Here is a 144,179-nt window from a genome sequence, read left to right as displayed (position 1 = left end):
AAAAATGTTCTAAATCACTATTGACCAAAGAAATGCAAATTAAGACAACTCTGAGGTGCCACTACATACCTCTCAAGTTGGCTAAGATGACAGGAAAATATAATGATCATTGTTGGAGGGGATGTGGGAAAACTGGGACACTAATACATTGTTGGTTCAGTGGTGAATTGATTCAACCATTTTGAAGAGCAATTTGGCACTATGCCTAAAGGGCTATCAAATTGTACGTATCCTTTGCTGCATTTGTATCCTAAAGAGATCATAAAGGAGGGAAAGAGACCCACATATGCAAAAATGTTTGTGGCTCTTTTTGTAGTGGCAAGAAACTGAGAGCTGAGTGGATGCTCATCAGTTGGAGAATGGCTGAATAAGTTATAGTATATGAATGTTATGGAATATTATTGTTCTATAAAAAATGATCAGAGGTCTAGAGAGACTTACATGAACTGATGCTAAGTGAAATGAGCAGAACCAGGAGATCTCTCATTGTACATGGCAACAGGATTATCTGATGATAGGTATGATGGACATGGCTCTCTTCACCAGTGAGTTGATTCAAGCCAGTTCCAAGCCAGTTCCAATGGTCTTGTGATGAAGAGAGCCATCTGAAGCCAGAAAAAGGACTGTGGCAACCAAGTGTGGATCACAATATTTTCACTCTTTTTGTTGTTGTTTGCCTGCATTTTATTTTATTTTTTTATTTTTCCCTTTTATTTCTGATTTTCTTTGTGCAGCATGATATTTGTGGAAAGAATTGCACGTGTTTAATATATTTTGAATTACTTGCTATGTATGGGAATGGGTGGGAGAAAGGAAGGGAAAAATTTGGAACACAAGGTTTTGCAAGGATGAATGTTGAAAATTATCCATGCATATGTTTTGAAAATAAAAAGATTTAATTAGTATCCAATATGTGCAATATACAAAAAGTATATTATTAAAGAGTTCCCAAAAAACCCCTTTCAGTTCCAGATTTTCTGCTCTCTCCTCTTCCCCTCCACCCATTGAGAATGCAAGTAACTTGATATAGGTATTCATGTGCAGTTATACAAAATATTTCCATAATAGTCATGCTATGAAAGAAAAGATGAATAAAGAAAATTTCATGAAAAATAAAGTTTAAAAAAGATACTTAAAAAAGAAAAAGAGAGGCAGAGAGAGACAGGGAGAGAAATATACATGGAGATAGGGAGAGAGACAAAGAAAGACAGAGATATACAGAGAGAGAAACAGATACACAGAAAGAGAGACAGAAACAGAGATAGAGACAGACAGTCAGAGACAGAGAGAGAGAGAGAGAGAAAGAGAGAGAGGGAGGGAGAGATAGAAACAGAGACAGAGGACAGCGAAAAACGGAAAGAGACAGAAACAGAGAGAGACAGAAATAGAGACAGAGAAAGCACTTACAAGATTTGCAAAGTTCTTTATACATGTTGTCTCATTTGAGCTTTACAACAACTTTGGAAGATACAAGCCTTATTATTACCATTTCAAAGCTGGGGAAATTTAAGATTAAGGAAGTAATGTGACCACCCTAACGTCATTTATTAAACACCTACACTGTATCAGGCACTGTGCTAGGTGCTTTACAAATATTAACTCATTTAATTCTCCTAACAAGTCTATGAGATAGGTGGTATTGTGATCCCCATTTTATAGTTGAGGAAGTTAGGGCAGACAGAGATTAATTATTTGCCGGGATTATACAATTAGTTTGAGCCCATTTTCCTGGGATTGGTAGTCCCAGTACTCTACCTGCCATGTTACCTAATTGCAGAATCCCATGAAGGCCCAACTGTGCACATATTAAGAGCTTGATAAATGTTTGTTGGTTGAATGATATCTGCTATCTCTTAGATATGTTGTTGTGTCCAAACATTATTGTTCCATTAGGATAAAATACTTCCTTGTTATCATCAATTGTGTGTTTCTTGGAAACTCCTTCCATGGAAAGGAATCATTCTAGATACTCTTTGACTTGTCTCAATAAGCCTCTTTCCATTTGACCAATAATAATATTCTCCACTCATTTCTCCATTCACTTAAGAATGAGTTTAACACTCTGGAAAAATAACTTGCAACTCATTTTTTCAAGATCTTAAAGGAGATATGAAATATATCTTCTAGGATTTAAGAGGCTATTATGTGGGAGAAGAATAATTAGTTTATTCAGCTTGGCTCTAGAGAGCAGAACTAGAAATAGCATATATATGTTCCACAGTGGCAGATTTGGGTTTGATATCCCACCATGTACAGTGCCTCAACATGGATTAGACATGACCTTGACTCACTTACTTGAAAGTTGTATCTAGCAGAAGTAAAGCTCCAGAGCTGTGTAACATTGAACTCTTTGGATGTAGCAATCTATAACACTAAAAGTATATAAAACAGCCTACTGAGTCTGATCCTCCCCCACTCTGCAATACAGGCAGGTGGAGAAAGAATAGGGCAGAAGGTGCCAAGAATCTCAGCTTTTACATTATTTTTACAAGCATATATTTGACTCTAAATGTGAAAATATTGTCTAATAGCCAATGAAGATCATACTCCTACTTCTTTAAAAAAATAGTTATTGATATATTCTATTTTTACAATGATGAAATTTCCTTTTGTAGTTTTGCCTATATAATCTTCCTAGAAAGTCAATCCATATAACATAATTTTTTTGCATGAATGGATAGCATTTTATTTTATAACATACAATAACATATTTATAACATGTTATAAATATGTGACATATTTATAACATGACATAGTTTAAATAAAATAAACAATATTAGAAAAACCACAAAATATTTAAAATCTGAAAGTATATGTAATAATTCATAGGTATGGAATTTTTTCTCCTGCAGAGGAGTGGAGGAGGACTGTATCTTTTCATGTCTCTTCATTAGGGTCATGTTTATTCTTTGATATTTCACAACATTAACTATCATTGGTGTCATGGTACTTGTTCTTTCCATTTCCATCATTGTAGTCATTGTACTTTTTGCATTTGTGGCTCTGTCACCAATATTTTTATATCGGTTCATATAAATTTTCATTTACTTGCATGTCTTTATTATATGTATTGAGTCTTTAACATATTTATTGTTTATCAAAACAAAATATCTAATTACATTTATATACCATTATTTGTTTATTCATTCTCTAATTAATGGGGCTCTACTTTATCTACATTTATTTGTGCCTGAAAGGAAAGATATAGAGCAAGACTTCATAGGGGGAAGCTGTTGGTGCAGTGGATGGAGTGGTAAGCCATGAGTCAGGAAGATCTAAATTTAAATTTAGCCTTAGACATTTACTGATTGTGTAACCCTGGGCAAGTCACTTAACCCAGTATGCCTCAGTGCACTTATCTGTATAATGAATTAAAGAAGGAAATGAAAAGCTACTCCAGTATCCTTCCAAGAAAACCTCAGATGGGGTCATGAAGAGTCAGTCACAACTTTAAATAACTAAAGACACACAAAATTTCTTAACCAAATTGTGCCATGGACTTCTTTAGCCTATGATAAAGCTTATGATCCTCTTTTCAGGATCATATTTTAAAAGCTAATAAACTAAAATACCCAAAAGGAACCAATTATATCAAACTACAATTTTAATACATTTAAAAACAAGTTATTTGACCCTAGATTAAGAAGTCCTATCTTAGAAGAACAGAATTTTATTAGTTATAATATTCTTTTTTCAACAGAAACCAGAAGATGGAAAGGAGTTATTATTGCTAAATGGAATTTGGTTCACTGGTTCTTTTTGGAGGGTAAAGAGAGGAATTGTTGGAGTGTGTTTTATTATGCATCCAAAGGCAACAAGAAGCATCATTTCATGGGACATTTAGTCATCTTATATTTGAGTGTTCAGGATAAGCATTTATAAAAAGATCACGATAGCAATAATTGCAGTTTAAACACTAATATGTGTTAGAGACAAAGAAGAGGTTGAAAATTCTATGAAGAACTTAAGAGGTTCTAAATGAAGAAACTCAATACTATTTTTATGTATTTAATAAAATAATAAACTTGAATAGGAGTAGTGAAAAATATATTGGGTATGGATAATATGTTTTGCAGGAATTTGCATGTATTATTGACATCATATGGCTGAAAATGAGTAGGAGAGATGGGATAGAATTTGGACTTTAAAAAAAAAAAAACAAGGTTAAAATAGATTGTTTACTGTTTATTTGTCTCAGGTGTGCCCATCTCTTTCTTGCCCCTCATTTTTGGGAGGGGTTTCTTGGCAAAGATACTAGAATAGCTTGCCATTTCCTTTTCTAGATCATTTTACAGATGAGGAAACTGAGACAAACAGCAGTAAATGACTTGCTCAGGGTCATACAGCTACTAAATGTTCCTGAGACCAAATTTGAACTCAGGTTTTCTTGACTCCAGGTCTGGCCTTTTATTTTGCCACCTCTTTGACCCTATATAAATAGATGAATATGTAGATAGACGAATAAATAAGAAGAAAAACTCATTGGAAATATAGGAGTAGGAATGAATTCAGCCAAAGATTTCTAGATGATAAGAAGCCTTGTACTTATATGCCATGGATACTTTGCTTAAGAAAAAAATGAAGGTTCTGGGAATGTCTAGCACCAAGTAAAATCACAAAAATGAAAGTTTATATACATTAATAGACTGGACATGATTCAATACTAGTGTGGTCATTTCTGCATCACTTGTCTGTGTGTAATCACGCCTCTAACTTGTTAAAACAGATATACGGCAATTAAAAGATAGGAAAAAAGAAAAAAATGAGAGGAAAGTCATGGTGTGGGACTGAAACAATTACATCCTGTTTTTTTTAAAAACATATTATTGATAGTGAAAAAAATGGTAAATGGATGTAGAAAAGACCATTGACAAGGATTTCCAGCAGAATAACCAATCTTAATCTCTTATCCCAGGAATGGTAAAGGAATTTAAGAGGTCATTTAAATTCTTGGTTAACTTGCGCTAAAGAAATATGGCGGCCAACTTTCTTTAATATTCTGATAAAATATTCTCTTTTGTAACAGACTGATCCTGTTTCAGCTTTTGCTATATTTGTCACCTTTAAGGTTCCTTCCATCTACTCTGTATGTATCTCTTATATACCTAATTATTACATCTGGTCTTTTCCTAACTAAATAATCTGCCAGAGAGCTTTGATTGTTATTGCTTATCTTTGTATTCTCATTGCTTAGCACAGGGCATGAAACAGTGTTAACTGAGTGAACAAATAAAGTATAGAAAGTGGAAATCAGTGCTGGAGATGATTTAGGGCATTGAGTAATCAATTGTCAATATAACATAAGAAGGGGAAGTCACCAAAGATGTGAGGAATATCTTTGATTTCCTTATTACTAACAAAGATGACTTAAAGAACATCAATAAATCTCTGTAAATAAGTTTCTTTCCAATCTATGTACATTTTAAAATTTAATAATGTACATATTCATAAAGGGTATCTTTGATGAGGGTATTTTTTTTTTGAAAACTATTAGGTCTGGGTTTTACAAATGGTATTTCAGTATGGATCACATACTCACCACCATATAATTGATTGACAAATGCAGAAAATAAAAGAATCCATTTTGCTCACAGATTATTGACTATTAAAAAAAGATATAACAGGGAGAACCATGATAGATGACCCACTGTTATTAATCAGCAGCAAAGTGTAAATAGGTTGTATTATGCTTATTAATGATATTTGAGATTCATGGACGAAGTCCAGCTCAGTGCCCAAGGTGAATGAGGAAGGGCAGTGAATTCTTCTAGTGGCTTTTATTTGGAAGTGATATTGTGTTGATCTCATATTCTCTGGAGAATGATATTTCCTAATTGAGATCCAGCTACTTTAGAGAATTTAGCCTTGATATCTACTCAGAGAAAAGTCAAATGAATAATCAATGGCTATTGTTTATATGTAGTAGGATGGCCAACCCACAGAGCTAGTTAATATCTCTATTACTGCAAATGGCTAATGATTTGGACCCAGAATTGACCAGGAGGAGGAGAGAGTAAGCTAGATTGCATTCAAGAAATTGTAATTTTCTTCAATTATCCACATTTTCCATTTTATTAGTAAAGAAAACTTCCTAATAATCAAAGTTGTCTCAAATTGGAATGGGATACTGTAGGCCACTTCCTTTAGTCTGAATATCTAAGTAAACTCACCTTTTCATTTTTTACCAATCACAGTCTCCACTGTCTTTCCACTAACTAAGGGTCTTTCAGCAAAAGAAAATCTCTATGTTTATTAGCTGTAATCATCACTACCAACATATCATCATGTCCTTTTTGAATACTGGAATGGTGTAATTTTTATATTTATATCTGCTGTACCAAAGAGATTATTTGGCACAGGGTAGGCACCCAATCATTATATATGAATTGAATTGAAATCCTTTCTGACTCTGAATCTATAGGACTGGCACTGAAGCAAGAAATAAACCTTTCAGAAATGATGATATTCTGTCCCCCCAATCTGTTATCCACCCCATGAATAAATAGCACTCTATTAAGCTAAGAGGATTAGTTTAAATGAATCAGAGAATCTGATTCTCAATTTTAGATTTGGAAGTGACATCTGAAATCATTTTGTCTAAATGCTAACTGAACACAAATCCTTTAAAAAAATTTATCTGTCTATTAATTTAATATAGTAGCAAAGGCTAAGAATGTATGTCTTCATTTATTTAATTATTTATTTTTAGTTTTTTTTTCCCCCACAATATATGCATTAATAGTTCTCAACACTCACCCTTGCAAAACCTTCTGCATTTTTCTTCCCTTCTTTCCCCCACCCCTTCCCTTAGACAGCAAATAATCCAATATATGTTAAACATGTTCAGTTCTTCTATACATATTTCCACAATTATCTTGTTGCAAAAGAAAAATCAGATCAAAAAGGAAAAAAAAAAGAGAAAGAAAACAAAATGCAAGCAAACAACAACAAAAGAGTGAAAATACTTTTTTTGTGATCCACATTCAGTCCCCACAGTCCTCCTTCTGGATGCAGATGGCTCTCTCCATCACAAGTCTATTGGAGTTGTCCTGAATCACCTCACTATTGAAAAAAGCCAAGTCTATCACAATTGATCATCTCATAATCTTGTTGCTATGTGTCATGTTCTCTTGGTTGTACTCACTTCACTTAGCATCATTTCATAGAAGCCCAAGTCTTTCTGAAATCATCCTGCTGATTGTTTCTTATAGAAAAATTATATCCCATAACATTCATATACCAAAACTTATTCAGCCATTCTCCAGCTGATGGAAATCCACTCAGTTTCCAGTTGTTGGCTACTACATAAAGGGCTATTATAAGCCTTTTTGCACATGTGAGTCCTTTTTCCCTTTTTTATGATCTCTTTGCAATACTGGCCCAGTAGAGTCACTGCTGAATCAAAGAGTTTGGCAGCCCTTTGACATGTTCTATATTGCTGTCCAGAATGTTTGCTCAGTTCAAAATTCCACCCAGTTTTCTCACATCCCCTCCAACAATCATTATTATCTTTTTCTATTATCTTAGCTAATCTGAAAGGTGTGTATTGGTACATCAGAGTTGTCTTATTTGGATTTCTCTGGTCAATGGTGATTAAGAAAATTTTTTTCATGAGTAGAAAGTTTTAATTTCTTCATCTGAAAATTTTCTGTTCCTATCCTTTGATAATTTATCAATTGGAAAATGACTTGAATTTTTATAAACTTGAGTCAATTCTTTATATATTTTAGAAATGAGACTTTTATCATCCTCTAGTTTTCTGATTCCATACTCATCTTGTCTGCATTGGTTTTGTTTGTATAAAAACTTTTTAATATAATATAATCAAAATAACCTATTTTATAATGTATTCAAGTTCTTCTTTGGCCACAATTCCTTCCTTCTCTACAGATCTAAGGGGTAAAATATCCTTTGTTCTTCTAATTTGCTTATAATACCACTTCTTATGTCTAAACCATGAACTCATTTTGACCATATCTATGGGACCATATCTTACAAATTCTTTTGATAGCTCAGAAACAGGAATAGCTGAATTCATATCCAATCTTAGTGATTTACTAGCTATATGACCATAGGAAAGTCACTACATCTTTGCTCCTTCAGTTTCCTCAACTGTATTATTTTTCAGTTGTTTCAATTATATCTTACTCTCTGTGACCCCATTTGGGATTTTCTTGGCAAAGATACTGAAGTGGTTTGCTATTTCCTTCTCCAATCTTTACAAATGGGAAAACTGAGGTAAACAGATCCCACGGTCAGATTGCTAGTAAATGTTTGAGGATGGATTTGAACTCATGAAAATGAATCTTCCTAATTCCAAGCCCAGTTCTCTATCCACTGTGTTACTTATCTTCCTTTCTCAACTTAAAATAGAGATAATTATAGCACCTACCTTGCAGGGTTCTTGTAAGGATGAAACATGAGAATGATTGCAAAGCAGTCAGAATGCCTGGATGTTATATAGTTTTTAATCTCTAGGAGACCCTAGAAACCATTGAACTAATCCTTCCTCATTAGACAGATGAAGGAACTGAATCTTCAAGACATTTAAACTACTTAGCAAGATTCACACAGCTGTTGAGTGTCGAGGGCGGGGTTTGAACTTGGGTCTTTCTAAAGCCAAGTGATACCACTAGGTTGTATAGTGGATAGAATGTTTTTGTAGTCAAGAAAACCTGGGTTCAAATTATGTTGCATACACTTACTAGCTGTGTGATCCTGGAAGAATCATTTAACCTGTCTTAGTTTCCTCATTTGTAAAATGGGGATTAATAATAACAATAATAATTATTATTATTTATATAGTATTTTAATGTTGATAAAGTGCTTTACACATAATTATTTCATTTGAGCCTCACAAGCTTGAGTCATAGGTGCTATTATTATTATTTACTTTGCAATTATTTTCGTGTTACAAGAACTCTGCGAGATATGTGATTTTATTTTAGAGCTAAGGATGGTAGCGAGATTGCATGGTGGATAGAGTAGATAGGTGATTAAAATCAGGAAATAATAATTATTATTCACATTTTACATGTGGGACAACTAAACCAGAATCAGTGAGTTGCTCAAGATTATACAACTAACTGTCTCCAGTTGAAGTCAGATCTTTTGGGTTCAAGTCCAGGGATTTAGTTACTGTGCCACCTAACTGACTATAATCATACCCCATTTTTTTCCTGAGGCAATTGGGGTTAAGTGACTTGCCCAAGGTCACACAACTAGAATGTATTAAGAATCTGAAGCCAGATATGAACACAGGTCCTCCTGACTTCAGGGTTGGTACTCTATCCACTGTGCCACCTAGCTGCCCCCAATCATGCCATTTGTGTGGATCAACTGAAATGTCATATGCAAAGTACTCTGCAAACTTGAAAATGATATGTACAGGTTAACTACATAAGGAGTTAATTACAAAACTAGGTTAAAGAGAGAAGTCATCCTAGATAACCAACAAGTTCAATTGTGTGTACTCTGTCATGCTGTTTCTTAAAGCATATTTAGGTTTGTGGAGATCATCCCTCCCAACAACTCTAGGAGATCTTCCGTACATTATTATTATCCCAATTTTAAAGGAAAAGAAGCTGAGGGTCAGGAGAGAAAGTTTGCCTTGGATCACACTGCTTTGGACATTTTTGTCCAAAATGGGATTTGATCTCAGTTCTTCTAATCCCAACTCTGGTGCCCTTTCCACAAGACCCCTCTACCTTTCTGATTCCAAGGTTCCTGTAGGAGTTTTTAATGAAGAATTATCATGGGAAAAGCTTTGAATGATGATGCTGATGCTGATAATTCAGTCAGTTAATGAATGTGAATATTTTCCTACCACATGTCAGTATCTAATTGCATCTAGTCTCTGACATGTGATTGGGATTTATCAGAGAAGAAACATTTCACATTAAACTCTTGGATTTGGGAGCTATTTTCCACCCTCACCTTCCAAACCCTTCCCTCTGTGCTCAAAAATTCAACTTTGCCATGATAAAAATATACTTTTCATTATTTAATTTTCATTCTCCCAGCCCTGTTTTTAGCTTGCAAGATGGAATGCTGTGTGCATTGTCATTCCTGCTGCTGAGTGTACATTTCTGGAACATTTTGCTGTAATGAGACGTTTACTGATAGGCATGAAAAAAAAATTCCAGCATTTTTCCCCTGCGAGGTTGGTGGTTTCCAGTGAACAACCGGACAAATAATAGTCACCAATTTACTTCAGCAAGCCTTAGGTTCCACAGTGACAGGAAGAATTCTTTTCTATTCACTGGTGAATTCTTTTCAAATGGACCCTTCTCTTCCTTTTCCCATTGCTTCAGTGGTGACTAGAATGCTTCTAATCACAAAAAGATTGGATTTTATTTATTTTACTTAATGCAGATTAGATGGAGTCATAACTGGAAATTTCTGCATCTGAGAAAAGTGAAGTGGACTGAAGAGGTGGCAAGATGGAGATAGATTCCCCTGAGGTATGACTGCTGGAGTAGAACAAGGAAATGTACCTTAAAAAGCCATGAGGTTTCCAAGTCCTCACTCTGGGACACATCTCTAATTGCCCTGCCTAGTTATGGCTTCGAGATTAGACCATATTTAATAGATGCCTGTAGCACACTAGGGGCTACGAAGAATAGAAGTCTACATTTTTGCCTTGTAGAGATACAATCTCAGTCAATTGTCCTAGTTCTGAGTTTCTGGTGCTCATGCTAGGTCCTTGTATTGTTACCATGGAAACCACAGTTGAACCACCTTCTGTTCCTTGTCCATCACTCATGCTATAGTATGATGATAGAAAGTGGATTCAATATTAGACACAGGAAGTGCAGCTCATTGTTTTGTATTTTGAAAGTTCTTGGGAAATATACTCTGATTTTGCTTCCATTGGGATGCTTTATTATCCCAGGAGTTTCTTAAAAAGTAGAATAGATGAACAAGAGTGCTTGGATCATCCTGTCTTCTAGAGTCCTTTAGAATTAGGAATTGATGGAGGAAGTTTAAGGCAGCATGAGTCTAAAGACTAAAAGACACAGGAAGTCAGCTTTTAAGTCTCTCTTTCAAACAGGAGCTTTCTATGCAATTTGCATTTGTCCAGAATAAAAGGCTAATTTCTAAGTAATCACATTTTCCAGATTTTCTTTTCGCTTTTCTAGGACACAATAGGAATTTCAGGATCAGGTATATTTAAAAGTGGAAGGAACTTTAATGATTATTTAGTTGAATGAACCAACTCATTTTGTAGATGAAGAAACTAGTTCAAAAAGGGAAAAATATTTGTCCATGACTACCAAATGATAGTAAAGTATCAAAATTAGGATGTCAAACCAAGTCCCTTGACTTCTGTTATACCACTACTTCCATAGTCTGATGGTGATGATAGATTATTTAGAACCTTAAAGGTCAAAGGCTAATAGAAGATGTTTGCTGAAAGGGAGTTGAAAGTAAATAAAAGATTAGAATTGTGAGGGATCTTAGATGTTATGTACAAGCCCCTAATTTGACAGATGAGATAACTGAGAGTTCAAGAATGGAAGTCATTTGCCCAAGGTCATAAGGCTAGGATTTGAACTTGGGTTCTCTGCTTTCAAAACCAGGCTTCTCTACATTATACCATGTACAGGATAGTGGGAACATAAGCTGTCCTTTCTCATTACAGATAAAGCTTTAGGTGATAGAACCATTGGTGGATGGCAAAAGCTATCAAGCATGTAAGAAGAGGAAATATATCTATTGGAATCTCCTCACTTCCTTGCTCTCATCCCTGGAGCTTTAATGACAAGAGAGCACAATGGAAGGGGGAAAACATGGAGCCCCTACCTGGAGCTTGAATACCTAGGACAAATTTCTCATTTATGAAATTCCCTTTGAGTCGTGATGACAATAATGATGCTAATAATGAAATACTAAAGCAATCAAAACTATCAAGCTCCATGAAACAGATTATAGGCCTATAGATTTAGAGTTATAAGGGATCCCAGAGGACATATAAACATGCCATAGGAAGATCAATTGAAGGATTTGGGGATATTTATCCTGAAGAAGATAAGGCTTAAGAGAGACATCTGAGAGAAGTGATTATTTCTCTCTCATGTTAATAATCAATTATTGAATTAGGACCAGGATTTTTTTCAGAAGCCTATAGGCTATTCAGTCTCTGAAGGACATTGCTGATGGTTATTGTCCTTCATTCTCAAAGAGGACCAAAATGACATCACTATGTTAAAAGCTGAGTTACAGTATGTCCAATTATTTTTGATCAGACCAATAGAAGCTCAGAATGCTCTACTATAGATCAGGCATAAATAGTCCATATGAACATTTGGGGTGAATCTCTATCTTTTGCCATCTTACATTTCTTTTGAGCTAATTCAATTCTGCTTTGCTCAGAGCACAGCACTTTCTCTGATGAGGGCACACCATGCTGGGTGGTCCTGTGCCAATGTCTCTCATATCATGCAGTCAATTCTAAAATTCTTGAGAGATCTTGAGAGTGTCCTTGTGTTATTTTTTCTAACTACCAAGTGAGCGTTTGTCCTTTGTGAATTCTTCATAAAATAGTCTTTTTGGCAAGTGTACATTTGACATTGTGGTCAGTCCAATGGAGTTGTGATCTCTGCCATATTTTGAATGTATAGCAGTTTAGTTGGGAAAAGACTTCAGTATCTGGTATATGAAATTGGAATAACTTCCTTAACAATCTTGTTCAGATCACAGACAGGTGGAGAAGCCCATTATGTTCTGCTCAACTTAGGGTGGAGATACATTCTTTGATTAAATTACCTAAGACTGGGGATGTTTTGAAAGTAAATTATAACATCAAAGCTATGTCACTTAGTTCCTCATTAAAAAAAGGCCCACTGTCATTGTAATATTTATTCTTTCTCATTACTTGTTTACCAACCAGAGTTGATTACCACCTTTGGAAATGCTCACCCCTCCAAGGGCATTTAAGCATTGAATGATTCCATGAGGGATCTTTGGCATTCAAGATTGTCACTGACCCATTTATTAATACTATACTAGCATTATTAATAAAAGTTACTTATTATTCAGAAACTATGTCTATTGAACTTTTTAAACATTACACATAATATCTGTTTTCAAATTTTGGAAGGCTGTTACCTGGGTGGGGAGAAACTAGATTTTTTTTTCATTTGTGGCTAGAGAACAGAAGCAGGAACAAAATATGGGATTAGCAAAGTGGAAAATTTATACTTCCTATGGGAAAAGGAAATCCTAACCATTGGAGCCATTCCTAAGTTTAATGGTCTGCTCTAGGATATTGTCGTCTTTCCCTTTGTTGTACTGCTTGAGACAAATTCGGGTATGGTGTCCAGTGGCTTCTTTTTGAAGTTTGAGCCAGGTGTCTATTGAGGTCACTTTGAATGCTATAATTTAGTAATTTAGTCTTGGATTGTTAATGGGTTACTATCATTTCAGGGCAGCTGGGTGATACAGCAGATAAGCTTCTGCACCTGGAGTCTTGAAGACTTCATTTCAAATTTGTCCTCAAACTTTTACTAATTGTGTGACCCTGAGCAAGTCACACAATTCGTTTGCTTCGGTTTCTTCATTTATAAAATGAACCAGAGAAAGAAAGGGCAAACACTCCAGTGTCTTTGCCAAAAAAAAGAACAAAAAAAAAACAAAAACCCCAAATGGCTACACAAAGAGTTGCACATTCCTGAAACAATTGAACAGCAGCAGCAACAACATTATTCTCATTTTGTAACAAGGAAAACCAAGACTGAGAGATTTTAAATGACTTGCTTAAGCCAACTTTTCAAGTTCGTGATTTGTGGCCCAGGATTCCTAAATTTTTAGACTGGTTATCTTCTTGCACAGCGTATTAATAATGGAGCTATTATGCCCATGGGAATGAGAAAAATTGTTATACTGATTATTCCAGGACTACAGGCCACCCTCTGTGCCACTACCTACATATGAACCATGTCTGCTGCAAAAAGGATCAGGCCTGGTTTTATATTTACAAATTGTAGAAAATCCTATAGCAAGATTCTTGGCAGAGTGGAAAGATATGTATGTACATTCAGAAGACTTGGGGTCAAGTATATGCAAATGCAAATGCATATGCATATGCAAATGCAAATCCTTGAATAAGTGATCCTAGAAAAGATAAAAATCTATAAAGGATAAAATACTTAAAATGAAAATTTTCCAGTCAATCAACAACATCTTATTAAGAGACTGAGATGTCACAGGCATTGTGGATGTAAAAAAAAAAAAAAAAAAAAAAAAAAAAACAAACAAACAAAAAGGAAATTATTGGGGGATTTTACATTCCATTGAATAGGAAAGGTGAATGTATTTAAAATAACTAAAGTGAACATAGAGGGGACTCATCATATAACTTAGATCCTTTGACATTTGAAATTCTTCATAACCTGGGACCCTTCTGCTTTTCCAATCTTGCCATATTTTCCTTTTCTCTATATACTTACACATCATTGCATATATGATAAATGCAAGATAGATGCCTGTTAACTTTTGAGGGAATAGTAATAGGAGAGGGAATCAAGAAAGGCCTCCTAGAGGACAAGATATTTAGGCTTAAATTTTGGGAAGCATGATTTTCCATGCATGGGAAACAACCATATCAAAGAATGGAAATGAGATGGAATAATGTGTGTAATGGATAAAATTAGCAAGTATTGATCATAAAGCATAGAGATAGTATATAGTCCTTGAATTGTTATTGTTTTTACCTTTTCTTTGCATCTTTAGCACTTAACATAGTACTTAAACTATAGTTAAATGCTTAATAAATGCTAATTTTCTAATACAGCCATGTATAAAAAATAAAATGGAAGATAGGAACAAGAGGATGCAGAAAAATCACATGGTAGTTTTTAAATCATTTTGAGTTCAGAAGCATTTAAAAGAAACCAAAAATGGAGGAAGGGAAAGAGTAAGGATGATGGAGAAAGAAGTTTGTAGAGTTGGGATTTGATCTAAAGCCTGGAGAGAGTTGGAAGGGTGAATATGTCTGGCAGTTTTAAATGAAATTTCTGGGAAGATTTGAGGAAAGAATTAAAGGGATACAAACATCTGCCAGAGGGAAAGGCTAGCTGTGGGGGTTAAAATTGTTCAAACTAGCTGTGGGGATTAAAATTGTTCAACCTACAAGAAAAGAAACTGAGACAGAGCTCAGAACCAATGATACTTTATTAAAGGGTTCATGATCCTCTCTGATGAAGTGGACATCATATCTTCCTTATGATCTGAGATGTTCCCTTCTTCTAAGACTTTATTTTTATGGGGTTTGATACCCAAATATTCAAAAGAAGCTTGGTAAAATATAGATTCTCCTTGATTGATGGACCTTGATCCTGAGGGCCCCAAATCACTTATCAGCAGATGGTTGGGGAGAGGGATCATAGGTTGGGTGAAGCATGTTACATCTGCATGAATAGTCATAAGATGATCACCTGCTGGTGGTGGATAAGAAAGAATTATCCAGCAATACTAAAATAAATTGAAAGACTTCCATATAATTGAGTCATTTGTGCCATACTGGACTATATCATCATGACAAGGAAAAACAAAGGATCTCTATTTAGCTATGATTAAGCAGGTAAATTTGCAATCTACAACTTACAGTTCTGGGCCCTAATATACAGAACTTATAGTCCCTACACCTATAGAATCATATCAAATTAATTGATTCTGACTGGAATAGAAAAAGGATCCAAATGAATTATTTATTAATATGACTAAATTAAGAATGTTAGGAACTTTATGTCAAAGAAGAACTAGAGAACATTATGAGAGGCAAAGTGAACAGCTTTGATTACATTAAATTAAAAAAGGTTTTAAATAAATAAAAGCAATAAAAACAATTAAAAGGGAAATACAAAACTGAGAAAAAATTTTACAACCAATGTTTTGATAAAGGTCCTATTTATAATATATATATATATAAATTATATATATATAATATATTATTATAATATATTATTTATATATATATAATTAAAGCCATCTGTAGTTATATGAAAAATGCTTTAAATCATTATTGATCATGGAAATACAGATTAAAACCACCTCACATCTCTTAGATTGGCTAAGATGACAGGAAAAGATAAATGATAAATAAAAGATAAAAAAATAAAAAGATAAATGATAAAATGATTAATAAAAAAGAGGGGTGTGGGAAAACTGGGACACTAATGCACTGTTAGTGGCATCGTGAAGTGATCCAATCATTCTGGAGAGCAATTTGGAACTATGTTATAAAAGGCTATAAAACTGGGAAAACCTTTTGACCCAGCAGTGCCATTATCAGATCTGTATTCCAACGACATCACAAAGGAGGGAAAAGGATGCATGTGTGCAAAAATGTTTGTAGCAGCTTTTTTGTGTTAGCAAAGAATTGAAAAATGAGTAGATGCTCATTAATTGGGGAATGGCTGAACAAGTTGTGGAATAGGAAGAAAATGGAATATTATTATTCTTTAAAAATGATGAGCAAACTGATGTTAGAAAGATCTGGAAGATTTACATGTACTGATGCTGAGTGAAACAAGCAGAACCAGGAATACATTGTATGCAATAAGAGCAAGAATGTGTAATGATCAACGATGACTGACTTGGTTCTTCTCAGTGATCCAAAGCAATCCCAATAGACTTTGCATAGAAAATGCCATCTGCATCTAGAAAAAGGAGATTTAATGTAAATAAATACATGTTATGTTTACTTCTCTTTCTTTTATTGCCTTGATTTTTCCCTTTTGCTTTGATTTTTCTCTACCAGAATGATTCATAAAGCAATGTTTATTAAAAATGAAACAAAACAAAATAAAATGCCTCAAAAAAGAATGTTAGGAACAAAGACACACTTCCCAACCTAGAAAGGCTCATTGCTATTCTCAGAGATGTCTGTCTGATGTGTGTAGGGGTATCCATGACCTCTCCAGTGGGAGATGTGTGGGTTTATGTGAAATAATGGTTTAGACAGAAAGTGAATACCTCTTTCACTAATACAAATTAGACTTAATGTGTGTGCCTACAGACGTGTATATTTACAAATATATGATGCATATTTACATAGAATGATTTGAAATTGTCAAATTTAATGTCAAAATTAATGACAAAGGAATATTAACAATAAAGTTCCTTTCTCAGGACCTCAGTTTCCCCATCTGTAAAAGGGGGAGGTTGGACCTCTGATCTCTATTCTACCTCTTTCCATGACTTCTCAGTTAAGCTACTTTCCCCAGGAAATGAGAACTTTTTATGTATATCCACTTCAAGTCTTTGGGAACACAACCCTCTCTACCATCAAAAAGGAGGGGTGGGGAAAATGAGATGTTTCAGCATCTCTAGGAAAGTCACATTAGCAAATGAGCTTTGGCTCAAATAAATTTTCAGCCCAGGAACATTTTCTTGCTTCAGACCATTCAGCATGACATTGCAAGCTGTAGGAAAACAAGCTGGGGGAGTTCATTATCATGAGTCGGCTTGAAAATGTTTGGAACAAGTTCTGAAATAATTAAGATTGAATTTGAATAATGTGTGCACATTTATTTATTTTATTGCTGAACCTCTCCAAAATAACAAACAAGTCTCATCTTCTGGCAGAAAATGTCTTAGCACTATTGAATCTGTCAATCACCAGCCATAACTATGAAAAATTAAAAGCCTTGCTTTTCGTCACCTGTTATTAAAGGGAATGTATACATCTGCAATATGGAAAAGTCAACTTTATCTGCCTTGTCAGTGACATCATGTCTCCAATGTATCACAGAATCATAGACTTACTGAGTTGAGTAGGGGAGGCTCAGAGGTACTTTAGACTAGGCTATAACTAAATAAGAGGCAGCATGGTATGGGACAGAGTTTCTTAATCATTTTGCATCATGGACCCTTACAGAGGCCTGATGAAACTTACATACCTTTTCTTACAATCATATTTTCATATAAATTGTTTATTTTGAATATACTTACATACATGTGAATGAAATATACAAATACATAACATAAATGCACGTATATGAATATAAATTTCACATTCATTTATGTAAATATAGGAATTAAAATTTCCATAGGCCTTAAGTTAATAACCCTTTGCAATAATAGATGGAATATGGGACTTAGAGTCAGGAATACCTGGATTCATCTAGTGCTTCAGACACTTATGAGTCATTTGATTTTAGCAAAGTTATTTACTCTTTTGATCTCGGTTCCTCATACATAAAATAGGATTTTAGATTAGATGATCTCTCAGCCCTAAACTGATAATCTTATAATAAGAATACCCTTTCTGTTAGTTTCTTCAAGGGTAAGCTCCTTGGAGGCAGGGACTGTTTCATTTTGGTCTTTGTTTCTCTAGCAACCATAAATGTATGTTTAATTAAATTGCTGGTTATCTAGCCTCTGTTTGAAGATCTTCAGGGAAGTGAAACTCATTACCTACCAAGGTATCCCATGGTATTTTGGGGGTCTTTAAATGTTACTCCAACATCTTATCTAAATTTTTATCTTTGCAACTTTCACCCACTGATGCAAATTCTTTCCTATAAATTCCAAACAGAATTTATTTTGTATCCATGGGACTGCTCTTCAAATCTCATACACTTGAGAAAAGCTATACAATCTCCTCAATTTTGCTCTTTAGATTAAACCCTTCAGTGTTCCCTTATCTAATTCTTATGGCATGGACTTGAGACCTTTCACCATCCTAAACAGTTTCTCTCTGTTCACTGTTTCACTATTCTTCCCATTACAATGTAAACTCTTGAGTACAGGGATAGTAGCACATTTGTTGTATCCTCAACTTTTAGCAGGTATCTGACAGTTCTTAAGCATTTAATAAATGCTTGTTGATTGACTTATTTCTAATTATATTAAGTTGCCGTCTTTTTCACTGGTGTCTATTGATCAATCAGTCCCTCAATCAATCAACAAACATCTATCAAGTGATTACTATGGGCCAGGTACTGGACTAAGTCCTGAAGAGCCAAAAGAGAAAAAACAAAACTTGTTCCTATCCTCAAGGAGCTTACATTCTAAGGAGATAGCATTAAAGGTCCAAACCCAAGGTAATTCTTCCCTTAGAAATATGCTTATGAAATACTGAATGACTTGCAATTAGAGATGGAAAATTCTTTAACAATGGGCTGGTGAGGGGGTTGGGTGGGATCCCAACATCTAGATCCTTAACATCTAGTTCAATATTTACTTAGTAGTTGCTTAATAAATGCTTTCTGACCATTTATGTAGCTCCTACAGCCTTCTCATGCCTTTATGCCTTGAGCAAAGGAACAAATGGAATTGTAAAGGACATCATTAACTACAGATGGTTATGAGACATGATTTGATAGTCAGATTTGAAGTTAATAAAAATGTTTAAAAGTGCTTAGAAATGAATGTCACTCATTTAGTTGAAATAAAATTGGGAGAAGAAATAAGAACTATATTGTTTTCATTTTTTGGTCTTCAATTCTCCAGTCATTTGAAAGATAACCCTTGTCTTATTCTTTCCCACTAGTTTTCTAGTTATCTTACTTAGTGATCTCATCAGTTCCCATAGATTATATTATGATTTCTGTGGATATAATTTTTAGATTTTATATACAGTTCTAGTCTCTCTCTTGAGATATGTTCCTATACCGTAAACTACTCATTAGGCAATTTAATTTAGATATAATATAGGTATATCATGGACAGCTATATGGATAGAATGCTGATATGGAGTCAGGAAGTCTCATCTTTCTATGTTCAAATCAAACCTCAAATATTTACTGTGTGACCCTTGATAAGTCACAATTCCATTTGCCTCAGTTTTCTGTTCTTAAATTGAGCTGGAGAAGGAAATGGTAAACTACTCCAATATATTTGCCAAGAAAATCTCAAATGGGGTCATAAAGAGTTGAACACAATAGAAAATGTTTGAACAACAACAACAAAAGTTTTCAACTTTGAAACAAAAATTTCAAGCTCTCAGTTTCCCAGAGGCACAGGTTTGAGTAGGCATCTGTTTAGATATCTATTACTCATGGAGCAGCCATATTGTTGCTCCACATTTCCAAGGGAAACCTTTACAACTTCCTCCTCTCTCTGCTTTTTCCTGTTCTCTTTAGAATTACCTTTTAATAAATTCATTGTAGCCAAAGACTCCCTCCAGTTTTGATATTGCTACTTTTCTGAACAGAGAAGACATACAAATCTCAGAGTCTTTAATGAACATATTATAGCTTCTCAAGTTAGCAAAGTCAAGAAAATCTTTTACAGTAAGATGTGGGCCTGAGAATGGAACATAATACATTAGATATGACCTTACCAGGTCAACTCACCATCATTCATTTATTATAATGTTTGTCATTACTTTAAAAATCCAACCCATTGCTTCACTCTTGTGCAAAACTTATTTTTTTAATCTGGGCAACCACAATTTAATGACTGTGGTCCTTTTCACAGAACTTATAACCCAAGTCAGATGGCTTACAATTGGTTCTCTCAAGACTTCTAAGGAAGGAGTAGAACAGAATTCTAAGGCTGGCACTAGCATCATTTGAGTAAATACTGGAGGATCATCTTGTTTCCTGCTTCACCTCAAGTAAGGATTGAACTAGAAATTAATGATTCATATTTTGTATTGTTTCCTGGGGACTTGGGTTGTTTTGTTGTTGATTTTTTTTAAATGAGACCATATGATGCTGAGAGGAAAAAGTATTGCTTTCATAGGTTTTACATGAAATGAAGTAAGAGATTATTACTTCATGGTTCTATCTGTCTCAGGGAATGGAAGGAAATCAAAGCATGTCACTTAGTTCTATCACTCAACTCTACACATCAATGCTTTGGTTAGAAGGAGCAGGCTTTCTTCATTGTATCTGTCTGTCTTCCAATTCTATGACTGAGGTCTGATACCAGAACACTGGAGCTGAAGTTGACTTAATGGAAGGCTACTTTAGCAGTTTAATAGATTCTGGAATGAGTTATGTGCAGAAGAGTGAGTGGGATTTGCACTTAGAAAATGTAGGTAAAATACAAGTGAGGTGAAAGCTCAATATTTTAAGAGAAACAGTCTTAGAAAGTTTTAAGGACACACCACATGGAGGGTTGTGTGGAAGGAGCTAGAAACTAGACTGGAGGTGTAGGCTGATTGAATAGCGTTAATGGAAAAATATCAGAAGAAGGCCTGAAGAAGGATTCTGAGTCAGAGAAAAGGATAGATACTCATTCTCCCTAAAGTTCATTTTCCTTCCCCTCCCCATCTCTTTCATCTCTTTTCCCTCTCCTTTTCCTTCTTCTCTTCTCCTCTCTCCTGTCCCCTCCTGTTCTCTCCTTTAGTCTCCCCCTTTTCCCTTTTCCTCTTCTTTTCTTCCTTCTCCTCTCCTTTCCTCTCTTCTCTTTTCTCTTCTCCTTCTTTTCTTTTTCTTTGCTCTCTTCCCCTCTCCTTTGTGTCTTATTACCAATGTTCCATTCCTTTTAATAAATGACTGATAGATATGGCAATTTTTCCTTCAGTAGGGCTGCAGGGTATCGTGTGGTACAGTGAGATGTACTAGGTGTTAAGCTAGAACAGATATGGACTTAAATCCTGGCTGCAAAACTTGGTAGCTAGAAACTGGCGAGGAACCAATTGCTTAACCTTGCCGAGTCTTTGTTTCTTCATCTGTAAAGTGGGAATAATGCTATCTGTAATACTTTATAGGTTGTTGTGGTGATAAGCTGAGATAATGGAAGAAATACACTTTGCAAAACCTGACTGCACTCTTTATAGCTCAGTTCTTATGACATCTCCAGGTAGTAGAATTTTAGTGATAAAAGCTGTTGGCTCAGCAAGATGGCTGGCTTAATGCAGTCAGGTGCTTGAGTGCTGATGAGTACAAGAAAGTTTTTGTTCTGCCATGAAAAATAGAAAGAGCTACTTTGTTAAGATCTGATGTAAACCCCAATTAATAATTAGATTTTAGGTTCTTTATTTGAAAATACAAGGTAAAAAACTCAATCTGTGATTACTGATATGAAACAAATGGATGGAACATGGAAGTCTAGACACATCATTTATGTGAGAAAGCTCCAATGCACCACCAATGCAAACAGATATCTTCTCTCTACCTTATTTTAGAGAGTTGTCAGTGGCATCGAGAACTTAGATTAAGTCAAATCAATAGTATTTATTAGCACGAACTGTGTGATAGCCATTATGCTAAGTGCTATGGATATCCAATCCTCTTCTCAAGAGTCTTAGGTCTAATGAAACAGAAATGATTTGGGGTGAAGTGACTTGGTTATGACTATGTAGCCAGTTTGTGTGAAAGGCAAGAGTTAAACCCAGGTCTTTATGATTCCAAGCTGAGCTATGCTCCTTACTCATAATATCACAATTACCTTTAACTAATTTCCTGAAAGTTTTTGGGAGTTTTATAGAACCTTCTTAATTCATATTTGGTGATTTTAAGAGTCAATTTTTGGCAGAAATTGATAAAGAAAGGATTTGTTTAATCAAAGAGAAAAGTGCAAATTAATAGTCTAAACAAGATTGAAAGAAGAATTAAGAGTGCAAACATGTATTGACATTAAATATTTATATGCTAATTGCAAATACTTCTTATTCATAATAAACAAGTGGCCTGAGACCATCTGTGAGGCAACACTTTAATCTACTTTTGGGTTACTAGTTATGCTAAAAGATTGAAGTAGTACCTTAAAAAATATCTTTATTTTTAAAGCAATCATCTTCCTCTCCAAATATATTTTCCTTCATCCTCCAGTGAGCCATATTTTTTAATTAAGTAGAAAAATGCAAAATAATAAAACAAAAAATTCAGCAAAAGCAATCTGGTCTAAAGACATATACATTCTGTTTCACATCCATAGTTCCCCACCTTTACAAAGATATAAAAGAAGTATTTTTTAAAATTAACTTTAGCATTAAATTTGTTAACCAAATTACAGTGTTTAATTTTGTTATGCATTTTTTCTGTTCTTTCCATTTTTGTTGTCACAGTTGTGTTTATTGTGATCCTGGTTTTGCTGATTTCACTCTGTATGAATTCATGTAAGTTTTCATGAATTTCTCTGTGTTTATCATTGTAATAATTTCTTATAGCACAATTAGATTTTATTACATTGATATACTGCAATTTGTTCAGCTATTTACTAATTGATGGCCATCTGATGAATTTCCCATTTTTTACTATTACAAAATGTGTAGCTAATAATATATGGGAGCATGTGGGATCTTTTTCTTTTTGATTTCTTCAGACTTTATAAGATATATGCCTATTAATGAGAATTAACTTCTTCCATAATTTAGAATTTCCCTTAATTTCAAGTCCAAATGATGAAAATTGTCCCCAATTTCTTTTGTGAAACCTGAGTCAATAAGCCCACACTTGTCAAGTAAAATATTTTCCAGGAGAAAGAAAAGTCTGCTTATGTCAAAAACAGATCTGGTCAGGGAAGATGGTCAGTCACTGTCACAGACTGGCATTTCACTGCCCTTTGTCTAACCCAGGCACTTGTCTGGGTGAGAATGTCACTCATTTCTCTGGTTGTTCCACCTAACATCAGAGATGACAAAGATGAGGATGAGAAGTAGGAGAAGGGGACAGAATTGTGCATCCATGGAGAGCAACTCTGGGCCAGAACACCTGTGTTCATTCAAATTTGGATAATGACTGAGTAGGATCTGTTAGGCAATGTTAATTATGATAGTAGGCACAGTAGGTACTCTTCAGTAAGGTGGTAAGAATCAGGAGCTCTTAAGACCATTATAGTAACCCACACTGACATTTTGAAGAAGCACAGCAGGCAGGTTGCCACAGCAGTTATAGGTGCAAGAATTAGCCAGAAGAAATACCAGGAAAAAAAATCTGAGGAACAAGGTTCTACTTTCTCGCAAGTAGAATATTGTAGTGATATACTCAAAATGTTCTATTCAGTACAAAAGAGAGTTGCTCTTGGAGTCAGAAGACCTACAGAAAGAGAAGCAACATGAGTCACAAGAACTGGATTTGAATCCAGTCTGTTCTTTTTTTTTTTTTTAAGATTTTTATTTACAAAACATTTATATAGTTATCTTGCTGTCCAAGAAAAATTGGATCTAGGAAAAAAACCTGAGAAGGAAAACAAAATGGCAAGCAAACAACAACAGAAAGAATGAGAATGCTATATTGTGGTCCACACTCAGTTTCCACAGGCTTCTTTCTTCATCACTGAACAATTGGAACTGGTTTGAATCATCTCATTGTTGAAAAGAGCCAGGTCTACCAGAATTGATCATTGCATAGTCTTTTTGTTGCTGTGCATAATGATCTCTTGGTGCTGCTCATTGAATTTAGTATCAGTTCATGAAAGTCTCACCAGGCCTCTCTGAAATCATCCTATTGGTCATTTCTTACAAAACAATAATATTCCATAACTCTTGTATACCATAATTTATTCAGCCATTCTCCAATTGATGGGCATCCACTCAGTTTCCAGTTTCTTGCCACTACAAAAAGGGCTGTCACAAACACTTTTGCACATGTAGGTCCTTTTCCCTCCTTTAAGATCTCTTTGGGATATAAGCCCAGTAGAAACACTGCTGGATTAAAGGGTATGCACAATTTGATAACTTTTTGAGCATAGTCAAACTGCTCTCCAGAATGGTTGGATCCATTCACAGTTCTACCAACAATGTATCAGTGTCCCAGTTTTCTCACACCCACTCCAATATTCCTTATTTTCTTTTCCTGTCATTTTAGCCAATCTGACAGGTATGTAGTAGTATCTCAGAGTTGTCCTAATCTGCATTACTCTGATCAATAGTGATTTGGAACACCTTTTCATATGACTAGAAATAGTTTCAATTTCTTCATCTGAAAATTGTATGTTCATATTCTTTAACCATTTATCAATTGGATAATGGCGTGAATTCTTATAAATTTGAGTTAATTCTCTCTATATTTTAGAAATGAGGCTCTTATCAGAACTTTGAATGTAAAAATGTTTTCCCAGTTTACTGCTTCCCTTCTAATCTTGTCTGCATTATTTTGATTGTACAAAAACTTTTTAACTTAATATAAACAAGATTATTTATTTTGTGATCAATAATGATCTCTAATTCTTCTTTGTTCACACATTCTTTCCTCCTCCACAGATTTGAGAGGAAAATTATCCTATGTTCTTCTAATTTATTCATAATATCATTCTTTATGTCTAGATCATGAACCCATTTCACCCATATCTTGGTATATGGAGTTAGGTGTGGTTCAATGCCTAATTTCTTCCATGCTAGTTTCCAATTTTCCCAGCAGTTTTTGTCAAATAGCGAGATCCCAAAACCTGGGATCTTTGGGTTTGTCAAACACTAGATTGCTATAGTTATTGAGTACTTTGTCCTGTGAACCTAACCTATTCCACTGATCAACTAGTCTATTTCTTAGCCAATACCAAATGGTTTTGGTGAGTGCAGCTTTACAATATAATTTTAGATCTGATACAGCTAGGCTACCTTCATTTCCTTTTTTTTATTAATTCTCTTAAAATTCTTTACCTTTTGCTCTTCCAGATGAATTTTGTTATTATTTTTTCTAGGTCAGTAAAATAGTTTCTTCGGCGTTTGATTGCTATAGCACTAAATAAATTAGTTTAGGTAGAATTGTCATCTTTATTATATTCGCTTGACCTATCCAAGAGCACTTGATGTTTTTTCCAGTTGTTTAGATCTGACTTTATTTGTGTGGAAATTGTTTTGTAGTTTTGCTCATATAATTCCTGACTTTCCCTTGGTAGATAGATTCCCAAATATTTTATACGATGGACAGTTATTTTAAATGGAATTTCTCTTTGTATCTTTTGTTGGATTTTGTTAGAGATGTATAAAAATGCTGAGGATTTATGTAGATTTATTTTGTATCCTGCAACTTTGCTAAAGTTGTAGATTATTTGTAATACTTGATTCTCTGGGGTTCTCTAAGTCTACCATCATATCATCTGCAAAGAGTGATAATTTGATTTCCTCATTACCTACTCTAATTCCTTTAATCTCTTTTTCTTTTCTTACTGCCAAAGCTAGCATTTCTAACACAATATTGAATAGTAATAGTGATAGTGGTCAACGTTGTTTGACCCCTGGTCTTATTGGGAATAGTTCCAGTTTATCCCCATTACATATGATGCTTGCTGATGGTTTTAAATAGATGCTACTGACTATTTTAAGGAAAAGTCCATTTATTTCTGTACTTTCTCATGTTTTTAATAGAAATGGATGTTGGATTTTATTAAATGCTTTTTCTGCATCTATTGAGATAATCATTTTTTTTGCTAATTTGTTTGTTGATATAGTCAATTATGCTAATAGTTTTCCTATTATTGAACCAGCCCTGCATTCCTTGTATAAATCCTCCTTGGTCATAGTATATTATCCTAGGGATGATTTTCTATAATCTTTTGCTAATATTTTATTTAAGCTTTTTTTTAAAATCAATATTCATTAGGGAGGTTGGTCAATAATTTTCTTTCTCTGTTTTCATCCTACCTGGTTTAGGTATCAGTACCATGTCTGTGTCATAAAAGAAATTTGGTAGGACTCCTTCATTCCCTATTTTTCAAATAGTTTATATAGCATTAGAGTTAATTTAAAGTTCTTTAAATGTTTGGTAGAATTCACATGTAAATCCATCAGGTCCTGGGGATTTTTTCTTAGGGAGTTGATTAATAGCTTGTTCAATTTCTTTTACTAAAATGGGGCTATTTAAGTAAATTATTTTCTCTTCTGTTAATCTGGGCAGTCTATGTTGTCTATGGTACCCTTGAGTAAGATATAGTTTCCTTCCTCATCTCTTTTCATTAGATCTATCTTTGCTTTTACTTGATCTGAGATTAGGATTGCTACCCCACTTTTTTTTCTTCTTCACCTGAAGCATTCTGCTCCAGCCCTTTACATTTACTCTGTATGCATCACTATGTTTTAAATGTGTTTCTTGTAAATAACACATTGTAGAATTCTGTCTTTTAATGCAGTCTGCTATCTGCTTCTGTTTTATGGGAGAATTCATCCCGTTCACATCCACAGTTAGAATCACTAATTCTGTATTTCCTGCCATCTTATTTACTCTAGGTTATGCTTTTCTCTTTCCTATCCCTGTTTCCTTTTCCCCAGTATTTTGAATAACTTTTTATTGACAGAACCCATGCCAGGGTAATTTTTTACAACATTATCCCTTGCACTCACTTCTGTTCGGATTTTTCCCCTCCCTCCTTCTACTCCCTCCCTCAGATGGCAAGCAGTCCTTTACATGTTAAATAGGTTACAGTATATCCTAGATACAGGATGTATGCAGAACCAAACAGTTTTCTTGTTGCACAGGGAGAATTGGATTCAGAAGGTATAAATAACCCGGGAAGAAAAACAAAAATGCAAGCAGTTTATATTCATTTCCAGTGTTCTTTCTTTGGGGTAGCTGCTTCTGTCCATCCTTGATCAACTGAAACTGAATTAGATCTCTTTATCGAAGAGATCTACTTCCATCAGAATACATCCTCATACAGTATCATTGTTGAGGTATATAATGATCTCCTGATTCTGCTCATTTCACTTAGCATCAGTTCATGTAAGTCTCACCAGTCCTCTCTGTATTCATCCTGCTGGTCATTTCTTACAGAACAATAATATTCCATAACGTTCATATACCATAATTTACCCAACCATTCTCCAATTGATGGGCATCCATTCATTTTCCAGCTTCTAGCCACTACAAACAGGGCTGCCACAAACATTTTGGCACATACAGGTCCCTTTCCCTTCTTTAGTATCTCTTTGGGGTATAAGCCCAGTAGAAACACTGCTGGATCAAAGGGTATGCACAGTTTGATAACTTTTTGAGCATAGTTCCAAATTGTTCTCCAGAATGGCTGGATGTGTTCACAATTCCACCAACAATGTATCAGTGTCCCTGTTTTCCCACATCCCCTCCAACATTCTGCATTATCTTTCCCTGACATTCTAGCCAATCTGACAGGTGTGTAGTGGTATCTCAGAGTTGTATTAATTTGCATTTCTCTGATTAATAATGATTTGGAGCACATTTTCATATGTCTATAAATAGTTTTAATTTCTTCATCTGAGAATTCTGGTTAAGATGGCGGAGAGGAGGCTCACAGTTGCATAAGCTCCGCACTTTCTCTCACTATCCACTTCATTACAAGCCTCTGAATCAATGCTTGACTGAAAAAAACCCACATATAGTTACCAAGAGAAGCCATCCTTGAGATCCGCCAAGAAAGGTCTGTCTTTACTGGAGGGCTGGGGCGGTTTTAGATCGGGCGCAGGCTGAGGGCAGCGGCAGTGAGAGCACGGGAGCAGAGCTGAGAGGGGGTGGGGAGTGATCGTAGCCGTCTCTGCGGGGAGAGCTTCGCTACAGGTTTGGATACTTTACTCCAGCAGGAAGTCAGCAGCCCAGCAGAGAAGCTAAAAACACCGGGGCTGAAGAACACAACCCCAAACAGCTGGAGTCTCTCGGGACCTGGCCGCCCCCCCTTCCCCCCCCCCCCCCACAGTGACTCAGCACGCTCTGGGATCTCAGAGCGCAGGCGCAGCACAGTCCTGCTAGTGCCTCACTGCTGCCCCCTGCAGTCTGTAGAGGAAGCTCGATAACATACCCAACCCCTCCCCCAAAGAAAGACTCCAGTTTTTTCTGTTTTTCTTTGGTAGTTTGTCTCTGATTAATAGACAGAATGAGCAAGAAGCTGAAGAGGACTTTAACCCTTGACAGTTTCTATACAGATAGAGAGCAGACTCTAAATCCTGAGGAGACTAAAAACAGGCAGTCCCCAGGTGATTCCCCAAAGGAGGAGACCATCTGTTCCTCAGCACAGATGAACCTCATAGAAGTGATTAAAAAGGCTCTCACAAGGGAGCTAGAAGAAAAATGGGGAAAGCAGAGTGAGGCTTGGCAAAAGGAGAGAGAAGCTTGGGAAAAGGAGAGGGAGGCTTGGCAAAAGAGCCTGGAGAAAGTTAAAGAGAGAGTGGATAAAGAAGTAAAATCCTTGAAAAATAGGATCAGTGAACTGGAAACAGAAAACAGCTCTCTAAAAAACAAAATTGGCGAAATGGAAAAAAATTCCACAGAACAAAAGAACTCAATTGGACAATTAGAAAAAGATTTTTAAAAAGTGAGTGAAGAGAACACTTCACTGAAAATCAGACTTGAACAAGTGGAATTGAATGACTCGAGGAGACAAGAAGAATCAGTCAAGCAAATCCAAAAAAATCAAACAATGGAGAAAAATGTGAAATACCTTCTGGGGAAGACAACAGACCTGGAAAACAGATCCAGGAGAGACAATCTGAGAATCATTGGACTCCCAGAAAAACATGATGAAAAAAAGAGCCTGGACACTATTTTCCAGGAAATTATCAAAGAGAACTGCCCAGAAGTCATAGGAACAGAGGAAAAAATAAACATTGAAAGGATTCATCGATCACCCACTGAAAGGGATCCTAAAATCAAAACACCAAGGAATATAGTGGCCAAATGCCAGAACCCTCAGATGAAGGAAAAAATATTGCAAGCAGCTAGAAAAACCCAATTCAAGTATCAAGGAGCCACAATAAGGATCACCCAGGATCTGGCAGCATCCACATTAAAAGATCGAAGGGCCTGGAATATGATATTCCGAAAGGCTAAGGAACTTGGTATGCAACCAAAAATAACTTACCCAGCGAGAATGAGCATCTTTTTCCAGGGAAGAAGATGGACATTCAACGAAGTAAGCGAATTTCATCTATTTCTGATGAAAAAACCAGAACTTAACAAAAAGTTTGATCTACAAATATAGAACTCAAGAGAAATCTAAAAAGGTAAAGATTAATCTTGGGAACTATATTTTGACTATATAGATGTATAAAGAATACATGTATACCTTGTTCTAGAAATTGATGTGGAAAGGACATTGTACCAGAAAAAGGGTAAAGTGGGGGTAGTACATCTCATGAAGAGGCATAGGAAACCTATTATATCTGAGAGAAAGAATGGAGGGGGATGAATATAGTGGGTATCTTACTGCCTTCAGAATTGGCTTTAAGTGAAAAATCTTAAGACATATTCAATCTATGGTGAAACTTCTCCCATCTCATTGAAAAGTGAGAAGGGAAAAGTGGAAAGGGAAGGAATAAGCTAAGCGGAAGGGAATACGGGAACTGGGAGGGAAAGGGGTAAGATAGGGGGAGGAACTCTAAGGCAGGGGGAGGGATACTAAAAAGGGAGGGCTGTGAGAAGCAAGGGATGCTCACAAGCTTAATACTTGGAAGGGGGGGAAAGGGGAAAGAAGGGAGGAAAGCATAAACCGGGGTTAACAAGATGGCAAGTAATACAGAATTGGTCATTCTAACCATAAACGTGAACGGGGTAAACTCCCCCATAAAGAGGAAGCGGTTAGCAGAATGGATTAAAAGCCAGAATCCTACAATATGTTGTTTACAGGAAACACACCTGAAGCGGGGAGATACATGCAGGTTAAAGGTAAAAGGTTGGAGCAAAATCTACTATGCTTCAGGTGAAGTCAAAAAAGCAGGGGTAGCCATCCTGATCTCAGATCAAGCTAAAGCAAAAATTGACCTAATTAAAAGAGATAAGGAAGGACACTATATCTTGCTAAAGGGTAGCATGGATAATGAAGCACTATCTATATTAAACATATATGCACCAAGTGGGGTAGCATCTAAATTCTTAAAAGAGAAACTAAGAGAGCTGCAAGAAGAAATAGACAGTAAAACTATAATAGTGGGAGATCTCAACCTTGCACTCTCAGAATTAAATAAATCAAACCACAAAATAAATAAGAAAGAAGTCAAAGAGGTAAATAGAATACTAGAAAAGTTAGATATGATAGATCTCTGGAGAAAATGTAATGGAGACAGAAAGGAATACACTTTCTTTTCAGCAGTTCATGGAACCTATACAAAAATTGACCATATATTAGGACATAAAAACCTCAAACTCAAATGTAGTAAGGCAGAAATAGTAAATGCATCCTTTTCAGACCACGGTGCAATGAAGATTACATTCAACAAAAAAGCAGGGGGAAGTAGACCAAAAAATAATTGGAAACTAAATAATCTCATACTAAAGAATGATTGGGTGAAACAGCAAATCATAGACATAATTAATAACTTCACCCAAGAAAACGATAATAATGAGACATCATACCAAAATGTATGGGATGCAGCCAAAGCGGTAATAAGGGGAAATTTCATATCTCTAGAGGCCTATTTGTATAAAATAGAGAAAGAGAAGGTCAATGAATTGGGTTTGCAATTAAAAATGCTAGAAAAGGAACAAATTAAAAACCCCCAGTCAAACACTAAACTTGAAATTCTAAAAGTAAAAGGTGAGATCAATAAAATTGAAAGTAAAAAAACTATTGAATTGATTAATAAAACTAAGAGTTGGTTCTATGAAAAAACCAACAAAATAGACAAACCCTTAGTAAATCTGATTAAAAAAAGGAAAGAGGAAAATCAAATTGTTAGTCTTAAAAATGAAAAGGGAGAACTCACCACTAACGAAGAGGAAATTAGAGCAATAATTAGGAGTTACTTTGCCCAACTTTATGCCAATAAATTCGACAACTTAAATGAAATAGAAAAATACCTCCAAAAATACAGCTTGCCCAAACTAACAGAGGAAGAAGTAAATATCCTAAACAATCCCATCTCAGAAAAAGAAATAGAACAAACTATCAATCAACTCCCTAAGAAAAAATCCCCAGGACCAGATGGATTTACATGTGAATTCTACCAAACATTTAAAGAACAATTAACTCCAATGTTATATAAACTATTTGAAAAAATAGGGATTGAAGGAGTCCTACCAAACTCCTTTTATGACACAGATATGGTACTGATACCTAAACCAGGTAGGCTGAAAACAGAGAAAGAAAATTATAGACCAATCTCCCTAATGAATATTGATGCTAAAATCTTAAATAAAATATTAGCAAAAAGATTACAGAAAATTGTCACCAGGATAATACACTATGACCAAGTAGGATTTATACCAGGAATGCAGGGCTGGTTCAATATTAGGAAAACTATTAGCATAATTGACTATATCAATAACCAACCAAACAAAAACCACATGATCATCTCAATAGATGCAGAAAAAGCATTTGATAAAATCCAACATCCATTCCTAATAAAAACACTTGAGAGCATAGGAATAAATGGACTTTTCCTTAAAATAGTCAGGAGCATATATTTAAAACCATCAGTAAGCATCATATGCAATGGGGAAAAACTGGAACCTTTCCCAGTAAGATCTGGAGTGAAGCAAGGTTGCCCACTATCACCATTATTATTTAATATCATATTAGAAACACTAGCCTCGGCAATAAGAGTCGAGAAAGATATAAAAGGAATTAGAGTAGGCAATGAGGAAACCAAACTATCACTCTTTGCAGATGATATGATGGTATACCTGGAGAACCCCAGAGATTCTACCAAAAAGCTATTGGAAATAATTCATAATTTTAGCAAAGTAGCTGGCTACAAAATAAATCCCCATAAATCTTCAGCATTTTTATACATCACCAATAAAACCCAACAGCAAGAGATACAAAGAGAAATTCCATTCAGAATAACTGTTGATACCATAAAATATTTGGGAATCTATCTACCAAAGGAAAGTCAGGAATTATATGAGCAAAATTATAAAAAAGTCTCCACACAAATAAAGTCAGACTTAAATAATTGGAAAAATATTAAGTGCTCTTGGATCGGCCGAGCGAACATAATAAAGATGACAATACTCCCTAAACTAATCTATTTATTTAGTGCTATACCAATCAGAATTCCAAGAAAATATTTTATTGATCTAGAAAAAATAACAACAAAATTCATATGGAACAATAAAAAGTCGAGAATCTCAAGGGAATTAATGAAAAAAAAAATCAAATGAAGGTGGCCTAGCTGTACCTGATCTAAAATTATATTATAAAGCAGCAGTCACCAAAACCATTTGGTATTGGCTAAGAAATAGATTAGTGGATCAGTGGAAAAGGCTAGGCTCACAAGACAGAATAGTCAATTATAGCAATCTAGTGTTTGACAAACCCAAAGCCCCTAACTTCTGGGAAAAGAATTCATTATTTGATAAAAACTGCTGGGATAATTGGAAATTAGTATGGCAGAAATTAGGCATGGACCCACACTTAACACCATATACCAAGATAAGATCAAATTGGGTCTATGACCGAGGCATAAAGAACGAGACTATAAATAAATTAGAGGAACATAGAATAGTTTATCTCTCAGACTTGTGGAGGAGAAAGAAATTTTTGACCAAAGATGAACTAGAGACCATTACTGATCACAGAATAGAAAATTTCGATTACATCAAATTAAAAAGCCTTTGTACAAATAAAACTAATGCAAACAAGATTAGAAGGGAAGCAACAAACTGGGAAAACATTTTCACAGTTAAAGGTTCTGATAAAGGCCTCATTTCCAAAATATATAGAGAACTGACTCAAATTTATAAGAAATCAAGCCATTCTCCAATTGATAAATGGTCAAAGGATATGAACAGACAATTTTCAGAGGATGAGATTGAAACTATTACCACTCATATGAAAGAGTGTTCCAAATCATTATTGATCAGAGAAATGCAAATTAAGACAACTCTGAGATACCACTACACACCTGTCAGATTGGCTAAGATGACAGGAAAAAATAATGATGAATGTTGGAGGGGATGCGGGAAAACTGGGACACTAATGCATTGTTGGTGGAGTTGTGAACGAATCCAACCATTCTGGAGAGCAATCTGGAATTATGCCCAAAAAATTATCAAATTGTGCATACCCTTTGATCCAGCAGTGTTTCTATTGGGCTTATATCCCAAAGAAATACTAAAGAAGGGAAAGGGACCTGTATGTGCCAAAATGTTTGTAGCAGCCCTGTTTGTAGTGGCTAGAAACTGGAAAATGAATAGATGCCCATCAATTGGAGAATGGCTGGGTAAATTGTGGTATATGAATGTTATGGAATATTATTGTTCTGTATGAAATGACCAGCAGGATGACTACAGAGAAGACTGGCGAGACTTACATGAGCTGATGCTAAGTGAAATGAGCAGAACCAGGAGATCATTATACACTTCGACAACGATATTGTATGAGGACATATTTTGATGGAAGTGGATTTCTTTGACAAAGAGACCTGAGTTTCAATTGATAAATGACGGGCAAAAGCAGCTACACCCAAAGAAAGAACACTGGGAAACAACTGTAAACTATCTGCATTTTTGTTTTTCTTCCCAGATTATTTATACCTTCTGAATCCAATTCTCCCTACGCAACAAGAGAACTGTTCGGTTCTGCAAACATATATTGTATCTAGGATATACTGCAACATATCCAACATATAAAGGACTGCTTGCCATCTAGGGGAGGGGGTGGAGGGAGGGAGGGGAAAAAAAATCGGAACAGAAACGAGTGTCAATTTAATGTAATTATTAAATAAAAAATTTAAAAAAAAATTTCTTCATCTGAGAATTGTCTATTCATATCCTTTGACCATTTATCAATTGGAGAATGGCTTGATTTCTTATAAATTAGAGTCAATTCTCTATATATTTTGGAAATGAGGCCTTTATCAGAACCTTTGACTGTAAAAATAAAACATTTATTATTTCCCTTCTAATCTTGTCTGTATTAGTTTTGTTTGTACAAAAACTTTTCAATTTGATATAATCAAAATTTTCTATTTTGTGGTCAATAGTGATCTCTAGTTCTTCTTTGGTCATAAATTCCTTCCTCTTCCACAGGTCTGAGAGGTAAACTATCCTATGTTATTCCAATTTATTTACAATCTCATTTTTTATGCCTAGGTCATAAACCCATTTTGACCTTATCTTGGTGTATGGTGCTCCCCAGTATTTTGCTTTTGATGACCACTTTCCTCAAACAGTCCTCCCCTTTAGAGCTTTTCCTCCTTTTTTACACCTTTCCCTTAATTCTTCTGGTTTTCCTTCCATTAATTTTTCCCTTTCTTTTCCCCCTTCTCCTCCTACTTCTCTATAAGGTGAGGCAAGGTTTTTTATGATATCAACTATGTCTGATATTTTCTCTTACAGTCAAATCTGATGAGAGTAAGATTCATACAATGCTCACGTCCTCCCTTTTTTCTCTCAATTATAATAGGTTTTCTTTACCTTTTGTGTGAGATGTAATTTTTCTTATTTTACCTTCTTCTTCCAGTATGATCCCCTTTTCACCTCTAGTTTCTTTTTCATAGTATCATAATAAAATCAAATTCTATCTGCATACTCTAAATATACCCTTAACAGAAATATAGTTCTCAAGAATTCTTTCCTTTTTATCTTTTATGCTCTCGAGTTCTGTGTTTGGAGATCAAATTTTTTGTTCAGTTCTGGTCTTATCATTAGAAATAGGTGAAATTCACCTATATTATTGAATGTCTATCTTCTTCCCTAAAAAATAATGCTCATTTTAGTGGGATAGCTTATTTTTGGCTGTAATCTCAGTTCCTTTGCTTTTCAGAATATCAGATTCCAGGCCCTTCAATTCTTTAAGGTAGAAGCTGTTAGGTCCTGGGTAATTCTAATTGTGGCTCCTTGGTACTTAAATTGTTTCTTTCTTGCTGTTTACAATATCTTTTAGTTATGAAATTTAGCCATGATAGTCCTTGGGGATTTAATTTTGGGGTCTCTTTCAGGAGGTGATAGATAATGTCTAGGTTCTTTTTTTTCATCATGGCTTTCAGGGTGCCTAATAATCCTTAGATTGTCTCTTCTAGATCTGTTTTCCAGGTCATTTGTTTTTCCTCTGAGATATTTCATATTATCTTCTATTTTTTTCATTTTTTTGTTTTTATTTGACTAATTCTTGAAGGCTTATTGAGACATTCACTTCCTGTAATATTCTCTCTAAAATGTAATGTTTTCTTGTTGGGGTTTTCTTGGGGTCTCTGGAGGCAGCCTTTGTTTTAGTTCAGTAATTGCCACAAGTGCAGCCAGATATTAAGGTCCAAATCCTTTATTGTCTTTTTCCAAGTCTTATCTCCTTTCCTGGGGCCCAGTTAGCTTTCTTAGAGGCCTATCTCTCTCCTTGGTTCTGAAAGCTTAAGCTCCTGCCTCTAGTCCTTTGTCTTCTCTGCTTCTGCCAGCTTCTTGAGGTCCTCCTGAATGTGTCTTGGTTTCTGTGGGGGAGGCAGGAGGACTGCCACCAAGGTCTCTGTCTTCCCTAGTTCTCATTCTTGCTGAGTTTGTCTGAGCTTATATGGTCTCTTATCAAAGGTATGAATCTTGTAGAACTATAGTAAGTACTAAGTACATGTACTGAACTAGAGAACTGTTAAGCACCATGCTAAATAACCATTGTCTCTATCAATTCCACTGACTTAGCACCTTGTTTCAAGTTCTGGCCCATAACGACTTCCATTTGTTTAATTCTAATTTTTAGTGTATTATTTTCTTCAGTTATCTTTTTTTAGCTCCTTTTGCAATTGGCCAATTAATTTTTTTTATTCATTACATCATTTTTATTTTTTTCCATTCCTTCTTGCAATGATCTCCTTGCATTTTCCCATTTTTCTTCTAATTTTTCTTCTCTTTTTTAAGATCCTTTATGTAGTCTTCAAAGAAAGCCTTGTGAAATGGGGATCAGCTCATGTCTCTCTTTGGGGCTTCTTTTGGAGTTGTTTTACCTTTAGGAACCTCAGGAGTTGAAGTCTGTTCTCTCCATAAAAGCTGCCTATGGTGAGAGTTCTTTTTTGTTTTTTATTCATTTTTTTTTAAGGCTAGAGGTCTGTTCAATGCAAAAAAATGACAGCTGCTTTAATTTGCCCTGGGGCAGTTCTGCTGATTGATTTCAGGTGCTGGGTAATGGCAGCTAGGTCTGGCATTCTTCAGGGCCTCAGTGGTTTACAATTTGCCTGTAGTTGCAACTTTACCAAACCACCTGCTTGCAAACAGGGCAGAGTGGCTTAAGAGGCTCACAGAAGATTCCCAGGTACGTGGAACTGTAATGCTCTGGTTCCCAGCCCCAGCTCCTTGCCCCATCTCTCTGGTCTGCAGTATGGACTCTGCAGACTGTCCCCCTGCCTGATTGAAACAGACCTGTTCTGAAGTTCTTCTAAGGTATCTTCTTCTACAAATGTGTTGTACTCCAAATATTTGTTGATTCTTTAACTTCAAAACCAGTTTAGAGGCTTAATGTGCTGTTGGTTTGAGAGAAGGTTAGAGGAGGTTACAAAGAGTCCTGTCTGCTCTCCATCATCTTGACTCCCCCTTCTTCCCCCAGTCTGTTCTTTATGGCCCATGTGAGCTTGGACAAATAATTTCATATCTTGGAGCCTGTTTCTCATCCGTAAAGTGAGGAAACTGGTTACATAATCTCTTGAGATATTTTTCCACTCAAAATCTTCTGACCTACTTTGCCCTGGTTAAATCACACCTGAATATTGTGTTTAAATCTGTCAATCACATTTTAGGAAGGATATCACTGCGGTATATGTTCTCTTTCTTTCACATCCCTGGTCTATTCTGTATTTTCCAGCCTTAAAATCTTGAGGTGGTGGATCAGTTCAACTTTATGCTGTCTATTTCCCCTTTGATTTGGCAAACCACAATCCTGGATTCCCTTTACCATCATTCTTCTCTGCTCATGGTTGTATACCTACTTTCCTAGAGAAAACCACCATTCTGCCTGGATTCAGGACAAATTGATGTTATATATGTTATTATAAATATTTTCTCATTGTTGCATCATGATGCTTTGACACTTCCTGTTTTTTTGCTTTGCTATCATACTCTTTATAGTTTTTTTTTTTCCAAACCACCTTCTTTCTTCAAACTACCCTCCCTTCTAATGGAGGACTTCCTTTTGTACTTTAAGGTAAGTAGAGGCAATGTGTTCTAAGTTACTTTATTTTACCCTAATTCCATGTCTCAAATCCTCTTGTTGGTATGCTCCATTAAAAAAGTTTATTTCTTTGTTTGTTGGTTTATTTATTTATTTTGTTGAGGCAATATGGGGTAAGTGACTTGCCCAGGGTCACAAACTTAGCTAAGTGTCTGAGGCCAGATTTGAACTCAGGTTCTATTGACTTCAGGGCAGGGCGCCACCTAACTGCCCCATTCTTGCCTCATTTGATCTAGTTGCTAAAGAAGCATTGCTAGCTATTCTCCCTGCCAAGGTAAAATCCTCCACTATCCTATCCTGTCTCTTTCAGGAACTTGACCCTTTAATCATTCTCCATTTCTACTTGGGCTTCAGGCTCTCTTTATTGACCAGCTTTTTTCTATTTGCTTTCAAATATACCCGCATCTCTTTCATATATGAGAAAAACAAACAAACAAAATAAAACTTAAAACACTTGATTTTTGTTCTCTTCTCACAGCCAAACCCTTAGAAGTATTGATGTTCAATGCTTCCACTATGTCCCATTCACTTCTCAGTCCCTTGCAGTCTGACTTCCAAAGTGAAATGAAACTGTTCTCTGAAAGTTTGCAATTTGTTAACTGCTAAACCCAAATCTCTGAATTCTTCTTGACCTTTCTTCAGCATTGAATATGACTGATCATTATATTTTCCCGCATACTCTTTATCCCACGGGTTTTGTTCATACAATTCTCTCATGATTCTACTACTGTCTGATCATTGCTCAGCTTCCTTTGCTGGACCACTATCCCTGTTATAATCTTTTATGCATAAATATACCCCAGAGATCTTTGCTGAGACCTTTTTACTCTATATTCTTTCTCTCTTGGTAATTTCACAGGTCTCTTGAATTCAATTATCGTATCTATACTAGACTCCTTGCACATTTCTATATCCAGACCCAGTCACTCTCCTGAAGAAGTTCTGTGTTTCTCTATCTCCAGGTTTTTGCTTCTAGTTTTTCTTCACCTTTAATGTCCTCTCCCATCTTTGTTTATTACAATCTTACTTTTTCTTTATGGCAATGCTCAAATATCACCTTCTCTACAAAGTTTGTTCAGATGCTCTTAATGAGAAAGGGCATCTTCTTTTAAACCTTCATCTATCTCCATATCCTACCCCTTAACTATGGATATTTTCCACAGCTGCATCTTGGATGCTCTTCCCTTCATCTCCCCTTAGTGATTTTATCAGCTCCTTTGGATTCAAATACCATTCCTATGCAGATGGTATCAATCTATCTATCCATCTATTTAGATACACACATTTATATACACAAAATGTGTGTATATAAATAGGTAAATAGATATCTTTCCAGTCCAAGCCTATTGCTGAGCTTTATACTTTCATCACCAACTGCCTATTGAATAATTTCAATCTGTCTTAGAGGTAACTCAAAGTCAAAATGTCCCTAAACAATACTCACCTTTCTCTCTAAACTTGTGCCTTTCCCATACTTCCCTCTTTTTGTCAGATGCCATTTTCCTAAGTTTTCAAGTTTGCAACCTTGAGTCATTTTCCCACTTTTTTCTCTCTCTCTCCATTCCCATTTCCCATCAATTAACAAGTCTTATTGATTTAAGACCTCTGGTATCTATTTCTATTAACTTTAGCTGAGGCCCTCATCATTTCTTGATTTAATTATTATAGCAGCCTCTTTATTGAATTTTTCTTTTTCTTTCTTTGTTTCTTTTTTTCCCCTGAGGCAATTGGGGTTAAGTGACTTGCCCAGGGTCACACAGCTAAGAAGTGTTAAGTGTCTGAGACAGATTTGAACTCTGGTCCTCCTGACTTCAAGATTGGTGCTCTACCCACTGCACCACTTAGCTGTCCCAAATTTTTCTTTCCTCTATTCTATTTCCTGTTGCTGCCAAGTAGAGAGCCTAAAAATATGAGTATGACTAAGATAATCAGTTCAAGAATCTTCAGTGAATTCCTATTATTTCTAAGATAAAATGCAACCTTTTTGATTTGACATTTAATGTCCTTCACAATCTAATTCTAACCATTTTTCCAGATTAATTGCCTAATATGATCCATTAATGCACTCTGAATCCCAATCAAATTGAACTACTTGCTATAACTTCTAAAAGACATTCTACCCCCATTTTCATGTCTTTGCAGAAGTTATCACCTCTTCCTCCTTCTTCTTCACTTTTGCTTCTTGGAATCCCTAGCAGCCCCTGACATTGGTGACAAAGATCATAGAATCTCTGCACTAGAAGTGACCTCAGAGTCTGTTTAGTCCAACCAACTTGCACCTGACTGGTAATACTTTTTCTAAGGTACCCAAATAAAAAAGACATCATCCAACTTGAAAACTTCTATGGAGGGGAAACTAAGCCATTTTTCCAAATGGCTCATTCTATCATTGGGAAGCTTTCACCATTATGAAACCTGGACCTATTAATCTACAGCTTCTACCCATGCTCCTAGTTCCATTTTCTGGGGCCAAGCAGAACACATTTATATCCCCTATTCATGACAACTCTTCCAAACCTAGAATTCAGAAGCCATGTTTCTATTCCATTCTTTATAAGTCTTCTCTAGACTAAACATCTTTAGTACTTTAAGCCTTTCCCCATATAGTATAGTATCCAGGATACTTACTATATGTATTGTTATAAACTTAAACTCATACACAGTTTCTAGACCAGTAGAACTATTTTCTCCTCTACTTAATGGCTCTAATTAGCTGGACTGAAAAATTAGAATCAGACACAGCCACTGAATAACAACATGATGAAATGACAGATCTTGGATATAAATATTTATTTTACTCACCTTCCTCATCAGATTATACTCTTCTTGCCAGCAAAATGGCTTATTTTGTCTTTTCTTTATATACCTAGAGCTTAGTAGAATACCAGTACATAGTAAGTGTTAAATAAATATTTGATAATTGATTGCTCCTCAATTTGTGGTGTGACTTTATGGAAGTCACTTACTGTCTCAGTTTTCACATTTATAAAATAAAAAGGTTGGACTTGGCCTTTGAGAAGATTGTTCTTAGCTCTAAATCTTTGATTTTATATAAAGTTCTTTGGAAATTGTAAAATGTTATTGTTGCTTAAATTATATTATATCACATCATATTATACTAATTATATGTTTTTTTATGTTTATTTGTTATTAGCAGCAGCAGCAGCATTAAGATTATAAATTGTCCTTTATTGCTAGAGGACTGGGAGAGATTTGCTCATCTAGAAGTTCCATATACCCATGAGATCATGGACTTGGATTACAAATGCATAATATCTAATCATGAGCTCTCATCATGAGACTCAGCTAAAATAATGAATGTAAAAAGCTTTGCAAACCTAAAGTACTCTTTAGTTGTTAGGAGGGTTGTTCCCACTGTTAACTTTAGCAATGTCTCACCAAGGTGGTTTGAGTTGAATAGCAGGCCACAAATCCATGTATTAACAATAAATAAATGAGTTTTTGGAAAGAACCTGACTACTTTGGTGAATAGAAGCCTATTTTCTGACATATCTTGGCTGTATGATTCTGGATAAGTCATCTGGCCACTCAGAAATCTAGGCAACTCTTTCTAACGATAAATTGCAGAGCAATTGTCAATTTGCTTTGACAGAAATTCCCTGTAAGAAGTTTCCTTTGTTGTTGTTATTGAATTGTTTGAGTTGAAGTCACTCTTCATGACCCCATTTGGAGTTTTCTTGGCAAAAATACTGGAGTGGTTTGACATTTTCTTTTCCAGTTCATTTTACAAATGAGGAAGCTGAAGCAAACAGGGTTAAGTGACTTGCCCATGATTATACAGCTAGTAAATGTTTGAGTCCAGATTGTGCTCAGAAAGTTGAATCTCTAATTCTAAGCCCAGTGCTCTAATCAAACAGAGATAAAGTGACTTACCTAGAGTCACATGGCTAATAAGTGTTTGAGGCTAGATTTAAACTCAGGACTTCCTGACATTGCGACTTCCTGCTCTATCCACTCCAATACCCATTTATTCCACAATGATGTAATAATGATATTTTAACATTGTAATATCATAGTAGATCCAGTCCAAAAATACAACTCAAGAAAATTTGAAAAGGGGTGTCAGAGAATGAAGTGTCATTAAGTTTGAGTTTTATTCTGTGTGTTCTTGTATGTGAATGTATTTGTGTATGTGTCTGTTTGCCTGCTTCCACTCTTAATGACCAAGCAAACCTCAGCAGACCAACTGGGTGCAAAGAGCTTACTTTCCATGTTTAAATGACTCTTTTACTGGAAGCCAAAACGCTCTCCATTTTGCAAATAGAGTGGCGGGAGGTGATTTTCTCTCTGTTGCTAGGAACAAGGAACTAGACAGCATTTCTCTGAGTTGGTAAAAGAAAAAGGTGAAAAGAAATCTCAGTTGCATTTTTTTTTTTGCACAGGGTTTGACTATTTTACTGTTTCAGCTTAAAGACTCCTGCAGCAAAGACCTGTATTTATGTTTGGATTAAATTGACATAGGAGTTGCTGTGAGACCCAGCTATTTTTGCTCTATAAACGGTGCCTGGATCATAATGAATTTTCAGTTCCTGAAGGTTTTTTACTTTAGTAGATTCATGACATAAAGAAATGAAAAAAAAAAAAACTCTACAATGAAGAAGGAACGCATCCCAAATGAAAATTGCTGAGGAATGGAAGCTTCTGTCATTTATTGGATTAGTTATGGAACTTAACTCGAGCCTGTAATATTTGCTTTCCCGCTATGGTATGACGGCTGAAATGAAAAGGCATGTCAAGGGAGAGCTCAGTAGACATCCCCCTCATTTCTCCCATCTTCTTATGGTGCTGGAAGGATTCTGCCACTCAGAGCTAGAAATTAATATCGTGCACATATAATAAGAGACACAAAAGCTGAGATATGAGATGGAGACATTCTGGCCTCAGAACAATAACTTGGCTGATTGAGTTAAATGTGTTTGACTCGGGCAGAAGGGCACTCTATTTGCACCAGATAATCATAGCTCACAGCAGAAAATGGGAGCCTATGGATTGTTGGAGGCAGCTACCGTCACTGGGAAACCAGACTCACCGGGCTGGTATTGGGTTTTTAAAGATCCCAGGCCCATGTTTGGTTCTTGAAAGATTTAAATGAATTGAAATCTCAAGTGCATGGAGAGTGGGAGCTTTCCTAAGTCCCCGAGTTAATTTATAACACAGAGTTAGGATTTCAGTCACTGACTTTTCTTGTTGGCATGCTAGCTACAGAATCGATACACAGTCCCAAGGGCCATTTTTAGGGCATTTGCTGAGCATTACAAATACTACCGGTAATGTTTCTCTCCAAAGCCACAATACCAATTAAAAGAGACGCCTGGGAGTGAGCCATCTCACATCTGTCTAACCATATTCACTCAAATGCAGTGGGTCCAATTTGGCCTTTAGATGTGATCAGAGGACTCCTGGATGAATTTCAATCAGAAGTTTGCCTACGAGATGAACAAATAGTAAAAAAGATGAACCAAGATATCTGTCTGTGCTTGTAAATTGCTTGCGTGTTATTATTATGAATTCCCTCCCTCCTGGGCTGTAGCGATTACTTTCATATTGGTCTCTTTGCCTCAAGATTTTTCCCACTCCGATCCATTTTCTGCTCAGTTGTCTGCCTGAAGAATAACCCACTTTCAGTAAACTCCTATGGCTCCCTATTACCTCAAACATCAAATATTAAATTCCCATTTAGTTTCTAAAATCCTTCATATACCATTCTCTTTTTTACACTCCAGTGACATTGTCCTCTTTGCTATTCCTCAGAGAAGACACTCCTTCTCCTGAGACCATGCATTTTCACTAGTTGTCCCCCATACCTGGAATTCTCTCTCTTCATTTTCATCTCCCAGCTTGACTGACCTTCAAAGTGTCAGATAAAATTCTACCAGCTCCAAGAAATCGTTCCTGATTTCCCTTAATACGAGTTCATTCCACTCATGAATAATCTACAATTTATCTTTTTTATCTTTTGTTTATACATGGTTGTTTCCCCCATTAGTCTGTGAAATTCTCAAGAGTAGGGACTGTATTTTTGGTTTCCTGTTTATCCCTAGAGCTTACACAGTACCTGACATCTATTAGATGCTTAATAAATGCTTGTTGACTGTTTCCTGACTGACAATTTTGATCAATGGAAAAAACAAGAAATACGGATTTGTAAACATGGTACTTTCTTCCCAGGCATTTTTAAAACACATTGCTTTGCTTGTGCCCTCTTGTCCATCATCCTAACCTGCTTTTCATTACTAGCTCCCCTTTATGTATTGTCTACTCTTATAAGAATGAAATCTCCTTAAAGATAGGGATTATATTCCTTGCTTGTTTGACACAGTGCTTAGCAGTGTCTGGATATAGTCAGTGCTTAATCGATATATTCATTTATTTATTCACTCATTCATCTGCAAAAAAAAAAAAATAGATAAGGTAAATCCATGAGATCAAACTGTGAGTCACAGCATCATGAAATGCAGAATTGGAAAAGAGCTCATCTTATCTTAATTGTATTTGAACAAGGTCATTTAGCTTTTTCAGAAAGACTTCTAATAAGGGATACTCATGACTTCCCCCATGCCACTTTTTAATATCTCTAATTGTTAGGAAATGCTTCTTTACATCAATCCTACATTTTTATTAAAGCTTTTTATTTTTCAAAACATATGCATGAGTAATTCTTTGACATTAATCCTTGCAAAACCTTGTCTTCCAATCCCCCCCTCTTCCATCCCTCTCCTAGATGGCAAGTAGTCCAATATATATTAAACATGATAGAAATATATATTAAATCCAATACATGCATATATATTTCCACAAATATAATGCTGCACAAGAAAAATCAAATCAAACCAGAAAAAATGTGAGAAATAAAATTCAAGCAAATAAGAAAAAAGTGAAAATGCTACATTGTGATCCATACTCAGTTCCCACAGTCCTATTCCTGGGTGTAGATGGCTCTCTTCATCACTGAACAATTGGTACTGGTCTGAATCATCTGATTGGTGAAGAGAACCATGTCTATGAGAATTGATCATCATATTGTCTTGTTGCCATGGACAATGATCTCCTGGTTCTGCTCATTTCCCCTAGCATCAGTTCATAAAAGTCTCTCCAAACCTCTCTGAATCATCCTGCTGGTCATTTCTTACAGAACAATAATATTCCATAACATTCATATACCATAACATTCATATTCAGCCATTCTCCAACTGATTGGCATCCACTCAGTTTCCAGTTTCTTGCCGCTACAAAGAGGGCTACCACAAACATTTTTGCACACGTGGGTCCCTTTCTCTCCTTTAAGTTCTCTTTGGGATATAAGACCAGTAGAAACATTGCTGGAACAAAGGGTATGCATAGTTTATCAACCCTAAATTTGCTTGTTTACAGTTTCTATTCATTGTTTTTCACTGTGTCTTTGGGGGAAAAGAAGATAAATTGTGTTCTCCCTCCTGATAGTTATTCAGATTCATGAAGGAGGCTGGCTGACTATTCCTACCTATTTTTTTCCAGACTATCTGTTTCTTCAACTGATCCTTATATGGCATGATCTGAGGAATCTTTGTCTTTTTTGTGACCTTTTTCTAGAACATTAAGTTACAGCTCAGCTATGTCAGAGATTCTATACTCTTTTTTAAAAGCAATGTTAAGTTTGAATTTATTTTTTTCTCCATATCAGCATGTAAAAGGTATTGGATTTGGAAACAAAGAATTAGGACTAGAATCTCTTACAAATAGCAGGTCAGTAAAACTCTCAGGGCCTTATTTTTTTGTTTTGGTAATTAGGAGGATTGATGCTATGAACTAAAAAAATCTACCTGACTTTAAATATATAGTTTTATTTCCTACTTAATTTTGGTAATATATCTGAAGGAGTTTCAAATCTGTGATGACTTGATCATCAGTGTTGAATGTTTCCTTCAAAAAAATCCTTCAATGGTATAACTATAAGGTAGTGAGTTCCTCCATCACTGGAGACCTTCTAGTCAAAGCTAGGTGACCAATTGCCATGTAACTTTGAGAGTAAATTCTACTTTTATAATTAAGTTGAACTCATAATTTATTTTAAAAACTCTGGACATTGTGTGATTCTATTGGCTGGGTGATCATTCCACAAAGATAAATAATGGTAACTTGCCAATCCTATTTCCAAAAAAGTTGGATGGCCATATAGTGTGCTAAAAAGAAAATGGAATTTAGAGCTAGAGGACTTGGTTTGCATTTTGGCATCGTCATTCAATATTTGATAATTTGAACAAGTTCCTTCACTTCAACTGATCTCAGTTTCCAAATCATCCAAAATAAAGGTGCTAGCTTATATTATCCCTTTTACTTTGAAATTTATTATCCTTAGCAGCTTGGCTATTTGTGTAGTCAATCAAAGTCAAATATCCTTGGGAAGCCTTTGAAATTTTCCTTCTTGCCAAAGTTATCCAGCATTGTGTCACTTTTATTTTGTTTTCCCCAATTGGGGCCATGGTTTTTCCTTAAATGAATATGGCAGTGTGGAACACATTTTGGCAAAGCTATTAGCTCTTTCACTTGAATGAGACCTGTAATATCAACTGAAACTAACTCTTGGGGCAAGTTTGTGTATGTCTAGAATGCATTCTCACTTACTGATTCATTTTTCATGAGCCTCATATCTATCATTTGAGGTAAATTCTAAAGGTCTTCTCATTCACATTTTATTAAAAAGGAAACTGAAATTAGAAAGGTCAAGTACTTTGTACATGATTCACCCATGAGATTCAAACCTAAGTCTCTTCTAGGTAGGAGTCCAGAATTCTTTCTTATCATATTGGAATTCATTCAAGTAGAGTAAGTATTGTCATTTCTAAATTAAACAAAACAAACAAAGTGACAATAATGAGTGTTGTGTTGGTGTCCTGGGGAGGAGGGATTCTGATGAAATTTAAATGACTTAATAATCATTGAGATCGGTAGCCTTCTGATCACTTGAAACACTATGCCAAGGTGGAAAGAAGTTAGGTTTTATATTTTAAGTTCAGAATCTGAACCTTATTAAATGTATGGTCTTGAAAGAGAATCCAAGAGCCTCAATTTCCTCCTTCATAAACTAGGATCAAAACTAGCAATCTTCCAATAAATGATGCTGTGAAGAGCAGCTAAACTTTGTAGAAATGGGACTATCATTAGTATTTTCACATTTCAGGGGTAAAAGAGAACTCAATGGTCATGTAGTACAGTCTATATAAGAAAAAAAAATATCTTCTACATACTCACCAAATGGCCATCCAACACATGCTTGATGAGTTCTAGTGAGATGGAATAATTCATCTCCTATGGTAATCCATTTTACTTTTGTATGCTCATTATTGGAATTTTCCTTAAATCAGACATTTGTCTCTTTGCAACTTCCATGTAATGCTCCACTTCTACTCTTAGGATCCAAATAGATCATGTCTAAACTCTCTTCCATATGACACTCCTTTAGATACTTGAAATGATCATTTTTCCTCTTGGCTTTTATCTTACCCAGGCTAAACATTTCTAGTTCACTTAATTGATGCTCATATGACATGAGAACAGATTCCTTCATCATTCTAGTTATACTTCTCTGGATGTACTCCAGCTTATCAATGTGTTTCCAAATAGTATGCCTCCATCTCAGCATAATTTTCCGGAGTGGTTAGCTGTTTTCATTTCTGGTGCTATTTCAATGCTCTGGGGCTACTGAAAATCTAGGAGTCTTGTTGCAGGCCACCTATGCATAATAAAAACATGAATGCCTTCCAAGTTGTTGGAAAATAATGGTTTTCCTCTTCTCAACTTTTGTTCAAGCTCAAAGTCATCTGCATGTCAAACTAGGAAAGAAATGAATTTCTTGCCCAAAGTTAATTAATTGCTTGGAGCAGACTGTGCTAGTCCTGTTTGGAAACAAACAAACACTTCAAAAGTCACAAAATCTTAGCTAAGATTTGAACATAATTAAAGGGATAACATACTATTATTATGGAAAGAATTTCTAGCCACTACATACTCTTATAAAGGAACCAGAAATCAGAAGGCACCTTATAAAGAGATGTAGCCCAGAAAGTGGTAGCATAAAGAGATTTAACAGTCCTAAGATTAGTGAAAATACGAATAATGGGATCAAAAGAACATCATCCAGTAGGAAGCACATGATTCCACTAGGGAGTAATACTTGGCAGAAATTACATGAGAAAAGCATGAAGCAGACCTAGGTGAATAGTATATTAATATCAGAAGAATACAATGGCAACTTTGCTTAGTCAGAACTAAGTACTCAACCTGGCCATACATGCTTCCCATATTTTGTGGTCTGCCATGATAGTAACCTAGTCACAAATGTTCCCTATATGTGGAGGAAAATAAAAGAAAGTTTAGCAATAAACTGGGAAAACATTTTTACAGTCAAAGGTTCTGATAAAGGCCTCATTTCCAAAATATATAGAGAATTGACTCTAACTTATGAGAAATCAAGCCATTCTCCAATTAATAAATGGTCAAAGGATATAAACAGACAATTCTCAGATGAAGAAATTGAAACTATTTATAGACATATGAAAAGATGCTCCAAATCATTATTAATCAGAGAAATGCAAATTAAGACAACTCTGAGATACCACTACACACCTATCAGATTGGCTAGAATGTCAGAGAAAGATAATGTGGAATGTTGGAGGGGATGTGGGAAAACAGGGACACTGATACATTGTTGATGGAATTGTGAACACATCCAGCCATTCTGGAGAGCAATTTGGAACTATGCTCAAAAAGTTATCAAACTGTGCATACCCTTTGATCCAGCAGTGTTTCTACTGGGCTTATACCCCAAAGAGATACTAAAGAAGGGAAAGGGACCTGTATGTGCCAAAATGTTTTTGGCAGCCCTGTTTGTAGTGGCTAGAAGCTGGAAAATGAATGGATGCCCATCAATTGGAGAATGGTTGAGTAAATTGTGGTATATGAACGTTATGGAATATTATTGCTCTGTAAGGAATGACCAGCAGGATAAATACAGAGAGAACTGGTGAGACTTACATGAACTGAGCAGAGTGAAACGAGCAGAACCAGGAGATCATTATATACCTCAACAACGATACTGTTTGAGGATGTATTCTGATGGAAGTGGATCTCTTCGATAAAGAGAGCTAATTCAGTTTCAATTGATCAAGGATGGACAGAAGCAGCTACACCCAAAGAAAGAACACATGGAAATGAATATAAACTGCTTGCATTTTTGTTTTTCTTCCCGGGTTATTTCTACCTTCTGAATCCAATTCTTCCTGTGCAACAAGAAAACTGTTTGGTTCTGCACACATATATTGTATCTAGGATATACTGTAACCTATTTAACATGTAAAGGACTGCTTTTCATCTGGGGGAGGGGGTGGCGGGAGGGAGGGAAAAAATCAGAACAGAACTGAGTGCAAGGGATAATGTTGTAAAAAATTACCCTGGCATGGGTTCTGTCAATAAAAAGTTATTTAAAAAAAGAATCCAGAAAAAAAAAGAAAGTTTAGGATTAGAATTATGTGTGCACCTCTGCACATGTATTCTCTACAAGTATCAATATTATTTATGAGAATGTTTATACCAATTTTAAGAGGAAATTGTTCTTTTCTAGTAGTTTTCTTATATTATTAAATGTCTTTACTTTGAATTGATTGTGTCTTCTGATTTACTAGTAAATGTGTATGCTTCAGTGTTACATTCTACTGAGCAATAAGCTATGTACTCACATAAGTAAATACAATATAAGTTGTGGAAGACATAATAATCAGAAAAATCATTCTTTTTGTGATGGTACCTGAGCTGAGCATTGTACGAAGTTGGGAATTCTAAGAGGTCAGGTAAAGAAATAAGAAGATATGTGCAGTTTGTGTAATGAGAATAAAATAGGAGACACAAGGTAGATTCAGAAAGTAAATAGGAAAGTTTGGCTGAATGAAGAGAGGATAAAGACAATAATATTTAGCTACTTGACATTTATTTCCTTTATATTTATTTTATATTTACACACACATCCACATATTTATGTATATATATATGGACAGGAATATGTATATACTTCCTTATTGTTTTTAAAATTAGAAGGTAAGCTCTTTATGAGTAAGGATTATTCTCATTCATTGTCTCAACGAGTGAGTCATATGGTACCTGGTACATAATAGGTGCCTAAGGAAAGACAAAAATTATATGGGGCAGCTAGGTGGCACAGTAGATAGAACATCAGTCTTGAAGTCAGGAGGACCCAAGTTCAAATCTAGTCTCAGACACTTAACACTTCCTAGCTCTGTGACCCTGGGCAAGTCACTTAATCCCAATTACCTCAGAAAAAAATAATTATACACATATATACATATACATACATATAATATATAAAAACTTACTGTAATATGTATAATACTTATAACATATACTTATTATAAACCAGAAACAAGTTCTAAGTGCTATGAACTTTACAAATATTGTCTCAATGAGATATGCAACAACTATAGAAGGTCGGTGTTGTTATTGTGAAGACTAATGGCATTTGTATTCAGAGAAAGAACTATGGAGTCAATATATATTGAACCACACTATTTTCATTTTTCTTTTGGTTTTCTTTTCTTTTTCATGGTTTTCCCTATTTGTTTTGATTCTTCTTTTACAGCATGACTAATGTGAAAATATGTTTAATATAATTGTACATATATAATCTGTATCAGATTGATAGCCATCTTGGGGAGGGATAAGAGGATGGAGAGAGAAAGAATGAAAATGAAAATCTTTTAAATGTTAATGTAAAAACTAATAAATAATTTTAATATATATATATACATATATATATATATATATACAAACATGTATATGTTTGGGTGTTTTATTTATATGCATATACATATATATATATATATATATATATATATATATATATATAAAACATAATATATATAAAGACTAACGGCAAAGGAGCAATCATTGAGGTGCAGAAATATATAACTTAGAAAAGTCTGGCTTTGAAGGCACTGTTCACTGACAGAGGGCAACCACAGATTCTGTCTCACTGCTAAGATATCAGGGGCACCATGGTTAGCTCTCAAATATAATGAGTGTAGAACATGTTTCATTTCAAGTGAATATACAAACCTCCCTGGAGAAAGCCAAATTTAATTCTTCCCCACCTCCAGGAATTGTTATTGAACTAGCAATCACATTTCTTTAAATCCTCTTTATTCCCCCAAGTGCTCTGACAAGGTCCTTTTAAAGTGGTCAGAATAAAATTTTGCCTCTGGATACCTTTGTGTGTCTGGGTGCCCCATTTGATGCTGCCCACAGAATGCACATTTGGTTTTTAAATCACCTATAAATGCTTTCTGAAAATAAGAGTTCTCTATAAAAGTGAAACTGATGTTCTAAAGCTGGGCACAAGCTTTTTATATGGCCTTGTTATGGGCCTGGAGTTGCTAGCTGGTGTCAGGTGTGCCGTCAGAATTGGGCATTTTGTGCTTTGCAGCTGCATTCATCTGACAAACGCTGTCATAACAGAAATAGGTACATTGTTAAATTCCCTGGATCTCACATAAAATGAAAAGTCAATAATGTTAATTAGAACCTTGCTCTTTCTATCTTTTCCTTTTGTTTTTTCTTTATTTGCTTTCCTCTTGCCTGAGCTTTTGGAATCATTTCTGGGCATTAGAAGGGTTGCCATTACTATGCTAGTTTCTTTCTTTCTTTAAGTTAGCTCTTTTCAGTTTACTTTTACAAAAAAAAAAAATCTTACTAAAACAGCATGTGATTCACCTAATTGCTTCTTTCCACTTTGTTCCCAAGCTCAAGGGGATCTTTTCTTTTGGGAGGACCCTTTTATCTATTAGGTTGAGATCTGATAATGGGATGAGGAATTTCAAGGTCTAATTTTCAACTCAAGTTACTAGAACTCAGAAAATAGTAGCGAGTTTTTTTTTCTTTTAAGTGAGGAAAACCATTGATGTGCCAAAAAAAGTCATATCTCCTCAAAAATCAAATAATAGCTCATTGGTTCTGGCTCACTAATAGTAATACTAATCTCTGACTTTTATACAGAGTTTTAAAGTTTACAAAGTACGTAAGTTGAGAGTTAAGTAAGAAAGTCTTATAAATAATTTGTTCTTAGAGAAACAATACAAAAATTACTAGTTTACTAAATCTTCTCTAACTACCTAATGGTCCAGGGGTCCTCAAACTTTTTAAATAGGGGGCCAGTTCACTGTCCTTCAGACTGTTGGAGGGCCGGACTATAGTAAAAACAAAAACTTTGTTTTGTGGGCCTTTAAATAAAGAAACTTCATAGCCTTGGGTGAGGGGGATAAATGTCCTCAGCTGCCACATCTGGCCCGGCCAAAGTTTGAGGACCCCTGCTCTCCCTTGTGATTTGCAAAGGATGCAGGAGAATTGAGGGCCAAAAGTAATGTCCTCACTTAAGTTTTAATCATCTTTTTTTCTGTTTGAGGAATTAGAGTCCTGGGTGTATTTACTTGTCCCATTGGAGGGTATGAGGTATGAGAAAAATTTAAACTAAATTAGGTTTATGATGGTTAGTTCAAATGAGGGAGCTGAAGGAGAGAGTATTGTTGAGACAAGGCCAAAGAGTATTAATTTGAGCATCTTTGATTCAGCCTAGCTGAGGGGAGAGGATTTATAGCCAATGATTGAAAGAACTGATTCCCGAGACCTGCACTGTTCTATTAAAGAAGAGGGGCTAATTAACCACAGCACTGTTTTTCAACCCAAATGGTAACAAATAGCATTTATTAAGGGTCTATTATGTGCCAGGTGTCTTTCTAGATACTAGGAGTATAAGGACAAAAATTAATTGTTCCTTGAAACCAAGAAGTCATATTATTAAAAAAATAAGTTATTTTTATTTTTTGCTAATGTCTCCTGGTTTTTAATATCATCTTTGTTATTTCCAGTATTCTTCTCCTCCCTCTTCCAAAGAGCCACCATTATTTATTTATTTTTAAAATTATTACATTTATTTTTAACATTGAGGTTTTTTTTAATTTAAAATTTTTTTTAAAAATTGAATTTCTAATTCTCTCCCTCCACCCTTCTTCCATCCATTGTGAAAGCAAGAAATATGATATCAATAATGCATATGAAATCATGAAAACATACTTCCATATTAGTTATTTTGCAAAAATCCCACAAGGAAAATAAATTGAAAAAACATGACAATCTGTATTCAAACTCTACTGTCTTTTACTTTAAAAATACATAATAGTTTTCATCATAAGTCCTTTGGAATTGTCTTGGATCGTTGTTTTGATCAGAATAGCTAAGTCATTCAAAATTGATCATAATACAATATTGTTTTTATCCTGTATAATGTTCTACTCACTTCATTTTATAGCAGTTTCTATAAATCTTTTTTTTTTTCTGAAACTGTCCTGCTGATCATTTATTATAACATAAAAATATTCCCTCACAACCACGTACCACAACTTGTTCACCCATTCCCCAGTTGATGGGAATCCCCTTCAATTTCCGATTCTTTGCTACCACAAAAAGAACTGCTATAAATATTTTTTTCTTGAATCTTTTGTTTTTTCTTTTGATCTCTCTGGGATACTTACTTAGTAGCAGTATAACCTTTGGGCATAGTTATAAATTGCTCTCGGTAATGATCAGATCATTTTCACAACTCCACCAGCAATGCAGTAATGCCCCAATTTTTCCATCTTCCTTCCAACATTTGTCATTTTCCTTTTCTGTCACAATCACTCTGATAGGTTCAATATGAAAGGTGTGAGGTAGTACCTAAGAATTGTTTTAATTCATATTTCTCTAATTATTAGAGTATTTTAATGTGACTATTGATATTTTGATTTCCCAAAGTGAATTGTAGAATGAGGTGAAAGAGAGATAACTCTACTTTTCATGGAAAGTGCTTACTTGCCCTAGCATTCTCGAGAGCAGGGGTATGATTAGGAGGAGGCAAAAGCTTTTTGTTGTGAGTAAAAAATTTTGGGTTCCCCAAAAAACTTGCAAAATTATGCAGCATGCTATTTTATGATTTACACTGGATTTTTAAAAGATGGACTGAATTCAAAATAAAAACCTAATAATGATAATTCTATAAATAAAGAAATTTTGATTTTACTAGACTTTTTTTTTATGAAAGACATTTGGTAATTAAATACTTGCTACTGTCCATTAAATTGATGAACTAAATTGATAATCCTCTGTAATTATGTATTATTTATCTTGCATATAGCTTGCTTTGTATATATTTATTTTCTTGTTTTTCTCATTAGATTTTAAGTTTCTAGAAGACAGGGACAATCTTTTACCTCTTTTTGTACTTCTAATGCTTAGCATAGTGTCTGCATTTGTACGTGTCTAATAAATCTTTATTGTTTGACTGATTGATCTTTACCTTAGGTGAATCTAAAGAAAACTGAAAACTATCTAGGAGCATTGTAGAAATAATGCTTAATAAGTAACCATGGGAAGTGATGCTCAATAAATCATCAACTCAGCAGATATCATTGGTATGTTATCATTAGTTTTTCAATGATGGAGGCAAAAGTTATTTTTCCACATTTGTGTCCTGGACACAGATGTTGCTTATGTGTTTACCCCTTACTTCTCACATCCTGGAAGAAGACTTTTGTTCTTGTGTGCTCCATGCATGATCTCTGCACTTCCAGTCTTCCTATTTTCTCACTATTGGTTAAAAAATGAGCTTTCAGTTTAAGAAGATATGTTCTTGGTTACGCTATCACCAGTTAATTTAACAGCAGTTTTCTCAAATGCTTATGATTTGAATTAAATGTATGCTCTGACTGATTAGCAAAAGTTAACACATAGGTAGAGGTTCATGAAGTATGATTTAGATAGAATTCAGACATACAATTTACCAAGAAATTGCATTATATTTCAAGGAGGTCCTGGATGAAAGGAAATTTCAGATTTACACACATACACATGTATGTACATGCGCACGCACACACTCTCTCTCTCTCTCTCTCACACACACAGACAGACATTATTTCAAATGTTATATCAACACAGATTCATTTTAGCTAAAATCCCACTTTGTGCTAGAAGCCTTTTTCAATCCCTCTTGATGTGATTGCTTTTCCTTTGTGATCTCTAATTCATCTTGTTTGTATCTTGATTGTACAGAGCTGTCAGCATCTAGTCTCCTCCATTAGATTGTTCATTCCTTGTGGACAAGGAATGTTTTTGTTAATTCCCAGGGTTTAGCACAATGTCTGGCATACAATAGGTGCTTAATAAATACTTTTGACTTGAGATCACTATACAATGAATAATAATCCCTTGAATTATTATCCCCATTTTACAAATGTGAAAATTGAAGCTCAGACAGTTAAACATTTTGAGTTTCATGATACACGTATGAAATATTAGAAATAGAATCAGAACCAAGGTGTACCTGACACCAAGTTTCCTTACCCCACACACTGCCTTTTGCAACAATGGATTATCTTTCTGATCACAGCATAAAGCCCTCCAATATTTTATTTTTTTCAAGTAGCCATCTGTGATCAGAGGGCAGGAGGGGCATTTTCTTCATTCCCGTCCTACATGGTTGTGCCTAGTGATTACTGTCAGTGTTTCAGAAAGATTTAAATAAAAACAAGCATTATTTTGTGGCCCAAACCTGGATTAAATTGAAGTGACCTAGTTTTGAACTTTCAATTCAGCAATTCTCTTTTAGATTTGCCCCCCTTCTGCTTATATCTCCCACTAATTTTCAATGTTGGCAGGTACTAAAAAGGGGGCAGTTGAATGGGAGATTCACAGACACTTCACAGAAGGCTGTTCTGCTATATTTTTGATCTAAAGAGAGAGCAGTGTGGTACTGAAAACAATCCTTGCCTGAGGTGCCATACTAGACTACTAGTCTATGTGATTTGGGACAAAGTCACTTAATCTCTCTAGGTTAAAGCAGGTCCTTCATCTGTAAAATGAGGGATCTGACTGTAATGATATAATTCTGAAAGACTATAGAACTCTGATAATTCCAATGAGTAGCCAATGAATTTTATGACACCATTCTCTTAGGGTTCTATTACTATCTAGCCACTCCTCAGTCCAAATCCAGCACCCTGTGAATTCTAAAGTTGATACCACAGGGCACAGGTCCCACTAGAATCACCCACTTAAAAGACTCAGGGACCTGGCAGTAGCTCCTAGAGCTCCTAAGTTTACATTTTAATCGTAGAACACAACACATAGAAATTTCAGCTGCAGTGTGATTGGCATAGATAAAAGGTCTTTAGGATATTTAGATAATTGAGATAACAGGATTGGCACATAGTGGGACATAAAGACAGGACAGATAGTAAAGTTTAGTGGTCCTCTATCTCATTAGAAAGGATAGTCATTAGCTCCTATTAACACTCTCTCTCTTTTAATTAACTTATTGACTTGCTGAGATTCCTTTAAGTCTTAACTAAAATCTTGTCTTTTACTAGAAGCTTTTATGAAGCCATATTATTTTTATAATCCTCTGTAATTATGTATTATTTATCTTGCATATAGCTTGCTTTGTATATATTTATTTTCTTGTTTTTCTCATTAGATTGTAAGTTTCTAGAAGACAGGGACAGTCTTTTACCTATTTTTGTACTTCTAATGCTTAGCATAGTGTCTGCATTTGTACGCACCTCATAAATCTTTATTGATTGACTGACTGATCTTTACCTTATGAATACATAACCAGAATGGTAAAGGCAAAGGTGACAAGATACAACAATAGTGTGGTTCTTTCCCTTGTCTGATAGTCTTCCCTTCTGGATAGTAATGACAGATCCATATTTTTACTGCCTTATGTGTGGTATGGCAACTACCAACTTAAATTACTCAGAGATATCTCAAAGTGAAGAACAGAAGCTTTATTAGAATCTCGTGAGAAATGGACGGTCCACTCACTGGTGTTCTCCAGAGAGAGGAGGCTGAGGTCACAGAAATTAAGAGCGATTAGAAAGTCATAACCCATAAGAATGCCTGATCCCCCCTCCCCTTATCTGGTTAATTTTCACTACCTGCTTAGATGGAAATAGCACAGGTTTGTTAAATTCTAGCCCAGCCGATATAGTTGGCTTATTGCAGATATATTTACCTAAGTTTGTAGTGGTCAATTTTACAAGGTTTACAAATGCTCACAGGTGTGTTTGACTAAGTTTATGGGTTTATGATGGTCAACCTTATAAGGTTTACAAATGCTCACTTGAGCTAGTACAAGCATTCTATTATAAGGTTTGGACAAACATTTCATTTTCTAAACCCATCAGATCTTCATAAACTAAATTTAGGTTATAAGTTCAATTTACCTTAGTTAATAATTTTATGAGAAACCTCACAAGAAGGAGATTTATTTAGAGGCAAGTAATCCATTAAGCTAGAATGGCCAAGGAGACTTAGTTTACCTCAGGCTTCCTCAATCAACAAAACAAATCAACAAAAATCTTGTAGTTTGGAGACTTCTTGAATATCTCCATTCCATCAAATAATTAGTCATATTTTTCTCTAAGCAGTTAAGTAAAGGTCCAGGAGGTTATCTCAGGTATTTCTGCTAGAAGAACAAATCTTTTGCTCTTCCTATAGCCTTAATGACTAACAGACTTTTAGTGCTGAATCTTAAATACCCCACAGTTATTATTCTGAGAAGTCCTCAGTTTCCTGTTTCACTCATTTAGAAAAATGGAACAGCAGGAAGTTGAATACTAGGAAGTCAGATTCTAGAAAGTGATTCTGGCTGGACCACATTGATTAGAGAATGTAGGATTTAGTAGTAAGTCTTACAAGTGGGAATGGGCCCTGTAGCAAATACACCAGTCATGGTAGATAAGGCTAAGTATAGGGGTTGGCAAAATTCACAGAATCACAGATTTTGAGAGTTGAAAGGGACATCAGAGGCCATCTATTTCAACTCATACATGAAAGGAGTCCCCACTATAACACACCTGACAGATGATTATCTAGTCTCTGCTTGCAGGTCAAAGAGTGAGTTGTGCCTGTCAACATTTTACCCCCATACTCAGGGCAAAAGGGACTTGATTTATCTGGCCATGTGCAGCTTTATATAAAGTGTTGGCAGCTCAAAGTGTTGCAGAGGTAGACACATTCAAAGGCAACAAGCAGTGGCTCCTTTTTTACTTCAGGGAAATGTGAGGGACTGAGCCCCTTAAGCCTACGAACTTCCATCCCAACTTTCTTTCTCCTTTCCAATGGCTAGAAACTTGTGAAATTGAATTATTTGGATGAAACCTTTATTTCATAGGATTTACTGGTGAACATCAAAAAGGAAAATAAAATAAAATTTGTGTAAAAGATTAAAGCTCTCTTGTGCTAATGAGAGCCATCTGTTTGTTCATTTCTTTGTAAATGTGCATTCGCTCAATAGGCAGAACAACAAGAAAAAAGAAAATAGAACAACTACAACCAAAAAACTCACAACAAACCAAATTCAGACAAGCAGACTGGCCTTGACTTTGCAAAATTGTCTGGAATACAAACTTTGCTTATGAAAACTGTGATTGGGAAATATTCTAACAGATACCATTTCAGAGGCAGCTCTTGATGAATTAAGCTGCACTCTTGCTCTACAGAGCAAGTATTAGTAATTCTAGCAAGTGTAGTCAAATAGATTTCATTTATACAAAGAGTTTATCCTCTTAAGTTCTCTAAGTACCTAAGTGACATAAATGTTTTAAGATATCTGTTTTGCTCTAAGGAAAAGGGCACAAGAAAGTAAGTGGAAGGGTGCTTTTTGGAGAAAATGGCATGTTGCAAAATTTGGGCTAATTAGTGGAGAGTCCAGATTCTGAATTACAGAATTTAGCAGGGAGTAGTCCTGGTGTAAGAGCTCCCTCTATGTACATCTGCTACCTATCTATGATTTTGTAGAAAGTCCTTGGGAGTTGTCTGTGGTGCTGAAAGGTGATGACAACATTTCAATTCTGGTCTTTCTGGTTCCCAATATTGTTCTAACTAGGATGTCAGGCCTCCTATGAACTGCAGGCCTAGTTTAGTACTATAACTTCTTCCATCCATGGAACTCCTTTCATGGAAACTTTCTCAATTTTTACAGGTGGTGGGCAATCCCTCTGTAATTTAGATTCCTATAGAATTTCCTAGGAATATTGAGAAGTTAAGGACTTTGACCAAAGTCATACAGTTAATAAATAGCAAAGTGGGTTCTGAATTTCTGGTCTTCCTGCCTCCAAATCTAGCTATGTATTCAAATTCTTTCTCAGTTATTATTATTAATTTGGGATCCTATGTATAACATTTAATTAACAGATTTCTAGAGCAGGCTGACCTACTGCATATTCTAAATGAATGAAGTTGAATTTCATAAAGTTTTACTGAATTGTTATTAATTATATTACATAGAAACTTAATGCATGGATATAGCCATTAGTTTTTAGAAATTCCAAAGGAGATACATAAAGAGATGTATAATGTCCAGGTGGGAGGAGTTGATAGACTCATAATCTCTGCCCTGGTTAAATCTCACCTGGTGTGTTGTATTCAGTTCTGGGAATCACGGCTTAAAAAGAACATGGACAAATTAGATGAAAGCCCAAAAAAGAATAGACAGGAGATCAGTTGAAGGTACTAAGGATGCTAAAGCAGTGAAAGCTGGGGCATGGGTGAGGCGTATAGTTCTTTTCAAGTATTTGATGAGCTATTATGTGAATGATCACAGGAATGTAGGATCATAGATTTAGAACTGGAAGGGACCTCTGAAGCCATTCATTCTAACCCCTCATTCAACAGATGAGAACACCAAGATGGCATATTGAGTGACTTGCCCAAAGTATTTACATGTGCAAATTGCTTTCCAAAATGATTGTACTAATTTATACAATGATGTGTATATACACATATATGTATGTATGTGCATATATATATATATAATTTTATCTTAAATTTGACTTAATGTGTGTGTACATTTATATGTATTTGTATTTGCATATGTCCAATTTGCTTTACAAAATGATTGTAATATATATATGGTTTATATGTATTATATATATTTCTATACATACTTTATATGTACACATAATTTATATGTATTTAGAATTTTATCTTAGTGTATATATATGAATATGTATATATCAACATACACACACATATATATGGTTATACATATGATTTCATCTTATAACTAGCAAATTGGCAAAGATGACAAAAGATAGGAATGGTCGACATGGGAGGGATCATGGGAAGATAGGCACACTGGGGCATTTCTTAGGTACGAAAACTTTAGTGGCCACTTAGTTCAATGTCCCTTCTTCTCTCTCTCTCTCTCTCTCTCTCTCTCTCTCTCTCTCTCTCTCTCTCTCTCTCTCCTCCTCCTCCTCTCTCTCTCTCTCTCTCTCTCTCTCTCTCTCTGTGTCTCTCTCCCTACTCACCCACACACCCCACCTACAATTCACAGATCTAGAGATGGAGGGGATTGTGGAACCATACTTTTTTTTTTTGCCAATGTACTTTTGTCTTATTAAAGATCTTATAACTTGAATGTGATATTTCATGTGAAGTCTTACCAAGGAATCATATCCATGTCCATAAGTATAATCGTTTTGGAAAGTAATATGTACAATTAAATAGACTAAAATGTCCATCAAATTTCAACTGGAGATTCTACTACTAGAATTATATATCAAAGAAGTCCATTGATAAGAAGAAATTCCCCATATATTCAAATATTATAGTGGCATTTTTCTAGTAAAAAAAAAAGAAATGGAGACAAAGTAAATGCCTTTTGATTGGTGAATGGCTAAACAAATTGTAGTATATGATGTAGTACATGATGTATTATGTTGCAAGAAATGATGAATATGTTGAGTAGAGAAGTGGAAATACTTATGAAATGATGCAAAGTGAAGTAAATTGAATAAAGAAAACAATATGCAAGATCTCTACAACACAGTAAACATCCATGTAACAAGAAAAAATGAATGTGGCAAAATTATACAAGTATAACTACAAAAAAGAGAAGATACCTCTCCCTTAATCCTTTTGCAGAAGTGCAAAGTCCCTGGATGTGAAACATTGCACTTTATATTTTGATGATTTTTTTCAGATTTTATATATTTTTCTTTCTTTGAAAAACTTTTTTATTATCTGAGATGGATCTTTCAGAAAGAAAGGGGGTAATACATGGGGAAAATTTAAGCAATGTAAAAATAGATCAATAGTATATTTTTAAAAATCACACATAAGAGAAATCTTTCTAAAAATTAAGGCTTCCACAACAATGGAATGAGCTGCCTTTAATATTAGAGGGCTCTTCCTCATTTGAGATCTTCATGAAAATACTGAAAGATGATTTGTTAAGTATGCAGTAGAGGGAATTTTTGTTCAGATACATGCTAAATTACATGACTACAGAGGTCCCTTTCAACTAATATAATTCTATGATTCTATGTGGTCATTTCCCTTTTTAATATAAATAATCTTCCAGTTTTCTTAATAAATCTGTACTGGGATAGCCAATAGAAACAAGGACCCAATTTGAGCTCTTATTAATTACTTCTGGATCATAGAAAACATGATCCCTTCCCCAATTTTACCATTTCTTTGAGAAAGCTACCATTATCAAAACTATCCTTTAGCTTATTTCCTTATCTGATGGATAATCTGTTGATTTCTTGATGTAGGTGTCAATTTGGGACTAAATCACAGACTGGAGGAATCTTAGGTACAAAGACACTTTAGTGGCCACTTAGTTCAATGTCCCTTCTTCCCTCCCTTCCCCTCCCTCCCCCCTCCCCCTCCTCTCTCTGTGTCTCTTTCTCTACTCACCCACACACCCCACCCACAATTCACAGATCTAGAGATGGAGGGGATTGTGGAACCACACTTTTTTTTTGCCAATGTACTTTTGTCTTATTAATGATCTTATAACATTGAATGTGATATTTCATGTGAAGTCTTACCAGGGAATCATATATGTACCAGGCACTTTGCTACATTAAAAAAAAAAAAAACAAAAACAAAAACAAAAAAACAAGTACCTCACTATTATTTTCATTTTAGAATTGAGAAAAATGAGGCAAACCAAAGGTAACTGATTTGCCCAGGCTCAGAAAAAAATCATCCTACGGTGGCCAAGACAAATGAATCCCTGGAAAATATATACAGGCTGCTCCTAATTTAGGCAGTCCATCACTGGATATGTACTCAAAAACTGGGAGGGAGCTAGGTGGCATAGTGGATAGAGTTCTGAGTTTGGAGTCTCTGGAGAACAAGAAAGGGAGTAATGGTCTTTCAGAAGCTAGGGATAGAGTGAAGATCATTTAACACATAGAATTGGCTTTTAAATACATGAAAAAACCCCAATTAAGTCACTTACCTCAGTCCTTCAAATGATTCTCCTGTGTCATGTACTTAAGGTCCTTCATCATCTTGATTGTCCTTCTCTAGACACTCTCCTTCCTAGCAATATGATTCCTAAAAGCTACTTTCAAGAACCAATCACCAAAATGTACCTTGACTAGGGGAGAGTCAAGAGTGGTAATGATTTCCCTACTCTAGGTTTTGAAACTTTCTTAACAGAATCCCAAATACTACTAGTTTTTTTTTTTTTGGGGGGGGGTAGTGTTAAGAGCTCAAATGTTGGAGTTTGTTCTTCTCAGAGTGCAGCCGGTTTAGAGGCTTGGAGCCCTTCGGATGTCTCCAAATCCAAAGGTTCTGTCCTTCAGCCTCTGCCTCTGCTTTCTTCTGCCTCCAACCAAGACAGAGATGGAAGGTCTCTCTTATCTCCCTCTGGGGAGCCCAGCCACCAACTTGCCGCGGAGAGAGGGCTTCTGGCGTCCAGCCACCAACTTGCCGCGGAGAGAGGGCTTCTGGCGTAGCTCCCCTGGAATCCGTCAAAAGTGTTCTCTGCACCAGAGTCATTCCTCTCGAGTCCAGCGCGATCAGCCAGCCAAGAGGAAAAAGTGTATTCTGGAATGGCTGTCTCGCCTTATATGTGAACCTTCTGAGAGAATGGGATTATGGGTTTTCTCCCATAGTGCTCTCTGGCCCAAAGAGCTTTAAGGTGTGGACTCTCTTGAAGTTAGAAAGTGTACTTTGTGAAGCTAGCATACTTGTGGACTCCAATGAGTAAAGGTGGGAACACAAGCCTTGTCTTGATTAGTTCTACTTAGTACCTTGTTTCAGGTTCTGGCCAAAACAACTTCTTGTAAGATTAGATCAACTCTAATTACTTAGCAGTTAGTAAGGATTCCAACATCTCCCCCTTTCTTTTGTTTTAAAACATAGGGGGTTTCTGAGGGGGTACACATAAATCCATCAATATGGGAGGCATTATACATAATTTACATGAGCACATAGCAATATAACACAGGCTAGTAGTAATGTAACAAATAACAAGAATCAATCTGAAAATTTACACATGTCCATAAGTCCTAGAAACAGTCCAATAGGATTCCATTGTCCATTAGTTCATGTGCCAGGAATCTAATAATTCTTGTGAGCACAATCAGCAACAGAACCACCCAATATTTCTTGGGTGTTCTCCTTTGTTTCAAGGGTCTGCTCCATCTTTCTGTGATGGACAAGGCGAATGCGGCTCGTAGGCACCATCTGATTCCTTCTCCACCTGTAGAGATGCAAGCAAATCCTCTCCCCCAAGCAGTTAGCCTATCTGGTCCCTTCCATTCACCACTTTCTGGGTCTCTCCACATCACCTGGCGATTATCTAAGGATAGTGGAGCTGCTCGCACTGGACACTGCTCTTCTGGTGGGTTATAAAACCTGTCTGCTGGAGCCAGTGCATCTTTATCAAAGATTAAAAAATTAATGGTATAGAGAACTAAATTTAGAAGTTCTCTAGGGTTACCCGTGGCTCCCCCTTTCTTTTGTTTTTGGAGGAGTGTCTTAATGTCTCTGTTTCTTCTTTCTACTATTGCTTGACCTTGAGGATTGAAGGGTATGCCAGTAGTGTGTAAAATCTTATACTGTGCACAAAAGTGTTCAAAATGTTTGGAGGTATATGCCGGTCCATTATCTGTTTTTATTTCTTGTGGCACACCCATAATTGCGAATGCTTGAATGAGGAATTCAGTGACCACTCGGGCTGTCTCTTTTGCTGCTGGTATGGCAAAAGTGAATCCTGAAAAGGTGTCTACCACAACGTGGATAAAAGACAGATGACCAAAAGATTTATAATGAGTCACATCCATTTGCCTTCAAAAGTCCATCTCATAGGGGCAGCACTAACTTCAGCTGCTATTGATCCTCCTACTCCAGACATATAGGTATCTGCTTTAATCTTTGGCCAGTGACTGGGCCAACTGGCACCTCTAATAACTGTACGATCCACACCTGTGTCTACCAATCCTTCCAATGGTAGGCTGTGTTTTGAGTGTCCAGTATATTCCTGGTTTTTGTGGTCTGGAGTCAGAACCTGGGTGACTATCACGAGGCTGCTTATTAGGATTCTGTATGAGTAAACCTGATGCTACTATGTCTCCTGGGTGATAAGTCACACATTGTCTACCTGTATTAGTGACTGGGATATTATCTACACATTCCCCAGTTTCCCACATCAGTGTGTGGATGGACACTGTTTTGTACATACAAGGAGGTGAAATGGTCAAGCCTACTGTGCCTGGAGGTAGGGGATCCATAGGCTGGAGAGGAACAGATTTCACCTCTCCAGGGGGTATCTCAGTTGTTCCAGCTGCATACAGCTCTATTCTCCCCAATTGTAATTCCCTTCTGCCATCAGGTTGCTTCCTGGCTGGTTGACTGTGTAATCCCCTTCTCCCATCATATGGCTTTCGGGCTGATTGGTCATGTCTGGGTACTGGACTTCTAGGCACTCTCTGAGTGCACCATTGGCTGCCATCATGCCCCGAGTGTTTTTTGCCTTGGGCCCTGGGACTGGGCCCCTCATCCCGTTTCCCTGAATCTGTCTGCATTCTGAGGCCCAATGGAAGCCTCTGTTGCATTTTGGACATGGGGTTTGGAGTCTTGTTCTCCCACCTTGTCTTCCCATTCTATCTCTATACCAACATTGAGCTTTCAGATGTCCTACTTTTCCACACTGAAAGCATCTACGAGTCTCTCTGGAAGTCCCTTGCCAAGAGGGATTCTGTCTTCTCATGTTTGGATTTTGGGAAGTCTGCATCATAGCCTGGCTATAAAAGGCACCTGTACCCACTGTGGCACAGCGTCTTATGAGTTCCTCTAAAGGAGCATCCTTGCGCAGTCCTAGTATAATTCTTCTGCAAACCTCATTAGCATTTTCCTTAGCAAGTTGCCTTATCAAGATGTCTGTTATTGCATTTTCTCCATTTGTTCTTATGATAGCTGTCTGCAAGCGTCCCACAAAGTCAGCGAAGGGTTCATTTGGCCCTTGTGTTATTTTTGTGAAGGCCCCCCCCTTGTCGTCTTTATTGTGAAGAGAAGCCCACGCTTTGATAGCATTATCAGCAATTTGCTGATATGCTGCTACAGAATAACTAATTTGTGCTGTGACATCTGCATAAGGACCTGTACCTGTTAGTAGGTCACAGGTGATTGCAGTATGAACTCCACTTTGAATATTTTGTTGGGCTTGTATCCTACAGAGCTCACTATATTCAGAAAGCCACAAGTAGTTCTGTCCAGGTTCTAGGCATATTTTTGCTATCGATTTCCAGTCATTAGGGGTCAAGATTTCAAAAGACAAATTTTGTAATAGCATCTTAACATAAGCTGATGTAGCCCCATAAAGAGTGCAAGCTTTTTTCAGGTCTTTGAGGATTTCTATATCAAAAGGTGAGTATCTTCTACTTTCTTGACCTGAAGAATTAAACTGTTGAATTACAGGAAAAATGTGGTGTTGAAATTCTGATACATTTTCCCCTTCTTCTCTGGCCTTAATTAGTCCCTTTTGCAATCTACTCAAAGGAGCAGCTGGATGCTGGGGGGGAGGTGCTGGATGCCGGGGGGGAGGTGTTGGATGCTAGGGAGGAGGTACTGGATACTGGGGGGGAGGTGCTGGATGCTGGGGGGAAGGTGCTAGATGCTGGGGGGGAGGTGCTGGTGCTGTCACTGCCCCCCCCACTACCCCTCCTCCCTCCATCCCGGAGGGAGGGTGGAGTTGATGAAGGAAAGTCAATTACCTGCTCCTCAGGTGGGGCTGAGGCTGCCTCAGATTCACCCCACCCTTGAGCCTCACTTAAGTCTCCCTGCCCTGTGGGGATATGGCCATTAATCTGTTCTTTGTCTTCCTCCTTTATCTCAGGCTTCCCCCTTTGGCTATCCCGGTATTTTAAGGCCATCTGTATTGTATTGTATAAATAGAACACTGCAATGGAAACTGAACGAGGACCGTTTTCATTGTTATATGCAGAGATCTGTTGACCAACCAATGCCCAGTTTTTTAGAGAGATTTGCTTTTCCTCTAAGAACCAAGGGGAGGTGCGTTTTAATGTAGCCAGAAGTCTAGCTGTCTGTCCCCAAGTTACAAGTAGCCCTTGATCTTCTATCAGCTTAAGCAGGCTTTCTATAGCATCACTCCTGGGTGGGTCTGGGGTTGGGGGGGTTGGGGTGGGGGATGGAGAATCTTTACCTAGGATCTGTCCCATTTCAGCCAAAAAAGGTTGTACTCACTCAGTTCCTGGTCACTGGAGACTTCTTCAGTGAAAGTAGGGTCCTTGGTTCCCACGCTTAGGCGCCAAATGTTAAGAGCTCAAATGTTGGAGTTTGTTCTTCTCAGAGCGCAGCCCGTTTAGAGGCTTGGAGCCCTTCGGATGTCTCCAAATCCAAAGGTTCTGTCCTTCAGCCTCTGCCTCTGCTTTCTTCTGCCTCCAACCAAGACAGAGATGGAAGGTCTCTCTTATCTCCCTCTGGGGAGCCCAGCCACCAACTTGCCGTGGAGAGAGGGCTTCTGGCGTCCAGCCACCAACTTGCCGCGGAGAGAGGGCTTCTGGCGTAGCTCCCCTGGAATCCGTCAAAAGTGTTCTCTGCACCAGAGTCGTTCCTCTCGAGTCCAGCGCGATCAGCCAGCCAAGAGGAAAAAGTGTATTCTGGAATGGCTGTCTCGCCTTATATGTGAACCTTCTGAGAGAATGGGATTATGGGTTTTCTCCCATAGTGCTCTCTGGCCCAAAGAGCTTTAAGGTGTGGACTCTCTTGAAGTTAGAAAGTGTACTTTGTGAAGCTAGCATACTTGTGGACTCCAATGAGTAAAGGTGGGAACACAAGCCTTGTCTTGATTAGTTCTACTTAGTACCTTGTTTCAGGTTCTGGCCAAAACAACTTCTTGTAAGATTAGATCAACTCTAATTACTTAGCAGTTAGTAAGGATTCCAACAGGGTAGGACTATTGGGTCATTTGTTTCAATAATTTTAGTACCTACTATGTGTCAGGCATTATGTCCATTCAAGGAAATAGAAATGTAAAAATGAAAAGTTTTTTTGCTCCCAAGAAGCACATATTAAAGTTTGGGAAAACAACGTGCTCATGGATAACTGAATACAAAGTATAGATTGAATAATTTCTGGGTTGTGGGCACTAACAGACATATTTTTTGTAGGAAGTGATATTTGAGCTGGATTTTTAGGGAAGCAAAAGTATCAATGACGTGAAAAAAAAAAGGGAGGGCATTCCAGAAATTGAGTGCAGCTAGTACAAAGGAAGAAGACAAAACTGAATCTCATGTTGAGGGAAACAGTGAGAGCACTATTTTGACAAGAGCATAGATTATATGATGCAAAGTAGTGTGTAAAAACTTTGAAAGGTGAGATAGAGCTAGACTATATAAGATTTTAAAAGCCAAAAGAGTTAGTATTTCATCATTGAGGCAAGAGGGAGCACTTCACTTAGCATTAGTTCATATAAGTCTCTCCAGGCCTCTCTGAAAACATCCTGCTGATCATTTCTTATAAAACAATAATATTCCATCACATTCATAAACCATAACTTTTTCAGCTATTCCTCAACTGATGGGTATCCTCTCAGTTTCCAGTTCCTTTCCACTACAAAAAGGACTGTTACAAACATTTTTACACATGTATATCCCTTTCCCTTTTTTATGATCTCTTTGGGATACAGACCCAATAGAGATACTTCTGGATCAAAGGGTATGCACATAATAACCTTTTGGGCACAGTTCCAAATTGCTCTCCAGAAAAGTTGGATCAGTTCATCACTCCACCAACAATGTATTAATGTCCAAGGTTTCCCACATCCCCTCCAACATTCATCATTATCTTTTCCTGTCATCTTAGCCAATCTGAGAGAAGTGTAATGGTATCTCAGAACTGTCTTAATTTGCATTTCTCTGATCAATAACAACTGAGCATTTTTTCATATGACTATAAATGATTTTAATTTCTTCATCTTAATATTGTTTGTTCATATCCTTTGGACATTTATCAGTTGGAGAAAGGCATGAATTCCTATAAATTTTAGTCACTTCTCTATATATTTTAGAAATGAGGCCTTTTCTATAATTTTTTTCCCAGTGTCTGCATTGGTCTTATTTTGTTTGTACAAAAACTTTTTAACTTAATATAATCAAAATTATCCATTTTGCATTCCATAATGTACTGTAGTTCTTCTTTGGTCACACATTCTTTCCTTCTCCACAGATCTGAGAGGTAGACTATCCTTTGTTCTTCTAATTTGCTTATAATGACACTTTTTATATCTACATCATGAATTAATTTTGACCTTAGTATAGGGTGTTAGTTGTGGGTCAATGCCTAGTTTTTGCCATACTAATTTTTAATTTTCCCAACATTTTTTGTCAAGTACTGATTTCTTATCCCAGAAGCTGGGGATTTTGAGGTTATCAAACACTAAATTATTAAAGTCATTGACTATTTTGTCTTGTGACCCTAATCTATTCCACTGATCCATTGCTTTGTTTCTTAGCCTGTATCAAATCATTTTGATGACTGCTTTTTTATAATATAGTTTTAGGTCACAGCTAAAGCACATTCATTTGCATTTATTTTATCAATGCCCTTGAAATTCTTGACTTTTTTTGTTTCAAATGAATTTTATCATTTTAAAAAATAACTCTGTAAAATAATTTCTTGGGAGTTTGATTGGTATGAAACTGAATAAATAGATTAATTTAGGTAGTATTGTCATTTTTATTATATTAGCTCAACCTACCTATCAGCACTTGATATTTTTCCATTTGGTTAGATCTGACTTTGTGTAAAAATGTTTTGTAATTGTGTTTATATAATTCCTGGCTTTGCCTTGGCAGTTAGACTCCCAAATATTTTATATTATTACAGTTACTTTAAATGAAATTTCTCTTTGTATCACTTGTTGCTGGTCTTTGTTGGTAACATATAGAAATGCTGATGATTTATATGGATTTATTTTGTATCTTGCAACTTTGCTAAAGTTGTGGATAGTTTCTAATATTTTTAATTGGTTCTCTAGGATTCACTAAGTATACCATCCTATCATTTACAAAGAGTGCAATAGGGTTTCCTCAATACTTACTCTAAGAATTCAAATTTCTCAATTAAATTCCATGTTTCTTGACCCAGGCCTGTATTCTAGTCTGTTAAGAGCAGGAACATGGGAGCACAAACTAAGATAAGACATGGGGTTCTCCATCTTCTCCTACTCTCCTTGCTTATCGAGCTTTTAACCTTGGCCCTTGCCCTAGCTAATCAGCATCTGTCCTTATGATTTCTCAGTTTAATCATTCACTTTCCTACCTCCTACAGAAAAGAGCATAGCAAGCCAAATAGGAAATTGCTTGGATTAAATATTCAAGACCTGAATATGATCTACCATCCCTCCCTCCTTCCTGGTGCAATCTTACATTGCTGATGAGCCCAACTATGGATGTCAACTTCTTGCAGAAAGTTGATACACAGAAATTCACAAAGAGCAGTACTGGCAAACTGCCAATGAACTTGGCTTTAAAGTATGAATTTTATGGTTCAAGGAAGAGCAGATCTTTTTACTGCTTAGAACAAGGGACCTGGGGTTAGTCGGAGTCAGTACTATTACTGACTCACAGTAGGAGGTTGGGGAAACACTTAATCTCCCAGTTTACATTCTTGTGTACAGTGAAGATAATAATTCCAGCCTCTTAGGCCACTAAAGGGCTAAATAGAGTGTTTGTAAATGATCCATTGAGCTTCATAGGTGAAAGGACAACTACATCCCATCAGAGTGCATTTATTTTTCCTTTAATATATTCTATATACTTTAATGAAGAAACCTACTTAATTCCTTGGAGCCAGGGAAAGCCCTCTGCAGCTTCTGCTGGCATGTGAGAACTCACTGGGCTGATGAAATACCACTTGATTGACTGCCATGACAGGCGCTGCGAATCTGCTCAATTCATCATCATTACACAAGCATCTGTGCTTAATCAGTGTGTGTTGAGCAACTGGGAAAATGGGCACTGTCTTTGGAGGCCCTATTTTTGGTTCTCATCTCGGCTTCCCATCGTGAGGCAGCATGGGGTGGTGGGACAAAGGCTGGGGTAGAAATCACAAGAGCTTGGTTCTCTCCTGTCCTTTCAAACCCAGATATGCCAATTACTAGCTGTGTGACCTTGGACAGATCAAGGTAGATACTGTCTTAACCTTCACATTATTGGAAAAATAAAGGTAGTAATTCCTTTCTTGCTTCTTTATAGGATTATTGTAAGGCTTAATGAAGATAATGCATTCAAGATTTGGCAGACTTGTAAAAAGCTATAAAATGGGAGGCATTACCTTTTTATTATAAACTGAGAATCTCAATATCAGTATTCTACAGCTTCTTTGTGTAATACCTGAAGGAAGTATGAGTGAATTGTATTGAATTTGGAGGCAGAAAACCCAAATTTGAATTTTGAAATTTCAACTTCTCCTCCCTATGTGACCTTGCATAAGTCACTGGCCACTTCTGAACCTCAATTTCTTCATCTGTAAAATGGGAGCATGGGTCTATCTGGCTTCTATGGATGCATCCAATTCTCACATTCTATGATCCTTTAATATTTTAATGTAGCTCTAGTTCTATCTGGTCTGAAAGGTCAGACACTTAGATTTCTATATTTAAACAAACTTGTAACTCATTACTATCACCCTTCCTTCAATCTTTTGTCTTTATGTATTATTTACTTCTTTGCTGCTTATAAACACACCCAAATTTCCTCCATACTTAAAAAATATTCAGGAGACCTCATCATCCCTGATAGTTACCATCCTATATCTTTCTTTCCATTCTCAGGTAAATCCCTCAAATAAATCATTTACATTTGGTGCCTCCTTTGTAAACACTCTGAAAACCAGCTTTCAGTTTCATTACTTGGTGAAAACTTTAAAGTACTTTGGAATAAGTTGCATGGCATGGGAGGCACTGGCAAAGGACCACTTAGAATGGAGTGCCTTCAACAAAGAAAGAAACTGTGTTCTATGAGTGAAGCAGAATTGAAGTAGTTCAAAAGAAATGTAAGATGTGCAAATTAGGAGATATTGTAATCCAAGTATTCTCATGGACTATTTATACCCAACCTATGGTAGAGCCTTCTGAACTGGTATTGGTGTGATCAACCAATCAGACACACTGTAACTGAATTCCAACATACTAATGTCATTCTAGTTCTCTAAGAATTAAGGACAGCAACAAATTCTGCTTTCAGTCCTTTTCTTACTCATCATCTTTCTTGACACCTCTGCAGTATTGTTGACTTGAAGCCCTACTCCAAATTCTTGTAATGGTTCCACATAATGATATGTCTTTTGGATATTTCAAATAGATTCATCATAGGTATTTCAAACTCAACATGTTCAAAATAGAACTCATTATTTTTTTATCCTCAAACTCTCATTTTCTCCCAAAATTTTCTATTACTTTTATAGGCCTTACTATCTTAGTCACTCATCTTCATAAAGTTGGTATCATACTTGATATCTGTATGGCTAGGGGTCACAGTGGATAGAGTGCCAAGCTGGAAGTCAAGAAGATCTTCCTGAGATCAAATTTGACTTCAGACACATTTTAGCTGTGTCATCCTGGGAAAGTCACTTAAACCTGTTGACCTATGCTTCCTTATCCAAAAAATAAGCTAGAGAACTAAATGGCAAGTCACATGGAGAATCAGATATGGCAGGGAAACAACTAAATTGAATATCATATTTAACTCCTCACCCTTACTTACTACACATATCCATTAAGTTGACAAACTTTGTGATGTATTTCTCCATGTCATATCTCAGGTATATTTCCTTCTTTTCACTCAACCACCACCCTAATTTAAGACTTCATTACCTCTTGCCTGGATGATTATAGTAGCTTCCTAATTAGTCTTTTTGCCTCAAAACTCCCTACTCCAATGGATCTCTGCCATAGCTGCCAAAGTATTTTTCCTGAAGTGCAGATCTAATCACCTCCTCCTTCTACTCAATAAATTATAGGGATACCAAGTCCTTTGTTATTTAAAATTGTGCAAAATCTGATGCTGTTTTACACTTATAGTCTTACTCCATATTGCTCCTCTCCATAGAATAAAGTCCTTGCCTTCCAGGGTTGTTGTGTGGATTAAATGAGAAAAATATGTCAAAAGCTTTGAAAATGTTATAGAAATGGAAACTGCCCCATTGTGTGTGATTGTGCCTCACACACACCACTCAACTCTTGTCTCTGAGTCTTTTTGAGGGCTGTTCCCTATTCCCAGAATTCTCTTTAGTTTCACTTCTGCCCCTTGGAACCTGTAGTTTTTTTTTTTTTTTTTTTTTTTTTTAAGACTTGACTCCAGAGCTACCTTTCCCTCTTTCCCAATCCCCTTACCTTTACCTCTAAGATTACCTTGTATTTACTTTGCAAATACCTTGTCTATTTCTATATATGTGCCTATTATCTTCCTCATTAAAATACTTTTTTTTCTTTGCTCAGGGTTTGGCACTATTTGTGGTACATGAAAGGTTTTAATAAAGATCGGTTAATTGGTTGATTTGTTAAGTACTTTTTTTTTTTTTTACATGCTAGGTGCTGGGATTAAAAAGGAAAAAAAAAAACAAAATAGTGTCTGTCCTTAAAAAGCTTAATTGTAGTGGAATTATATAACATGTTTGAAAGGAAGTAAATTCATGATAGACAGGATGTGCCAAAAGTCTTGGTATAGCTTTACATTATCAGTCTATTCTCTCAAGCTCATAAAGCTTGAACCCTGACACACTCTGTATACCTAATATATTCAAAGACATTTTAGAGTGAGAAACCCTAAAAATTGGGAGAGTTGAGGAATAGCTCTTATAAGAGGTGGCCTTTGAGCTGAGGCTTACAGGGTGCTGGGAGTTCCAAGAGGTGGCAGTTATGGCTGTTGCTGTGGTTTGTCCTCTGTTCTTGAATGGGGCCATGATATCATGAAAGCAATGACATGCAAATGAATTGGATTTAAATGCATTTACTGTGCAAAGTCACCTGTCTCACTTTCCCCTCTAGAGCCATCTGAGTCCAAGATGACCAACTTGTGAACAGAATTCTCATAGAGGTGAGAGAAGGAAGGCTGTCCACAAAAGAATAACCCAATAGGGTAGTTTGGCTAACGAATGTAGAATTATCATCCTGGAAAAATCCATTTCTATTTCTCCAGAATTAGTTTCCTCTCTCCTTTCTTGTCTTTTGAGATTCCCTGTAAGGACAAGCAAGGAAAGGTGTTACCTCATGGAGATAAAATCCCTAGCTTGAATCTCAACTATTGGCTATATTTTCCTAAGCCATTGCAAATTCTCTATCACATGGGCCCCAGGCTAAAAATGCTAGCTCTGCAATCCATTTATATCCAGCTAGAGAGAAATATAACCACTTTTTGTCCCAGAAAGAATGGGTCATTCAAAGGAGGTATAACATGTATACTCATAAAGCAGGGAGCTGGGAACTAGCATTGATTTGCAAGGCTGATCTGACTTCTGAATCAGAACCTTTATTGACAGTTTGAATGATAGGGTTGATTATTTTCCCCTGTTCTCAGTGGAACCTCATTTTGCATTGGTTATACTTATATTGGGATAGAAGAAAATGTAGGGAATGGAGGTAATACCAGATTTTGTTTGTATACAGAGTAAGCATGTATAAACTAGAATCTGTGAGCTGAAATTTTGATTCTTCTACTCATGATCATGTATGGTATTAGACAAGTTCTTTCCTTTTTACGGGCTTTAATTTCCCACTCTATATAAATGGTTCTCAAAGTTTGGGGCAGAGAATCCTGGGAGTCTCCGAAACCATTTTAGAGGGTCTACAAATTCAAAATCAGTTTTTATTTCTAATATGGTAAATATATATATGGTAAATATTTCCTTGTCACCACCACCATTACCACCATAATCTTATCACTATAATATTATGTTAATCATATATCATATTGTATTATATTGTATATTCTACATATTATATCACATCATGCTCTACTATGTTATATTATGTAATAGTATATTGTATTTTATATGCTATATTATATAATGTAATACCATATTATATTTTATATATATAAATACAATATATTTTATAATACATTACATTATATCCTATGATGTTATGTGACATATCATATGATCTCATCAATCATGATAATAATTTAATATAGGTTATGAATTACCTCATAAACAGCATGAGATTACAGGGCAAGAACCATTATCTGGAAGAATGTATTCTAATGTGCTGTGGACATTTTCACTGATGCCTTCAGAGATCAGTTGGTTTTAGAGATGGGGGGTCTTTTTCTGATAATTGATTGACAGAGACTCTCTTACTTTTTCCTGCTCTGAAAAAATAATTTGATTGCTCTTCCTCACTCTTTTTACCTGAAGGATTTCCTCTTTGTCTTTTCCCTTTGCATCAGGTGATGATGAGAGACAAGAAAATCTTTCTTCCTCTTTACCAATTTACCACTTACCCACTCTGTTGGGATCGACTGTTAGCATCTTAAAGTAGAAACAAAAGGCATTTGTGAACTTGTTATTATATGTAGCCTGAGGGGAGGGCTCTAAGAAGAGAGATCGCTCAAATGATTGTTCAGCAGTCCCCCAAAACTATCTTCTGGTGGTGATGGTGACAGGAGGGATGCAAACCACAAGGTAATACTACAACTTTGGAAAGATCTGTATGTGAATGTGTAGGAGCAAGTGATTGGAATATAATTTAGATTGTTGCTCTTATAACAATATCAAATTTAATTTTCCTTTTTGGAGGGGCAGGGTGCATGAAACTGACAGTCAGTTAAATGATCTCTCTATTTCTATATCAATTCAGCACAGTTACACATACTTCTCCCTCTTTTTTGTTGTGACCAGAAAAAAAAAGCTGTCCTATATCTAATAACCATATTATACCTTAAGTGTTTGTATAGAACAGGAGACTCTCTTACCCATATTTGGGGAAAGGCAGATGCACTTATTTTGATGTCCTTACATAGGCTTTTCTCCATTATAGAATGGATTCTTTCCTCACCTCTTCCTCTTAGAATCTAATTTTCTTCAAATTTCAGCTTTTCATACACGAGTCCTTTCCTGATCTCTCCCTAGAAACTAATATCTTTCCCCAGGTGTCTCACATTTATTTTGTATGAACTTATTTCCATGTATATTGTTTCCTTATATAAACTCTAGGCTCTCTGAGGTCAAAGGCTTTTATTTCTTTTTGTCTTTATATTTCTAGTGCCTCACACAGTAAATGGCACATAGTATGTCCTTAACAAATGCTTAGTGATTGATGAATATGTATAAATATATGTATATATACACACATACATATATATCTACATATACATATGTACGTATATATGGGCTGGAGAAGAAAATGGCAAACCATTCCATTATCTTTGCCAAGAAAACCTCAGATGAGGTCACTAAGAGTAAACAGGATTGAAAAACAACTGAAGGACAAATTCCAGTAGAGGCAATGAGCTACAGAGAAACTGATGCTTTTGAGATCAGGGTTCCTGGGATGAGACCCAGTGTATATGAAACCCAAACTTCAGAAGGTGCTTTGAACCAAACATATAATACTGTCATCTGCATAATACTTTAAAGTTTGCAGAGTGCATAATGTACATAATCTGCATTTCAGTTGCATGACAATCCAGCCAGATAGGAACTACAGGTATTTTCATTCTGATTTTAAAGAAGATTTAAGATTTAAAACCATTCTGATTTTAAAAAGAAAGAAACTGAGATTAAGTAATGATAAATGGCTTGCTTGTCCATGGTCACATGACTTAGCAGCTATTCAAAGCAGGATTTGAACCCAGGTTTTCTCCCACACTAAATGGAATAGGACTAGGTGATCTTTAAGGTCGTTTTTAAACTGTAAACACTATTACTTTGTAAAAGAAAAAAAAATGAAAAAATATCCCAAAAGGAATATTTCATCTCTTCCTCAGGAAACAATTTCAGCTAGAGAAAGGAAGCCCTTTCATAATGCATTATTGTTAAGTTATGTCTGATTCTCTGTAATCCCATTCTTGGCAAAAAATACTAGAGTGATTTGTCATTTTCTTTTCCAGCTCATTTTTCAGGTGAGGAAACTGAGGCACACAAGGTTAAGTGACTTGCCCCAAATCATACAGCTAGCTTGAATCTGGATTTGAACTCTGGTCCTCTTGATTCCAGGCTTGGAACTTTATTCACTATACCACCTAGCATCCAACAGCATTGTAGATAAATGGAAAGGGTATGATATGGAGCTTATGTGGATTATGAGTGACAGATTTGGCCCCAATACAACCATTTGAAGATAAACTCCTACATATGCTGTGGTGACATCCCTCTAACAGGTAGCTTTGGATTGACAGGATGCCAGAGAATGTTCTATGTCAGTAAGCTTGAATGAGGATGTGGTGAAAGACAAAAGTCAGAAAGAGAAGGGGGGGAGAGGAAGGGAAGGAGGAAGGGAAGAAAAGAAGGAAAGAAGGAGGGAAGGATGGAAGAAGAGAAGAAGGGTTGGAGGGAGGGATTCAGAGACAGAGACAGAGACAGAGAGGAAGGGAGAGGGGGATGAAATGACTTGCTTAGGGTCACAGAGTTTGTGTGATTAAATTTGAATTGAGGTCTTTCCTGACTTTATTGACAATGAAGGTCCAGCCAGGACCTGGAAACAAATACAATTCCAAAGGCATGAGATGACTATGACAATATACTATGACATTGAGATTTGTGGTTTTTTTTTTTTTTAAAGCTTGAAAAAATAAACCCCAAGCAATAGCAACTGAGAAACAAAGGCCTTGAGAAATTAAGTTTCTGGTTTATGGCAGCCTTTTTTGTAGTGGCAAGAAATTGGAAACTGAGTGAATGCCCATCAGTTGGAGAATGGCTGAATGTTATGATATATGAAGATTATGAAATTTTTTTTTGTAAGAAACGATCAGCAAGATGATTTTAGAGACCTGGAGAGACTTACATGAACAGATGCTGAGTAAAGTGAGTAGAACCAAGAGAACATTGTATATAAGAACAAGAAGATTATGTGATGATCAATTCTGATGGACATGGCTCTTTTCAACAATGAGATGATTCAGGCCAGTTCCAATAGTCTTGTGATGGAGAGAGCCCTCTGCATTCAGAGAGAGGACTGTGGGGGCTGTGTGAATCACAATATAGCATTTTAATCTTTGTTGTTTGCTTGCAAGTTTTTTTCTTCTTTTTTGGTCTGATTTTTCTTGTACAACATGATAAATGTGGAAATATCTTTTAAAAATTGCACATGTTTAACCTATATTGTATTATTTGCTGTCTAGGGAATAGGGGAAGTGGGAAGGGAGGGAGAAAATATAGAATGCAAGTTTTTACAAGGGTGAATTTTGAAAAGTATCTTTGCATATATTTTGAAAAATAAAAATATATCATAAAACAAACCAAGCAAAAAACTAAGAAATTAACTTTCTAGAATAGTGCCAGATCTAGAAGCCCTAAGACCCAGGCCCAGTCCAGTGCTCTCTATTCTGGCTTAACCTAATGCCTTTCTTTGGCTCTCCTGTAGTAAGAGAAAGAACATAGGCAGTTGCAAAAACAGGTAATAGCAATGGGAAAAGGTAAAGAAGTTTCCATAGCATCAGGCAGGTTCTTCCCCAAGACCTAGTTCCAGTCCAGCAGCACTGTCCAGCATCATCTACTGGCCTGGAGGATATAGTTCAACTAATTCTATTTTCCAACTGCCATTCTTCCATCTTCCCTACCATCCCATCACATCCTAGAGGAAGAGGAGCATTACTCTGAACTAATCTAGTACCTGTCTACCACTAACCCTGAGATGTAGTACCTTTCCCCAGCCAATATCTGCTCCCTGGCTCTATGACAAGCCGGTAAGAGTGACTAAGACTCTGTACTCCTGGCCTATGTTCAACAAAAAGCACTTGGAGACTGTGAATGTCATTATATTTCTATTACTCACTGCTACTTCTATGGTACACTGTAGGTGTTTAATAAATTATATTTATTAAATATTTTAAATATATTTTTAAATATACAATTCCTGTGTATAGCAGATTTGGACTTTTATATGTAATCATCTTTTAAAATTATATTATGTAATGGAAATGCTTGTTTTATTCCATAAACTAACAATAATATATATTATATATATATATAATATATACATATATATATATATATATATATATATATATGTATATACACACACACACACACACACACACACACACACACACATAAAACGTACTTTGTTATGAGAACATTGTATACAGGAACAATAAAATTATGTGATGATCAATTATGATGGACTTGGATCTTCCCAACAATGTGATAATTCAAGGAATTCTAATAGACTTGGGATAGAAAATGACTTCTTCAGCCATAATGAGAACTTTGGAGACCAAATGTGGACTGAAGCTTAGTATTTTAATATTTTTTTTGTTATTTCTTTTTTTTTTTCTTTGCTCATGATTTTTCTTTTTTTTTTTTTCTTGTGTAACCTGACAAATATGGAAATATTTTAAGAGAATTGCACATATTTAATATATACATATAAGTGTGCTTGCTGTCTTGAAGGTAAGGGAGGGGAGGAGAAAAATTTGGAATACAAAGTCATAAAATGAATGTTGAAAACTATCTTTACATGTATTTGAAAAAATAAAATACTATTGAAAATTAAAGAAAAAATTGTGCATGGTTAGATAATGGATCAGACTTTATTTTCCTCTCTCTTCATTATTGACCTTACAGAAGCCAGTTTAGTATACCATGCTCTATCCTGGAATCCTTCATCCCCTTGTCTGATGACTCTTGTTGAAACAAATCTCTGGATTATCCCTCTACTTCCTATCCAAAATGCTATTGTAAGGAGCTATGCTATCTGACTACTGTGCAGATGGGATAGAATAGAAATTCATGAATTCAACTGAATTATCACTGCAGCAAGATAATGTCTTTATGTCTCCTTAATTAATTCCCTATATCACTTCCAAACTACTCCTTTCTCCTCAAACTTCCCATACCTCCAACCTCTTTCTTAGCTGATTACATTCTGATTAAGAACATTGAGGCTATTTGACTTGAGCTTCCTCTTCACACCTCTTTATCTTTTACTCCCCTTGAACAACATTCTCCTTTCTCTTCTCTTTAGCCCCATTCTTTGAGATTGAGGTGGTCTTTGTTCTTACTAATTTTTCTTCATGTAGCTTTGATCCATTTCTTTCCATTTTCTCTAGCATAATAATAATAATAGCATATCACCCCATCTTTCTAATTTTTAACCTCTCCCCATTCACTGTTTCTTGTCTTGCTGCCTTCAAAGATGCCAATTTGTTCCTCATATTTAATATTTTTACAACACCCTAATATTCCTATAAGCATTGTCATATTTCTCACTTTCTCAGCCAAACTCCTAGAAAAATATTTCTACATTCCCAACCTCTAATTCTTCCTTTGTTTCAAATGACCATACTTGGGCTGGTGATTTAAAAATGTATGTATCCAATTTCATTCTCTTCCCTGAACTTAAATCTTGTATCACTAATTGCCTTTGGGATATTTCAAACTATAATTCTCAGAGATATTTTCCCCTCTAGCCATTCATATTCTTCCAGTCTTTGCAACTAAATCAAAGACATCATCATCTTTTCATTTCAAGAACTTTGTAACTTTGGTGATAATTTCTAACACCTCACATATTTAATCAACTACCAAATCTTGCCATTTCTCTAGTCATAATAGGGCTTCCATGAAACCTCTTTCATTCCACTCAAAAAACTACTCAGTACATGCCCTCATCATTCTCTTGCACAGATTAGTGTAACAGCTTCTTAATTGGTCTCTCTATTTCAAATAACTGCCAAAGTGATTTTCTTAAGTGAAAATCTGATCATGTCAAACCCCCACTCAATAAACCTGATTCTTTCCCCTCCTCCCCCATTGATTCTGAATCAATACAAATTCCTCATTTGGCTTTTAAAATCTTTCACAACCATGTTCTATCCTCTTTCCAGCCTTATCACACTGTCTTTGCAATTCAGTGTGGCCTTCTCTCTATTTTATACATCCCTATCTTGATATTTTTGCACAAGTTGTCCCCAAGCCTAGAATATATTCCCTTCTCATTTCTCCTCATAGATTCCCTCTTCCTTCAACATGAAGATGTTTCTGAACTCACTCACCTGCTACTGCCCTTTTTCTACAACTACCATGCATTTAACTAATGTGTATGAATTCTATATTCACATAGGTACTTGTCATTTTATTATTAACATCTCTGAAGGCAATGGACAAAGTTATTCATGGGAGTGTGAGAGAGCATGATTTAAAAGATTAAGCTCAGATTGTAGAGGTCTGGATTTCAATCTTGCCTCAGAAACTATATTTATTGACTCATGACCAATTGTGTTATGAATTTCCTTAATTCAGTTCAAGTCAATTACTATTTATTTAGCACCTACTATATGTCAAGTATTATTATAAACACTTTAGGTAAAGAAAGCACTTTGAAAATCAAAATGTGATTGATTATTTTGAAGCCAAAGACCTGTGGTAGGATAGAAAGAATGAGTGCTGGGGGGAGGCAGAAAAACTCACTCTAAATTTCATTTCTGCTGGCTTACTTCTTGTATGATCTAAAGTCATTTTAATTCTCCAGGGTCTCAACCTTCTCATTTATAAAGAGAAGGATGAGAGATTTAAATTCGGGAGGAATATTATATATCCCCTAATCCACCCACCTCTGTTTTTCAATTCAATTGTTTTTCAGTTATGTCTAACTCTCTGTGACCCCATTTGGGATTTTCTTGGTGGATATATTAGAATGGCTTGCAATTTCCTTTTCCAGTTCATTTTCCACATGAGAAAATTTAGCCAAATAAGATTAAGTGATTTGTCCAGAGCTACACAGTTCATAAGTGTCTAAGGGCAGATTTGAACTCAGAAAGATAAGTCTTTCTGATTTTAGGCCTGGTGCTGTATCTACTATAGCTCCACCTGGCTGCTCCTCTGTTTCAATATGAGAAAACTGAAACCAGGAGATCACTCACCCAAAGTCATACTCATGGTATTAGAATGTCAGCTTCTTGTGACCTTGTCTTTAATTCTTCTTCTTTGCACTTCTATCATTTAGCACGGTTCCTGACACTGAGTGTGTGGCTAATAAAATGTTTGTTGTTTGATTGCTAGTGACAGAGAGATGCTCATTCAGGACTGACTCCAAAGCCAGATCTACTTGTTATGGTCCTTCTAGTTAGAGCATAATTACTGGGTCACAGATTGATGATCAGAAAGAATTTTAGAGACCGTTGAAGAGTCCCTTCTTTTTATAACTGAAGAAACTGAACCTCAAAGAACTAAGTAATTTACCCCAGATCTCATACCTAATAAGTATCTGAGGCAATATTTAAACATCTTTCTGGACTCTTAAGTCTTGAAGTTTATTTATTAGCTTCCAATTCTATGATCTATACTAGAGGTGCTCCCTAATAAGTGAAGGCATTCCATTATCAATGAGGTAGGCCCCAATATGGGTGGCTGAAACGGTTTATTAGGTTGGCTAATACAACTGTCATTTTTGCCACTCATTTCAGATTTTTATTTGGCATTTTAAGCAAGTCTGTGGGAATCTAGGCATTTGAGTATAGGTTAGGAAATTGTTTTGCCTAAGTAGGATATTTTAAATAGATAACAAGAAGCAAGGAGATCTCTCTACACTGGCTGCCATTTTAATCCCAGGCTCCATGTGGACTCAGCAGGGAGTCAGAGTATTCTGCCAGGCGCCCGGCCCCAGGAGCGCTGCCTCTGTTTTAGTGTAATTGCACAATAAGAGATGGGCATTATTTTTTATACCTCTTTTATGCTGAGTTACATAAGTTACATGAGCGAAAGCCACGTGCCCATTGCCAGAGTGGAGCACCAAACAGCCGGTGACAATTCTGGGTAGCATTTCCATTCAAAGCAAAGTTCTTGAAATGGGAAACTGAACCTAGTCAGTATGTCCATCTGTCATGGTCTTTTCATTTGAGTATTAGTAGAACTATCAAATACCTTCTTGTGTGTAATGGGAGGCCAGAGAATCATGGGATCAAAGAATTATAGTCGTTAGGAATCCAAGAGACCAGAAAATTCAAACTCCTCAAAGAAATTAAATCTCAGGTAAATTAGAGTAGTAAATGAGTAAATTGTAGTAATTTTATTAATATAGTAAATGTAACAAATTGGATAAATTGGTGACCTTCCTCTTATCAAAACCCTAGTAACTGTTTGGTATTCGATTTCAATTTCTCAATTTTCTCACCTGGTTTCAATTGCCTAGTTTCTACTTGACAGAATAAGAAGTTTCTCTCAAGCTAAGCTCCTCACCTCTTCACCACGATTCCAACTCCAGCTTTGATGACATTACTTCCCTCAGCGTTTCTCCTTTCAGATTGGAGGCTTGGAAATCAAAATACCAAATTCCTCTTAATATCTTCCTTTGCAGAGGATAGGCAATGAATTGCCCTAGATATTTACTGCTCTTCCTGCTTTCAAATCTGCAAAATGAGATTCCCCAATGCATTGGGTATCCCTCGGAGTTCTACTCCTTCTTTCCTGTCTCATTCTCCCTATTGTCTTACTGAACTGTAAAATCCTTGAAACCAAGGACTGTCTTTCTTATTATTAATTGTATTCCTAGTGTCTTAGCACATAGTAGGTGCTTATTAAATGTTTATTGGATTTTAGATCTGCACAAGATAAACTTGGATTCAATGACCTCTAACTATAAATCTACTTTCCTATGATATATGATCATATGATATATGAAGTGATCATTAGCTTTGCTAGAAGGTTTATTTTCAGGAAATAATAGTTTGTTACATTTTTATTTGTTTCAGTGTGTAGTCTTGGGACTAAATATGTACTTCAATTTTAAATCCTGTTTCAGAATTTTCTCAGGGGACTAGAAGTTGCTATCACACTTCATAATGAAAAAACAAACATTTTCTTTTTCCTTGTCAGTAAAATGTGGGCTTTCATTATTTTCCTGGTAATAAGAATGGGCTACATGAAATTATCCAAACCTTTTCATTAAGACCCCAGTCATATGACTGAAGCATAGAGTTTGATAAAAGCATTGAAGGATAGGACCTCAGGAGTCAGACTCATCTTCCTAAGTTCAAATCCATCCTCACACAGTTACTAGTCATGTGACCTTATGCATGTCACTTAACCCTGTTTGCCTCAGTTTCCTCATCTGTAAAATAAGCTAGAGAAGAAAATGGTAAATCACTCTGGTATCTTTACCAAAAAATTCCAAATTGGGTCACAAAATGTCAGATACAACTGAAATGACTTATTAACAAAAAGTTACTGGGAAACAATATGGTTCTCCAAGAGAAGCCCAATCTCAAGAATGGATTAAAATTTTGGTCTTTTGCCAACTAAATGAAACACATCTGTTATGATTTTCTTTTCAAAGATTGGAGAACACAGTAAGAAAGAAAGACCATGAGATTTAGGGCTAGACAATGGAGGTTCAGTTCTGCTACTTGTTGGTGACTTTGGGTAAATGACTTTTTCAAGTAGCATTCTAGATTAGGGGAAGCCTCCAATCTCCATCATCCACTGAGACTATTCCTCATCTACCCTAAGAAATAATCTCTTGTATATACTTTAACATATTTAAAATGTATTGGTCTACCTTCCATTTTGGGGAGGGGAAAAATTGGAATAAAAGGTTTTGCAATTGCCAGTTCTGAAAAATTACCCATGCATATATGTTGTAAATAAAAAGCTCTAATCAAAAAAGAAATAATCTGTTGTGAATCAGAAATACTTGGTTCTTTAGTCATATATACTTCAATTTTTTTTGTTAGAGAACCTTAACACAGACTATGAGCATGTATGGTCTTACTTAGCTATATAAGTCATCAGAAGAGAAATGATAGGAGGACACTTTTAAGATCTCTTTGGAGAAACTTTGGAATTGATTGTGACATGAGAAAAATTGACACAGTACCATTCTACATGGCAAGCATCAAAGAAGCCACTATGCTTTATGAATGAAGCAGAATTACATGGTTCAAAAGAAACATGAGATGTACAAATTTAGAGACATCTCCACTCCAAATGCTCAGAAGATGTGCCCAACCTCTGGTAGAGCCTTCTGACTTCATATTGATCTGATCAGCCACAGCTTGGACATAATATACCTTGACTCCAACATATCATTTTCATCCTCTTCTACAACAAAGAACAATAACCAACCAACCAAGAGTCTTTTCTCAGTAATATTACCAATTTAATTTAATTTGAATGAGGGAAATGTAAGATCTATATCATGAGTTACTAAGTGAACAACATATTTCCAAATCTTTAAAAAAAAGCTTTTATGAATAGAAATAATGTTAACTATGATCTCCAATATGAAAAATAATTATTTGTGGGAAGAAGATAACCTGAAAAATGAACTGCTACCTCTCATAGGCCAATTGGAGATGAACATGAAGCCATATGCACTTTTCATGATCTTGCAGGAAGAACAAAAGTAATATTCCAGAAATGGGGAAAATAAGAGCAAATATTTCAAAAGAATTTACAGTCTCATCTATTGCTTTTGGTCATACTAGATCTCATGTTTACATAGGCTCCTTTTTTCTCCCCTAAGGATAAGATAAAGCTTAGTTAGAACAGAAATTCTTCAGTAGATGGATTCTACTTGGAATTATTAAAAGCACAGAAACTCCTCTTTCAATCTAGTACAAATGATTTTTCAAGGATCAAGCACCAAGAGAGTTCTATTCCATTTTAAAATGACAAATCATCCCACTCAATCTCATGACACATTCCTCTCTTCTCAAGGTAGGTAGATGCAGGTGTGAAGGAGATGGATCTTCAATATTCTCTAGTTTCCTTTATAATTCATCTCAGATAACATCTTCTACATAAATTTATTCTCATGCCCCTGGTGCTAGCACCTCTTCTCCCAAAATTTCATAAATGTCCAATTTTTCTCTACTGAAATAGAATGTAAGCTTATTGAGAAAGGGAATCTTCCTCCCCCCTCTCCCCCCAGTGCTTACCACAACGTATATGTTCAATAACTGAATGTTTATTCTTTTAGCATACTCATCTATATATATATATATATATATTCTCTATTCTCTAACTGAGAATAGCAATCATCAAAGCTGACATCTTAAGGAATAATGGGAAGCTAAAGATACCTCAAAATCATCTTTACCTTCCTGGCTTCAGTGCATCAAATTAGGATCATTGGGTTTAATGATATCTAAGGTCCCTCTAAAGAAAAGATTAAACACACACACACACACACACACACACACACACACACATGATTTCAAGCTATAAATAAAAGATGGTCCTATTTACTTAATGGACACAGACATGGTAATTTAGCCAAAGTCCTAAGAGGAAAATAGATAAGTAAGCATTAAGTAGACCTAGAATTGGAATATCCTTTATTTCCCTAAAGTCACACTTTATGCATTGTACTACTTGACAGGAAGCCTTCTCTGATGTCCCAAGTAGGAAATAATAGTAAACACAATAATAATTAATATTACACTTTGTCTACAGTGGTTTCTCTGAATCTCAAAACAGCTTAGTCAGGTAGCTCCAGGTAATATTCCCCTCATCTTAGAAATGAGACTGAAAATTTTGTGCAACTGGGCCTCATTTAAATCCAATTCATAAACAAGTCAACACATTATCTATTGTGATGTCCTTGGTGGTCTTCTTTGAAAATTAGGAGTGAACTACAGAAATGAGGACACTTCTTAAGCTTGTTTTTGTTCAATTGTTTTTCCATCATGTCTGACTTTTCATTACACTATCTAGGGTTTTGTTGGTAGAGATAACAGATTTTTGCTATTTCCTTCTCCATCTTACTTTACAGATAAGGAAACTGAGGCAAACAGGGTTAAGTGATTTTTTTGTAACCTTATTTAGGGTTTTCCTATCAGAGATACTGGAATAATTTGCCATTTCCTTCTCTAATTCATTTTGCAAATAAGAAAACTGAGGTTAATAGAGTGAAGTGACTCGCCTCACTAATATCTCAGACTAGATTTAAACTCAGGAAGATAAGTCTTCTTGACTCTAGGCTGTACATTCTATTTACTGTACCATCAAGAAAAGATAAAATGATTCCGAAGTCTGATTTAAGTCCAGGAATCTCAAGTTCAAATCCAAGTTTGGCACTCTTTTCACTGAACTCTGTTGTCTTCAATAATAGCTCCCTCCCTTAGATCTCAGAAGAAGCATTATGCTGTTTTTCAGTTTCCCATCACTTGATATTTTGTGTTATAGTCTAATATATCATCATGTCATCCTACTAGATTTTAAGCTTCATGAAGGTAAGAATGCTACTTCCCTAATTTTGTCACTCTCTAGCACCCAAAACTGTGCTCTGAATAATGGAAGTACTTGTATTATAAATCAGAAAATCAAATCCAAACAATACATTTTATCTACTAGACTTTGAACTTGGGGTCAAATGTTGCTTCTGTGTGTATTGAGCAAATTTTTTCATCACTCTGAGCTACAATGTCCTCATATGTACCAAAAATCTTATTGTAATTAAAGCTTTAATAACTGAAAATTTTTAAGCTTTAATCACTTAAAACTCCACCAAGACCTTGAATATCTTTTTTTTTTTCATTATAGTTTTTTATTTACAAGATATATACATGGGTAATTTTTCGGCATTGACAATTGTAAGACCTTTTGTTACAATTTTTCCCTTCCTTCCCCCCATCTCTTCCCCCAGATAGCAGGTTGACCAATACATGTTAAATAAGTTGAAGTATAAGTTAAATACAATATATGTATACATGAAAGACCTTGAATATCTTTATATCTGATTTATCCATGGATAGTGGACAACAAAAAGTTATTGGTAAAATCAAACAAGAAATGCTAGTTGTTGTTGTTCATCCTTCTTTTTTGAAGAGAACAAATGACATCACAGGATAACATCTTGACTTAAGTATGAATTGGATTTAATGAAGCAGAGCTGCACAAAGTCATCAGTCTCATTCTCTTTTCTAGTCACTGAAATCCAATAACAGAAATGAGAATCAAGACAACTGGTGATGGCCCAGTATGCAAGGATAACCACGGCTTCTTTGATAGCCATGGCATCTTTGATTTCTGATCTAGTTGTAAGTATTCCATAGCACCTGGTTCAGGTGCCTTCATGGTCATTGGAACAAACTGGATAATTTTTCTTTTCTGAGGGAGTCTTAACACTGTTATTCATCAATGTCTTTGAATCCTATTATCCTCAACCAGATTTAGCCCATTTGCTGAATATATATATATATATATATATATATATATATATATATATATATATATATATATTTTTTTTTTTTACCAGGGTTTGGTCTTTTTTGCATGTTATAGGTTCTTGAAGCCATAGGTGAGACATCAAAGGTTCATGAGTATCCTTGAAAAGAGTTTAGCAAACTCTCAAACTAGAGGCATTAGTCCTCCCTGAATACTTCATATACCCCAACATATTATATAAATGTGCTTGAATGTTATTATCTCTGTTGGAATCTTTACAAACTGCTAACTAATTAGAGTTGATCTGATCTTAAAAGAAGATGTTTTGGGCCAGAACCTGAAACAAGGTACTAAGGAGAACTAATTAGTACAATGCTTATGTTTACACCTTTACGCATCGGAGTTCACAAGTATGCCACATTCACAAAGTAAACTTTGTAACTTTGTGAATTCACACCTCCCTTAAAGCTCTTAGGGCCAGAGGGCACTATGGGAGAAAACCCATAATCCCTCTCTCTTGTATCCCACAATTCCTCCCTCTTGTATAAAAGAAACAGACAGAGGCTCTCGGGGAGATTTCAGCTGAATTATGCCAGAAGCCCTCTCTGCGAGGCAAGAGAAATTCAAGAGAATATTTTCCACTTGGCTGGCTGGTTGGCAGAAGAAGATTTTCAGAAGAAAAGAGAAGAAGCTACGAGTGGAGAGTTCAGCGGACAACCAGATTCATCTTCATCTCACACCACTGTGGTTGGTGACCGGGCTCCTGAACTCCCCCCACTGAGACCAAGCTGGTCTGAAAAACTCACCAGAAAGCTAGCCGAGCCCCAAGTGAAGGAGACAAGAGATTCATTCCATCTTTGTGCTGGCTGGAGGCTGAAGAAAGCAGAGGCAGAGGCTAAAGGACAAAACCTTTGGATTTGGAGACATTTGGAGGGTTCTAAGCTAACCGGGCTGTATTAGAGACAATAAAAGATTTGAACTTTTATCACCTGGCTGTGTTTGGAGAAGAACAAGAACTCCAACATATCTCAGATTCTCATCTTTACTTTGTGGAGCTCACATAGGAATGGTCTGGGGACAGATTGCTAGCTTGGTACTATTCATTTCTGCTAAATGTTCTCTAGAGCATAGATGGATAAAATGACTGCTTCCTGTAGTTAAATAGATTTTGGAGGTAGATGCTCATCATCTAGAGGCTCACTGAAAAACATCTTTGGGATAGTTCCTATAGAGGACAGAATAAAAAGATTAAAAAAGCCATCAAACAAGCATGGAAGCATCTATTAAGCATCCACTTATATGTTGAGAATTTAACTGAATAGAAAGGGCAAAATAATGCTCAAAATTAATTGGCTTCCATTCTAAAAAGTTATGTAATTGGTAGTCTTACATGTGTGTATATGCACATATACATGATACATTGTATAGACATGTATGTATATGTATGTGTGTATATACACATGCCTATATGCACATGCATGTGTGTGCATAAAATATGTATATGTATATATACATACACACATTTGTATATGTATGTACGTCTATATAACACATCATTATCTATAAAACACAAATACTCACATAATGCAGATACAAGAGAAAAGTGAAGGAAGGAGTGGAAAAAACTCATTATTTTGAATTTGAATCTCAAGTCACTTTTTTGTTCAAAAGTTTTACAACTCAAGACAATGAAACATTGACATATAGAGAAGGGAAACTTCTTCTTTTGAGGTCAAAACAGCCATTGAGCCATTTCCTACAGGAATTACATCTTATTCCCACATGACTGATTTTTTGGCCAGTTCTTTATATTTTTAAAGCTTCTGAGTGGGCCAAAGAACTACCCTGTCCTGCTTCCTTCCTTTCCCTACAGGGAAGATGGGAACTCTTTCTGCATCCAACTGATTTCATTTAAAATCCCCTTAGTCTGTATAGTCTCATGGCTTTCTCAAGAATAAAAGAAAGGCCTTTATCACTGCCTTCCCCCTGGGACTGCGGTTCTAGGGAAAATCTTCATTTTCCCCACCATACACTGGTTGCTGGACTTAACTGTATTCTTCACTGTATTGTATGTGTTGCATTATTCATACTTACCTACCCATGAACAAAGAAAACTTTAAAATTTAAAAAGAAAACATTATCAACCCCACAGACCATAAAACACATAAAGTGACATTATGCCTAAAAGTTCCGAAGTCAGATCTGTGGTTGTCATAGAGAAATTAAAGTCCCTTCCATATTTTTATATAAGAAAAGCACCTTAGTGTATGTTGCAGCCACTGTGAATGTCTCAATAAAGAGCAATATGTGCTGCAGACTATCAAAAAAAAAGTCTTTCATTCCATGGAACTTGTAGTTTAGGAGTGTTTGCTATGACAATAGCTATTAAGAAGCAGTTCTTAAATTTGTATGTATTAGTGTTATGTCCAGGTGATTCCAAGCCACAATTTTGTTTGTGATCTTTTGGATAGTTAGATGGTACAGCAGATACCGTGCCAAGTTTGGAGTCAGGGAGATCTTTGTTCAAATCTGGGACAGTTCCAGAGACAGATGAAGGGATCAATCAAGGATGCAAGAAAACATGGATGCATTTATTAAGCATCTACTGTGTACTGAGAAGCTTAGACATTTCTTAGCTGTGTGACTGTGGGCATGTCAATTCACCCTCTTTGCCTCAGTTTCCTCATCTGTAAAATGAGCTGGAGAAGGAAATGACAAAACACTCCAGTATCTCTGCCAAGAAAACCCCAATGGAATCACAAAGAGTCAGACCTGACTGAAAAAATGACTGAATTGTTGTACTTTTTTCAGTAAAGCTGCTTTGTTGATTTTCTAGGATATTTCAAAATTTGTAGCACAAGGATTTATCATATGTTAAATGATGATGGATAATATGCTTCTGATACTTAATTCTAGTTACCAGGTGATATCTTGCTAGATGTCTTTTTTTTTTCAACCAGAATCATATTGATCAATAAGTTTTGGTTTCTTAAGGATAACCTTTTTTGTCATTTCTGATAGCAATTGCTATCATTGCAATTTTCATTAATATGAGTATGAGCTCATTCTTTACATCTTTTTTGATAATAGATAGAAACAACCTTGAGATAAGTCCTGCTCTAATTCTTTTATAGTTAAGGCTTTAGAGGCAAGCTTGATATAATGAATATTGAGCTAGGTACAGATTCAGGAAGACCTGGCTTCAGAGTCCAGACTCTGAAACATTCTGACTTGTGACTTTAGGCAAGTTACTTAAATGTGCAACGATTTTCTAAAATTATACATTTCAAAGAAAGTGCTAGCCTACATTGGTTAGAGTGAATAGAAATTGATTTGTGTCAGGCACTGTGCTAAATACTAGGGATGCAAAGAGAGAGTTCCTGCCTTCAAGGAGTTCACAATCAAATGGAGGAAGACAATATATCAAAAGAAGTTAAAAGGAATAGGGGAATAAAGTTACTAGATATGAAATGAGAGTTTCAGAGTTGAATTCATCTTGCAGAATAATGAGTTTCTGGAGATCATGATATTCAGGGAAGTTGTTATATGGGAAATGATGAGGTGAATTCTTGGAGTGCTCTCTTTAAATGGTAGAAAATATGGGAGGAGCTTCTCAATGCCTACTATCCATCCTTTCTAATTAAAAGATGGTATAACTCCAGGAGTAGAGAATGCTGAGGGGATGGGAGCAGCAGAGTTGATGATCAGAGAATGATGAGTTCTCTTCATCAATGAAATGACAAGTCTAGTCCATATCCATATTTAAAATTCTATAGACCATTTCAGAGCCTTTATTTCATCTGAATAAAAGTTTTCCAATATAAGCTGATTTTTTTTGATATCTACAGTAAAAAACAAGAGTCATAGGAATATTGTGTATCTCTTGCTGGTCCCACATGGTCCTGGTTTCTTTCACAAAGTTTCTATATTATAAAAAAAGTTTTCCTTCTGTGAAATTTGGAGATTATGGGTATTGAAAGATAGAAAATCTATGAAAAATCCTTATAATTTTAAGACTCAATTTCATGTCCAGGTGATCGTGGGCAATAGAATTTTTTTATAAAATCTCTTACTTTAACTCAGTTAACTGGTTAAACAGTCAAGACTGAATGCTAATCAAGTATAGTTACTTATAGCATGGAGATGTATTTATAAAGATAAGCTGCTTGAAAGCAAATGCTATTCATCACTTTGTTTTTGTACCTCTACAACTACTTCAGAGCTAAATATTGAATAATAAATAAACACACATACACAAACTTATCACTATGAAATATATAATCTTAGAGAATTGCTTAGAACATTGAGAGTTTAAGAGGCTTGCCTAAAGCTGCAAAATCAGTATGTTACAGAAGCTGGACTTGAATCCAGGTCTTTCTGATTCTGAGACCATCTCAGTATCTACTTCCAATGGCCTGTTTCCAAAACATTAACTATAAAACAATTAGAGCAGGACTTGTACCAAGGCTATTTGAATATTTCTATTTGAATTTTCTATCAGACCATCAATAAAAAGAGAAAAAGAATGAGATCAAACTCATGCTAATTATTATACATATCTTCTGTCTTTAAAGTTTATGAAATACTTAACTTTATTCCTTTTTAACCTCACAAATCCCTCTGTGAGGTGGAAATTCTAGGAGCTATTATCCCCATTTTCAAAACACTTATTTTATCCAAAGTCACATGGCAAGTAATGGTCAGAGGTGACATTTGAACTCAGTTCTTCCAAAATCCACATTGTGTTGCTTCCCTTTGAAGGCTGTGTACAAGTTGGCCTGATGTGTGTCCCTCTCAAGAGAATGACCAGTGCTAATTCTCTCAAAGGAAGGGCCATTGCTAACTCCTACCTCTGGTACATGGAGTTAGTGCTCTATCTTTGTCTGTCATCTTGTATCTAGTCGACATCTCATAAATGCCTCTCAAATTCAATCAAATTATTGAGTCTTCCATTAATTTACTAAATCCACAGAGAATGGGAATCACTAGCTTAAAATTCATGCCCCTTCTCCTTTTTTCTTATATCCTTCATGTATTTCTAGAAACTTCTATTTCTAGCCCATTTAGGCAGGCATAGAAGCCAAATAAATGAGCCCAGCCTTGGTTTGACAAGCTTTCCCTAAGTTGCATTAGAGTGTCAAGCACCAGGGCCACTGCCATCAGCTTTGCCTTGACCATTTGTCATCTTCTCAGAATTAATTAGAGCTCTTTCAACTGAGGCTTTTACTCTAGGGGAAAAAATAAGCCTATTACGTTCCATTCCATATTTATTGTAGTGTGACTTTCTCTTCTCCCCTTCTCACATCGTGCCCAGAGGGTGCAGTGTCTGAGGCTTTGTGTGCACATTTCCCATCTTTGTTTCTGGGGAATTGTCAAAATCCATTTTTTCCTCACTGAAGTTTCAGCCCTTCGTTATCTTCTATTATTTCAGCACTTGCATCAAAAAAAAAATTAGGTGAACACTGTCCTTGACTGAACACAGCACATTAATTATGATTTGGGTAAATGCCAGGGGTTCTTAAAGTGTTTTAAAGAATCACTGGTTTCCATTAGAAGTGTAAAAAGATATAAAAAAGCAAGGGGGAATCTGTATATATTGGGATTTTAGAACTAGGAACTGTCAATATTATAACAGCTTCACTTATCCATATCCTGATAGAATATAAGTTCCTTGAGGCAAGGTACATTAATTTTTGTGTTTGAATCCCTAGTACCTGACACATACTTATTGTTGTACCCAACTCTTCATGATCCCATATGGAGTTTTCTTGGCAAAGATATTGGAGTGGTTTACCATTTCCTTTCCCAGCTCATTTTTCAGATGAGGGAACTGGGGCCAACTGGATCAAATGATTTGTCCAGTTTCATACAGGCAATGGGTATCTGAGGCTGGATTTGAACCCATCTTCCTAACTTCAGGACCAGTGCTCTGTGCATTATGGTATTACTTAGCTGCCTAACACATAGCAGGTACTATATAAATGATCACTGATAAAAATCAGTGATCATTTAGCTAGAACTAGAAAGTCAGTTATTACAATATTTCTTTTTTACATATAAGAAAATTGATCCTAGAAAGGGAAAGTCACATAGAAAGTAGTAAATTTGTATGAGAAGCCAGGTTCTCTGACTTCAGATCCAATCATTATTTGAATATGGATTCAGTGAAAAGCCCAGCAAAAGTCCAAGTGTGAACCTTGTATGATTGGGAGCTTTGATACAGCATTAGGTTTTCTGAGTAAGATACTTATTCTATAAAAATTAAACCTTTGGGAAAATGAGTGCTTGTTGTAACAACAAAAAATATAAATGGAAACAAAGCAAAATGTTCAACTTCTCTGTCCAAAAAATTTCAGGGAATGAATAGGAGTTTTTAATCTTGACTTTTCCAATCTTGATTACTTTATGACTAGGAATCAGTTTCCTCTTCTTGCTTTTTCTGGTTCTGAACTTTGCCACTATTTTTCAACTACCTTTTCACTCTGGAAATTCTTTCATCCCTGTTGGCTCTCCCTCTCCCAGAGATGAGTTCCACCAAGAATATCCTTTTTTTGGATCACTCTGCATTGCTCTGTTGGCTCAGATTCTGCTATTTATTTATAGCAGCAATCCTTCTGATTGGAAGGAATGTAAACCACTTGAGGGCAGGGACATGCTTTCTTTTATAAATAAGGGATGTATGGAGTATTCAGGGAGACTCTCATCTCTGGTGTAAAGGCTTGCTGAGTCTGTTTCAGGGCTCCTTATCTACCTCTGGTGTGCATCTGATTCATCCACCTGTGGCTCCAAGAAACTGAAGCATGTACAGTGGCTACACGTCAATAAAATCTCAATAGTTGGGTTAAACCAGGTTGAGGAAAAACAGTGGTCCTCAAATTTGTTGATGATTTGCTATTTGTCAACCTGAGCATGTGAAGATTTCTTCTAGAAGAATGGGTGAATGAGAAAATTTTTTTCCAATATCCATAAATATGGCTAAAGCAGTTACTGTGGAGCTCTCAGAGCTTGGTTGGACACTGAAGACTCTAGAGTCATCTACTGTATCCTGGGCCATCACCAAAAAATCTTGACCTTTGCCTGCCCACTAGACCTTGAGGACTCTAGGAGAGAGAATGAGGCTGATGACTTTGTACAATTCTGCCTTTTAAAAATTCAATTCACTTACAAGGCACGATATCACCAATGATGTCCTTGATTGTTTTTGAAAACAAAGGACAAACAATAGCTGATGAGCTGTAGCAGAAAGTATTGGAGTCAGAAGACAAAGATTCAAATCCTAATGTTTCTCCTTACTGTTGGAACGATTTGGGGTGAATCACTTTATATCTCAGGGATTGTTTCCTCATCTGTAAAATGAGAACATTAGCCTAGATCCTATGGAAGATTCCTTTTCTCTGGGGTGCGCAATTATTTTGAGGCTACATGGAAAGAGAATTCACCCTCAAATCAGGCATTCTACCTTGAGGCATCTAGAAGGATAGAGTGGATAGAGTATTACACCTAGAATCCTCTTCCTCCTCTTCCTCTTTTTCCTCCTCCTCCTCCTTCTCATTTCCCTTTCCCTTTTCTTTCTCCTCCTTCTCCTCCTTCTCCATTTCCTTCTTTTTTTCCTCCTCCTTTCTCCTCATTCTCCTTCTCTTCTTACTCCTTTTTCTTCTCCTATAGGCTATTGTGATGAAATAATGATACCTAGCTTTTATATAATCCTTTAAGGTTTGTAAAATTCTTTACAAATATTACCACTTTTGATGCTCACAACAACTCTGGGGGGTAGGTGCTATTATTAAAGCCATTTTACAAATGAACAAACTGAGGTAGACAAAAGAGAAATGATTTGCCCAAGATCATACACCTAGTGTCTAAGACCTCAAGTCTTCCTGACTCTAAATCCAGGACTCTACCTACTAACTGCCATCTAAAATACTATTTAGTTACCTGCCATCATTTAGTTACCTGCCATCTGCCACAGCTTTGAAGGACTTAAAATCCAGAATGAGAAATGAGTGTCTGGCTGTAACCAAAATGGCAGTTTGCTGTGGTTATTGTGAACTTAAAAAAAATTCTAATGCAGTACAATAAAGAGGAGAGATAATAAATATTTATAAAAATACGTGAAAATTATAAAATTCTGTGTAAACTTTACAATACTACAAAAACAGCTAGTATTGTTATTATCTCCCCTCCTCCACATCTAGTTGGGTACCCAAGCCTAGTCCTGACCTTTTTCAAGAGTTATTATTGTGGACAGTTTCTTTGTCCACTTAGATTTGGAATTTTTCAAGGGGAAAGCTTAGGTTTTTTCCCTCTCAGAGGTTATTTCTTGGCTGATAAGTGAATCCTTATGACTCAGGGACTAAGTCATCCAAAAAGGACATGCTGTCTTTTGACTCTTGTGGAATATTCCAAGTGACCATTATACATTTTTCATCTAGAGATGATCTCTGGGGCACAGAGTGAGCTCCACCATTCTTCCTCTTCCCCTGCTTACAACCCAAGGCTAGAGACATTCCCTGTGAACCTTCAGTGCCACTGCCTATAAATGTAATTCTTTCTTCTTTTATTACACAATTAGGTAAATTGGACAGATGTTCAACTTTGTTTTCCCACTCTTCAGTGCTCAACTGTGTGTACCATTCACCACAGCCTCCCCCCCTCCTTCCCAATCCCCAAGTGCTTCTAATTGTCCTCATTTAGCCTCAATGGCCACAGCACAGCCTGGCAGGGCTTTTGGCAGTTTTGTGATGGGATGAAGTGCTTTTATTTGAGGGGGGATTTTGATCTGGAATGATATGCCTCTCTCAGAATAATGTGCATTGGAATCATAAATAGGTGAGGGTGATCAGAGGGAAGAGTGATACAATGAATGTATATGAATTCATGTTATCAGTTGCTTTGTAAAATTGAATTGTATTGATGCCTTTGTTTTGACATCACAATCATTATTGGACCTGGACTCCAAACTATTCCCTGCCTGGAGTGGAACTCTCTTTGATAGCAAAACAAAACAGCTGAGAAACACACATACACACACACACAAACACACACACTCACACACACACATGCACACATACACATACATACATACACACATCCTAATACAGAGACTATACTGTTGGTGTATGTTTCATTTTGTCCCATATTCTTTCTTACCTCTCAAAATATAAACTTTTCTCTTTGGCTCCAGGTCATTACTACCTGAGGATGTCCTAACTTTTCATGCTTTTAATACATTATTGCTCTTCTTTTATTTTATTAACTAAAGAGACTATTCTGGTCCCCTTCTTATTCTTCATACACAGTAGTCCATCTTCCATCTTTGTGCCTTTTTTCCTGGCCATCCCCTGTGTCTGAAATGCTTTCCCTTCTTAGCTCTGATTCTTAGTTTCTTTGACTTCCTTTGAGACTCCATTATGAATTACCTCTTGATACAGTCTTTCTTGATCCCCTTCAATGACTAGTTTGCTCCTTCCCCAAATACTTTGTATCTTTACTCTCTCCTCCCTTGCATTCTCATCTGTTCTCCTCCCCTTTCTTTGCTCCCTTCTTCTCTTCATTTTTTCCCCTCAAGAAGTTTAAATTTTTATTAAAAAGAGCATATGAACAGTAACAATACTCAGCAGGATAGTCACCATGAGGATGGACAGGAATAGAATCCAGAGTCTTTATTGTCTCCTTCAAAGTCTGTGTCCTTTACAGTCAGTGTCTGTCACAGTCTCCTCCAGCAGTCTACCAGTCTGACTCTGTCCCCAGTTCTCTCAGCCCTTGTATACCTTAGTACAATTACATCACTATAGTACACTGAGCATATGCCAACTGTAGAACCATTACATCATCACACTAAATACCAAGTATATGTGAACTAGAGAATCATCATCTCAATTATCATACTAAATTAACACCCTGCTGTAAGTATCTTTGCTTCAATTATACTTTTCCAGAGTTCTGTCCTTCTATAGGTTTGGGGGTGGAGGAATTAAGTAGGTCAAAATTTGTCTGGAGATGTTCTGGAAATTATGGTAGAACACAAGTTTAATTTGAGTCAATTTTATAGAAGCCAAGAAAACTAATATTATCTTAGATTACACTGAGAATCAAGTGTCCAAGTATGAGAAGATGAGAGTTCATTACTCTTCTGTCAATGATCAGACCCCATCTAAAGTGTTTATTTCAGTTCTCAGTATAAGAGAAAACTATTGATACAGTAAAAAACAAACCAATGGAGGCCTATCAGAATGAAGAAGGGTCTTGGGTTTTTGCCATATGATTATTCATTGGAAGAAATAGGATGAAATAGGATGCTTATACTGTAGGAAAAAAACATTTAGATGGAACATGATGACCATTTTCAGGTATCTTTAGGACTTTACTATGGATGCAAGATAATTCATGTTTTGTTTGACCACATAAATTAACTTAAATTAAATAAAAGCTAACATATGAACTTAAAAATAAATGGAATGAATTGCAAGGAGCTATATTTGATTGATTAGCTTGATTAGGAGAGAGAAAAGGTTAATAATTAGAGTGACCCTAATTGGGACATAAAATGGGCTTTCTTGGGAAGTTTTATTAATTTGCCTTCAACAGAGATATACACATATGAAGGATATAGTTAATGGTATGGTGATCATGAGTTTCCTATGTGCTGGGACTAGCTTTCTCACTCTACTTGTACCCAGATTGATGTTAGGCTGGTTTTGCAAAAAGAGGTTTCAGCTATGGCCACCAACAACTCACTTTCAGAGTTCTAGAACAAGCCTGGTATAAAGGAAAGATGTTTGCATGCAGAATTGTATCTTGTGAGCCCCTTTCAGTGCATTTCCTATTGATGCACAGAAGTTATAATTAATTGTTAAACATGAAAACGTTATTTTTTAATTGTTTTATTTTTTCTCATTATACATGCATATTAACTTTTAAAACATACACATTTCTTTATGAGTCATTTTTGGGAGAGAAAATCAGAACAAAGGGTAAAAATCATGAGAGAGAAAAATAAAACAAAAAAGAAGTGAACATAGCATGTGTTGATTTACATTCAATATCCATAGTTCTTTTTTCTGGATGCAAATGGTATTTTCTATTCAAAGTTTATTGGGATTGTCTTGGATCACTGAAACAGTGAGAAGAACTAAGTCTTTCATAGCTGATCATTGCACAATCTTGTTGTTATTGTGTACAATGTATTCCTGGTTCCACTTGTTTCACTCAGCATTAGTAAACATCAAATTTTGATTAAATAAATTGATAAATACAGGAATAATTACAGGATATTTACTATTAGAAGAACTACAAATCTAGATCACACTGTCCCACCAAAGCACATACTATCCATGATGGACAAATTGAGAACAAACTTAAAAAACAATAAAAAAAAAGTGGAAACTAGATACATGAGTAGAGAAACACATGTGTCTGGGTCAGCTCACAACTCAGGAAAGAAGGCCTGGCCTATTTGAAGTAATAGTTTGATCCATGTATTTGTTGTTCCTCTTTTTAGTTTTAACTACTTTTCCCCTCCTGGATGAAATAGCTTCTTTGATCCTCTTTTACTGCTAAAGCAAGCAATAAGCTTATTTTAGTCAACAATGATTTCAAGTATAGAGTACATAGAACTTTTCAGCTCTGCTTTCCGGGTTGTGATTTGAGGCATCATGACACTATTTGAGTGAAAAATTGTTCACTTTAATTCTTATATCTGCAAAACTATTTCGGTCTTATATTCTAAGGCTCTGAAGGGTTTTTCCCACTGGAGAAACAGTACAAAGTAGGCAAGTCTTTGTGCAATTTCCCCTTTTTCAAACCATAAGTTGCACTGGAGTACAAGTTAGTCTTTCCCCTCTGGACAGCTCTTCATCCACACTCACAGAAGTCTCCTTTCCTCTAGTCAACATTTTCAAACAGCAGAACTTTCCTCCTATCAGAGCAACTTCCTTCATCCCTCATCAACAACAGAGTCTCTCTGTCAACAGTTTTCAGCTCCTATCTGACTTTTCGTTCTATAATTTAATACCACCTTTTCCGTAAGCAACACCTCTTGTCAGCTTCTCCAGTCTCTCTTCTGTATTTTATGACTGTTTTTTGACTCGATCTTTGTGACTTCTCATATAGCTTCTGCTACTTCAAATTAAGGCCTTCTCATCTATAGTGACCAATCTAAATTGGACTGAGAAAACTTGATGTTTTCATATATATGTGTGTGTATGTATGTGTGTGTGTGTGTGTGTAATAATTGCACAAAAGTTCCAAAATCTCCAGATAGTTCTTTGATGCAGAGTTTCTGACTAACAAACTACAGAGTCCAGAAAACAGATTCATATTAACTTCTAGGAAAGAATACATTGCAACCATCTTTACAATCAGTCAATAGTTTTGCCTTTGATGGAAATGCTTTCACTCTGTTGATTTCAGAATGTTTTGTATCTCACAAGAAGCATTTTTATCTGAGGGGCAGCTTTTCTCTCAGGCTTTCACAGAATTGTCTGTTTTTTCCCCCCTGAAGGCATTTTCTCTGTATTTCATAAAATTGTCATTGTCCTGCTCCTTTTCAGAAAATAAAATATCCACATATGAAACGTACAATACTTTACACCTGCAATGATTGGTTTACCACATGTCAGAAATATCATAGAGGAGAATCTTACTTGAGTACTGACCTCTGAGATGACTTCTGGGAACCCTCTGAACTCTAAAATTTTCCATGTGACCAAGTCATATCAAGGTATTTTTTTTGATCAGGTATTAGTTTCTAGGAAATGTGCTGGGGTCTGGAATTTAAAAAATAGGGATGAAACAGCCTCTGCTGTGAGGTTACTTTTCTACTTAGAAAGAAAAGTTACATATATAATTGAATAAAATTGTAAACAAAATAAATGCAAGAAAAAATTTTTTGACTGAGAGGAGAGTACTGTACTTTATGGGACTCAGAAAAGGATTCATGTAGATGGAGGAACTTAAACTGAATCTTGAACAACCTAGAGATTCAGAGGGTCAGGTGTAGTGGGGTTTCCTGGGTATTTTTGTCTAGAGAGGCTAGTACAATGCCTTATATCTAGTAGTTAAATAATATATGTTCATTGATAGATTGTTGGACACTTAATTTGGCAGCTATATAGTAAAGTAGATAAAGAGCTGAATCTGGTTTCAGACAATTCCTAGCTGTGTGATGCTGAGCAAATCACTTAACTCTATTTACCTCCATTTCCTCAGATGTCAAATGAGCTGAAGAAGGAAAGGGCAAATAATTCTGATATTTGTATCAAGAAAACCACCAAAATAAAATTGCAGAGAGTTAGAATGACTGAAAATTATTGAAGACCACCAGGACACTTACCTGTGTATTCTTTACTTTCTCACTATTCCCCTCCTCCTACCAGAAGAGGATACAAGCAGTTTTGTTTTGTTCTCACTATCTCTAGTGCCTAGTATAGTGCCTCCCACATTTAATAATGAATAGAGTAGAATAGAATGGATTAGGAAGATCATCTTAGTTAGAATTTTTCTCACTTTGGAAAAATACAATTTTGTCTTTTGTGATTTTTATGTAGGACATACCAATTGTAAAATACTTTTTTTTCATCTTGAAAGAAAGATGCTGTCAGTTTGGGGAGCAAGCTGGCTGACAGTCAGGGACTAGGGCTATTACTTAGTGTCTCTGAGGATAAGCAATTTGAGTTTTAAGGCACAGTTAAACTTGACATCAATTACAGTCAGTAATGGTTACAAAAGCATTTTCACAGTAATTAAAGTGCTGTTCTTCATTCTTGTGCCAAATTGCTACTAACAAATCCATTAAAGTATTATAAGTTTCATCTCACAATGCATAAATATGATCCATGAAGGGGATGGAGAGGATTGAAGAAAGTTATTTCATTCAATCATTTGACAAACATTTGCTAAGCTCCTACTATGTGCAAAAGACTGGGCTAAACAAAGGGGTGAAACAAAGAAAAAAAGTGTGATCCTCAAATTCAGTAGAAGTCAATCATGTGATATGGTAGCAAAAAAGAGCTAATTTGGCCTGAATTCTAAGAGGCACAGCTTCTGGGAATTAGGAGGTAACAGGACTCTTGATCTATGTCTTTGTCAGGCCACATCTGGAGTGATGAGTTCCATTTTGGATACCTCAGTCCAATCAACAAGCACTTATTAGATCCTTCCTATCTACAGAAATTTTTCTAGATATTAGGGACATAGATATAAAAACAAAATAATCTCTGTTCTCATGGAACTTTCATTCTATTGGAAAAGGTGGAGATGAAGAAAGAACACGATTAGTTGGAGAATATGCAGAGAAAGGCAACCTGAATTTGGAAAGTCCCATGCTTATATAATACTGTAGCTTGCTGGTCTGAAGATACTGGGGATATTTTGCTGAAAGAATTAGATACTTGGGGGTGCAATGGCATGAAAGCTGACTTTAAGCATTGGAGGAGGTATGTGGAAGAGGACTTAGACTAGAATCAAGGCTTCTCATTTCTCAATTAAAAAATTAGGTTTAGAGGTTAAATTGTTCAAAGCCATATAGACATAATGTTGGAAGTTAAGCCAAGACTTCCATCACTCTTTCCATCATGCCATGCAAGAGAAATAGGTGAAAATTCTCAAGAGACAGATTTAGGATTGATGGATATAATTCTTTTTTTTCTCTGTGGTTATTTTTTATTATAGCTTTTTATTTACAAGATAATGTATGGGTAATTTTTCAGCATTGACAATTGCAAAACCTTTTGTTGATGGATATAATTCTTACAGTGAAAGCTATCTCCAAATGGAATGGACCTCCTTTGTAAACTGAATAACCATTTTTGGAATAGGTAGTAGAAAGGAGTTCTCCCCAATTATAAGGCAATTAGTGGTCCAATGTATATAGAGTTTGATACTTGGTGTATGAAAGACCTAAGTTTATATTCTTTTTCAAATATCTGCTAGCTGTAAGACCCTGAGCAAGTCACTTAGCTTTCTTCTGTCTGTCTTAGTCTTCTCATTTGTAAAATGAGGATAAGAATAATATCTACTTTCTAGGGTTGTTGTGACAATCAAATGGAATAATATATGTAAAATGTTTTGCAAAACTTAAATAAAACATCACACACAATAAAGCTGTTGTTGTTGTTGTTGTTAGTTGCTGGATAAACCAGATAAAAATTAGCAATCAATTAATAGGCATGTGGTAGATACTTTTTTCTATGCCAGAGACTGTGTTAGATGTTAGATGTTAGAGTAAAAGGAGAAAATGTCCTGAGGGATCTTACATTTTTACAGGGGATGCAAGGGTTACCTATAGTACAAACAGAATAACTATAAAAAGAAGAACTACAAACAAATGCAGAGAAGTCAGGAAGGGAGATCATTAGTAATTGGGAATTGAGGAAGCAAAGGATTGGGAAAGATTTCCTGTAGAAGATAGTGCTTGAGCTATAACTTGAAGGAAGGCAGTGATTCTATGAGGTGAAGATAGAGTGTATCCTAAGCATTGGAAATGGCTACCCCAAAAGCAATGGAGATAAGAGATGAAGGAAAAAAAAACAAAAGAATCATTTTATTGGATCACTGAGCAGTGAAGGAGAAGTAATATACTATGAGGCTAGAAAGACAGTAATCAACATTGTGATGATCATTAAATCCATAGATGCTGATTAAATCAACAAAAGAGAGTGAAGAAAATAAAAAAGGATTCAGAGGACCCTTGGAAAACACTCATAGTTAAAAGGTATCATGTAGAACAAGATTGCACTAAAAATAATTTTACATAATTCCAAGCACATAGGTATATAAAATAGATACACAAATCAAACATTTCTGGTAATAAATATTAGTTATTCAACTTCTTTTGTAATCTACAGTTTAAGAAGCTTTTATATAATTGATAAGCTAGCAAATGAGACTGAAAGGTAGGCAGATAGGAGAAAAACAAGAAGAAAGTAGTGTTATGAAAACCCTAAAAGGAGAAAGTTATCTATGAAAGAAGTCAAGTGAATGATTCAACAAACATTTATTAGGTGTTTATTATGTACCAGCCACTGTGTCAAATGCAAGATATATGTTGTTGTTTGACCTTTGCTTTCTTTTTTCTCATTGACATTTAAAATTTTTAATAATAGCTTTTTATTTTCAAAATATATGCAAAGATAGTTTTCAACATTCACTCTTGTAAAACGTTGTGTTCCAATTTTTCTCCCTACTTTTCTCCCATCTCCTTTCTTAGAAAACAAGTAATCCAAAATGTTAAACATGTGCAATTCTTCTATATATTTACTTCCACAATTATCATACTACACCAAAAAAATTAGATCAAAAAGAGAAAACGTGAGAAAGAAAACAAAATGCAAGCAAACAACAACAACAAAAAGTGAAAATATTATGTTGTGATTCACACTCAGCCTCCACAGTCCTTTCTTTGTATGCAGATGGCTCTCTTCATCACAAGATCATTGGTACTGGCCTGAATCACCTCATTGTTGAAAAGAGCCATGTCCATCAGAATTGATCATTGCATAATCTTGTTGCTGTGTGCAATGTTCTTTTGGTTCTCCTCACTTTACTTAGCATCAATTCATTTAAGTCTCTCCAGGTCTTTCTGAAATCATCCTGCTGATTTATTTCTTAAAGAAGAACAATACTCTATAACATTCATGTACCAGACCTTATTCAGCCATTCTCCAACTGATGGGCATGTACTCACTTTCCAATTCCTTGCCACTACAGAAAAGGCTGCCACAAACATTTTTGCACATGTGAGTCCCTTTTTCTTTTTTATGATCTTTTTGGGATACAGGCCCAGTAAAGACACTGAATATAGTATCATTCTTTATGACTAAATCATGAATCCTCTTTAAACGTATTTTGATGCAGGGTGTTAGGTGTTGGTCAGTGCTTAATTTCTGCCATACTATTTCCCAAATTTCCCAGCAATTTCTGTCCAATAGTGAGTTCTATCTCAGAAGCTAGGGTCTTTGGGTATATCAAACACCAGATTACTTAAAGTCATTGACTATTGTGTCTTGTGAAACTAACCTGTTCCACTGATCAACTATTCTATTTCTTAGCCAGTACCAAATGTTTTTGAAGACTGCTGCTTTATAATAGAGTTTTAGATCTTGTATGCCTAGGCTACCTTCAGTTGCAATTTTTCATCAATTCCTTTGAAATTCTTGATCTTTTGTTCTTCCAGATGAACTTTATTATTATTTTTTCTAGTTCTATAAAATGATTTCTTGGCATTTTGATTGGTACAGCACTGAATAAGTAGATATTAGGTAGAATTTTCATTTTTATTATATTAGTTTGCCTTATCCATAAGCACTTGATATTCTTCCAATTATTTAGACCTGACTTTATTTATATAGAAATTATTTTGTAATTGTGTTCAGATAATTCCTCCCTTTACCTTGACAGGTAGGCTTCCAAATATTTTATATTATCTACAGTTATTTTAAATGGAACTTCTCTTTGTATCTCTTGATGCTGGACTTGTTGCTAATGATATATGTGAATTTATTTTTTATACTGCAACTTTGCTAAAGTTGTTTCTAGTAGTTTTTAGTTGATTCTCTAGGATTCTCTAAATGTATCATCATATTATCTTCAAAGAGTGATAATTTGTTTTCCTCATTACCTGCTTTAATTCTTTTAATTTTTTTCTTCTATTATTTTTAAAATGAAAATTTCTATGTTTGTGGCAGCCCTTTTTGTAGTGGCTAGATACTGTAAAATGAATCAATGCCCATGAATTGGAGAATGGTTGGGTAAATTGTGGTATATAAATGTTATGGAATATTATTGTTCTGTAAGAAATGACCAGCAGGATGAATACAAAGAGGCTTGGAGAGACTTACATGAACTGATGCTGAGTGAAATGAGCAGAACCAAGAGATCATTATATTCTTCAACAATGATAGTGTATGAGTATATATTCTGATGGAAGTGGATTTCTTTGATAAAGAGAAGATCTAACTCAGTTCCAATTGATCAGTGATGGACATAAACAGCTATACCCAGAGAAGGAACCCAGAGAAGAAACTGTTTGCATTTTTGTTTTTCTTCCCAGTTATTTTTACCTTCTGAATCCAATTCTCCCTATGCAACAAGAGAACTGTTCGATTCTGCACAAATATATTGTATCTAGGATATACTGTAACATATTTAACATGTATACAACTGCTTGCCATCTAGGGGAGGGGGTGGAGAGAGGGAAGGGAAAAGTCGGAACAGAAGGGAGTGCAAGGGATAATGTTGTAAAAATTACCCAGGCATATGTTCTGTCAATAAAAAGTTATAACAAAAAATATAAAAAAAAACAAAAAAATGAACATTTCTAATACAAAATTGAAAAGTAATGATGATAGTGGGCAACTTTGTTTCACCTCTGATCTTATTAGGGATGCTTCTAGTTTATCCCCATTACATATGATACTTATTGATGGTTTTAGCTAGATACTGCTTATTGTTATAAGGAAAACTCCATTTAATCCTGTGCTCTTTAGTTTTTTTTTTTTTTAATAGAAATGAGTGTTGAATTTTGTCAAATACTTTTTCTACATCTATTGAGATAATCATAAGATTTTTGTTAGTTTGGTTATTGATCTAGCCAATTATGTTAATAGTTTTCCTAACATTGAACCTGCCCTCATTTGTGGTATAAAGCCTCTTTGGTCATGGCGTATTATCCCGGGATGACTTTCTGTAACCTCTTTGCTAATATTTTATTTATGATTTTTATATCAGCATTATTAGGGAAATTGGTCTCGGATTTTCTTTCTCTGTTTTGACCTTACTTAGTTTAGGTATCAGTGCCATGTCTGTGTCATCAAAAGAATTTGGTAGGAGTCCATTCCTTATTTTTTCAAATAGTTTATATAGTATTGGAGTTAATTGTTCTTTAAATGTTTAGTAGAATTCATATAAATCCATCTGGCCCTGGAGATTTTTTTCTTAGGGAGTTGATTAATAGTTTGTTCTATTTCTTTTTTTAAAAATGGGACTGTATAAGTAATTTATTTCCTCCCCTGTTAATCTGGGTAATTGTTATTTTTGTAAGTATTCATCCATTTCACTTAAATTGTCAGATTTATTGGCATACAGTCAAGCAAAATAACTCTATTGCTCTAATTTCCTCTTCATTGGTAGAAAGTTTACTCTTTCATTTTTGATAGTAACAATTTGATTTACTCTTTTCTTTTTCTAATCAAATTAATTAAAGGTTTATCTATTTTGGTCTTTTTCACAAAACCAACTTTCAGTTTCATTTATTGATTCAATAGTTTTCTTAATTTCAATTTTATTAATCTCCCTTTTTCAGAATTTCAAATTTGGTATTTAATTGAGGATTTTTAATTTGTTCTTTTTCTAGCTATTTAAGTTGTATGCTTAATTCATTGATCTTCTCTTTCTTTATTTTATTCAAGTAAGCTTCTAGAGAAATAAAAGTTCCCCTAATAACTGCCTTGGTTGCACCCCATAAATTTTGACATGTTTTCTCATTATTGTCATTCTCTTGGATGAATTTATCAATTGTGTCTATGATATCTTGTTTCACCCATTCATTCTTTAGGATTAGATTGTTTAGTTTCTAATTTTTTATATATTTTTAATTGGCCCTTTACTGCATATAATTTTTATTGCATTATTATCTGAAAATGATGCATTTTCTATTTCTGGCTTTCTGCTTTAGATTTTGAAGTTTTTATGCTCTAATACATGGCCAATTTGGGGGGTTCCATGTACTGCTGGAAAAAAAGCATATTCCATATTCCGGTTTTTAATCCAGCCTGCTATATACTTCCATTTTATAGAAGAGTTCATCTTATTTACATTCACAGTTAAAATTATTAACTCTGTATTTCCCTCCTTCTCCAAGTTATACTTTTCTCTTTCATTTTCCCCTTTTCCTCCTTACCAGTGTTTTGCTTCTGACCATTATCACCTCCTTCAACCTGCCTTCTCCTTTTATAGCCACTCTCCCTTTCTTGTCTCTTTCCCCTTCTACTTCTTTTTAAAGAAGACCAATGACATCACAGTGATGTCTTGACTTGAGTTGAATTAGGTTTAAGTGAGGGAGAATTGTGCAAAGCCATTAGCCTTACTCTATCTTTCAGTCATTGAAGTCAGTGACAAGACCATCACTACCAGGTCAGGATCACTACCAACAGCCTGACAGACAGTGGATGACCTTGGTATCTTTGATGTCTTATTAAGTTCCAAACATTTGTGTCTATATAAATAAAAGCAAAAAAAATGATAAACTCTGCCTTCAAGGAACATACACTTTAATAAAAGAAGAAAACACATAAAAGGAAACTGCAAAGTGTGTGTGTGTGTGTGTGTGTGTGTGTGTGTGTGTGTGTGTATGTGTGTAGAGGAATTGGTACTCACAGAAGGTAACAGGTATAAAGCCCAGAGAATGGAAAATGGTTTGTCAATGCCTTACCTCAAAATGGAGATTTTTCAATAGAACTCGATGAGAAGATGGCTAAGGCATGACTGCAAAATTCAAACAAAGGTGTATGTCTTATCAAGGTCATTACTCAATATAAAGTTCTTAGAAGATTTCACGAAGAGTAGAAGGAAGCCAGCTGAAGGGACAGAAGGAGAAGGCTGAGAAAGTAAAATGGTAGTCAGGTCCAGAAGAAATGTTGTCTACAGTATCAAATGTTGCATTAGGTTATGAAAAATGACAGAAACAAAACAAAACAAAACTTCAGGTTTGCTTTATTAAGACATCAACATCTCCAAGGTTCCTTTCAATTTTGAAATTCTGTGATTCTATGGTTCCTTTCTTCCAGGGTCTTCAGTCAAGTTAGAGAAATAAGAGACATAATCAGTGCCTGGTTTTCCATTTACTGCATATGTGACAGAGCAATTTTATTTTTACTTGTCTGACCTCCTTTTTCTCATTTTTAATCATGAACTTGCAGAACCAGTTGACCTCTAAGGTTCCTTTCAGATCTCAAGCCCTAATTCTACAATTCTGTTATTGGTCTAGGAATGATGTTCATGGTCCTATCCAACTCTGAAATTCTGTGAAATAATTATAACACACCAGAAGTGAAAAGTGCCATAAGGGAAACATGATCCTAGAACATTATAACAATGACACATGAAAAATAGTTCAATTCTATTTGGGGAAATAACTCAGATGATTTATATAGGTCAGGAAAATCTGGGATCATCATTATGATGAAATTTTATGTAAACCTTGAAAGATGGTTGAAATTTAGAATTGTAGAGATTGAGAAAGGAGGGCCCTCTGGGCAAAAATTTGAACAAATGAGTGGAGGCTGGAAGTTGCAGTGTGTTTAGGGAATAATGAATTTAACTGAGTATGGAATGATTGATAGGGCATAGTAAATGATAATGTTATAGTAGTACAGGTGTTTATATAGCTGAAGGAAAATCTTTAGAAAAGATAATGGCTTTGTATGGGAAAAAAAGGGGCAACTAGTTGGTTAAAGAGAAAAAAATTCTAATTCTGTTCCATATAATCCTTTTTCTTATTATAGCTTTTTATTTACAAGATACCTGCATGGGTAATTTTTCAGCATTTGCAGTTGCAAAACCTTTTGTTCCAACTTTTCTCCTCCTTCCCCTCACCCCTTCCCCCAGGTGGTAGATAGACCAATACATGTTAAATATATTAAAGTATAAGTTAAATACAATATATGTATGTCTGTCCATACAGTTATTTTGCTGCACAAAAAGAATCGGACTTCAAAATAGTATACAATTAACCTGTGAAGGAAATCAAAAATGTAAGCGGGACAAAAATAGAGAGATTGGGGATTCTATGTAGTGGTTCATAGTCATCTCCCAGAGTTCTTTCCCTGAGTGTAGCTGGTTCAATTACTTACTGTTCTATTAGAGCTGGTTTGTTTCATCTCATTGATGAAGAGGGTGATATCCATCAGAATTGATGATCATATAGTGTTGTTGTTGAAGTATATAATGATCTCCTGGTGCTTCTCATTTCACTCAACATTAGTTCATGTTAAGTCTCTCCAGGACTTTTTAAAATCATCCTGCTGGTCATTTTTTACAGAACAATAATATTCCATAACATTCATATACCACAATTTATTCAACCATTCTCCACTTGAGGGGCATCCACTCAGTTTCCAGTTTTTGGCCACTACAAAGAGAGGTGTCACAAACATTTTTGCACATGTGGATCCCTTTCCCTTCTTTAAGATCTCTTTGGGATATAAGCCCAATAGTAACACTGCTGGATCAAAGGGTATGCCACAGTTTGATAACTTTTTGAGCACAGTTCCAAATTGCTCTCCAGAATGGTTAGATGTCTTCACAATTCCACCAACAATGTATCAGTGTCCCAGTTTTCCCATATCCCCTCCAACATTGTGCATTATCTTTCCCTGTAATTCTAGCCAATCTGACAGACGTGTAGTGGTATTTCAGAGTTGACTTAATTTGCATTTCTCTGACAATCCTTTTTTTTTTTTTTTTAACCTGAATGGAAAAAGGGAAGTGTCATGTTATTCACAATTAAATGCCTAGGTTTCATGTACATTTTCCAGGTCTAATCACATCATGATAAAACCAAAAATTGTATGATTCATTACAATTTTATCTAAAAAGTTTTCAGTTCTTAATGCGAGCAAAGCACTGGGCTTGGAATATTGGTGATACCAAGAAAATGTGAAATATTTCTCTCAGGGAGTTTATATTCTATTGTGAGAAAGGGAAGAGGAATATAACATAACCATAGACATATAAAATTAGGTACTAGATCTGTGATCTACTTTAGATATAGACATATAAGAATGTAGGGCATATAGTAATAGATACCAAATTTGTAATTTCTTTAGGAACTTCTAGGCTTCTGGGTAAGAAACTGCTTTTATCAACATAGAAGGATACAATTCCCTTCTCTGAGACTTACCCATACATCAGAAGTAAAACTTGAACTCAGGTCTTCCTGCCTTTGAGGTTTTTTTTCTAAACAATCAACCAAATTGCCTTTATAAATATCCAAGATGTCTTGGGCTATGTCTATACATCTATGTCTATATTTATCATCTACATAGGTATAACTATATCAATATTAATATTGTTATATATACTATATTGATATCTATTTCTATATAGAGAGCTATATCTACATGTTAGATATAGATGGATATTGGTAGATAGATATATTGATTTTATATATAGCTAGATATGTATAGATATAAATATGTATGCACACACACATGTGTATATATATAAACTTACATATACACATGTGTAATAAACTAATACAATATAGTCTCACTTTAAATCCTATTTCTATTGAATTTTTTATGAAACCAGTGAACCTTTTTCTGGGACTTGGAAATCTTTTTATCACAAGTTTTTGCTTTAAGAAGATTCCCCTATGGTAATTGCCCTCCCAAATGAGAAATTTAAATAGACTTGGTCTTTTATATCAGAAGGATAGCTTTATAAATAGAGATCCAGTGAGGTTGTCCCTTTCCAAGTTGTGCAGGTTGCAAGTGAACATTTTGTCTTTTGACATCTTTGTCAATCTAATGGGTTTGAGGGAAACCTCAGAATTATTTTAGCTCACATCTATTCTATTGTTAGTGGCTTGAAACATTCTTTCAAATGATTGCTTTTATTTCTTTTTTTGAAAACTGTCCTTTCATATGCATTGAACACATCTATTTGGAGATTGACTTTTGTCATATGTTTGAGTCAAATTCCTATTTTTATCAGAGAAATTTGATTTGAAGATCCTCTCAATTAACTATTTCTTTCCTTATTCAAGGACTTTTTGTAATGATATCATTTTAATAAATTTTTATTCATGCATTTCTTGTTTAAAAATTCTCTCCCCTTCCTCATTATTTAGATTTTATCTTCCTCATATCAATAGCTAACATTTATGCAGCACTTTAAAATTTTCAAAGCACTTTAAAATCATTATTTCATTTGCTCCTCACAGCAACCCTGGGAAGTAAGTGTTATTATTAATCCCATTTTTCAGATAAGGAAACTGAGGGATAAAGGGATTATATGGCTTGACCAGCATCAATCAACTTGTTTCTGAGGCTGGATTTGAACTCAAGTCTTTTTTACTTCAGGTCCAGCATACCATATTTATCAAGTGCCTGTTATGTGTCACATATTGTGCTAGGCACTGAGAATACAAATGGAAAGAATAAAACAATTTTTATTCTCTAAAAGCTTGAATTCTAATAGTTTTAAGACCCCAATATATAGCACCCTTATTCAGGCTCTCATCATGTGACTACTGGAATATTGTAATAGCCTTCTAATTTGACGGTCTGTCAAATATCTGTCCCTGCTTTAATTCATCCTCAAAAGAGGTTTGTCTAAAGCAGAAGTCTAAATATATCATTCCCTCCCTCTATAAACTCCCATGCCTCTCTATTACCTCTCAAAGAAAATATAATCTCTGTTTGGTATTAAAATGTCTTCACAACCTGCTTCTTATAGTCTTTGAACACACTGTTTCTCTTTTTATATTTTATAATCTATCTTACTACTCAGAGATTATGGGGATTTGACAATATGTTCAATTCTCTCTCTCTCTCTCTCTCTCTCTCTCTCTCTCTCTCTCTCTCTCTCTCTCTCTCTCTCTCTTTCTCTCTCTCTCTTTCTCAACTTCTCCCCTTGTAAAATCCCTACCTTTCTCATCTCCAACAATATTTCCTTAAAGGAAAGCCTTTCCTGATTCCATCATCTACCCTATTTGTATCTGGCATGGACCCATTAAAGAACATGTTGTTTCAGATTTATGTATATGTACTACAGTTTTGACTGTAATCCCCATGAGGGGAGGGACTATTTTCTGCTTTCTTTTCTTTCCCTAGTTCTTAGAACAATCCCTGTCATATAATAAGCACTTAGAAATTGCTTTTGAATGATTAATTGATTATAACATAAGATGTTTTAAACCTGTTTTCTGCCAAACTATTTTTTGGTTTTATAGAAGCTTTTGTCAGATAGGGAATTCTTACCCTAGTACTTTGTATTCTTGTGTTTATTGAATACTTGGCTGCTCTGTTTGATTGCTTCTGGGTCTCACTTGCTAGTGTATTCCATAAATCAATTTTTCTATTTTTAGTAGTATCTGAGAGGTGGTTTTTTATGATGATATCTGCTTCACAGAATATTTTGAGATTTTTTTAAATGATAGAAACTTCTTTTTATGCTGTAATATTTTTTCTCCTCAAGATTATTGACATTTTATTTCTCCAGGTTAAATTCATTATTGTTTAATCTCTATTGGGTTGACTCAACAATATTTGTACTCTGTTCAGCAGCCCTTCACTTTTCTTTCAATGGGTTCATTCATTTATTCATGGGTTACAGTGAGGCACTGTACTAAACACAAGGTAGAAGCAAAGATCCTTGAAGAACTAAGAGGACATTTAAAAAAGCTAAATCATTGCTTTTTCTTCAGCAACTCGGGTTAGGGGTATTGTTGAACTTCTGGGAATAGAAAGAGGAGGAAAAGGAAAATTCTGAAAGTCTGTGAAATATCTATCAGATAAAGGCTTCATTTCTCAAATTTATTAAGAATCAAATTTATCAAAATACAAGTCTTTCCCTAATTGATAACTGATCAAAGGATATGAACAGATAGTTTTTGTAGGAAGAAATCAAAATTATCCATAGTAATGAAAAAATGCTCCAAATCCAAAAATATTGAAGAAATGCAAGTTAAAATAATCCCAAGGTGCTATATGAAATGTATTAAATTGGCTGATGTGATAAAAAAGGAAAATGATAAATGTTGGAGGGAATATGGGAAAACTGGGACACTAATGTCTGTTGATGAAGTTGTGAACTGATCCAACAGTCTTAGTGAGTAATTTGGAATCATGCCCAAAGAGCTATAAATCTGTGCATATCTTCTGATTCAGCAATACTACTAGTAGGTTAATATCCCAAAGAAATCATAAAAGAGAGGAAAGGACCCACATGTTAAAAATGCACATAGTAACTCTTCTTGAGGTGGCAAAGAACTGGAAATTTAAGAGAAGCCCATCAGCTGTGAAATGGCTGAACAAATTATAGTAAATTAATATAATGGAGCATTATTGTACTATCATAAATGATGAGTGTGATGGATTTCAGGGGAAAAAAAAACTTGGAAAGGATTGCTTGAAATAATACTGAGTGAATTGAGCAGAATCAGGAGAATATTGAATACAGTAACAGCAATATTGTATGATGATCAACTGTGAATGACTTAGCTATTTTCAGCAATACAATGATGCAAGACAGTTCCAACAGACCCATGATTTAAAAAAGCTATCCACTTCCAGAGAAAGAATTGATGGAGTCTGAATGCAGATTGAAGCATACTATTTTTCACTTTATTTTTTGTAGGTTTTTTTTTTGTACTGTGTTTTCTTTCACAACATGACTAATATGGAAATATGTTTTGCATGATTGCATATGTATAACAGCTATCAAAATGCTTACCATATCTAAAAGGAGTAAAGGGAGAGGAAGAGAATTTGGAATTCAAAATAAAAAAATGAATGTCAAAATGTTTTATACATAATTGGGAAAAAATAAAACATTATAAAAAAAGAAATATCTTTCAGAAGCATAAAATTAAAGTGAGAGACTGTTGTTGCTGTAATTTTTTTTTCAAAATGAGCCTTACTGATGGTGGTCATTATGGAAAGCTAATTTTCAAAATGGCAGCCCCTGGATCCTATGCATTAAAAGTGAAGAGGGATGGGTTGGGAGGATTGAGAGCAGAAAAATCTTATTATTATCAGCTTGAACATCACAATCCTCATCCTCTCAAATTTTGGATGGTTGGAAACTTTAGGATTTACAAGGAGCTCTCACGTTCACCATCTCATCTGAGCTTCATAAAAGTTGGTTGCAATAGGACATATTGTTTTATAGTATAATGGTATTAAATTCAAATAGAAAGAGATCCCTGTGGTCACATAGTGACTTAGAAAATGACAAATTAACATTATGTTATATTTTCTTTTTATTTATTAAACATTCCCCAATTAAATTTTAATAAGATTCAGGCACTCCAACTTCAAGTTTGACCTCATCTTGTATAGCCAATAGAACATTCTGATGGTGAAGTGTCTTGAGTTGGGAAGACCTGGGTTCAAATTTTATTTTTGCCATTTAAGCTGTGTGATAATGGTCCTGTCTTTTCTCTCGCTTAGTGAGAATTTCATCATGTTTATTCATCATCTTTTGGTCCAGACATGGAAAAAGAGAATCTCAATGTGGATACTTTATTAATATTGGTCATCACTGGCTTAATAACTTCACAGAATCATAGAATCCGAGATTTGGAAGGGAATTTTTTGGTTCAATCCATACATGAAAGAAATCCCCATTATTTTATACTTGATAAATGGTTATTTAGCCACAACTTGAAAATCTCCAATGGGAAAGAAACTACCATTTCCCAATGTAGCTCCTTCCAGTTTGTAACAACTTTCATTGTTAGGAGGCTGGTTTTCCCCCATTCTGACATCGTCTAAAGTGTGTGCTTGTGCGTGCGTGCGCGTGTGTGTGTGTGTGTGTGTGTGTTGCGTGTGTGTTCTGACTTCTACTCATTGCTCCTGGTTCTATCTTTTGGGGCCAAACAGGACCAGTTTAACCCTCCTTTCAGATAAGGAACACTTTTTGAACACTCTGAAATATTTATTTCCCTTTTCCCCACCAACTAACCATCCCAAGTTCTTTCAAAAACTATCTCCTAAACTTTCCTATTACTGTCAAGGATACACTTTCTTCCCAATGATACAAGCACAAATCCTCATTGTGATCTGTGACTCTTTAGTGATACCCTAAGTAATCAGTCTAGTAATAAGCCTTGTCATCTCTTTCTTTAGAATTTTTCTTATAAAATGTCCTTATTCTCCTTTGACATAGCCACTTATCTTCGTGGAAGCTCTCATCATGTCTCATATGTACAATTATAGAGCTGTCTGGTGGGTCTTGGAATCCAGTATCTCCTCCACGTAGCTCATCTTCCACTCAATTATCATACTGATTTTCCTAAAGCACAAGAATGACCAGTAAAAGCTCAATATGTTTGTTGATTGACTGACTAGCTGGCAATCAGTTCTTCTATGACATATACTCAAGTTCTTTTACTAGCTGTGTTACCCTCCTTTGGACATTTTCTTATATGATTTACATACTGAATTTAGATCGTTTAGAACAATGAAAGATTAAATAAAAATAAAGTTACAAAAAATAAACCTTTTAAGGCACTTCACCATAAGAGTTGTCCTCTTCTTCCCACTTCATGCCCTTTCCAATCTTCAAGTTTATTAATGTGATTCTTACTCTCCAGTACCCAGAACAGAATACAACACTACTTCAGCTGTGATCTGATAGGACAGAGTAAAATGGAACTATTACCCACTGATTCCTAATGAAAGCCAAGATAGCAGTAGCTTTTTGGACATCAATACTGAGGTTGCAGTTCACTAGCAACAGTGCTCCCTAGCCCCCAAGATCTTAACCAAAACAATTGCTATCTATTGATGCCTCTTATATTCATGGAATTGAATTTTTGCCATCAAGTGCAATATTGTTACACTTATACCTACTGAATTTCATCTCCTTAGAGTCAATTCAAATCTCCATCATATATCAAGATCATTTTATGTTTTAACTCTGTTATCCATTGGATTAATTTAGTGATCCCTTCTAGGTTAGTGGTCACTGTTAAATTTGATCCAGGCCTTTATCCAAATAATTGATAAAAGTGTTAAAGAGCACTGGACCAAAAGAATTGCAACAGGGATTGAGCAAACTTGAAAATACAAATTTTACAAATGATGAAGTAGAATCAGAGAGAGAAAGGGGTTTAGCCAAAGTCACAGAGCTGATAAATTAAAGAGCCAAATTTAGGATCTGGATTACATGCTTCCCAAACCAGCTTTCTTTCTTTGTCACCATAGGGCTTATCATCAAATTATGATGCCCTAGAATAAAAGGCATCAATACAATTGTCTATACCCATCTCAGTGAATGAATTTGGGGAGAGTTAGTGATGTTTGCTTAGAGACTGGATGGCTTTCTGTGAATAGATTTCCCTGGCTACTTTTTTGGGACTAGAATTGATGGGCTCTCTTTATTTTTTAAAAGTCATTTTTTTATTGATTCCTTTTGTATTTACATCAGAGATAATTTTTGATATTTTCCATTTTCTTACAACAAATGAATCATTTCTTCTAACAGACACATAAGCAGAGCTAACTAGTATGGTGAGCCACTCTGACAGCACATAGAAGAGTCTGCACCTGCAGTCCCTCACTTCAGTATCAGAAGGAGGGAAAAGATTCCAATGGAGCATCTTGAGGACAAGTTTTTCAAAGAGAGCATGTTTTGATAGTAATGACTGACATTTTCATAACACTTGCAACTTACAAATAGATATATACATATATGCATATATACATACAAATTTACATACCTACACACACGCACACACACACACACACACATACACTGAATTGTATTACACAATAACTCTGTGGGATGTGTTATTATTATTCACATTTTATAGATGATCAAACTTAGAGCTGAATTACTTATATAACTTTCCTAGTTTCATACATATGAGGAAGTTTTAAAATTCTTGTCTAGACCTTAATTAAATCCAAAGGTTCATAGGTTCATTGACCAAGAACTAGAACAATCTAGTCTAGGGTTTCTTAAACTTTTTCCACTTGTGACTCCTTTTTGCCTGAAAAATTTTGTGACCCCAAGTATATATGCATATGAAATAGGTATGCGAATGAAACATCCACTGATAATAAATCATAATGAAATTTATTTAAAACAATTCTTTGATATTCATTTTTTTTTACCATAGGTGAAAGCAAACTTCCTTATTGAGATTGGTATGCTTATTTATTTATATAAAAAGAATTAAACCTTTTTTTGGACAGGACTTTTTCCTTTTTGTTGTTGATGAAATTTTTTTCTTTTAAATAGTTATTTTATTTTTCCAAATACATGCAAAGATAGTGTTCAACATTCACCTTTGCAAATGCTTGTGTTCCAAATTTTTCTCTCTCCTCCTCCTCCTCTTCCCCCTAGATAGCAAGCAATCATCAGATATCTTGGCTAAATATTTGATACTGCATGATGTAAAATATTCAGAAACCTTTTATTGTTGCAAAATTTTTCACAATTCTTACATTCAGTTACCCAACATCGTATGGGGTTATGACCTACCAGTTTAAGAAGCTTCATTCCTTCATTTTCCAGATCAGAAAATTGAGATCCAGAGAGAGGAAGGTGACTTGACTGAAGTTGCAAAGGTTATGAAGCTAGGATTTGAATCCAGGTCCTCTGATTACAAATCTAGTATGTTTCCTACTTAACAAGTTCTATATTCTATTTTATGCTATTCTATAAACCCATGATCTCATGCTCTCATTTTGTAATAATCTCTTATTTATAAGCCCTTTTGAGGAAAAAAGTTCTTTAAACTTGCTCTTAGCCCTTTGCTTTTTCCCATTTCCTACTAACTGACTTGCATCCTTGGAGACAGTAATATATTACTACAATAGTACCATAAAGCAACAAAAGTGTTCCCTGACAAGATGATGGGCAGAAGAGAGTCTCCAAAGGTCTTGAGATTCAGTTAAACGTTTGAACTCTGAGATGTTTATCTGAACAAAATTGTTCTGTCAACCCTTTGAAGCTTCATCTATCATTGCATCTAACTCTATCAAACTGAGATGATTATCTTCTTGGTCCCAGCAGCAAATAATGGACTTGTACAATGGATTCTTATTGCCATAGCTATATAGGGGAAGAGAAACTTTTTGGGCAGACATGATTAAGAGGCTTTTAATCTATGAAGAGCTCGACCAACTTAAGTATATTTGTGAACATATACTCTTCCAGGCTCTTTTCCAGGAGCCAAAAGCTATCTGGCTTTAAGGAAAATTGTTTTTATTTCTTGGAAAAAAAAACAAAACAAACCCAAACCCAAAACCAAAAACTCACTGATAATTGTAATTCTCTGTCCCTGTCTATCTCTGCCTCTGTCTCTCTGTCTCTGTCTTTCTCTATCTCTGTCTCTGTTCCCTCCCCATCCCCTACTCTTTTACATCAGAATTCCAAGCTTTGAACTTGTTCATTTTCTCTTCTTTCTTTAGGATTCAGAGGCAGGTTTTGCTCTTTGGGATCTGGCGATATTCCATTTTGTAAGAATTCTTTGTTCTACTTTTCTACAAGTTCTTTGGCACAAAGAAAAAGGAGATGCTAATAATTTCCAAAATTCAATATAATTTGTATCGAATTCTTCTCTCAGTCTCCATTTGTGTAGCCTGGTAACCTTCACAATTTAAAATATCTTTTCTTGGTTAATCCCAGGGGAAGGATTCAGGGATTTGTGGGAAATAGATAATCTTGACCTTTGGACTCCTCTACATTACCAAAGGACATATCAGCCATCTGTTTACAATGCAAAATTTTCTCAATCATTCCCCTTAGAATTCATATTGAAACAAGATACAGAGGGGATGTTTTTCAAGATTATTTTTTGTAGATTTTTTTCAATTTGCGGCAGAGATTATTTCTATTTTTGTCTTTCTATTTGCAGTGCCTAGTAGAATACTTGACACTTGTTAAGTACTTAATAAATACTTGTTGGTTGATTGAATTATATCCAGTTTGTAGACCATAGAATTATAGATTTCCTTTTGGAAAAGATTTTAGAAGTCATATAGTCCAAGCCCATCACTTCAATGAAAATTTGGTAAAAAGGAACAATACTCCAGCAATTATGAAATGGAATGGGCGGCCTCAATATAATAGGTTCCATCTTTTGGACAACTTCAAGGAAAGGCTGGCTGACATTGTCTGATATATTAGAAAGAAGATTCTCTATAAACTTCAGGATGGGATTAATAGTCACTGATCTTCCTTTGAACTCTGAGATATATAATTTTGGGAAACTGAGACCTGGAGAGATTAAACTATTGGTCCAAGGTGACAAATATCAAGTAACATAGCCCTGTCCTCTGCCTCTATATCTATTTACCTACTACACCTGAATCTCTCTTTATCGGTTCATTTTATCCTGCCTTTGGTTCCTTGTAAGGTTTTATTCTCCTAGGGAGTGAATCATTTCTAAAGTTCCCTGAAAAGATAATACCCTGTAGACTTCAAATCATGGCTCATTCTAATAATCTTTTCTATTTTGGGGTTATATTCTCCATCGATCCTGTCGTCTATCTTCCAGAGTGCCCCCTGAATAGTAAATCAGAGGCAGCATCTTCTTTAGCTGCAGCTGGACTGGCTGTCGGAGAACGCTGATTGGAATCTGGCAGCCTCCCCCAGGTGTTTATCTCAGTACTTTTTATCTCTCTCAACTGCTGCTGATGAGGACATGCTTCCCACGTGGTCCTTTTTCCTGCTGCCTGCTGGCGTTCAAACATCTGCATGTGTAGGAGGGAGTGAGGGCCATCCATTCCAGGTCACTGCTGAATTTGCTTTTCTTCATGTTAACTCATCTTCCCTCAAATACCAAAGGTGGTCTTCCAGCACATAGCACCTCCCCATACACTCTCTGAAATGCTGACTATTCAACAAAATAATGGGTTCTGAGGTTTTTTAAAGTTTGTCTTTGTTTCAAGGGTTGCCATGGTAAAGAAATGCTCTCCTAGTAGCCAACTTGCTGGTGATGAGCTTTTTTCTGTACTTAGTTAAATGGAGTCTCCAAATGCACAGTCTGAGTCCCTTGTGCTTTCATTTTCATGCTCTTTACTTTTATATACCTATACTTCAATGATCTGTGGGAATCTTCCTTTACTGATATAGGTTACTGCCTCTCAATGACCTAGATAATGATCTTGACCAATTGAGATGCGTCTTCCTTCCATGCTACCCTCAAAATAAAAAGAATCTTTACTCCAAAGTCAACATAGTAATAAATCTCATAGAAATTAATCAAGCTGGCTTCCCAAAAGACTCAGCTCAACAGCCCTTTCTGTTGTGACAAAAATTGGAAACCAAGGGAATGCCCATCAATTGGGGAATGACTGAACAACTTGTGGTATATGATTATAATGGGATACTATTTTTCTGTAGGAAGTGTTGATCAGAACACTTTCAGAAAAAACAGAAAGACTTACATGAATTGATGTAAAGTGAAGTGAGCAGAATCAGGAAAACACTGTACATAGTAATAGCAGTACTGTATGATTATAAACTGTGAAAGACTTATTTATCTCTTTTCAGCAATACAATGATCCAAAACAATTCTGAATGACTTATGGTGAAAAATGCTGTCCACCTCCAGAAAAAGAACTGATGGAGTCTGAGTACAGATCAAAGCATGCTAATTTTACCTTGTTTTTAAAGTTTTTGATCTGTCCCCCCCCATACACCATGACTAACATAGAATTATATTTTGCATGATTGCACATGTATAAACTTTATCAAATTGCTTTTCTTCTCAATCCTGGAGGAAGGGAGGCAAGAGAAAAAAAAAATCTGGAACTCAAAATTTTAAATGATTGTTAAAAAATATTTTCATATAATTAAAAACATGAAAGCAAACAAAAAATAGACTTAGCTCAAATCCTATTTTTCTACATTTTTAAATTCCCTAGCTGCTAGCTCCTCCCCATCTGAGATTACCTTCTATTTCCTCTTGCCATATCTTGACTATACATATTTATTTAGGTGTTGTCACCCTATTGACATGTAAGTTCCTTGAGGACAGGGACTATTTATATATTTTTATGTAAATTATGGTAAATTAAAATAATGGAACTTTTTTGTTCTATAAAAATGATTAAATGATTTTAGAAAGGTCTGAAAAGATTTACATGAACTGATGCTGAGGAAAACAAGTAGCACCAGTAGTACCAGCATAATTTTGTAGTTATGCAATGATCAGCTATGAAAAATTTGTTTCTTCTCAGCAGTTCAGTGATCTAAAGCAATCCCAAAAAACTGGATAGAAAATGCCATTTGCTTCCAGAGAGAGAACTATAGAGAACAAATGTAAATCAACACATGCTATGCCCACTTTTTTCTTTATATGTATGTATATATATAATTACAGATAATAATAATAATAATAATAATAATAATGATAGATAAATAATAAATGATAGATAACTTCTTGACTTGGCAGACTGAATGACTAGATGAAGGATGGATGGTCCATCATGATTCCCTACTTTAATACAATTCCAGCATTGTAGAACTTACCAGAGATTTTGGCTACTGGAATAGCCTCCATGTCATGATGAGACTTGGGATTTAGGAATACATGAGAGCTTTTGCTCCTGGTACATTCAGAAGACTCCCAATACCAGACATGGATGGGAATCCCATGGGATGGGTAGATGTCATTTTTTTTTTTTTTTGTAGAAAGAAAGTACCACATTGATAGAATCCATCAGACTTTTGAAATAATATTTTTTTAAATAAATCTTATTCACTTGTTGACTTAATGAGGCTATTGCAATAAGTTATCAGAGCCCATGAAGGATCCTTTAAAGTTAAAGCTAATGTCACTAATTAGATCTAATGGTGTTAGAATAAGTAAAGCAATTGGTGATAACACTAGCTTTTTGCTTCCTTCTACAAATTGAAGATGGCTAAGGATTAGGGGGTCTACTGATTAACAATAGTTTTGGTAGTAGTTCAAAGTTATCATGGAAAACATGAAAACAATTTGATTTAACTCAACAAATATTTATTAAACACCTGAATTGAGAAAGAAAGCCTTTCTCAATCTCTCTTAAATCTAATGTTTTTTCTCTATTAATTATTTCTTATTTATCCTGTATGTAGATTGCTTTATGCAGAGATACTTCATTTTATTGTGATTTGCAAATATTGCTGTTTTTGTTTTTGTTTCTACAAATTGAAGGTTTGTGGCAATCTAGAGCAAGTCTATTGACCCCATTTTTCCAAGACCATATGCTCATATCATGTTTCTTTGTTACATTTTGGTAATTCTTGTGACATTTCAAACTCATTATGATAATGATGGTGATGATTATAATATCTGTTACAGTGATCTATGATCAGTGATGTTATTATTGTAATTGTTTTGGGGCACTATGGGCACCATGAATTATGCCCATGTAAGATGGCAAACATTTTTTTCTTTCTCTCTTTTTGATTTCCTTTATTTTTCTAGTTATACATGTCCATTAATTTTATAATATACATTTCTTTATGAATCATGTTGGGAGACAAAATCAAAGCAAAAGAGAAAAACCATGAAAGAAAAAAAAAACAGAAGAAAAAGAAAAGAAAAAGTGGACATAGCATGTGTTGATTTACATTCATTCTTTATAGTTCTCTCTCTCGATGCAAATGGCATTTTCTATCCAGTTATTTGGCATTGTTTTGGATCATTGAACTGCTGAGAAGAAGGGAATCTTTCATAGTTGATCATCACACAATTTTGCAATGATTGGTAGTGGTTCTACTTGTTTCTCTCCGCATCACTTCGTGTAAATCTTTCCAAGCCTTTCTAAAATCATTTTATCATTTTTTAAAGAACAATAAGATTCCATTACTTACATTTACCATACTTTATTCAGTCATTACTCAATTGGTTGGCATCTACTCACTTTCCAATTCTTTGCCATCACAAAAAGAGCTGCTACAAACATTTTTGCACATATGGGTCCTTTCCTTTCCTTTATGATTTCCTTGGGATACAGATCCAGTAATGACACTGCTGGATCAAAGGATATGTAGGTTTACAGCCCTTTGGGCATAATTTCAAATTGTTCTCTTAGAATGGCTGGATCATTTCACAACTTCACCAGCAATGCATTAGTGTTCCAGTTTTCCCACAACCCTTCCAAATTTATCATTACCTTTTTCCTGTCATCTTAACCAATCTGAGAGGTATGGCACTTCAGGGTTGTTTTAATTTGCATTTCTCTAATCAATAGTGATTTAGAGCATCTTTTCGTATGACTATAGATGGTTTTAATTTCATCATCTGAAAATTGTCTATTTATATCATTTGACCACTTATCCATTGGGGAATTACTTGTATTCTTACAAATATGGGATAACTCTTTATATATTTAAGAAATGAGACCTTTATCAGAACACTGGCTGTAAAAATTTTTTCACAATAACATGGCAAACTTAATCGATAAGCGTGTGTGTGTTCTGACTACTTCACTTACCATCAATCCCCCATCTCTCTCCCTTTCCTCATGCTTCCCTGTTTCCTGAGACACAACAATATTGAAATTAGGTCAACAAATAAACCTCCAATAGCCTCTGAGTGTTCAAGTGAAAGGAAGAGTCAATTGATGCATCAAACTTCATTGCTGTCTTATTTTCAGAAATTGCCACAGCCACACCACACCAGCCTTTAGCAATTACCATCCTGATCAGTTAGCAACCATGAACACTGAGGCAAAATTTTCTATCAGAAAAAAAAAATTACAGTTCACTAAGAGCTCAGATAATGGCTAGCAATTTTTTTTTGACAATAAAGTATTTATAATTGAAGTTGGTACCTTCTTTGTAAGTTACAGTATCGTCATACACTTACACTTAATAGACTACACGGGGAAGTCAGAAAAAAAATTGTGTAATATTTACTTTGTTGCTATGATCTAGAACCAAATCCACTTTACATACATATTCATATTTATATTTATATATGTATGTTACACACATGCATATATTTATTTTCATGTTGTCTATTTTAATAGATAGTAAACTCCTTAAGAGCATGGACAATTTTTTTTTGATGTGTTTCCCAAATACTTTGTACACTGTCCATTACATAATATTTAATAAATATTTTATTTATTTATATATATATTAAGCACTGTGCAAAGATTTTAAAAGGAGAGAATCCTTCCCATAAGGAGCTCATAGAAGTTTTATGTAGTATAAAAATAGATACTCTAATAAATGCACTGTAAGGTAGAATGCAGTGGGGCAAAAAAGAGAGTACTATTGGAAAATCTATTCTGTCTTCATATGTATTATTTCCTTTTCCTTTTTTTTTTTTTAAGCAATCAGAGTTAAGTAACTTGCCTAGGTTCATATAGCTAGTAAGTGTCTGAGACCAGATTTGAATTTAGGAAACCTTTCTGATTCTGGGACAGGCATTCTATCCAATGCATCACCTAGTTGGCCCTTTTATTATTATAATGTAGCATAGTGCTTTATATCTATTATCTCATTTGATTTCTTTTGGGAGGGATGAGACAATGGGGATTAAGTAACTTGCCCAGGGTCATACAGCTAGTAAGTAACTTGTCAAGTGTCTAATGCTGAATTTGAACTCAGGTCCTCCTAATTCCAGGTCTGGCGTTCTAAACACAGCATCATCTAGTTTTAAAAATTAAATTTATTTATTTTAATCTTAAATGCAAAATAGTAAAAGAAAAAATATTTCCTTGTGCATATCAGAAAATAAAAGAAAATTCAAAATATAAAGCAATACATTTCTATTTCAAGAAAGCCTACGTAATAAATACTACACATTATGTTCAAAGTTGGTCATTGTTTCTTTGCTTCCTTATAGGTTTTCTTTTGTTCTCTGCTGTGTACTTTTTACTTTATTCTTTTTTTTTCTCCTTTCCTTCCTGCCCTTCCAACTAGAAGGCTACAATTAAGCATGAATATATATTTATCTATCAAGATTTACATATGTAGATATATGAATATATCTACATATATCCACATATATATGTGATAAATCCATATATATATGTATACCTGCACACCTTTATTTTTTATATATACATACAAGCATATAGACATATATACATATACAAATATGTCATGTGCATCTATTTAAGACTTCATTATGCTTGTTTGTCCTCTGTTTTTCTGAAAGTGGATAACATTTTCTTTCATAAATTCAAGTCTTTCTATATTTTTTTCACTCTACCAAGTCATTACTTCCTATACAATCTAATTTGATTTTTAAAACAAAAGGTGCTATTATCACCTCATTTTACAGATGAGAAAACTGAAATGCAGAGTTTAAGTGACTTGCTCAGGACTGCATTGATAAAATGTCTAAGATAAGATCCAAATTCAAGATTAGCTGACTCTAAGTTCTCCTCTCTGCACTGTGGCATGTAGCCGCCTTTATAAGTCTTTGAAAAACAAATGGATTCTTTACCTTTGGAGTTTTCATCTAGCAACCTGTCCTTTATAGGATTCAAGAGTAGATCCAGAATCCCTTGCACATGAGCCAAGTTTAGCTCATTGAAGAAAAAACCAAAATGCTAAAAGATTCTGCAAATATTCATGACTCTAAGTTTCATCAAAAGGTACTAATTCTTTGGGGAATGTAATTTCTAATGGTTTCCAACTCAGCAGTCTAATCTAGTTTAACTTTGTCTGTAGCATGGGTATTAGCTTTTGTTCAGATGGAGAGAAAATAGTAAGAACTATAAAGTAATCCAATAAATACCTACCTCAGTGATTCCAAATGTAATACCAGTGACCCAGGCAAGTGATCACTGAGGGAAGTGGAACTCGTGTCTGCTCAAGTGCCTGGTGGTTTGAGATGGATTTAACTTGGGGGACTGATGGGGGAAATCATAAAAAAAATGTAGTTCTTATTCAGTTTTATTCGAGAGGTGTTTCATTATCAGTCTCTCCTGACTGATTTAAGCTTCAAATTGGCATTAACTCACAGTAGGGAAGATTGGGTGGGGAGAGAGGTTACTGCAGTTTAATTATATCATAAGGTTCATTAGACGACATTACCTGAAATAATTTCCTGAACGGCCAGGGCATGTACTAAGTGGAAAATGTAGTGACATCCATTTGGAAAAGATGATCAGAGTAATAGTAAATTTCTTTTTGAACAGCAGCAGCAGGGGCTTTGCTAAAGGGTATTCCAAAGTAGAAGGAAATTTTTAGAATTAATCTTATGAAGAAGTACAGTAGAAAGAACACTGACCTCACAATAGGAAGCCCTGGATACTAACCCTAATTCTTTCTCTATTTCCCATGAATGTGACTTCTGGTAGGTCACTTCACGTTTATGAATTTCTTTATTTGTAAAATGAGGGAGGTGGAACAGTCCCAGGGTCCTGTCAAATCCCATCTAGGTCTAGATGTATGAGTACAACTTTAATCATTCATCATGAGAGGCAGTGTGGCCAATGGAAAGGGCCCTGTATTTGAGAGTTGGGGCAGAGAAATTGGAAGCTCTCTTTTGACTTAGTAGCTGTTGGGCAGCAAAATATGGATGATAAAACTTGGTAAATGGCAGCTTAGTGCAGAATTGAGTAGTTGGGAATCAGAAAAATCCCGGATGTAAGTCTTGGTTTTAACACACATTAATTGTGTGCCTATGAATAGGTAACTTAATCTGTCTGTGTCCCCAGGTTATCTGTCAGTCAGGACAAGTCATTCTGTCTCAGGTTTTTGCATTTACAGGTTGGGGAACTTGTCTGTAGGTTAGAGATTAATGTTCTATTGTTAACATACACAAACACAAATGCAGGCACATTTCTTAGGGGAGGATTAAATTATAATATGAAGGGAAGTTTGATGTTTCTACACATATGCTTGAAGAAGGAGAGGAGAGAGAGAAAGAGGAGAGAAAAGTATGGGAATAAAAGGAAAGAGAGAGAAGAGGAGATAAAAAGAAGGAAAAGGAGGGGAGAGGGAAGGAAAGAGGAAGAAGAAAAAAGAATGAAAAGAAGGAAGAAAGAAAGAGGAAGGGGAAAAGGGGAAAAGGGAAGGACAGAGGAGAAGAGGGAGAAAGAGAGAGAGAGAGGGAGAGGAAAAAGAAAAGGCAAAGGGAGAGGGAGAGAAGGAGACAGACTGAGAGTGACACACACACACACAGAAACAGAAAGATGAAAGGGGGGAGAAGGGAAAAGAGAGACAGAGACAAGAGACAGAGACAGAGACAAAGACAGAGAAAGAGAGAGAGAACAATTTATTTCCATTAAGAAACTAATATCATAAGTAATGTGGCACAATGGATATAGCATGCCAGGCCTAAAGTCAATAAGACCTGAGTTCCAATCCAATCTCAGACACTTCCTAGCTATGTTATTTCACCCTGTTTGCCTCAGTTTCCTCATCTGTAAAATGAAGTATAATAGAAAATGGCAAACTACTCCAATTTCTTTACCAAGAAAACCTCAGATGGGGTCACAGAGAGATTAAAACAATTGAAAAACCCCAAATCAAAGATCTAGCCTTAAAGGGACCTCAGAGATGATTTAGTTTTATGTCCTTATTTTACAGATAAGGAAATTAAGGCCCAGAGCAAGTGAATAACTTACTGTTACACAGTAAGAAATAAAGCTAAGATTTAAACCCAGTTCTTTTGATGCAAGATGCAATACTTTTTTTGCTACAGGGAAGGAGGGAATAAGCATTTATTAAGCACATATTATGTTCCGGGCACTGTGCAAACTGTGTATTAAATATTGTCTCATTTGATCTTCACAACAACTTTGGGAAATAGATACTTTCATTAGTCCCATTTGGGAAGTGAAGAAACTGAAGGAAGTACATGTTGTAACTTGACCAGGGTCACACAACTGAATATATTTGAGGCTAGATTTGAACTCAGTTCTTGCTACCTTATACTTGGTACTCTTGTCCATCACCCCAACAACTACTCCTACTACTCTGTGTTGCCTCAGTCTATCAGTTAATAAACATTTTTAAAATGCCTATTTATCAGGAATTGTGCTAAGCACCTGAGATGCAGAAAGAGGTAAAAGACAATCCCTGTCCTCAAGGAGCTTACAATCTAATGGGAAGAACATCAAGTGAGCAAATACCTATGAACAATCTTTATTCGGATAAATAGGAAATAGCAGAGGGAAGGCCCTAGAATTAAGAGGGTTGAGGCAAGCTTCCTATTTTAGTCCAGTTTTAGAGGCCAGAAAGGTCAGTAATTAGAGTGGAGGAGAGAGAGACTTCCAGGCATGAGAGACAGTCAGAGAAAAGTGCCCAAAGAATTTTGAGAATAAAGACTTTGCTTTTGGTGTTCTTAGCACCTGGCCAAGGACCTGACATAGCAGATGATAAGAAGTTGTTGGGTTTAACCCAGTTAAATGAGTTGCTTACCTGCTTTGGTTCAGGGAGTTTCTACCCTGAGAATTTCTCTACCAAGAGTTTCATATATAGATGAAGTTACAGTATCAGACCAAAAAGGGAAAAAAAAAAATTATCTAGGACACTCCTTCTAAAGGGTTTTTGGGAGCATGAGATGAGATAATGTAGGAACAATTGTTTTTAATCCTGCCTATTATAGAAAAGATAATTACTTGAGAAGTTAACCATGATAAAAAGAAGACTTGTTGGCTACATTCAAGTATTTGAAGTGGCTGTCTTAGTGAAGTGAGATGAGCTTTCTTCTGCTTGGCCCCGGAGGGCAGAAGCAGATCTAGTTGGTGCCTTTTGCTCTTTGGCTTTGAGGAGTGGACAATGGGATGTAGGGGTATAAAACCAGAGAGCTAGGATCCCTATTAAGTTACATAGCCAAATCTCCAGCGACCTCCCGGAAGCTTTTCCCCTCCATGTGTTCCCTGAAAATCCACTTTTGAAGGACATAAAATTCAAGAGCCGAGTTTAAAGAGTTTCAGAAGCAGCAGGTTGTATCCAAGAGGAAGAGGATATCACAGGGGGTAAAGCGGCCAGCTCATTCTTTTGGATGTTTCAGAAGATGAGAACAAAAGTGCCATCAGAGCAGGGGTGAAATAAATCCTCAGGAGGCCAAGCAGTGAAAAGATTAGAAGATGACATCCCAACCTTCTATTACTCTGACCCCTATCTTGACCCAGCCCTATAAAGCCCTTCCAATTTGGGACCAGCTTCTCAATGGTGAGTTAACTTGAAAAGGGGCAAAATTGGAATCTGAAAATAGTGTGGTTTCCACCTCCTTTCCATACACACTTCTTCCAGACATCCTTTAGAAAATCTCCTAAGAATACCAAAATGATTAGGGCCAGTAGTGATGGAGGTAGGGCATGCTGCTAAAGTATGTCTCCATAATTTTTTTTTTTTTCATCAAGAAGGGAACTTAACAGGCAAAAATTCTGTATATCTCAGATGCCATCAAAAGTGTCCAGAATAACTGGCTACAGATGGTACGTCAGGTCCTAGCTCTAGATCCTGTGGCCATTGAAGAGTCTCTCTTACCCAATCCCTTCATTTTACAGGTGGGGAAACTGAGGCTCAGAGAGGTTAAGAACATACATTTGCAGTTGGAAAAATTCCCAGAGATCATCTTGTCCAACCCCTTCATTTTATATGTAAGATTGAGGCCCAGGGAGTTTACATAATTTGCCCAGAGTCACAAGTTATTAGTATAAGAGTTGAGATTTGAACTTGCATCTTATGTAAAGCTAAAAGGCATCTAAATGGTCTTATAGTCCAGGGGAACTCAACTTTTTATATTTTTAGCTTCTTTGGTGTTAGGAAAGCTGAACAACTGCTTCTTAGGATATTGTCTTTTTAAAATGCATAATTGAAGGAAATGTGAAATCAGTTAGAAGTGAATAAAAATAAAGATGTAATTCCCCCTCATTCTTTGGAGGTCCATAGACTCCAAGTAAAAAAAAAAAAAAAAAAAACAAAAAACCAAAAACAAACAAACAAACAAAAAAACCTGGTTTAGTTCTACAACTTCATTTTATAAATGTGAAAATTAAGCTCCAGGGAGATAAAAATGGCCACATATCTAAGTCATATGTCTAGAAACAAGATAATATTTATAGAGTTTTTGTAAACCTCAAAGTATTATATAAATACTTATAATGTGCCACAGTTTCCTTTTATTGTTCTGCCTCAATTTCCCTAAATTGTCCTGCCTCAGTTTCCCTAACTTGTTCTGTCTCGGTTCCTTGAATTGTTCTGCCTCAGTCTCTCTGGTTGCAACCCCCCTTCCTGACCATTAGGACTGAGATAATTAGGGCTATAGAGATCTGGCTACTCTGGCATTCCAAAAGATAAAACTCCAGATGTCCTATCTCAGATACCTAATGACACCCTCTATATCTAACTTCCAGACTTCATGTCTCTAACTGACTACTCCCTTTGCTCCCAGTTTGTCAGAATTCATGGTCCTACCCCCACCCTGTTAGAACTGAATTGATAGTCCTTCCCTAGAAATTCCCACTCTCAGCGTTCTGACTCTACCCCCTGCCTTTGTCTCCCTATCTTGGAGCCACATATATAATTCACTGGAATCTCACATTCAATGCTAATGCTGATGCTTAATGCTTTGAGACATCAGTCTTGGGACCAAAATGGATCCTTTGGTCCTAGAAAATCTCTCCCTCTCAGAAATCCAAATAAAATATTTAAAACTCTCTAATATCTATCTTGCCTCAGTTTCTCCGGCATTACAATATATTATTAGCACAGTATCTGGCATGTGGTAGGTTAATTAATCTAATTACATAATCATTTATAAAATAACATTATAATAAAATATAATCATACATAATATAATTGTAGTACTAATAGCAGCAATAACAGTAACAGTAGCAGTAGTAGTAACAGTGATAGAAATACTAGTAGTACTACTACTAGCAGTAACAGCAGTAGCAGTAGTAATAGTGATAGTGATAGGTAATAATGGTAGTAATGGTACCAGCAGCAGCAGCAGTGGTGGTGGTAGTAGTAGTAATAGAAGTAGTAATAGTGGCAGTAATAGCAGTGATAGTAATACTACCACTAGTAGTATTATAGCAGTAGTAATACTATTTGTGATAATAGCAATAGTAGTAATAGTAGTGGCAGTAGTAGTTGCCATAGTAATACTAGTAGTGGCTATAGTAGAAATAATAATAGTAGCAGCAGTAGTAGTAGTACAAACAGTGGTAGCTGTGGTAATACTACTACTATGACTATTACTACTATTAGTGTAATAATAGTAGTAGTAGTAGTAACAGTAGCAGCAGTAGTAGTAGCAGTAGTGGCAGCAACAGCAGTGGTGGTAGTAGTAGTATAATAGTAGCAGCAGGCATGGAATTTGAATCTAGATTTCTGACTCCAAACCCAGTGCCTCTTCAATTTAGCATACCCAAATACTGAGAATTTGTAGGAGAGTCATTAGCCAATAGGAATAGATAGCCTAACAGTCACACTTTAAATGTTCTAAATCATTTGTAGATGTTTTCTCAATTGATTTTCATAATATCTCAGTGGAGGTGAATACCATAAGTGCCATTATCTGCATCTTCAATGAAAGGTTCAGTGACTTGCCATGATCATTCTCTCACTAGTTGAATTTTATCAATCTTCTTAATCCAGTTCTTAATTCTCTGTTCTTAATCTTATTCTCTGTTCTTAATCTTAATCCTTTGTTCATCATTCCCTGCTACTTCTTCACATTGTGTGGATACTATTATTAGAAGGTGGCTGTGCTTTTATTCTCAGCCTGACCAGATCCTAGTATAGGAAGGACAACAATGAGTTGGAGGGGGTCCCAGAGGAGATCAGAATGGTGACCCAGAATGATAAAGGGTCTAAAAATATATTATAGGAGGATTGGTTGAAGGATGGGGAAATTAGATTGGAGAAGAGAAGCTTGAGAAAAGGGATAAGGAGTGATGGCGAAGTATTATAATGAGGTATTTCATGATCTGTTCCCTAGATGCATCACACTTTCTGTTTAGCTCCAAAAGGAAGAACTAGGAGGATCAGGTGGATATTTCAAAAGAGCAAACATAGGCTTAATGTGAGGAAAAGCTTCCTACCAATTAGAGCTAACTTAATGTGAAGTAGATTGCCTTGGGAGGTAGTGGATTTCCCCCCACAGGAAGTGTTTTAGAAAAACTAGATATGATCATTTGTTGAGGATATGGTAGATTAAACCCCAGTGAAGTCCCTTCTAGCTCCAAAATTCCGATGTTATTGGGCTTGGTGACACATATTTCTTACCCCTGCTACTGTGAAGACTTAGACTAGAGAACTGATTTTGCTTAGGAGTTTTGATTTGCAGGATACTAGGCTAACGATGTTTCTGCAATAAGTCTGATAATAATAAGGTGAGTCCTCAAGAATACAGGAGTAATGGGCTGTCTAAGGAGGGGCAAAGGATTGGCAATGGAGCATGTCAAAACTTCTGTGTCAATAAGTAGTAGAAAATGGGGAGATCTAACTCTTAAAGAAAGGGGAAAGAGGCAGCTAGGTGGTGCAGTGGATAGAGTACCAGCACTGAAGTCAAGAGGACCTGAGTTCAAATCTGATCTCAGACACTTAACACTTCCTAGCTATGTGACCCTAGTCAAGTAACTCAGCTAAAAAAAAAGAAAAGAAAAGAAAAAAAAGAGGAGAAAGAAGCAAAAAAAGGAAACAAGGAAGAAAAAGAGAAAGATAGAAGGAAGAAAGAAAAGAAAGATAGAAGGAAGAGAGAAAGAAAAAAGAAAAAAGGATGGAAGGAAGAAAAAAGGTAGAAAAAAGAAAGAAAAAGAAAGAAAAAAGCAAGGAAGAAAGATAAGAGGAAGAATGGAAGAAAGGAGAAGAAAGAAAGAAAAAAGAAAGTATGGAAGGAAGAAAGGTAGAAGAAAACAGGCACAAAAAGAATGAAAAAAACAAATGTACAATAAAGCAAGAAGTAAAGGAGAAGAAAGAAAGCTCAGAAGGAAGGAATGAAAGAAGGAAGAGAATAATGAAAGAAATGAAAAAAAGAAAAAGAAAAAGAAAAAAGAAATGATGAAAGGAAGAAGAGAAGGAAGAAAGAAAAAAAGAAAGGAAAAAGGAAGGAGGAAAAGAAAAATTAAGAGAAGATAAAAACAACAAACAGTTCTATGATGTAGTGCGCTTGACTTTGATACTTTTTTTTTTCCTCCTGGAGACTCAGAAAACCTGAACGGATCTCTGCTCTTTCTTGTAGCTAACTTGACTTCAAATACAGAGTTTTCTTGAAGTTTTCATTTCAAATCACAGTTTCAAGTTGTTAAATTGGGAGGTGGGGTAGGGCATCATTCCAAGGAAGGCAAATCAAAGAATCAAGGTGAGTGGAAAACCTGATTCGTTTTTTCTTTCAAGACTAACCCAAATTTCCATTGTAGAAAAATGCTATAGTATAATATGGTGAGAAGAGAATAAGATCTTGGGTCAAGGAACCGGGATTCAAACACCAGTGTTGTTGACCAGTTTGACTTGTGTGATCATGAGCAAGGCATTTGCATGCTCTGGACCTTTATTTAATCAAATGAGGGATTTGCACTCAATCCTCTAAATCTGTCATTCTATACTATTCTGCAAAAGATGATTTTTGAAAATTGTTGTTGTTGTTCAATCATTTTCAACTCTTTATTATTCCATTTAGAGTTTTCTAAGAACACATACTGAAGGGTTTGCCATTTCCTTCTAGAGCTCATTTTATGATGAGGGAACTGAAGCAAGCAGGTTTAAGGGACTTGACCAAGGTCAAACAGTAAATATCTGAGACCACAAAGTCACATATTCCTGACTCTAGGCCCAGTCCTCTATCCATTGCACTACCTAGCTGCCACTTGAAAAGTTTAGATGTTTCTTTGTGATTTCCCTAAGTGTCAAGAGAGAAACATTGGGATAATATTAGAGAAAACAACAGATATAGAAAATTCACTTCCAGGAAGGTTTTATAACAGCTTCCTAATTGACCCTTTCTCAGATTTCAAGGAGAGACCCATTTTAGTCTTTTAGGCATCTTGGGCTTGCTCAAAGGGTCAATGTGCTAAAAACTCATACATATTTATAATAAGTAACATATTAGAGAGAATATCAGATCTTTTCCCCTTCTTGTTAGCTTAACTTGCAGTAAAGTAAATGACCCATAAAGAATAAAGGAAAGATTTCCTTTCAAGAGAAAGAGTTTAAATATGCAAATATTTAACACCTAATAGTGTATGCAATAAGTGAGTCTGCTGCATTTACCTGATAGATAGTTTTCATGGCCTTTGCAAGCATTTTGGTTAATGCACTGGTGTTTAACATTTTATGCTATTACATTCTGTAACTATGATCCTGATTGTCCACACTCCTTTCCAGTTGACATCTTCATGAACAAATTTCTCAGCCTGATCTAAAGAGAAATGTCAAAAAAATGGATTGTTAGTCAACCAATCAATAAGCACTTATTAAACCCCTACTATGTGCTAAACCCTGTGTTAGGGCCACACTATGTAAAAACAAAAATGAAATTGGAATCTAGATTCTATAGGAGAAGACAATGTGTCATTTAAAAAAATTAAATACAAAATTTATAAAACACAAAATTAAAAATGCCAAGCATAGATAAAATAGTGGGAAGGCACTGGCAACTGAAAGTGATAAAAAAGGATTTAGCATAGGAGATGATACTTGAGATGAGCTTTGAAGGATCAAAAGTTTATAGATTGAGAACTGGTTAGTGGTTTTCAGATGACCTCAAGTAGTTCCCATATTTTATAGATTTGGAAACTGGGCCCCAGAGAGATTAGATGTGTAGACGGTGATCACTCAACATTCCAGCTTTTGGATCCCATTTTCTAGCAGTTAAAGACAGTCTGAAAGACTAAAGCTGGGACAGAAAGAGACAAAGTAACACCCACACAGAGACAGAGACATACAGAGAGACATAAAGAGACAGAAAGTTAGAAATAGAGAGAGACCAAAAAAACAGGCAGATCCAGAAGTTCAGAGACAGAGACACACAGAGAAACATACACATACATCTAGAGACAAAGAGACAGAGAGACAGAGACAGATAGAATCAAATACACAGAGGAGGAAGGTGCAAGAGAAAGACAAACAGATAACTACCCATAGAGATAATGAGATACAGGGAGACACACACACAGAGTCAGAGACAGAGAGAGTCATAGAGAAAGACAGAGACAGAGAGCAAGAGAGAAGAGATCCTTCAGAAAAAATGATCTTAAAAAAATGGGCATTTTCTGGAAAATCTAGTTTCTCTTTTGCTGAAGATCATCAAGTAGAGACAGTGGACCACTGCTTATTGGGGATGTTGAAGTACAGCTTGTTAGTCTGAGTGTGTTGGTTGGACAAGAAGATCTGTAAAGTTTCTTTTGATCTCAGTTCCTATGTTTCTATGACTGATGCAGAAGCTTAATGGGTAACTCATCTAGGGATATTCTATTTTCAATCAATCATACTTTTGAGTACCATTAATGTGCAAATCACTTCCTATTTGTAGACAAATGCAGAGATAATGAAGACTTAAGTCTTGGGACCAGAGTTATAATTGGTAACAGAACTTATATAATATTCACTTTTCTTCTTCATATATTGGGACATTTGTATATTTTGATGGTTGTTAATCTCTCAATAATAAGAAAACAAAAAAAATTGAATGCAGCTTCTTTGAAGGCGGGGGTCTCATTTCTTTTTCTTGATCATAGTTTTGTGCCAAAGGCAAGCATTTCATTACAAACCACTTTGAGTTCAAGGAGCATGAAGCATTCATAGTTACAGGGCAGGATTGTGAGTGAGAGCTGGTGTCCATCATATCCCTTCATTTTCTCTGTAACCTCTTCTCTGAATAAAACTGCCTTTTGCCAAAGAGAATGGCCATTGTAAATTTTTCACATGACCGACTCCAACATCTGGTGTCTACATCAGTCATATCACTGCAATCAAAATCAGCATCACCATCACCACCACTACCACCATCTCCTCTTCCTTTTTTTCCTCCTCCTCTTCCTCTTTCTTCTCTTCCTCCTCCTCCCTGAAGCCAGGAGACCTTGAGTTCAAATCTGCCCCCAAATCTGCCTACAGACACCTACTAGCAGTTACCCTAGGCAAATCATATGATTCTGATTGACTCAAAAAAAGTGAAAGCAAACCACATCATGGCCTGTGAACCTGTCTGGCCTATGAATAAGTCTAGCTTTATAGTGAGGAACTTAAGTTTTCCTTCAAAGTCAGATATCAGACCAGATGTAATCAAAGCACATGAGAGGTAGAAGCTGAGGGATTAAAAAAAAATATTGCTTTTAAAAATAAATAAATATGTATATACATGCATATATGTATATTCAGTCACTAATATATCTATATCTATAGATATAGATATATATCTGTAATACAAGAGAATTCTTCTCTCCATGAGTTTGGACATGTTGGAAAACCCATCATTTCCTGTGGTGGTTCATTTTATACACAGTATAGCTCTATTAGAATTCTTTTATTTTTTCAGGTAAAACCTAAATGTTACTTTCTGCAATTTATGTAAATTTTCCTTTGTTCTTCCCCCCTGGGATCAAGAAGAACAAACCAAATCCCTTTTTCTTTTGATTGCCATTTAAGTGCTTGAAAATGTGTTCTTACAACCTTCTCCCAGCTAAGCATCCCTCCTTCTTTTAACCAAACTCTCACCTTCTTTTCACCTCTCTCTGGACCTATTTTTGTTCCTAACTGTCTGTCTCAAAGTGTAGTAAAGGCATGGAAACAATACTCCCAAACGTGATCTTAGCAAAACAAAGAGCAAAAGTGATTTTTATTTTCTTGGTCAGCAATTATTAAATACCTACTATATGCCTGGCACTGTGTTAAGAGCTGTTGTTGTTTGTCCTTCATTTTCCAAGAGGCTCATGACATCAGAGGAGATGTCATGGCATGCAAGTGAACTAGATTAGAGTGAGGGAAAGCACAGTCATTAATCTCACTTTTTCCTCCAGAGCCATCTGGGTCTATGGGTCAGGATGAGGGGAGATGGTCCTGGTGTAGTGGGAGATTTTGGCCTTTTTAAGCAAAGGTCTTCAACAGATTAGTTTAACTGAGGCAACATCCATTCAGTGATTAAGAGTAGACAAGAAAGAAAGGAAGCAAACTATTGGTTTTTAAAAAACCTTGTTTGAAAAAAAAATAATCCCTTTGGAAGGGGAAGACTCTCAGGACCAAAACAGAAATAATTGCAATTTACCCTCATTTTGAGGTACCTTTATTTTGGGTTTACTCTGATACCTTTTGTAAGCCAACTAAAGAAAGTCTGAGTGACTTGGGATTTAAGCATGATCAGAAAGAAATTCAGTCTGTGAACCTGAAGGAGAGAAAGGAGGGAAGGAGGGAAGTAAATAAGTTGTGTTATCCATTCTTCAGTTGTGTAGTATACTACTTATAGTATACTACTATATATGATGTTGTTTGTCCTTCATTCCTTTTTATGTTCTTTGACAGTTTATTTATTTTTAATAGACATTGCTTTATGAATCATGTTAGGAGAGAAAAATCAGAAAGAGAAAAAACATGTGATAGCTAACAACAGAAAAATGAAGTAAGCATAGGATATGTTGATTTACATTCAGTCTCTTAGATCTTTTTCTGGATGCAGATGGCATTTTCTGTCCAAAAGTCTATTGGGATTGTTTTGGATCACTGAACCCCTGAGAAATACCAAGCCTTTCACAGTTGATCATGGCACAATCTTACTGTTATTGTATACAATGTATTCCTTGTTCTGCTTTCATAACTTATTCAGTCATTCCCCATTTGATGGGCATCTATTCATTTTACAATTCTCTGTTACCACAAAAAGAGCTGCTCCAAACATTTTTGCACATGTGGACCCTTTTTCCTCCTTTATGATTTCCTTGGGATACAGACCTCGTGTTGGCACCATTGGGTCAAAGGGTATGTATAGTTTTATAGCCCTGTGGGAATAATTCCAGATTGCTCGCCAGAATGATGACAGGGAGGTGATGCCATGACATGTAAGTGAATTAGATTTGAGGGAGAGAGGGCTGTGCAATGTTATCAACATCATTTTCTCCTCCAGAGTCATCTGGGTCCAGTGGGCTAGAACCCTTTGAAAGGAGCGCTTAGTTCAATGGAAGAGACAACATGACAACAACTATGTACAAAGAAGAACATTAAAAATAAATAGGGCTTAAAAGTCAATAGGAAGGTCCTCAGCCTGGGGCTGAGTGATGGATTGTCTTTTCTTTCCATCTTTCCTTCTATCTTTTCACAGATGGACTTGTGTGAGAAGCAGAAGAACAATATCATTAGTTTACAGAGTACATGGCATGTACATGGAGTATAAAGTATAAGAAGACATATCATATCTCTCTTAATACAGTTGAAGATAACACAGGTCTTCTCTGCTGGCATATTGCACTCTTGACTTTCATTGAGTTTACAATCTTATCCCACACTCAGGGGCTTGATGAGTCAGGCACATGTTACCTTGAATCCTGAAAACTTTCCTTGGACAGTCAGAGACAATAGTGTTTAAATCAAGGGGGACAGATTTCAAACTTTTCCTATCGTATGTAAATACTTAGTTATCTTTCTTCCTGTGTTCTCTGCTGACCCAGGAGAGTTTTGTGACAATTGTGCTAGCACCCCAGACACCCCAGAATCAGCTGGAGTCAGGATAAGCAAAAGTCCTTATCTTTATTCTTGGTCTTTAGACGCAGGATTGAACAGGATAGAAGCAGAATCTCCCCCACTGCCTTCTTCCTCGTCTACCACAAAAAGTGACTCTGACTCGTTTTATTCCTCTCCCTAGTCCCTCCTACAATCCTCTGTATATACCAATCATTGAGCCAGCACAGGATAGTGGGAAGGACCATTTTCCAAGGATATGCCCATAGAGTATTGTCCAATCAGTGATTAGCCCTAAGTGCTTGAACCGACCTCAGTGCAACAACTCAAGAGTTTCAGCCCTCTGCAGAGTTTGCCACAGGAAAAGACAAAATTTACCCCTAAAACTGCCATAAATGACCATAGCATAAGAAAAATAATTCTCCTATGTGGCTGATAAATTGGCTATTAAGATGATTTCAGTGTTCTTTTATGTTGAAAAAAGCGATCAGTATTTTTATTAGTGTATTATTATTAGTAGTAATATATTAGTATGTATTATCTATCTATCTATTTATCTATCTATACTAGTATATAATATACTATTAGTAAAAGTCAGGCTACTTCCTAAGAGGCCATTTAGGCTAATCTCACTTTCCAGAAGGGGCAACAGAGGCCCAGACAAGGAAAGATACTTGCTTACTCCCACATCATTTTGTTTAATGTATCCAGAACCCTAACTAGAATAGGGTGATCAGGGCTGAAATTTAGAAGACGAGGTAAAAAAAGAAACCCCAAAACCAACCCCTCCAAATAGAAGTAAACATATAGCAAGCAAGAATAATCAGTTAAAATCCAAAACTATCTCTTCCCTCCCTACCTCTTGATCAAATGAGATACACCTCAGCCAGCCCAAACCTGCTTTGTGCCTTATTTTCCCCATCTATTGAATAAGGTAGTTGGACTCCAAGGTCTATAAGTTCCCTTCCAGCTCTACATTTCTGAGTCTGTGAATTTGAATCCTTTCCTAGAGCCACCCCAACAAGATTGGGTATTCCTTTGGGTAGGACTTTACAGGTTTAGATAGCTATAATTACAGAGATGAATTTACTTCAAACTCAATTTATTCTTCTAATTTTGTCTTCTAGGATCAAAAAGATCAGGTCCAATCTATCTTCTATAGCATAGCTCCTTAAGTATTTGAAAAACATTCCATACTTCCACTAATTCATAAAAATCTCACAATTCTAGAGTTGAAAGGGACATTCAATTTCATTAAGTCTAATTTATATTTGAAAAAAAGACTCCCATTTATAATATACCCTACAAGAGATTATCTAATATTTCTTGACTTTTTGTGAGGAGTAAGCAAACATCAATCCATTCTGCTTTTAGCTAGCCCTTAATATTAGAAAGTTTTTCCTGAAATCAACTTTAATATGCTTTACTAAGATTTCTACCTGTTGCTGATAGATCTACCTTCTGGCATCAAGCAGAACAAGTTTATTCCCTGTTCCACATCATGACCTTTTAAACGAATGAAAATAGCTGTCATAATAATAATAGCTTTTGAAAATACTTTACAAATATTCTCAGATCAACTCTAAGAGGTAGATGCTATTTTGATCCTCATTTTACAGAAAAGGAAACTAAGTCAGACTGAAGTTAAGTGACTTGCCCACAGTCACACAGCCAGATCTGAACGCTGATCTCCCTGGCTCTAAGTCTAGCATACAATTTAGCTGCCTTTAACTTTCCCTCCTAAGCCTTTTCTTCTCCAGGATATGTATGTATATGTTTTCTCCCTTTATTTTTTCTATTTCTAGTAATCAGTGTCAGGGTTGTGTCCTTTATTTGTTCCTCTATCCAGAGTCAGTCCAAATTATGATTAAGGAAAACAGTTTTGACAGTTATGTAGAGAATATAACTTGGTCACTTTTCTCTCTAGCTCATGTCTCATATTTGTCCCCTTCTCTCTACATATATGGTCTTTACCCTGATTCACAGGGAGTACATTTTAGGGACAACTTATATAGAATTTAGACTTCTAAAAATGATGGCCTTTACTTTATTTAGTGGAGTGGGACAGACTACTTCAAGAAGTGATGAGTTTTCCTTCCTTGGAGATTTTCAAGCCAAGACAGGATGATGGCTTTTGTATTATATCATAATGGGAATCTCTTTGGTGTATGGGTTGGGTTAGATGGCTGATGAAGCTCCTTCCAATCCTCATATTGCATAATTTTGTGCTTAGAATATATTTTTGAAATGAGAAATAAGCTTATACAAGGCAAAAAGAGATAGGGATGAGATATAGGGGTATCCCTGACACTGATGTCTGGGAGTAGGATTTTGCCATTGGGTAAAAATGTGGATTTAAATGCTTCTCCTTTTATATAATAATACATAATGCCTTATAAGAGTGTGTTTCTATTTTCATTCATGGGAATGGATCTCAATTATTCAGTTCCTGAGGTTTATAGCGCTGGCACATTTCCAAATGGGTGGTTGTGGTTTGGATGTATCTGACTCATATTTACATAATCATGTGAAACATAATCCTTCCTGAGGCAGCTTGATAAGCAACATTTAGTGTCAAGTATTTCATTTTGTGTGATTTTGAGTGGACACTTGCCTCCCAGTCATCTTTCCCTTAAAGATGGTACCTCTTATTTCCTCAAACATGGTGACCTTGTGGGTGAAACAAACTGGAGTGGGGAGGGTGTGGGAAGGAGAAATTGGCTTCCAAAGGTAATGGCCAATCAGCATACAGATTAGCAAGGAAGGTTTCCATTCTTTCCCAATGTCACTGTAGTCTTTGTATGTTTTAAATTCACTCTTTAGCATGACCTTCTGTTCTTTTTGAGGATACAAAGGGAATTTGGGGATAAAATAAAGCACTCTGAAGTGAGTCAGAAACCCTGGACTGCCCAAAATCCTTATCCTGCTATCTACTGACTGACTTTGGTTTTCCTTCTCCTCAAATATACACATATCCATATGTGGATATATGTATCTTTATTCTTTGTCTCTGTCTCTGTCTTTGTCTTTGTCTCTCTGTCTCTTTCTCTCTCTGTCTTGCTGTACTTCTGCCTGTATCTCTTTTGTCTTTTGTCTCAGTCTCTGCCTCGTTCTCAGTCCCAGTGTCTGTCTGTCTGCCTGTCTTTCTCTCTCTTCTCTCTCTCCTCTCTCTTCTTTCTCTCTCGTCTCCTCTCGTCTCCTGTCCTGTCCTGTCCTGTCCTCTCCTCTCCTCTTTTTTCCTTTCCTCTCCTCTCCTCTCCTTTTCTCTCCTTCAGAGTAGTTGGGGATTATTCTATTTGCTATGCTTATATTCCTAGAATTGAGTATTGTTCCTGATTTGTGATAGATATTTAATCAATGATAATTGATTGATTGGCTTTCCAGAACTTTGCACAGTGCCTGGCACATAGTAGGCACTTAATAAATGTTTATTGACTGAAGGCTCAGCATTTATGGAGCCATATTGATCGGTGATAAGAACATGTCCTTGGAGAAAGATGGACTGAATACTCCCATAGTCTTCTGAAAAGACTATCATCAACCAATGCTGAAGCCACTGACTATATATCTCAGGTTGAAGTCAATCCTTTTCAAGTTGAACTTCCAACTGAAGAAGAGGTATTGAATGCCATTAGGATCCTCTCATGTGACAAAGTACCTGATGCTGATTCTATTCCAGCAAAGATTTATAAGACAGGGGGTCCACTGTTCATACAAAAGCTGACTGAAATCTTTCAGGCTATATGACAAGAGGAAATTATCTCCTGGGAGTTCAAGGATGTTTCCATTGTCCATCTCTCTAAAGAAAAATGACAAAGGTTGTCCTGTGAAAATCAGAGGAAATCCTCTCTCTTAGTCATTGTCAGAAAGATTCTTTCCAGAGTCCCTCTTTAAATAGGCTAATCTTTTAGCTGGACGATGATCATCTATCTGAAAACCAGTGTGGCTTCAGAAAGGGCCAAGGAACAGCTGACAAAGTGTTTGCTGACTGATAATGTCAGGAGAAATTCCATGAGTAGGACAGAGGTATGTATACAACTTTTGTTGATCAAGCTCTTTGATATTCTTTGATACTTTCAGTCAGTCATGAGGATTTGTCAAAGATCATAGAAATGAGATGTGAACATAGGTTTTTCTACTATCAAATCTACTTATCTTTCCATTATACCACATTACCTCCTGACTTTTAGTAACTCTCCAGCCATCAATTTCTTCATTTTTCAAGTAAGGGGCTTGTACTAAATGACCTTTTAAGATCCCTTCTGGTCCTAAATCCATGATCTGTTGATTCTTCTATCTTATAAAATTGCTGTGAAGTTCACATGAGATAAATGAAACGCATGAGATAAATGTAGGTGACAAACACTGGGAAAACTAAACAGTCTATAAATGTCAGGGATGATTACAGCAAAGAGTAAGTCAAAGTTAACTTTTAAAGGGCAAGGGCTGTCTCTCCTGAACTTTTTGTGTGATGCTATAATCCACAAAAATGACTTGATAGGGAAAGTATCTATTACAGCACCTATACCCAACTCTATGCTCAATTCTCTGGATTACTTATGTCCGTATAAATGACTTTTATTGCATCATGTTAAGAGTTTATTTTACTTTTAGTTATTTAAATTTTTTTTGAAGCTTTTATTTATTTTATCTCACATCCATTTCCCTTCCTCCTAATGAAAAAAAGGAGAAAAATAAAATTCTTATAATAAATATGCAGTCAAAGCAAAAAACAAAAACAAAAAACTTCCCCACATCAGCTATGTTAAAAAGATATGTTTCATTTTATATATTCATTCCATCACTTCTTTGTCAGGAGATACTAATTATATTACATGAATGCAATAGAATATTATTGTGGCATGAGAAATAACAAAGGGGATGCTGTCAGAGGAGTAGCCAAGTAGTGCAGTACCTAAGTATGTGGAGTGAAGAACAATTATCTTTTTTTTAAAATAATTATAACTTTTTATTGACAGAACCCATGCCTGGGTAATTTTTTATAAGGTTATCCCTTGCACTCACTTCTGTTCCGACTTTTCTCTTCCCTCCCTCCAACCTCTCCCCCAGATGGCTAGCAGTCCTATACATGTTAAATATGTCACTGCTCAGAACTGAACAGTTCTCTTGTTGCACAGAAAAAATGGGATTCAGAAAGTAAAAATAACCCAGGAAGAAAAACAAAAATGCAAAAAGTTTACATTCATTTCCCAGTGTTCTTTCTTTGAGTATAGCTGCTTCTGTCCATCATTGATCAATTGAAGTTAACTGAGTTAGATCTTCTCTTTGTCGAAGAAATCCACTTCCATCAGAATACATCCTCATACAGTATCATTAAAGTATAT

Source organism: Antechinus flavipes, chromosome 1 (genome assembly GCF_016432865.1).
Source record: "Antechinus flavipes isolate AdamAnt ecotype Samford, QLD, Australia chromosome 1, AdamAnt_v2, whole genome shotgun sequence".
In the NCBI taxonomy this organism is placed as follows: domain Eukaryota; kingdom Metazoa; phylum Chordata; class Mammalia; order Dasyuromorphia; family Dasyuridae; genus Antechinus; species Antechinus flavipes.
The sequence above is the reverse complement of the archived record's forward strand: the minus strand, read 5'-3'. Positions refer to the sequence as shown.